Source organism: Loxodonta africana, chromosome 4 (genome assembly GCF_030014295.1).
Source record: "Loxodonta africana isolate mLoxAfr1 chromosome 4, mLoxAfr1.hap2, whole genome shotgun sequence".
Taxonomy (NCBI): Eukaryota; Metazoa; Chordata; class Mammalia; order Proboscidea; family Elephantidae; genus Loxodonta; species Loxodonta africana.
The window spans coordinates 78,292,316-78,436,494 of NC_087345.1; the positions used below are offsets into that span (position 1 = coordinate 78,292,316).

Below are 144,179 nucleotides of genomic sequence, written 5' to 3' on the forward strand. Positions count from 1 at the left end.
GCCTGCCTGTCACAATCCTCTATCCTTCATTCATCATTGAGAGGTAGCAAATAGTCTGAATGGATAATGATTCCAACTCATTCCACCACTGACCCTAACTTGTGTCACTCTTTAGAGAGAGCTGCAGGCATCTAACAATTTGATTCACTTTTACAATGGTACCATAGTCCACCAAACTGATGCTGAGGTTGGCTCCTCTCTACATATCTCTTGACAGGCAGAACATGCATTTAGATCATTTATTTTGTTTATGAGATGACAAGAAGTTGCTTTGACTGTATTTTACCAAACCGGACTTTTTTTTAAGTTGCTGAGATTGAATGTATCAGTGCTTTTAATCTCACGCAAACATGGCTTCAGTCACCAGTTATTTTCCCCTAGTTTTGAATGAAGTGGTGACATCTTCTTGCTAAATTTTTCTAGTAAACAAGTTCCTAGGCAAGAATATCCAATATTCCATGTGTATTTTCATGATCTTTTTCTCTTCTCATTATGTACTTATGTTGACATATGAAAATCTACGTAAGAGCAAGTATGAGGCTGGCAGTACACCAGCCATGTTGAATAAACAAGGGGCTGTGCCAAAGGGCCAAGACTGCCATCTTCAGTAACAGAGGCAGTTAACTAACTCCCAGCGTGGATATATTAGGCAAAGCAGGAACTAACCTCTGCTTTTAGAGTATCTCCTTATTTAGGCATACTTCCAGTTCCCACTCAGCTAAAGAAAACAAGAGATTCGGGTCTTCGGTCCAGCTAAAACCGGTCTTGGACCAGCTCAGGCCTCCTGAACTGTGTAATCCTGATGATTGCTCCTCAGACAACTTATTGACCTCAGAGGACAAAAAACACACCCCCGTTTACACTCCGGACGTGGGCAAAATGCCATCTTTGTAGCACCCCTTTCAGACTGAACAGGCATAGAAGACTGGATAGTCCCAAGAATGCCCTTTCATGTCAAACCAATCAGCAAGCTGGCCCCACCCTGGGGTGCTCCTGAGGACCCCAGGCCCGATTTACTTTAACCGTATAAACCCCTTGGGCTATTGTTCGGGGAGACACTTTGGCAACCCAAGTCCCGAGTTCCGGTGTTCTCCTTTACTGTGCAAGCTAAATAAAGCTTCTTTGGCTTTCATCAGCTCCCTGTTTCTTCACAGCCGCGCCAAGCAGACCTTTGACTGTCAGGTTACAAGTGAATAAAAACAAAATATAATTAGAAGTGTTCAACCCACCCCCAGTTTTAAAAGGTTAGCAATATTCTTAGGAAAACTTTACTTTTTAACTTTTGTAAAACAGCAAAACCATTTGCAAATAAAGCCCTATATACATGCTATGTTGATGATTAGTAATTTACCATTAAAATATTACAAATATGGCAATTAACTGATCACCTGCTTGATCAGTTGGAGAAAATAACTAGAGATATTTTTCAGGTTTTTATAGAGAAGCAAACTTTTCAATTTATTTGTCTTTGTAGTCTTTTAAAATATTTCTAAAGTTAACCTCTTACAGCTCTATATGGCCTCAAGCTTTAAACAATGTAACTCAAAAGTCAATTAAGATTGAAACAGTATCTCCATAAAAATAATAAATAATTCAAAGGTAATATTTCAAGTTTCACCTTAAAGGTTCTATGTATTTTTCTCCCAAGGCAATGCATATTTTAAAAATTCTCAAGTAACCCCCATTCATATAGTTAAGACATGACTTTATCATTCTTATTATTAAATGGAAAAAAATGTTTTTTGAACCATTAAAGGTTGAATGCACCCTATAAAAAAAAAATCAGGAAATTCAGCCATTAACAGCTTGATTTGGGCTTTATAGGCAGTTGGTTTAAATTATTTACTCCAGAGACATTCTTCCTTCATTTGCAACGGCCTTCACTCTCCTTCCTCTCACCCATTCTATTTTCAAGTTATAAAAATAACTCACAGGAAAGAGAAGCTTGGGATTCAGAATTCAAATGCATGTAAATACAGCTTTTACCCATTTATCCCTTGCAAATGGCTAAGAGTAAAGTATGTGTGCTCAGCTTGTATTTTCTCTCAAGAAACACCCCAAATCATACAAGTGTGAGATGTATTCTGTGAAAGCACAACTAGCCTTACTAAGCAAATTTGTCCCCCTCAAAAGTGATTCAGAGAAAATAGATCTATCAAAGTATGAGTGAAAATAAGTTCAACTATATTATCCACTGTGCCTCTAAAGTGACAGAGGAAGAGAACACCACCAGCAGAGCAAAGCAGGAAACATTATAAACAGGCCAAGATACCGTTAGAGAAAAAATTTAGTAGTTTGTTTTTTTTTTAAGATATAGTTGTTCCTCATTTTTCTTTTATCATTGTATTTTTGTTGTCTACCACTTGCAAGTTTTTATTCTCTGCCATCTATAAAATAAAAAAAGGTAAGTAGAATCTTTTCGTGTTCTGGTCAGCTACTATTTGCTTGGTGACAGGCATTCAGTCATTATTGATAAAATAATATTAATATGAACTATTTTTCACTATTTTACATCAAGATAAATGCTGTTCAACATTTCTTAGAGATATCTATAACAAATTTTTTTTTTTTTTTTGCTATTTTGTTCATTCCAGTAAATATTTCATTTAGGCTTCTCTGCAGGCAAAATTACTTGGCCATATCACTCAAAAAGTACTTACGTTAGTGTTTTCCTCATTTTCTTAAATATTTTCAAGAAGTACTCAGAAAAATACAAAAAAGACTAAACCGTTGACAACAACAAAAATTCCCTAGGCTTATCCATTCATCCCATCATTTCTACCCAAGATCTTTACATCCTTCCCTCAGAAAGTCTCTTGAATTTACTCTTCTCTCCAATTACCTGACCACTGCTCCTTAATAATGGAGTACTGTAATCTCCTAACTATTCTGTTATTACTTTCCTCCTCTTCTGGTTAGCCGGAAAGATCTTCCTAAATCATTACTTACCTTGACCATACACTGTAGTTGAATTGATAATCTATCACAAAATACATCAATATCACATATCCAAGAGTATGTTGTTCTTATTATGTGGTGTTGAGTCGGTTCCAACTCATATCAATCCTAGGCACAAGAGAACAAAAACACTGCCTGGTTCTGCACCATCCTCACAATCGTTGCTATGTTTAAGCCTTTTGCTGCAGCCACTGTGTCTGTCAGTCCCTCTTGTTGAGGGTCTTCCTCTTTTTTGCTGACCCTTTACTTTACCAAGTATGATGTCCTCCTCCAGGGACTGAACCCTCCTCATAACATGTCCAAAGTACATGAGACAAAGTCTCGCCATCCCTGCTTCTAGGGAGCATTCTGGCTGTACATCTCCAAAGACAGATTTGTTCGTTCTCTGGCAGTCCATGGAATATTCAATATTCTTTGTCAACACCCTAATTCGAATGCATCAATTCTTCTTTAGTCTTCCTTACTCATTGTATAGCTTTCACATGCACATCAGGTGATTGAAAATAGCATGGCTTGGCTCAGGCATACTTTAGTCCTCAAAGCGACATCTTTGCATTTTAACATTTTAAAGAGGTCTTTCACAGCAGATTTGTCCAATGGCAATACGACATTTGTTTTCTTGACTGCCGCTTCCGTGGGTTTTGATTGTGGATCCAAGTAAAATGAAATCCTTGACAACTTCAACCTTTTCTCAGTTTATCATGATGTGGCTTATTGGTTCAGTTGTGAGGATTTTTGTTTTCTTTATGTTGTGATGTAATCCATACTGAAGGCTGTGGTCTTTGATCTTCATCAGTAAGTGCTTCAAGTCCTCTTCACTTTCAATAAGCAAGGTTGTGTCATCTCTGTATCGTAGGTTGTTAATGTGTCTTCCTCTAATCCTGATGCCATGTTCTTCACATAGTCCAATTCCAACTCGCAGCAACCCTATAGGACAAAGTAGAACTGCCCCCATAGGGTTTGCAAGGATCAGCTGGTGGATTCAAACTGCTGACCTTTTAGTTAGCAGCTGTAGCTCTTAACCACTACACCACTAGGTTTTTGTCCTCTACATTAGAGTTCAGCGAATGACAACATGAAGGCCAAATCCAATATGCTCCCTATTTTTGTAAATAAAGGTTTATTGGAACACAGCCACATTCATTTGGTTACGTATTGTCTACGGCTGCTTTTGCGCTACCATTGCACAGCTGAGTAGTTATAAGAGTTTTCATGGCCTGCAAAGCTTGAACTATTTACTATCTAGTTGTCATGGATTTACTATCTAGTCGTCATGTTAAGCCATGATTCCCAGTATTGTGTGGTTGTCCTCCATTTTGTGATTGTAATTTTCCTACGTGTTGTAAATCTTAATCTCTGCCAGTGGTTCATGAGGCAGGATTAGATAATGTTAAAGAAGATTAAGATGGGATGTAACACCCTTACTCAGGTCACATCCCTGATCCAATGTAAAGAAACTTTCCCTGGGGTGTAGCCTGTACCATCTTTTATCTTACAAGAGATGAAAAGAAAGGGAAGCGAGCAGAGAGAGGGGGACACCAAGAAAGCAGCACCAGGAGCAGAGCCTGTCCTTTGGACACAGGGTCCCTGCACAGAGAAGATCCTAGCCCAGAGGAAGATTGATGAGAAAGACCTTCCTCCAGAGCTGACACAGAGAGAAAGCCATCCCCTGGAGCTCACACCCTGAATTTGAACTTCTAGCCTACTTTACTGTGAGAAAATAAATTTCTCTTTGTTAAATCCATCCTCTTGTGGTATTTCTGTTATAGCAGCACTAGAAAACTAAGACACTGGTCTTTTACAGAAAAAATTTACCAACTCCTAAACCAAAAACCTCTTGCCATTGAGTTGATTCCAACTCATAGCGACCCTATAGGACAGAACAGAAATGCCCTGTAGGATTTCCAAGAATCTCCTGGTGGATTCGAACTGCCAGTCTTTTTGTTAGCAGCCTGAGCTCTTAGCCACTGCTCCACCAGGGCTGGCCTGCATTATTTCAAACACTCAGTATGTTCTGATGTTTAAAATCTTTGTCAATATGGTGGATAGGAAATATCTTGTGGTTTTACATGCAAATAGACTAAATTGGATTTGATTTGATTACTAATGATGATGATCATCTCTTGATTTGTTTATCACCTTTCCCTATTTCCTCTTCTGTGAAATATCTATTCATGCCTTTTGCCAATATTTCTTTTCTTTCTTTTTTTGAAGCCGGTAAATGTACATTATTAAAAAAAAGAAATTGTTAACAGTGGCTTCCAACGGACAAAGGAGTGGGGACAAGTTGGCATGTATTTTCCACTTTCTACCATTTTTTACCATTCAATTGTCTACCCAGGTACATGTGTTACTTTTAAGTTTTTTGTAAATCACAACTGAATTTTTTCAAACAATTCAGTTTTAAAATGGCTCCTGTATATAAATTCTATGACATTTATTCAGAGTAGACTCCAACTCGTCCACAGCAAAACAAGACATTAAAGGTAGCACATCACGTTAGCACCATACAAAATGATATGGTTTTAGGCACTTTAACAAAGAAAAATGTTTAGAAATAAATGAGGTCATCCAGTCCTCTGCCACACCCTGAAAGAACTCTGCTGATTCGCAATTTACACTTTAAAATTGTCACATTAAATGGAACATCTGAACCCTCGGCACCACCATTATTTTTTCCTAACTTGAGGAAACAGACCAGAACCAAGCCTGAACTTTACAGACCACGTAAAACCTGCCAGGTACCAAGAGTTCTCTTTAACTGGCGAGAGGGATTCAAGTCAACAAAATTCAAAGTAAATACTTAAGATTTCCAAGTTGTATTATTTTTTGTTCTCTGCACTTTCCACATAGATTTTGAATTTACACATCCTGATTGTATACTTAGATTTTAGGGCTCCCTGCAGTGCTCTGATGGCATGTTCTAATTCCACACCTAGACATGCTCTCTACATCAGATAGTCGTGAAAACGATGTTGGTAGCATGATGAGTCTGATTCACTTATGTTAGGAGTTTTAAAAGCTTGTCTGATTAGAATCTGGTATCCTTTTGCTTAATATAAAATATGAAGCCCTGACCCAGCAGGTCATCCAATCAGGGCAGGTACAACGAAGAGGGAGTGGTCCTAATGCTGTGTTCACAGGGCGGGAAGTCCACAGTAAAATTAATGACTTGCCAAATTTAAGCGGGGGAAAAGCAACACACTCAAGTTTCCATTTAAAGTGATTTTGAGGCAAACATTAATTTGTCAGTGTCCAACGTTAATTAGAAAATTTCTGTCTTCTCACTTGAAGCCTTTTAAATGGTAATTCTTATATTGAGCACAAACTGGTCATGTGGCAGACTCTTCTAGAAGAAACTAGAATTTCATCCAGTACACTGTTTCCCAAGCCTGCCTCCACTCTCACCAGCCCATGCTCAGCTCTCTGTGTCCTACTGCTCACTCACAGGGCACCATGGTTGCCCCATTCTAGGTCTTCTCTTTTATTCCCAGCCCCACTGTCTCCCTTTGAAGCCGGAGACTTCGGATCTTCCCCTTTCTTTTCCCTCTTGCTTGGCTTTTTCTCTTTACCTCCTTCTCCTTTGACAGTGTATACCTGTTCCTCCAGAGTTAAATCGGCACACCCGTGTTACTGACCAAGAAGTCTTTGCTCACCCACCATGAAAATGGCACAGTCAAATCCCACAATAAACTCTGGACTTTGTAGTTGGCCCTGAAAAACTGCCTTGTCACAGGCTGGTGATTTCCTTCATCTCCTTCTCAGTGGGGCTTCCTGAGACGGTAACAAACATCATCAGTCTTGCCTATTTTAATAATTTTCAGTGTGCTTTCAGGCTTGCCCAGATTGATTTGTGAGAAGTCGATAGGTGCTGAAGGTCTTTTGTGATTTGGAAGGTCTCCTTTCATGTGATCATCGTTCTCCCACTGTTCCAGGAACCCCGTCATGCCCGCATCACTGTAAATGCGAATATCCTTCTTTGGGGCGACGGTAGCCTCACTGGGTGCTCCAGCCGGGTGCGCAGTGGTGCAAACCCAAGGTGGTAGCAGCCTCAGTAACAGAAGGTCAGAAGAGAAAGCAGGAGCACGGCCACGCCTGCCCAGCTGGAGACCGCCATCTTGGCCTTGCAGCACCACCCCGGGGCGGAGACTGGACCTGCCCTACAACCTGGGATGGTCCCGGCCCCGCCGCCGGCCTGAGTATTTCTGTTAGGTTTCACTTTGTTTTCTTTTCTTTTCGAGCCATAGGAGTTCTTGATACGTTCTGGTCAGCATTCCTTTTTCAATGGCATGTCTTGGGAATGTCCTATTTCCTGACTGATCTTTTACTTTTTGTTGGTGTTGTTGTTTGTTTTTGATATTTATTGCTGAACAGAAGTTCTTTACTTATATGCAGGTTAAATATTTTAAGAAAGGTTTCCATACCCCAGCACCATAAGGATATTCTATTATACCTTCTTCTCCAAGTACCTTTTTTAAAAATATTGCATTCTACACTTAAGTCTTTAACCCACCTGGGATTGATTTTTGTGTATAAGGTTCCAATTTTTTTTTCCCCCCACAAGGATCATCACTTTTCCCTGCACCATTTGTTAAGTTATTCTTTTCTTTCCCCTGATTTACAATGACTGTAATTCCAAGTAGAAAAGGTCAGTGTCTAGGTTCTTTATTTGGTCCCAGTGGTCTAATTGTCCTTCATTATGTGACACTATCTGGTTGGGCAAGTAGCCCCACAGTGATCATCTCTGCTGTTCCATACAGTTTTAAGCATTAGTTTGTCCAATTTCATGAAAAAACCTGTTGGAATTACTTCAAGTTTTTAGATCAAATAGGGGAGAATTCACTTCATAATACTGGTCCTCAAGAACAGAGTAATCTATTATCTTGGTCTTATTTAATGTCTTACATTCAAATTTCATATTCTTTTCCTTAAAAGGACATGTGTCTTTTGATAGATTTATTCCCGGGTAGTTGTGGTTATGATGGTTTTGGAGATATTAAGAAGAAAGTCATTTGTTTATTTTAATTACATCTTGTAATTGATTGCTGCAGGTACATAGATACAGAATTGAGTTTTGTGTATTGATTTTGGAATCCAATAAACTTGCAAAACTCTTATTGATTTCACACTGGTCAGAGTGATGATAGTGAGCATCTTAGCTTGTTCTGGATTATAAAGAGAATGCTAACGTTTCAACATTGAGTATAACCTTTGCTGTATGCTTTTGTAAACAACCTTTTGCAAGTTAAGGAAGTTCCATTTTATTCCTACCTTGCTAAGACCACTTATTTTGGATGAATTTTGAATTTTATCAGACTTTTTAAGCTATATTTATTACTATGACTAACTACCTTTTCCCCTTTAACATACTAATTACTAAATTTTATTAATTGGTTTTCTACTAGTAAACAAACCTTGTATTTCCTAGGATAAACTGTCTAGCTCATCGGTTTTGAGAATTCTTGTATAAGGAAAGCATTAAAGGATATAAAATTAATTCCAAAATTGGCTTTAGTTTCAACCCACGAGTTTTTTGTATATAATATTTTTGTTATTGAGTTCTCAATACTTATAATCTCAACTATGTCATATTTCATGGTCATCACCTTGGTGTAACCTGCCCATATTTACATTATTTTCCATGTATTTAATTTGATTGGGTGTAATGAGATTTGTACACATATGAAGGATTGAAATTTTTCAAGGAGGAAAATTACATTATGAAATAATATTTAAGGAGATTTCCTTAGTAGTAGAAGATAAATTAGAGGAAAGAGATTAATATTGTAAGATACAAAAAAAGAGGCTACTGTGGTTTTCATATTAATAAATACAGTTAAAAAGTTTGATAAAATCAAACATTCATTCATAACGAGAAGATAAAAGTATGACCGAAGGTGCATCTGAGCTCTTGGCACATACTTGCCCTTCATAAATACATCACTAAAATAAAAGCCAAAAATGTCATACTGAGTTTGAAAGCAAATCTTCATACCCCCACTGTATTAGGCTTGGTTCTCTAGAGAAGCAAAACCAGTGATGTGTGTGTGTGTGTGTGTGTGTGTGTGTGTGCAGGAAACCCTGGTGGCGTAGTGGTTATGAGCTACAGCTGCTAACCAAAAGGTCGGCAGTTCTAATCCACCAGGTGCTCCTTGGAAACTCTGTGAGGCAGTTCTACTCTATCTTACAGAGTATAAGATACTCTGTAAGTCACTATAAGTCAGAATTGATTCAACAGCAATGAGTTATATATATGCAGAAAGAGAGAGATTTACATCAAGGAAATGGCTCACGCAGTTGTAGAGGCTGGTAAGTCCCACGTCCGTGGGGCCAGGCATCAGGCTGGAAGCTTCTCTTGACTCACGTAGCTGCAGGGGCTGATAAACCCGAGACTGGCAGGTCAGATGACAGGCTGCTAACTCACAGGCTAAGGAAGTTGATGAGAACTTGAGGTCAGATGATGATGAGCTGGATGTAGGATCCAGAGTGAGCAAAAGCCAGTGAACTTTGTCAAAAGTCCATATATATTGGATGCAGGCCATACCCCCAAGAAAACTCTCTTTCAACTGATTGGCTGCTCATAGCAGATCTCATCACGTAGGTGTTTACATCATGGGGCTGATTACATCATTACATAACTGCCAATCTATATCGTAACTGCCAAACCACTGAGATCATGGCCCAGCCAAGTTGACACACAACCTTAACCATCATACCCACCATGATTGATGTAAGACATTATTTTAAATCATAATTAAAGCATAGCTTAAAGTCATTTAACCTTAGCTCTTTAATGATAGCATAAATCTTACCTGTGTGTAAGAGAAATCAGCCCACTTTTGCAACATCTTGACAACTGGTTGGAAGGTGAATGAGATAATAAAAAGTCTGTTCATCTACATGACATCAAATTAAATCAGGGCAATAGTTTCACTGAATTAACCAGTTGTTTTGGTGTTGCATAAATATAGCCCTAGTTTTTAAATTAAGAACTGGCGGCATTTCTTCTGAACGTTGCCAAGTCTGAGGCTATTAAAGGCTGTCCCATCCCAAGAACTTTCCACTTGTAGCTGTCAAAGATCTTTTTTCTTAATTTAACCAAAATAGCTTAATGTCTGACCTACATCCTGATTGCAAATTAAGTGTCTTTGGAAACCGTACTATGTCTTCCAGGCCTATAGGCTAATCCAGGGTGCTTTTAAGATTTATGTACATGCTAGTAGGGAAGGTAGAAGGAGGAGATACTGCAAGGAAGACCTGTACTAGGCAGTGAGGTAGGTGTTACTGAGCAGGACTTACCATGGGAGAAAATGTGTCCACTGGAGAGTTTGTGGCTGTCATGAACAGTTTCTGTAAACTATGAGGCCAGCCTTGCTTCTACACTGTGGGGACCTTTTATATGGCACCTGATATCCTCACAGAGTTTGCAGTCCTAGCCCTGAATATCCATACTGACTTGTCCTCTGTTCGACAGCCTAGTTTTTTTTTTTTGGCTTGGGGCTGTCTGTAATTCTCTAAAAATAGCCACACATCATTTTTTGGACCTGATATGCAGCGAAAATTTCACTTTTCCCGCTTTAATTTTCTTCTTTTCCCTTTTATTCATCCCCCTTCCCCAAACAACAATAAATGCAAAAAACCAAAAAAAAAAAAAAAAAATTCTTTGAATGCATACAATATCTTAGCCAGTAGGCACTTTGCTAGGTTTTAAGGATACGGTGATAAATAATTTAGAAATAATTTCTGCCTTTACAGAGCTCATAGATAGCAGGGAACACAGACAATAAGAGCACTATCAAGATTCACTTTTCAGCCTTCAGCCACCCTAGATAATGACCCTTTCACATACAACCCCAAGCTGGGAGTCTTTACTTTGTCAATGACCCCAATAAACAGTCCTTCTGGAAAATATGGCCCAGCAGGACCCAGAGGGATATTTTGAACAGAGGTTGCGATCTGCTAAGAGTCTCATCACGTTGGCTCTGGGACATACAGGTAAAGGATTACAAACAGAAGATGTGATCTCACTTTCTCTACACTAAATACAACTGCTTGTTTTTAGGTACCCGGTATTGCTTTCCTTTTCCCATTTTGGGAAATTTTCTGTCTTCAAAGAAAACTCAGTAGTGAATCATTGAGACCCCACAAGGAGAGAACTGCCCTCTGTGGAGGACACCTGTGGAGAGGGCCACCATGGCAGATCCTGGCAGAGCGGGTCAGCTGGGCACACAGCCATCCCCCCCGCAAGGGCAGCACTGACCCCGTTACAGTAAGGCTAACAATGTGCTTTAATCCAAGCAAAATTAAGCCAGGCAATCTTACAGCTTTTAAAGAAAAATCTAGTTCTGACTCTGAACCTGGCTATTTTTCTTGAAATACTTAAAGGTCAAAGGCACCATGTGCTTACACTCTTAATTTCAAACCAGAAAATCACACTTATTATATTTGATCATCCTCTCATTTTAATTTGCAGACTTGCTTATTTAACAAAGCATGTGCTGGACTTTAGCCTAATATAGAATGTGCATAATAATATGAGTTTTTTTTTTTAACTTATTAACTAAGAAACATGTAAAATATTGACCTTGTGGATAAAAATCATTTGCATCCATCTCTAAGCATAAAAGAGTTGCAAGAGTGAGGCTCTGACATGGCTCCTGGGAGAATTATACCAGTCTTTACGGAACACGTTGCTCACAGCCGCGGTGAAATAGCCATCACTAAAATCGCAGCACTTTTAATTCCACGTCAATGACATCATCGGTATAATTGAAATATAATTCACATGTGGGAAGCAGCACTCTACAAATCTGAAATTATTCTCAAACTGAGTCTAAAGGGGAGAAAACTATAACACAAAGTAATTGATAATTCTATTTGCATTCATCGTTAGTGTCTTTTTCTAAAACATTTTGAATAATATTATCAGAGGCCATGGTTCTCTCTTGACAGCAGATGATATTTTTAAGGCACTTCTTAAGGCAGTAACAGGAAGACACCTTTTCGTAAGACCAATGTACTCCCAAAAGATTCCTTAACTTTTTCAATTACACATTCTCTTGAGGAGCTTTTGCTCCATAAAGAAAGACTTTCTGTTCAGCAATGTGACCGTGAAGCGTTTAGTACCTAAAATCTACATCAGCGTTCTCTGGGAATCTGATGAGGAATCGGAAATTGTAATGGGAGGCATACCAGTGACAGGTGGATTGCTCTATAGAAACAAGTGGAGAAGGCCCATTAGTACGTCTCTGATATTAACTTGCTTCATAATAACTTAAATGTCAGCTTATATCTTTCGTAATCAAGTAAAACTAATTTTACGATTCTTTTACAGGATTAAATAAGCCCCAAACTGCTTTTGAGTTATTAAGAACTAGCCTTCTTCTGTCCTGCCTTCTCCTTGACATCCTTCAGGTAAACACATGAAAATAAATCTGTTCTGATGGGCGAATATGGTCAAGGAGGTAAAGAGGACTAGGTAAGGGTACCAGCCAACAAGGGCCACTTTCTGCTCAAGGGAATATTTGCAACTGGAGAAACAAATCTTGTAAAGTTTTGATTATGTGTATTGCTCAGGATTCAGACATTCAGGAAAGGTGTACTGATTACTATGCCGTGCCAGGTATTATTCTAGGAGTGGAATTCAGTGGTAAAATGGGAACAAGTTCCCACTCTGAGGAGGCTTACATTCTAGTGGAGGACATAAGCAATTCAGGATGCTGGCTCTGGAAAAGGCTTTCTGTCTGTATCATCTCTGGAGGAAGGCCCTTGTTCCTTTGAGCTTCTGTTCCTGGTGGATCTTCATGTGGCTTGCCCTCTCTCTCTGTCTCTTGCTTACTTGTTTAACCTCTTTTATATCTCAAAAGAGATTGATTTAGGACACACCCTACACTAATCCTGTCTCATTAACATAACCAAAAAAATCCATTCCCAAATGGGATTTTAGCCACAAATATAGGGGTTAGGATTTACAACACATCTTTTTGGGGGACACAATTCAATCCATAACACGATCCCATGTATGAAGAAGAAAAATAGAGTAAAGATTAGAGACTGCCTGGGGGCAGGGAGGGGAAGGAGGCTATTAAGTGGATGTGGTTAAAAAAAAAAAAAAATCAGTGTCTCTGGGAGATAAAATTTGAGCAGAGAATTAAGAAGACAAGAATGAGCCCTGAGAATGATCAGAAAAGCAAGCTCCGGGTAGAAAAGGCAGAGGGAACAGCAAATGGAACCATCCTTAGGTGAGAGTAACCTGGGTTAAAAAAAAAAAAAAAAGGAAAGAAGCAAGTGTGTTGTTGCAGAGGGAGAAATCAGGGCAGGGTGGTGAGAGGTAAGGTTGAGGGAGTGGGCAGATCTTGTGGGGCCTTGGAGACCACGGCAAAAACCTTAGATTTCATTCTAAGTGTGAGTGGAAGAATAGAGGAATCTGGTTTATGTTTAAAATGAATATCTGGGTCCCTTTGTGCAGTGCTGATTATGGGAATTCAAGAATGGCATCAGAGACATCAGTTAAAACACTTTTATATTTAGTCCAGGAGAAAGACAATGGAAGTTGGAATAGGGTGGTGGTCACAGAAGTATTGAGACATGGTCGGAATTAACATATATTTTGAAAGACAGGACTTATTGATGTGGGAGGTAGGTTGTAAAGTGAAAGAAAAAGAGGAGAGTCAAGGATGACTCTTAAGAGTTCAGGCCAAACGACTAGCTGAAAGGTAGTGCAACTAGCTGAGATGGGCATTCATAGATAATTAAGACAGTCCCTGGCCTCAAGGAACTCATACCAGTCTGAAGAAGCCAACAAATGCACACCCACCCACATACACACACACATACACACACTATGTGTGAAACATGCTTTAACAGAAATATACACAGGAATTTCCTGATCACTGGATTTTCCATAATTTTTACTTCAGTGCTTCCCCTTTTGCCCTTCCTATGAATAGACAACTAAATAGTGTGGCCTGTTAGAATATCTTGTATTTCAGTTCTCGCACCATTTCTCCAGGTTATATAAACAGGCTGACTGTACACATTAGTTTGTACAACAGCATATCCTTTATAGTTATGCACCATATAAATACCAGTTCTTCATGCCACAGGGGGTATACTTCTTGTTCATGTAAATATGCGGGAAAGTATCCTCCCTTTTCTTCAAAATTTCTATGCTGGTCCGAGGCTACCATGGCTGTTCAAGATAGAATCACAGCGCCTTTTTCTGGACTCCTTAACATTCATCTATATTTTTTGACAGAACAGGGTGGGGAAAGAGGAGTTTCCCACCCACAGTAAGGGTTCATCAGCCCATGGAAAGAAACCATAAGCAGATCTACATGGTTATAGGAGAACTGGTGGTGTTAGTTGTCGTTTGGGTTGGCTCTGACTCATGGTGACCCCATGTATAACAGAACCAACGTTGCCTGGTCCTGCACCATCTTCATGATCATTGGTACCTTCCAGTCCATTGTTGTGGCCATTGTGTCAATCCATCTCACCGAGGGTCTCTTTTATCCTCACTGGCCATCCTCTTTACCAAACATATCCTTCTCCAGTGATCAGTCCCTCCTGATGACACATCCAAAGTAAGCAAGTTGAAGTCTCAGACAGTATTCTACAATCCACAGGGTGTTCACTGGCTACTTTTTGGAAACAGATTGCCAGGCCTTTCTTCCTAGTCTTTCTTAATCTGGAAGCTCTGATGAAACCTGTCCACCATGGGTGACCCTGCTGCTATTTGAAATACTGGTGGCATAGCTTCCATGCAAGCCACCACAGTATGACAAACTCACAGACAAGTGGTGGATAGAAGAATTAGTCTCCCCCAATTCCAGAGTAGCAACATGCAGATTCTCAAATTTTAGAGAGCGTGTTAGAATGCGGATGCCCAGAACCCATCTACAGAATTTCCGATTTGGTAATTTGGGAAAGGGGCCAAGTGATCTTTAATGTTTAATAATCTTCCCCTGTGTCTGAGGCTAGAGTTACACTGATCACTCCCGGAGAAACACTGTCATTTATATGTTAGTTTTATACTATGCCTTCTAAACTGTACATACAAGAGTCATATCCAATATAAAATGTTTGGAACTAAGAATTATGAAAGATAAAAGCTATTTTAAGGATCCTCTGACCTTTACTCATAGGTTTAAGGAGCTGATTGCTCTTAATTTCAGATCCAGTCACTTAGAGAACCCATCTTAAAGATGTAACCAAATTTGCCTTAGGATATGTAAGTTATTTTAATGGAGGCAAGCATGCTCCATTTGAGTGATTTTATAAAAGCTGATTTTAAAACAAAAAATTTTGCCTAGGGCAAAACTTTTAGAAAGAGCTTTTGTGGCTGCAATCAGTACATTCAAATTATGCATAATTTTGTTTCCACCATTCCCGTCTTGGATCATGAAAAGTCAAGTATAATTACTAACAAAATGGAGAATTCTACCCTCACCTTGAGACATTTTGCTTGTACTCTCATTAACACTATAGGAAAAGATCCAAGGTTATGGGGAAAAAAAAAAGCACAGTACGTTTTATTGTTTCTTTCGCAAGCATATCAATTTCAATGAGTAATCACAAACTTCAGGAAAATGCTCATCAACTTTTCATGTGATCAGAATCCTTTTGGAACAGCCCCATCAGCATGTAAAGTAATTAATTATTCATATTTCTATTAACTTCCCACAGTTTACCTTCATTAGGTGAAATAAAGGTTTTGCCAGAAATCCTGTTTTTAAGGTAGGTTTTGGCTTTTTGAAATATCACCATTACGTTAAATAATTGAACGTTCTAACGCAAACTGGCCAAATATCATAAACTGGCTTTATAATATTTAAGAAATACCTAAAAAAAAATGAAATACACTCTTATATGAACTACTTTCGTGGCAGGCTCATAAAATCATAAATGAGAGCTCTTGATATTAAAAACCAAGTAAAGGGGAGAGGGGGGCCAAGATGGCGGACTAGGTGGATGCTCCCGCGGATCCCTCTTGCAACAAAGACTCGGAAAAACAAGGGAATCGATCACATACATAACAATCTATGAACTCTGAACAACAAGCACAGACTTAGAGACGGAGGACGAACAAATACGGGCAGACAGCGACTATTTTCAGAACTAGGAGCCAGCGCACCAGCTGACTACTTGGAAAATCTAGTTTCCCAGTGATGGCTCGGAGACAGCAGTCCATATCAAACCACATAAAGAAACAGACCATGACAGCTTCTCCAACCCCCCAAACAAAAGAATCAAAATCTTTCCCAAATGAAGATACGATCCTGGAATTATCAGATACAGAATATAAAAAACTAATTTACAGAATGCTTAAAGATATCACAAATGAAATTAGGATAAATGCAGAAAAAGCCAAGGAACACACTGATAAAACTGTTGAAGAACTCAAAAAGATTATTCAAGAACATAGTGGAAAAATTAACAAGTTGCAAGAATCCATAGAGAGACAGCATGTAGAAATCCAAAAGATTAACAATAAAATTACAGAATTTGACAACGCAATAGAAAGTCAGAGGAGCAGACTCGAGCAATTAGAATGTAGACTGGGACTTCTGGAGGACCAGGGAAACAACACCAACATAGCTGGAAAAAAATCAGATAAAAGAATTAAAAAAAATGAAGAAACCCTAAGAATCATGTGGGACTCTATCAAGAAGGATAACTTACGAGTAATTGGAGTCCCAGAACAGGGAGGGGGGACAGAAAACACAGAGAAAATAGTTGAAGAACTCCTGACACAAAACTTCCCTGACATCATGAAAGACGAAAGGATATCTATCCAAGATGCTCATCGAACCCCATTTAAGATTGATCCAAAAAGAAAAACACCAAGACATATCATCATCAAACTTGCCAAAACCAAAGACAAACAGAAAATTTTAAAAGCAGTCAGGGAGAAAAGAAAGGTTTCCTTCAAGGGAGAATCAATAGGAATAAGTTCAGACTACTCAGCAGAAACCATGCAGGCAAGAAGGGAATGGGATGACATATACAGAGCACTAAACGAGAAAAACTGCCAACCAAGGATCATATATCCAGCAAAACTCTCTCTGAAATATGAAGGAGAAATTAAGATATTTACAGATAAACACAAGTTTAGAGAATTTGCAAAAACTAAACCAAGACTGCAAGAAATGCTAAAGGAGATTGTTTGGCCTGATGACCAATAATATCAGGTACCAGCACAATACAATGTCACAAAACAGAACGTCCTGATATCAACGCAACTCAAACAGGGAAAGCACAAAAACAAACAAATTAAGACTATTTCTAAAAAATAAATAAATAAACAAAATAATACACACAACAGGAAAACATGGAAATCAATAGATAAACGATCAAAATAATCAAAAAGAGGGACTAAATATAGGAGGCATTGAACTGCCAGATGGAGAGTGATACAAGGCGAAATAGAAGGATACAAGTTAGGTTTTTACTTAGAAAAATAGGGGTAAATAAAAAGGCAACCACAAAAAGGAATATCAATTCCATAACTCAAGAAAAAAGCCAAGAAAAACGTAACGACTCAATAAACACAAAGTTAAACATTATGAAAATGAGGATCTCACAAGCTACTAAGAAAAACGTCTCAGCACAAAAAAGCATGGGGAAAAATGAAATGGCCAACAACACACATGAAAAGGCATCAAAATGACAGCACTAAAAACTTACTTATCTATAATTACGCTGAATGTAACTGGACTAAATGCACCAATAAAGAGACAGAGAGTCACGGACTGGATAAAAAAACACGATCCATCTATATGCTGCCTACAAGAGACACACCTTAGACTTAGAGACACAAACAAACTAAAACTCAAAGGATGGAAAAAAATATATCAAGCAAACAATAAGCAAAAAAGAAGAGGAGTAGCAATATTAATTTCTGACAAAATAGACTTTAGACTTAAATCCGCCACAAAGGATAAAGAAGGACACTTTATAATGATAAAAGGGACAATTGATCAGGAAGACATAACCATATTAAATATTTACGCACCTAATGACAGGGCTGCAAGATACATAAATCAAATTTTAACAGAATTGAAAAGTGAGATAGACACCTCCACATATATAGTAGGAGACTTCAACACACCACTTTCGGAGAAGGACAGGACATCCAGTAAGAAGCTCAATAGAGACACGGAAGACCTACTTACAACAATCAACCAACTTGACCTCATTGACTTATACAGAACTCTCCACCCAACTGCTGCAAAATATACTTTTTTTTCTAGCGCACATGGAACATTCTCTAGAATAGACCACATATTAGGGCATAAAACAAATCTTTCCAGAATCCAAAACATCGAAATATTACAAAGCATCTTTTCAGACCACAAGGCAATGAAGCTAGAAATCAATAACAGAAAAACTAGGGAAAAGAAATCAAATACTTGGAAAATGAACAATACCCTCCTGAAAAAAGACTGGGTTATAGAAGACATCAAGGAGGGAATAAGGAAATTCTTAGAAAGCAACGAGAATGAAAATACTTCCTATCAAAACCTCTGGGACACAGCAAAAGCAGTGCTCAGAGGCCAATTTATATCGATAAATGCACACATACAAAAAGAAGAAAGAGCCAAAATCAGAGAACTGTCCCGACAACTTGAGCAAATAGAAAGTGAGCAACAAAAGAATCCATCAGGCACCCGAAGAAAACAAATAATAAAAATTAGAGCTGAACTAAATGAATTAGAGAACAGAAAAACAATTGAAAGAATTAACAAAGCCAAAAGCTGGTTCTTTGAAAAAATTAACAAAATTGATAAACCATTGGCTAGACTGACTAAAGAAAAACAGGAAAGGAAACAAATAACCCGAATAAGAAACGAGAAGGACCACATCACAACAGAACCAAATGAAATCAAAAGAATCATATCAGATTACTACATAAAATTGTACTCTAACAAATTTGAAAACCTAGAAGAAATGGATAAATTCTTGGAACAACACTACTTACCTAAACTAACACATTCAGAAGTAGAACAACTAAATAGACCCATAACAAAAAAAGAGATTGAAACGGTAATCAAAAAACCCCCAACAAAAAAAGTCCTGGCCCAGATGGCTTCACTGCAGAGTTCTACCAAACCTTCAGAGAAGACTTAACACCATTACTATTGAAGGTATTTCAAAGTATAGAAAAAGACGGAATACTACCCAACTCATTCTATGAAGCTACCATCTCCCTGATACCAAAACCAGGTAAAGACATTACAAAAAAAGAAAATTTTAGACCTATATCCCTCATGAACATAGATGCAAAAATCCTTAACAAAATTCTAGCCAATAGAATCCAACAACACATCAAAAAAATAATTCACCCTGATCAAGTGGGATTTATACCAGGTATGCAAGGCTGGTTTAATATCAGAAAAACCATTAATGTAATCCATCACATAAATAAAACAAAAGACAAAAACCACATGATATTATCAATTGATGCAGAAAAGGCATTTGACAAAGTCCAACACCCATTTATGATAAAAACTCTCATCAAAATAGGAATTGAAGGAAAATTCCTCAACATAATAAAGGGCATATATGCAAAGCCAACGGCCAATATCACTCTAAATGGAGAGAACCTGAAAGCATTTCCCTTGAGAACGGGAACCAGACAAGGATGCCCTTTATCACCGCTCTTATTCAACATCGTACTTGAAGTCCTAGCCAGGGCAATTAGGCTAGACAAAGAAATAAAGGGTATCCAGACTGGTAAGGAGGAAGTAAAGCTATCACTATTTGCAGATGACATGATCGTATACATGGAAAACCCTAAGAAATCCTCCAGAAAACTACTGAAACTAATAGAAGAGTTTGGAAGAGTCTCAGGTTATAAAATAAACATACAAAAATCACTTGGATTCCTCTACATCAACAAAAAGAACACCGAAGAGGAAATAACCAAATCAATACCATTCACAGTAGCCCCCAAGAAGATAAAATACTTAGGAATAAATCTTACCAAGGATGTAAAAGACCTATACAAAGAAAACTATAAAACTCTGCTACAAGAAATTCAAAAGGACATGCTTAAATGGAAAAACATACCCTGCTCATGGATAGGAAGACTCAATATAGTAAAAATGTCTATTCTACCAAAAGCCATTTATACATACAACGCACTTCCAATCCAAATACCAATGTCATACTTTAAGGGAATAGAGAAACAAATCACTAATTTCATATGGAAAGGAAAGAACCCCCGGATAAGCAAAACATACTGAAAAAGAAGAAGAAAGTGGGAGGCCTCACCCTACCTGATTTCAGAACCTATTATATAGCTACAGTAGTCAAAACAGCCTGGTACTGGTACAACAACAGGCACATAGACCAATGGAACAGAATTGAGAATCCAGATATAAATCCATCCACGTATGAGCAGCTGATATTTGACAAAGGACCAGTGTCAGTCAATTGGGGAAATAATAGTCTTTTTAACAAATGGTGCTGGCATACCTGGATATCCATTTGCAAAAGAATGAAACAGGACCCATACCTCACACCATGCACAAAAACTAACTCCAAGTGGATCAAAGACCTAAACATAAAGACTAAAACGATAAAAATCTTGGAAGAAAAAATAGGATCTACCCTAGGAGCCCTAATACAGGGCATAAACAGAATACAAAACATTACCAAAAATGATGAAGAGAAACCCGATAACTGGGAGCTCCTAAAAATCAAACACCTATGCTCATCTAAAGACTTCACCAAAAGAGTAAAAAGACCACCTACAGACTGGGAAAGAATATTCAGCTATGACATCTCAGACCAGCGCCTGATCTCTAAAATCTACATGATTCTGTCAAAACTCAACCACAAAAAGACAAACAACCCAATCAAGAAGTGGGCAAAGGATATGAACACACATTTCACTAAGGAAGATATTCAGGCAGCCAACAGATACATGAGAAAATGCTCTCGATCATTAGTCATTAGAGAAATGCAAATTAAAACTACGATGAGATTCCATCTGACACCAACTAGACTGGCATTAATTCAAAAATCACAAAATAATAAATGTTGGAGAGGCTGCGGAGAGACTGGAACTCTCATACACTGCTGGTGGGATTGTAAAATGGTACAACCACTTTGGAAATCCATCTGGCGTTATCTTAAACAGTTAGAAATAGAACTACCATACAACCCAGAAATCCCACTCCTCGGAATATACCCTAAAAATACAAGACCCTTCACACAAACAGATATATGCACACCCATGTTTATTGCAGCTCTGTTTACAATAGCAAAAAGCTGGAAGCAACCAAGATGTCCATCAACGGACGAATGGGTAAATAAATTGTGGTATATTCACACAATGGAATACTACGCATCGATAAAGAACAGTGACGAATCTCTGAAACATTTCATAACATGGAGGAATCTGGAAGGCATTATGCTGAGCGAAATGAGTCAGTTGCAAAAGGACAAATATTGTATAAGACCACTATTATAAGATCTTGAGAAATAGAAAAAACGGAAAAGAACACATACTTTTGTGGTTACAAAGGGGGGAGGGAGGGAGGGAGGGAGGGAGGGAGGGAGGGAGAGAGAGGGCTTTTTATTGATCAATCTGTAGATGGGAACTGCTTTGGGTGAAGGGAAAGACAACACTCAAAACAAGGAAGGTCAGCCTAATTGGACAGGATTAAAAGTAAAGAGGTTTCCGAGATAAAATGAAAGCTTCAAAGGATAGCGAAGCAGGGGCTGGGGTCTGGGGAACTTGGTTTGAGAGGACTTCTAAATCAATGGGCAAAACAATTCTATTATGAAAACACTCTGCATCCCACTTTGAATTGTGGCACCTGGGGTCCTAAATGCCAACAAGCAGCCATCTAAAATACATTAATTGGTCTCAACCCACCGGGAGCAAAGACAAAGGAAGAACACCAAGGTCACACGACAACTAAGAACCCAAGAGACAGAAAGGGCCACTTGAACCAGAGACCTACAATATCCTGAGACCAGAAGAACAAGTTGGTGCCCGGCCACAATCGATGTCTGCCCTGTCAGGGAACACAACAGACAACTCCTGAGGGAGCGGGAGACCAATGGGATGCAGACCCCAAATTCTCATTAAAAGACCACACCTAATGGTACGATTGCGACTAGAGGAATCCCAGAGACAATGCTCCCCAGAACTTCTGATGGCACAGGACGGGAACCATCCCCGAAGACAAATCATCAGGCATGAAAAGGACTGGTCAGTGGGGGGGAGAGAGATACTGATGAAGAGTGAGCTAATGAAATCAGGTGGACACGGGAGAGTGTGTTGGCAACTCTTGACTGGAGGGGGGATGGGAAGATAGAGAGAGAGGGAAGAAGGTAAAATTGGCACGAAACGAGAGACTGTAAGGGCTGACTCAATAGGGGGAGAGCAAGTGGGAGAAGGGAGTAAGATGTATGTAAACCTACATGTGACAGACTGATTGGAATGGTAAATGTTCACTTGAAGCTTAATAAAAATTAAAAAAAAAAAAAAAAAAAAACCAAGTAAAAACGAACAAACAAACCCATTGCCATCGAGTCAATTCTGACTCATAGCAACCCCATAAGATAGAGTAGAACTGCCCCATAGGGTTTCCAAGCAGCAGCTGGTGGATTTGAACTGCTGATCTTTTGGTTAGCAGCCTGAACTCTTAACCACTGCACCACATTTTGAATCTCGAAAATTCAAAAATGAATTCACAACTTTAACACAGGGTAGGATGCATCTCTAGAGCTTTTTTCTTATAATATTAAAAACTGTAAATTTTTTTCAGTTTATTTTTCTTATGTCTATTAGATTATTTTTTGTAGTTTATTATATTATCCAGAGCAGAAATTATTTGTCATGGTGCTGAATGGCTTAATAATTATGCATAAATATCCAGACCAAACCCACTGCCATCGAGTTGATTCTGACTCATAGCAACCCTATAGGACAGAGTAGAACCAAGGAGTGCCTAGGCAGATGTGACTGCAGACCTCTTGGTTAGCAGTCATAGCACTTAGCCACTACACCACCAGGGTTTCTATAGTAAAAGTTAAACTATTTTATAACTTGGATTGGGTCTTTGCATTTGGGGAAAGGCTCTAGCTCAAGCATCAGGGAGCGGGCTTTGGTAGACTATCCTAAAGAAGGAAAGCCTCCCAGATGTTCCTGGGGCGATGGATTTGAAAGGTAGTCTTTAAAAATATTGCTTGGGTATCTATAATTTAAGTATAGCCCATTTGGGACACATTTTTCTGTGGGAGTTATTCCTAATACTTTTACAAAAGCATAAATGTTAACCTTAGTCCATAAGCAAAAAGAAAATTCTGTTACCAAATGTAAAGTATCTCAACAGTTGAAATACAATCTCTAGCATTAATATTTCATTTCTCTGGACTTCTTGGATCAGATGTATCCCATTCATGATCCCTCTAATTAGGCAGAGCCCTAGACAGAATTGTAAAGAAAGTAAAGCCTGTTTTCCTTTCTGCCTCCTTTTCCTCTTCTGATTGCCAACCACCTAAATTCTCCTACAAGTCATATGAGGTTTTATACCCACCAAAAAGCCAAACCAAACCCATTGCCGTCAAGTTGATCCTGACTTATACCTCATGTAACCCTAAAATTGCAAAGCCATCTGACGCAACACTCCTGGAGGTAGGGGGGTGTATTACTGCAAAAAAGAACTATACTGAGACAGAAATGGCTGAGCCCAAAGAGTTAATTTCTAATGTTTATATTTCAAGCACTACAAAGAAGGCCATAAAGTGGTTGATTCATGTTGTTAATTACCGTCAGGTTGGCTCCAACTCATGGTGACCCTGTATATAACCGAATGGAATGTTGCCCAGTCCTGTGCCAGCTTCATCAGTGTTGGTAGTCTGTCGTTGCAGCCACTGTGTAATTTAAGTGCCTTCCAACCTAGGGACTCATCTTCCAGCACTGCATCAGACAATATTCTGTGGTGACCCGTATAGTTTTCACTGGCTAATTTTCAGAGGTAGATTGTCAGGTCTTTCTTCCTAGTCTGTCTTAGTTTCAACACTCCGTTGAAACCTGCCCACCATGGGAGACCCTGCTGGTATTTGAAACACGAGTGGCATAGTTTCCAGCATCATAGCAACACTTAAGCCACCATAGTACAACACACTGAAAGACCGGTGGTGGGACTGATTCATACATCTGCATAAGACAAATCTTTTTTTTTTTCCATTAAACTTGGGTCAATGAAGAAAGGCGGGGAGAGGGAGGAAATAAGGAGAGGGGATGACTGTAATCAACTACCTATAAGATTTCCCAGACAAGGTCCATGTTTTCTTTTCTTAATGGATTCTGATCTACTGGCTAAAGACCTCTTCTCAACAGATAGGGAAGACTTTGAAAACTCTTGCTTCTCACTCTAGTGGGAAGCAGTATAGCATGTGGCTAAGAGTGTACACCGTGGAGTCAGAGTGACTGGGCTTGAATTTCAACTCAACCATCCATTAATCATGGAACCACAGACAAACTCCTTAGCACCCCTGTACCTCAGTTTCATTATCTGGTAAAATGGAATGATATTTTATGGGGTTATTATAAGAAATAAGTGAACTAATGCATATGAAACACTTAGAGAATAGTAGTACAAGTAAGAGCTCAAGAAATGTTGAGTATCTTCATTTGTGAAGCTGTGAGGTTTCCCTGGACAGCACAAAGCTTGTGCTTAACTACTAACAAAGGCTGGCAATCTGCTTCAGTAAAGATTACAGCCAAGAAAACCCTGTGGAGCAGGGTATAACACGTGGGGTCTCCACGATTCCAGATTCACTCAATGGCAACAGGCTATTTGATTTTTAGGGTTTCTAACCTCCACTTCTTCACACACATCTATCTACACAGGGCACATAAACAGAAAAGAGATATTCCTGATTCTCATGAGGGTGTTAGATAGAGGAAAAATAGTGCTTGTGAGAAATTTAAGAGCCCTGGTGGCACAGTGGTTAAGCACTTGGCTGCTAACTGAAAGGTTCACGGTTCAAACTCACCAGCCACTCCTCAGGAGAAAGACATGGCAGTCTTGGAAACCCCATGGGGCAGTTCTGCTCTGCCCTATAGGGTTGCTATGAGTTGGAATCAACTCAACAGCAATGAGTTTTTTATGGGTGAGAAATTAAAAAATATATATACATATATATTTAATTTGCAAAGAGATGGCTAAGGAATTATTGATTTTCAAGAAAACTGCTATGAAATATATTGCCAGTGATAGTCTCTGTTCTGCCTAGGAAAGGAGAATAGCCTAAATAGCCGCAGGAGAGCATGAGGAGGGATTTATTTGTACGGGCTGTGAAGACGAATGTTCTGACTGAAAAAGTTGTTCCAGTCTGAAATACCTGCCATGGGAATGGAGCAGGCCGCCTGCTACAGACGTAGTCATGCCTGGGGCAAGTGAATGGGCATGGTGCCCTCTAAAGCTTCGTGCTCTATGGCAGGATTTTAGTGGAAATCTGTTTGTATCAGTGGATAGACATAACAAAGTGTATAAAGCTTTGGGCTACAATTTTAATACTTTAGCCAGAAAGCACTCGTACTATTTTTACCATGATAGGAGCACAACATTATGTTGAAACTGATCCCCTACAACCAAAATTCATCTTCATTCTCTATCGGAAAATATGTATGCAGAAGAATAAGGAGCCCTGGTGGCACAAAAGCTTAAGTGCTCAGCTGCTTACAAAACACGTCTGTGTGGCAGTGTATCGTTCTTAATCTCACTTTACAGATGAAGAAAATGGAGCATAGAGTTGTTAAATAAGTCAAAGTTACAGAGCTGGTCAAGCTAGGCCTTCTGGTCTCACTGTCAAAATGCTGACCACCCCGTTTCCTCTAAAACAAATTCTTGAACATCAGGATTTCTGTTTCCTGAAAAAGTGGGCCATTTTTGATGTGCTGAGGTTCCCGGTGGGGTCATAGTATTGCTGTTGGCTACAGAAAAAGGCGGAAGTGGGATTGGAAGAAGAGGAGAACGTGGTCTGAGGTCCTCAAAAGAGTGGAGAAACTGAAGACCATTGGAAGGATCGACTGCTAGGGAAGGATGTTCAACACAGAGGAGAATCTGGGGGAGGTCACAGTCACCCTTAGCCTTCACTCATCCCTCACTGCCACCTCTAGGACACCAAAGTAATTTCTAAGGTATCCAGGTTTTTCCAGAGTATAAGTTTTCCTCAGAGCCTAAATTATTGCTCGAGAGTGGCTTAAAAAATGAGTGAAATACGAGATAGCATATGTTTAATTTTTGGTTAAGTGAATTTCAGATAACAATGTTTGTTTCAATTGAAGCCATATCTTATAGTTGGCCAACATGAGAGAAACAGATGGGTGGCTATCTTCATTTTTCTAAATATTTTCTGACGAGTTAAGGCATGTGTCATAGCAGGAGTTTTGTAAAGTCAGAGTCTGCTCTCTTGCTCTCCAATTGCTTTGCAATTTGTGTGTGTGTGTGTGTGTGTGTGTGAGTAAAAGGGGTTATCTGTTTCTTCTAAAATACCTTCATGAATGGGAAAAGATATGGTTAGGTTACTGAGTACAATAACATTTGCTTTTGGCAACATTATCTGGGGATTTTTCATGCTTTTCTTGCGCCTTTGCCTTATCTCTTTTCCCTTTTCACAGTTCACACTTACACAAACTGTGCCATTCATTGTAATGATAAAGCAAGTACTGAGTGTTTAGCTTTCATGCTTGTCCTTGGATGTTAAAACTGACAGCTTAGCACCTCTATTACTTTTTATCTGTGAGTCATTGCCCTTGCTAGCACTCAAGATAAGAAAGTCTCACACTTGCCAGAAGGGAGAAAAAAACAGAAAAACTGAAAAGAACACTGGGGCTGGGCTACACTAACCAACAAATGGGTGGTAGGAGGCTGTTCTGAAAATGTAGGGGACATGCCATTCACTGGGACAGGGTTATAAATGAGAAACTGGCGCAATTTCGGTGTCTTCCAAAGGAAAGCACATTTTCAACTACCTGGTTAACCAGTATAAACCTCTGAAGGACTGTAAAAATTCAACACCTTACCTAATTTTAATTCAACTGTCAAGAGATCTCTAGTCAGAAGGCATTTAACTACCTCACACTAAATTCTTATGCATGGGACAGTAGCCACAAGAACTGAGAATCAACATTCAATACTACTGTACTCTGTGTGTGTGTGTGTGTGTGTGTACGCGTGTGCACGTGTGTGTGTGTGTATGTGTATCAGAAAATTCTGTGACACATCAAGGTTGTTTCTGGGTCATTGTTGAATTCACTGATATCCGTTAAAAATTTTGGGGGAGATTAAACAGGATTTTATGTTCTTTTCGTCCCACAACTTCAGACGAAAGGAGCTCTGGTGGTGCAATGGCTAAGAGCTCGTCTTCTGACTAAAAGGGAAGTGGTTCAAACCCACCAGTGGCTCCGCAGGAAAAAAGATCTGGTGATCTGCTCCTGTAAAGATTCCCCCAAAAAACCACCAAAGCCATTGCTGTTGAGTAAATTCCAACTCATAGTGACCCTATAGGATTTCCAAGGAGCAGGCGATGTATTTCAACTGTGGACCTTTTGGTGAGCAGTTGAATGCTTAACCACTGTGCCACCAGGGCTCCTAGGATACTCTATGGGGCAGTTCTACTTTGTCCCAGTTCTACTTTGACAGCAGCAACTAACGACAACAACTACAGACTTGGAGTCCCTGGGTGTTGCAATGGTTAACACGCTGGCTGCTAACCAAAAGGTTGGAATTTTGAGTTCACTCAGAGCTGCCTTGAAAGACGGGCCTGGAGATCCACTTCCAAAAATCAGCCATTGAAAACCGTTTGGTGCACAGTTCAACTCAGATGGACATGGGTTCACCATGAATCAGAACCGACTCCACGACAACTGGTTACTACAGGTAGACTCCCGATGGGGGTTTTCTTCTGGCCCTGTGGTTCATAGCTAGGGAACTGGAGGAGGCAGATTTTCTAGACTGAAACTCTGGTTGCTGGCTCAAGTGGACTTTTCAAGCAAAAAAGTGTGAAGACATTACATTGATTGACAATGTCCTGTGTAGGACTAACTTCCTCTTTCTATTGACTGCATGGCTGAGGACATATTGAGTTGGAGAATAAGCATATTTAATTTGTACTACATTCTTTCCATGTCTTTGTACTTTGTTCCCTTAACAACTACGTAAAGTTCTGAGCAAGCATAAGCCACACCTATAATGCATCCTATGCCAACTGATTACCAGTTACAATAACTTTAAAGTGGAATAAGAACTTAAAGATGCTTGCAGAGTAATCTGTGTGTAGAAATCACCTAGATATTTATAATCCTCCCCTACCCCCCAGTGTTTTACAATTACCTCGTTGTTAGGTGCCGTTGAATCAACTTTGACTCACAGAGACCCCATGTGACAGAGTAGAACTGCCCATAGGGTTTTCTTGTCTATACTCTTTATGGAAGCAGATCATCAGGTCTTTCTACTGTGGAGCCTCTGGGTGGGTTTGAACCGCCGACATTTTGGTTAGCAGCTGGGCACGTAACTGCTTGCTCCACTAGGGCTCATCTAATTTGAGAGTATTGAATTTTAGTGACTACCTTTAGAGTATCTTCCCCAAGCTTCAAATTCATTAGCATGGAAATGAAGTTATTTTTGCATTGCACTTGGCATTTCTTTGGTTTACACAATATTTAATTCAGTTGTGTAATTATAGGAAAAACAGGTCTGTCACCACCATGGATCAGCACATGACTGGTAGAAGCACACTTGCAAAGGGTGTACTAGGGAACAGCCAGTAACCTCTGGTATTCAGCTAGTCATGGGAATCAGTTAGCAGATCATAAGAGGGGACACAGAGTGACAGCTTATCCAGTGGCCTTATAAATGGAAGTCATATGAGAAAGTTTTTATCGGATCCTATCTTACAGATTGAGAAACTGAGGTAATGCAAATTTAAGTGGCTTAATTAACATGAAGCTGCCTGGGTGCTGAAAGGTGGTAACTGAAAAGTTGGCAGTTCAAATCCACCCAGTGGTACTACAGGAGAAAAGGCCTGGCAACTTGCTTCCATGGAGATTACAGCCATCTTGTACAAGGCAATGTCATGGAAGCTCCACTGATCCATCCAAACTCCCTGAGGGACCAAACTGCTGGGCTGATGGTTGTGGGGACCATGGTCTCAGGGAACATCTAGCTCAGTAGGCATAACATGGTTTATAAAGAAAATGTTCTACATTCTACTTTGGTGAGTAGCATCTGGGGTCTTAAAAGCCTGTGAGCAGCCATCTAGGATACTCCACTGGTCTCACCCCTTCAGGAGCAAGGAAGAATGAAGAAAACTAAAGATACGAGGGAAAGATTAGTCCAAAGGATTAATGGACTACATCTACCAGGGCCTCCACCAGACTGAGTCCAGTACAGCTAGATGGTGCCTGCCTACCACCACCGACTGCTCTGATAGGGATCACGATAGATGGTCCCAGACAGAGCTGGAGAAAAATGTAGAACAAAACTTTAACTGAAAAAGAAAGACCAGACTTGCTGGCCTGACAGAGACTGGAGCAACCCTGAGAGTATGGCCCCTGGACACCCTTTCAGCTCAGTAATGAGGTCACTCCTGAGGTTCACCCTTCAGCCAAAAATTGGACAAACCCATAAAACAAAAAGAGACTAAAAGGGCACACCAGCCCTGGGGCAAGGACTAGAAGGCAGAAGGGGACAGGAAAGCTGGTAATCGGGACCCCAGGGTTGAGAAGGGAGCATGCTGACATGTCATGGGGTTGTTAGCCAATGTTATAAAACAATATGTGTACTGTTTAATGAGAAACTAGTTTGTTCTGTAAACTTTCATCTAAAGTACAATTAAAAAAAAAAAAAGAATTCACAGAGTCATTAGACCAAAAAGAAAAAAAAAAACCAAAAACAGATTAAAACCAGTCCCAGTGCCCTCGAAAAAAGGATTACAGCCAAGAAAACCCTATGGAGCTCAGTTCTACTCTGTAACACACAGGATCGCCATTATTCAGAATCAACTAACAGCACAAGACAACAACAATTAACATCACATAGCTGGTATGGAATATGGTAATGTAGAAATTTAAATATTACTTAAAAAGCTGTAGAGCCACAGTAACCAAAGGCATACCCTCTGGGTATTCTTGGAGTGCATTGGAGGGACAGCTGAAGTAAGACAGGGAAACTTTCTCCAAAGAAGGAGTGCCTACATTGAGATGCAAATGGCTTTGGCAGAAGGGGGGCAAGGAGTGATCTGGACAGAGGGACCAGGTATGCAAGAGGGTGAGAGGCTAGGAGCATAGCATGGGAAGGGAAATTCAAGTAGTTTATAGAATAAGGGGGAGATGATTAAAAAAAAAAAGCGCTCCAGAGAGTAAAGGTGAGGTCAAACAGAAAAAGAAGCTGCATAAGGCACATTTAAGAATTTGGAATTTACTCTGAGAATAATGAGAACCTGAAAAAGATATTAGGCAGTTGAGTCACAGGCTCAGATCTGAGCTTTCTATATATCACTAGACGGCAATATGGAGAAAGGACTGAAATGCCAGATAGGAAGGAGGCTGCTTACCGTCAAGAGCTCTTGGTCTGAATTTGCATAATGTCTATGAAGATAGAAGATGCATTTAGGACCTAGCTTCAACTTGCTAATTGATTGAATGTGGGGTGGGGGTGAAAATGAAAGAAATGTCAAAGGTGCCTCTCAGGTATCTGGTGCTGTTAGCTAGATGGAGGGAGGTGTCGTTCTTTGAAATAGTGAACTCAGGAGGAAAAGGGGTAAGGCTCACGGGTAGTGAAATTTAACTCCAGATGTTACATTTGAATATCCAATTGAGATGTCCTGTGTGTGGTTGAATACATGGGTCTAAAGTTTAGGAGAAAGATCTGGACTGGAACTATGGATGTGGTGAATATCAGCATTTGGGTGTAAATAGAATTCATGGAAGAAGATGAAATGATATAGGAGAGTATTAAGTGGGTGTCCTTGGGTGGTACAAACAGTGGAAATGGTTAACATGCTCAGCTGCTAACCAGAAGTTTGGAGGCTTAAGTTTATCTTGGGAGAAAGGCCTGGCTATCTACTTCTGAAAAATACTAGCCATTAGAAACCCTATGAAGCACAGTTCTACTCTGACACAAATTGAATCCAGGGCAACAGAAAGAAAAATGGGGGGGTGCAGGGGTGGGGAGGGAGATGAGCCATCTTCCCCCAAACGGTAATGATTTAAGCAGCCCTGGTGGTGCAATGATTAAACGCTCGGCTGCTAACCAAAAGATCAGTGGTTTGAACCCACCAGCCATGCTTTGGGAGACCTGGCGATCTGCTCTCATAAAGGCTGTTCTTTTTTAAGTACCATCGAGACAGTTTTGACTCATAGTAACCCTAGGTACAACAGAACAAAACACTGCCCAGTCCTGCACCATCCTCACAACTGTTGCTGTGTTTAAGCCCATCGTTGCAGCCACTGTTGCCAATCCATCTTGTTGAGGGTCTTCCTCTTTTTTGCTGACCCTCTACTTTACCAATCCTCATGTTCTTGTCCAGGGATTGATCTTTTCTGATAATATGTCCAAAGTAAGTGAGATGAAGTCTCACCATCCTTGCTTCTAAGAAGCACCCTGGCTGTACTTCTTCCCAGACAGATCTGTTTGTTCTTCTGGCAGTCCATGGCATATTCATTATTCTTTGCCAATACCATAATTCAAATGCATCTATTTGTCTTCAGTCTTCCCTCTTCACTGCGTTGCTTTCGCAAGCATATGAGGCGATTGAAAATACCAAGGCTCGGGTCAGGTGTACCTTAGTCCTCAAAGTGACATCTTTGCTTTCTAGGAAACCAGAGGGGAAGAACACACTCAGCATTTTTCAAGCTGAAAGAATAGAAGAAAAAAATTAAGACTTGAGTTGTAATATTGAAGGATTCTGTGGGCAAAAAAAATTGAACCTGTAAAGATTACAGCCTAGGAAACCTATGGGGCAGTTCTACTCTGTCATACAGGGTCACTATGAGTCAGAATCAACTTGATGGCACACAAGGCAACAAGCCTGATTTTTCTGAGAAGAAATAGATGGAGATTCTAAAATGGAAAATCCATAGCATGACTGTAGTGCATTCTCATCACTCCCAAGCAGGCAAAATGAGGTACCACGATTATAAATATTTTCTAATTGTACAGCATCGATACTGTAAGAAATTCATGGAAAAAAGATGGTAGGGCTGATATAATGGTAACTGAAAAGAAGAGGATGGTATATCATATCTAAAATACTTTATTTCAACTTAAGAATGAATCTTTTCCCTCCCCTATGAATGGCTTATAAAAGTGACCTATGACAGTGGAAATCAATGGGCTTTAGAGTCAGGGTTCAAGTCTCAACTCCATAAACTATCTTCACTCCTCAGTAACGAGCAGATTAAGGAGCCCCAAGTATGATACACACCATGCAGGACATGATGCCTGTGGAAGTGAGAGCTTAAAAAGCTTCTAGCTTTTGCCACAAAGTGGTTAGCTTCTCTGGGTCTCTTTCCTTGCCCAGGGGAGAAGAGGGCGAGCAGATGACTTCTGAGGTCTCCTTCAATTCCAACATCCTGTGGCTCTGCTCACCTGCAAGAGTAAGTCCTGGCACAGACTTTACTGGGAAACCCTGTAGGTCTAAATCCACCCTCTGAAGAGGAGGTAGGGAGTAATTCTAGCCTGGTAACATTTTCAATCAGTATTTGTCACCATTCAAAGCCCAGGTGGGCCACGATGTTTACAGGAGTTTTTCCTCCAAGGTTCCAGCTTTCATTTTGCTTTGAAATATTATTCTGACTACTTTTATCATCCCTAGCTATTGCATGGAATATGATTGCCATGACCATTTACTAGAAGGTTGTTTTCTATCATTTTCCCCCAGCGCCATCCAGCTCATTACACCTGGCTGTTTGTAACTTGATACATCATTGCCAAGAAGCCCTGGTGGCCTGGTGGTTAAGTGCTACGCTGCTAACCAAGAGATCGGCATTTTGAATCCCCCAGATGCTCCTTGGAAACTCTATTGGGCAGTTCTACTCTGTCCTATAGGGTCACTATGAGTCAGAATCCACTCGACGGCAGTGTTTTTTGGGGGGGAGGGGTATATCATTGCCAATACTTTTACATTTTATTATTGTTTTTTTATGTTTGGAGTCAATGTATGGAAACAACCGTCCAGCACTGATGCTGAAGGAAACTATTTTCTTTGCACCCATTGTTCACTCTGTGGATGGTAGGATAATTTACAAATTCCTTTTTTCTGGAATTAAACCTAACTTTACTCTCCTAATTACCTCCATCTCCGAGAGCTGGCCTAATATTTGTTCAATTGTTTTACAGACACTCCCTTTTGCCCTTCAACTTCATTTGATATACGCTGTGCCCAGGTAGTAGCGGAGACTTCTGGCCAAGAGAGGCTGGAAAACCTAACTCCGAATTTCCTACAATCTCAGCTTCACTTTCTCCCTTCCTCCCGGCTCGGGGCTGGAGCCTTGTTATTGTCACGTGGGCGCGCTCCCCGCCCAGCCTCGTGACTCCGCCACTCAGGGACTTTGCGCACCGCGGCGGGGAGGAGGCGAAAAAGTTTCTCTTGCGTGCCAGGCCAGAAGGGGCTTCGGAGCGGCTACGCTTCTCGGGTTGCAGCTGTGCCTCAGTTGGCTGTTCTTTTTAGTTTCCTTCGGTCTGCTCCGAGGCATGAAAGGGCTTCGCTGCTGCGACTAAAAGAAAGGCGTTTACACGGAGTGAGAGGGAGGACCGCGTGCGCGCCCGGGCGGGAGGGAGGGCGCCCACTCCCCGGCTGAAAGTTTGTGCCCGGACCCCAGTGCGCACCCGGCTGCGGAGCGCCGGGCCGAGCGGGAGGCCGCAGGACCAAGATGGGTGCGCCGAGGCTTCGCGCGCCTGCGGTGGCGCTGGGGCTGCTGCTGTGCGCGGTGCTGGGGTGCGCGGGCCTGGCCGGCGGCAGCCGCGGCGGCGGCTTGGGGACACTTGGCTATCCCTCCGGGGTCGCCGCAGAGCGCCACTGCCCCACTCCCTGCCGCTGCCTCGGAGACCTGCTGGACTGCAGTCGCCAGCGCCTGGCGCGCCTTCCCGAGCCGCTCCCGTCTTGGGTCGCTCGTCTGTAAGTATTGTTCCTGTGGACACGGGGTCCCGGGCCGCTCTTTCTGGAAGACCGGAGCAGACGAGAGACTTGGGCGCTTGGGGCTCCTGTGCAGTGCCTTCTTCCAGGGCAGTTTCTCCTGGCCCAGGGCGTTAGCAGTTCTCCGGTGGGGGTGGAAAAAGCGCCGTCGGGGCCTCAATCATCCGTGCCTTGGGGCGCGCAGGTGGATGCTTAGAGCGCCCCGCCGGGCTGCAGATGGGCGAGGGGAGGGGGCCATTGACAACTCCAAGGGGGCAAGGTCGCGGTCCTGCGTCTTGAGCTCGCCATGGGGGTTCAGATCCGCCCCCTGCTAGGTCAAGAGAGGAGAGGCGGCCACCTGCGGACGCCCGGAGTTTGCAGTTGGCCCTGTGGCTCAACTTTAGCATCTGATTCAAGCCTCTTCTCCTCCTCCCAGGCAGTAACTGAATGCGCCCTGTAATTTGGTATCTCCCTCAGCAGAGTTCGGTCACCGTCCAACCATACTTCCTTTTGTTGTTGTTCCCCCTTGTGCTTAATTTCGCATTAGGAGACCTTACATTTTTCTCTCCCCGCGCCCCTCGACCAACGTGTAACTCACATCCACATCCTCGTTCCTGTAAGAAGTGGGTCAGACTGTTTGATCAGAGCTATGGAAGGGAAGGAAGTAGTTTTTCAGAACCACCGGAGTGATTTCTGTAGCTCCTTACCTTGCCTAGGCAGTTTCGGGAAGAGCGCTGAGTGCTGTTACGTTATGCACGTTTTTGGATTCTAGCTGTGAAGTCTAAACGCCTGAAATCATTGCCAACTGCATGGAAGAACAGGGAAGAAAATGTAGTTTAGTTGGAAAGACGATCGTTTCCAAATTGCCCCTCTCTCCGTTTTTCTCTAGCAGCCCCTGAACTCTCTGTAAAATACAATCAAAACTTGTGTTTAAAAAAAAAGTTTTCCGGTTTCAAAGAAATTGCATTAGATTTGGGCCTAACAATTGGCAATGGTGATTCTAGTTCTTAAACTGTCCCGATAGTAGTAGAAGGTTTGGTCAGGTAGTTTAGGAAACTTTTTAACATCTTTGTACTAATCTAAATTCCTTTATTTGTGAAGGCTGGTTTAGTTTTCAAAAATATAAAATTACAAAGTATGGGATTGGTATTTAATCTCTTGTCGGGGGCTTGTCTTATTTAGTCGTTTTTATTACAACTGAAGAAACAGATAAGGGCTTCAACCTAAAGCAGGAAGACGTTCAATTAGTTGTGGCTAATTCTGTTGAATTGCCTCTTGTGGAGGTCATGCTGCCTTGTTCATAGAACATGAATGGCTCTATTGACAACATATGGAACTGAACGTTTGAATGACTGGAGGTGAACACCTTTGAATAATACAGGGATGAGAAAAAATGAGTATCATGCTTCCTGGGGTGCGTTTAGGTAGGCTTGGATCTTTCGCCAAATCTAACTTTACGTTCAGTAGTTTCTCAGTGTCAAGTGGCCTAGTGGATCCTTCTAGCCTGCAGTATATTTTTTTTGTGAATTTAGATGTCTATAAGTAATAACTGCATTGCTCTTGATTAGAAGCTGGGTTAAACCAAACATTGTCTTAAAAGTAGCTGACTTAATTAGGATTTTGTTTTGCAGATAATTTGGTGGCATACTGAAAACAAATTACAGTTGATTTGGTTAGCACAGCCTTTAATTACATTTCCGCCAGCAGTAAATTGTCTCATTGCAAGTCCACATTCCTTAAATGTATGTGAAAATAAGTTCCACTTGTATAAATAAGCATAGGGTCTGTTGTCAGAAGCCCTGCTGTGATGACTCATTGGACAGCTCTGTCATTCTTGTACTTCTGTGACTTTGAGCCATCTTTGTGTCACCAGACCATGTGGACTAAATTCTTTATTGTAAATGTTTCTTTTGTGTGTGCCTAAAGTTTTAGAAGTCTCCTCTCCTCACCTTTTAAAAGAGCGGAAAGACATATGAATTGAGTTTTACCTTCCCTGTCACTTGGTATTTGGAACAGCAGGCTTAAGATAGCTGCTACTTAACGTTTTACATAATTAGACCAGCTTTTAAGTAGACTCTTTGTTTCAGAGTTCAAACATAAGAGAAATGTGTATTATTCTTCCCCATAGCCTAATCTCCCTTTCCCTGGATAAAGAAAATAGTAAAATTTTGTCTTTGGAGTAGTTTCAGAAAAACATTCATGCCTATCTTTTGTTTTATTAGTTTTACCACTTGTTGAATTTGCAAGTAAAAAAAAAGTTTCTGATAACGTCTGTGCCTGTGTTTTTTCATTTTAGTCAGTTTTTTTTTTTTTTTTATAATTATTGCCACAGGAACCCACTTGGGAAAAGTTGAATAGTTTGAGCTGTAAAATAATAATACCGTATTTGGTGTGCCTTTCATGAAGTAGCCTCTAATACTTTAATGAAAGTGGCTTTTGAAACAGCAGTTGTTTGAAGAACCATTGCTTGTAACTGTCTTTAGAGGTAGACTTGAGTTTACATCTAGCGTTTGTGCTTCCAAAAAGTTTTGAACCTCAGGAAGAGCGCTTGTTAGAATTTATGTTTCTTAGCCAAAAGAGGGAAAAGTTGCTCAATTGCCAGCCAGAGCTTCGAGTATTATTAAATTCTCACTGGAATTTCAGAATTCTTTACCTTATCACCTTGAAATGTTTGATTTCTCAACAGGGCTTAGGCGAAAGTCCGAAAGGTGGTTTCAGCTGGCCGGTGTGACTTCTTTAGTGTTGGCTTGTTATAAATCCTCTGGTCTGTACCAGCATTGGGGGTGGGGTGGGGGTAATCGTCCTTATGGTTTTCACAGCTGCTTTTCTGTATTTTCCAGACTAAAACTTGAACATAGCCGGCTGATTTATGAGTCACTTTGGATCAGTGTCTTAAAACAGCTACAGCCTGGCTTTTTGTTTTTCAGCCTTCCAGATTCCTGCTGAATTAGCAGCTCTGCGGGCCCCAGTGGGATCCATTAAGAAGCTGTGCTGGATTTGTATTCTAAAATTTGACTTGGAAGTCAGATTTCCAAACGCTAAGAGGAAGAAAATGATAGCAGGAACCAAATGCTGTAAAATTAATTATTTTCGTATATATTTATTCCCCTGCTAATATGTAGGAAGAGAGACTTCTCTTTGTAGAGAGAGAGTTTGATTTTCAGGTATTTGGTCAGCTGAGTTCTGGATAAGTAGTTAACACCTTTTACCTCACCACCCTTCCCATTTATTAATCTTCCTAAAAAAAAAAATAAGTTTCTTGGGGAAGGTGTTCATTAGAGGAAATCTCAAAATGAAGAATCTGCCTTCCTTACTGAATGCTTTATGTTCTTAAGGGTTTAAGAAAACATTGACATTGTACAACTTGAATCTGTTCTTAATGGTGTAGACAAAAAAACAATATAGGAAGATTTAGGATAACGTGACATCCTTTAACAGGGAAGTAATCATTTCTGAAATGTCAACTGTATTAAATCTAAACTTAGGTACATTAAAAATTTCACGACTTTAAAGTATTTAGCAGTAAAAGTAACTTATGGGCTGATTTTTTTTTTGTTCTCTCCCACATATAATGTACTTTTAATAGTATACAAAAGTCAGGAATGGAAATATGTTGCAATAACTGAAATATTTAAGGTTGCCAGCTCCTGCTTCTGGGTCAGAGAAGACTGGTCCCCAGCCTGTGCACTGTTCTCAGAAGGCAGTTTCTCATTTTTAAGGTCTGTTGTTGGGGATCTCATCCAATTACTGGTTGAGTAAAAAAAAAAAAAAAAAAGTTCAGCACTCATGTATTTCTCACAAGATTGCCTTATGAAACAACTCTTAAAATGAAGAGCCTGGTTTTTTCTTTTTTTTTAGTTAAAAGACAATCACCTGTATGAAATGCAAATGGCAGATAGGTTCCCACTTTGCTTTTAAAACTTGAAACAATACAGGGGACACAGTTTTATGTTGGTTAAATGCCCTTTAGTCAAGTTGGCCCAAAGAAGACTTTCTGTTGACCCAGGCTTACCTCCCAGGTGAAGGACTCTCTTCCTTGGTTGTTTTTTAAACATGTGGGAAATCTGTGACAGTCTGTGGTGCTAAAAGCACACAGGTTTTGTTTGAAACCTAACGTGAGTTGTTGGGCTCATGGTTTCCTTGATGAACTCCAGATGGACGTGAGCTGGGCTGTGAGGGAAAGTGTCTGGCTCCAGCGTGGTGAGCATGCACAGCCGTGGTTGTAATTGCAGGATTTTTATAGTTTCAAGACTCTGCCAGCTTTTTTTTTTTTCATGTTATAACTCTACCAGAACGAATCAACTCATGGCTGTTACTGTCTGGTAGGTCTTTAGGCAAACATGTTTCAAATAAAACCTTTTGCAGATTTTTTTGTTTTTTAGATGAAATAGAGAAATCCAGGTTTGTTCTCAAAATACTAATTTGAAGACTGAAAGGGTCTCTGATTTCTAATTGCTTACTAATGGACTTGCCTTCAGAACAGTGTGCTTCTCTGGATTTGATTTCACTGCCCCCCCCCCTTTTTGCATCTATAACAAATGATTTCATGCTTTTCTCCAATCAAGTTTGGTTATCTGGATAGTTAATCTTCATTTTTAAACACTGAATGAATTAATTTAGTAAGGGCTGGTTAACCTCGTCTGGTGGGGAGCTTTGAGCCATACTGTTTGTTAGCCTAGCTTTCAGTAGCTGTTCAGCCATTTCATTTTCATTACATCATTTTGAATGCACACGTTCAATGTACTGACACATATAGGAAATATAACCAAGCATATTTGCTGTGTTTTGTTTTATGTTTTGAATCTTAAATGCTGAGATATCTTTCTAGCCTAGAGTATTATGTATGTAGGATATGTATTTTATTTTAATAACAACGTCCTGTAGAAATTGTTACTGAGGCAGAGTGAGCATGACAGATTTATTTTAATGATTGGGGGAAAAAAAAAAACGAAAAATCTGTTCACAGGTTTCTTTCCAGTCTGTTTAGTGTTGTTAGATGGTTGATGTGGTTTAAATTATACAGTATATTACCTGATATTGAGATTTGGGGAATTCAGGAAAGCAGAGGGTTAAAGTTGTGTTCTACACAACACACACACACACACACAGAGTAAATATTTGATGCCTTAACCCAGAGAAACAAACATGTGAAAAGCAATTTTGTTTCCTTTGACTGTAATAAGGATATTGACGCTTAATTTTATGATAATAAAAAGATTTCTTTGGAAACTTCTGTTTCAGCAAACTTACCTAATTAGCTACTTTGCATGAGCCATGATTTCATCATATCAACTTTGGGAGTGGAGAAATGGAAAGGGGGTGGGGAAGGGGAAGCAAAACAACCAGTTCACAAAAGATCTGTTCACCATTTGCCAAACATCTCTTAGAACGTTCGTGGGCTTAGAGCATTTGAATCTGCCAGCCACCTAAACTAATTTTGTGCCCAGAGTTTGTATTTTTGAGTTTGGTATTTTTGTTGCTGTTTGGTTTATGGACAGGGTGGACTAATTTCTTGTGTTAATCACTAGTGTTGATAGAAACATTTTCTAAGCCAGCTCTGCTGTGCACGTGTTTAAGTACTATTAGTGATTTTTAGAAACTACTTATCATTTTATTTTTGTTTTCTCTTAGGGACTTAAGCCACAACAGATTGTCTTTTATCAAAGCAAGTTCCATGAGCCACCTTCAGAACCTTCGAGAAATGTGAGTCTTAAACTTACTTTCTACTTGAGGTTTGAATAAAATATATTACCCGTCACACTATTTAACTGTAAAGGACATTTGGATTATAAATAATTTATTTAAAGTCTTGACTCAGGAAGCATTTTTGAATAAATTTGTAAAGTTTTCACCTCTATGAATTACAGATTACCTAATCTGCTTTTTTTTTTTTCTCCTCCTTTTTTGGCATTTATAGAAAACTGAACAACAATGAATTGGAGACCATTCCAAATCTAGGACCTGTCTCAACAAACATTACACTTCTCTCCTTGTAAGTGAATATTAGCCAGATTTCACATATATGTTTGTTCCAGTGCTGTATGGGCTAAAGTTCTCATAAGTAAAATATGTGGCCCTTTTGATATTACCTTTAGGGTACAGTACAGAAGGGTTCTTTAAATTGGTTGACTTGGTTTTCCAGCCAAAGTATAATTACTGAGATTCAAGTACTGTTGTAACAATACACTTTATACTTTGCTGTCATTGCTGAACTGGTCCCCAAGACTCAGAGAAGGCACCTTTACTTTGTAGAGACGTGTATTTGATTATATTCCGTAGGCTAGGACTTTAATCTTAGTATTACTCAATTATTGGCATGATATCTATAAATTAGGTATTACATAGTTCTTAGCAGAGAATTATCAGAGTTATTTTGTAAGGGGAAATGAGAGTTGGTAATAAGCCACTGGAGGGTCCTCTAAAATGTGGAGTCTGCAGTGAAAATCAGGGGTCTGAAACATCAGGACAGAGTGTCAGCTTTTATGGTTAAATATGCAACTGAATTCAGAAATATCGTATGTCATGTTGCAAATGTGAGTTGTCAGATAAAATTAAAATTATGTTAGATAGGCTGCATTTTTAGGGCAGATAACATGTTTATATTCATGCATTTAGAGATAGGTTTTGGAATAACTTTGACTTTTTGGTAGCATGAAAGGCACATGATTTAATTTCAGAAATTCAGTAGCTTACTACCCTAATCTTGAAGATTTAAAAAATACATCTAATCCCCTGAAGTTAAAAATGTTTTCTTCCTTTAAACAATTCTGAAAAAAAGAAAATCACTGTTAGTTGCTTCTGGCAAAGGTGTTGGGAGGGTTGAAATTATATAGTAAATTTCAGGAAAGCTGTTCAATTAATTAAAATGATCACTACCCAATTGCTTGCATCTGGTGATTTATAGAGGTTTGTTTTTACTGAGGGCCTAGGTCAGCTAAGTCACTGGTGCAGCCGCTGTGTCTGCTTTCCTCTGTTTGAGTAAGAACTAGGTGACATTTGATACAGATGTGGATTTTCCAAAGATCAGAAACAGAAAGGAATGAAAGAAAAGGCAGTTGGTATGTGACAAATAAACACTGAGTTTAAAAATTATTTTTATGTTAGCATTAATACCCTTTTCTTTGTCTTTCACAATCCCTTACAATTTTGGAGTCTAAATGAAACAGTGGTTTTGGTTTCTAAAATAAACATCCCTAACTATTCTGTGACCAATGAGCCTTATTTGAGTCCCAGGGAATACCACTCAGCTCCTCTCTCCTTGCCCTGTGAATTGGCAGATTGTGTCAGCACGTTCAAGAGACTTAAGGACCATGGCAGGCAGCATGGCTGAGTGGGTCTGTAGCTGAGTTTTATAATCTGGGTGGGGTGGTGAAAACAGTCTTCTCTTTGGCATGGTATAGAGTTGAAAGCAGTAAGAACTTGTAAGGAAATTAAAAATTCCTATCGGAAATAAATAACCTAGTGCTTTTACACTTTAAAAGCTGTAAGCTGTAATGAGAAAAGTGGAGTGAAACCTGGAAAGTTAAAAACCTCGAAAATTTGAACTCTTCCCCATATTGTTTTTGTTTGCACTTTACTTTAGTGAGTGCTGTGTGTAAAACAAGCTTGCATAACCTCACTTTCTTTCCCCTCTTTGTTGCAGTACATCTGACCAGTGATCACTTTGTTCATCTTATGTAGTGGTAGATCTGATTTATTATCTAGATTACATAAAATTTGCAGAGAGTAATTTCTGCAGCGGGGCTGCTAGTTCAATATAGATACTGAGAAATTGTTTTCATATCTGTGAAATAATTTGCAAGATTGACTTCTCTGATTGTTTTCCTCTACACAAGTTTTTTTTCCCCTGTAGTCTTCCTTGGCTATTGTAATACACAATCACTTGTTTCAAAAGCACTTTTAATTTCTGTACTATATTGTGTAAGGTGGAAGCACTTAGAAAGAATCAAAACTAAAAATCAGTACTTACATACATTTCTGGAACCAAGAGAAAAAATGTTAAACCACCTAACAGGACTCAGATTGAAAGCTTGCTGTGGGACCACAGCTAAATCCTTTATCATACAAAGTAGTTCTCAGGACTATTTGGCTTATATGTTTCCTAGATATCTTTTTTTTTTTTAACTTTCTGTAGGAGAAAAGTTTTCATTGGGTAATTTTCACAAGTTAAATAATTTGAAAACTTATGTTAAAGAAAAGAAAAATCAGAATCTTGAGCAGAAGATTTAAAGTTTGTGTTTCTACCTGGGCTCCACCTCGTGGCTGCTCTGTGCAGTGAGGACTCCTCCCAGCTGGAGGGGCTGTGATGCAGAGAAGACTGTACCTGTAACACTGTCCTTTTTCTCCACTGTGTGAGCCATGCGCTAACAGTGGGTCAAATGATGGCCCATGTCCAGATCAAATTCATTTTGGGACCAATTTTGATAATGTCAGGGAAGTATGCTAAAAAGTCAGGGTCTTGGGATGATGATTGGATGAGTATTGAACCCCCCCATTAACAAGACTCATTGCTAACCTTTCTAGGGACCTTTTAGAATGTAAAGACCTGAATCTACCAGCTCTCCTTTGAATCACACGCAGAACTTAACATGCAACTTAGAAGTCAACAGGCATGCTAGGTATAAGGCATGGATTGTGTTTTTAATTTATTTCTCTCACAATTTCCTAGCCATTGCGGAATGGTATACTTCGGAAGAAGAAATGAAATAATCTTTGGAGTATACAAATCTTAAATAGTAAAACTCTGTGGCTCAGGCATCCTAAGTGCACTGAGTTTGCTGGATGTGATAGTTACAGAGGAGTCCCTGGGTGGCACAAACAGTTACCAAGTTCAGCTTCTAACTAAAAGGCTCCTCAGAAGGAAGGCCTCGTGATCTACTTCTGAAAAATCGGCCATTGAAAACCTGTGGAGCCCAGGTCCACTCTGATGCACGTGGGGTTGCCATGAATCAGAATCAGAGGTGACTGACATAAACTTTTGGATTGCATAGTTATGGCTTTCAGTGGTGTAGCATGAGCTGCTCTAGCATTGGATATTTTTTAAACCTCTGACCTGAGTTAGGGCAGTGTGATGGTTAAGGTTCTGTATCATTTGGCTGGGCCACGATTCTCAATGTTTAGTAGTTACGTAATGATGTAATGTGGCAATTATGTAATTATCCTCTGTTTTGTGATATAATGTACTCATCTCCATGATGTGATCAGCCAATCAGTTGTAAAAAGGAGTTTTCTTGTGTGTGGTTTGCATCCAATATATATGGATGTTGCGGCCAAGCTTGCCCTGGATCCTGCATCTGGCTCGGCCTCATCTGACTTCTGGTTCTTGCGTCTTGGGCCAGCAGCCTGCCATATTGCCTGCCAATCTTGGGTTCATCACCCTCTGCAGCCTATGAACCTGCAGCCTGCTGTCTGACCTGCCAGTCTTGGGTCTTTCAGCCTCTATAGCTATGTGAGTCAGGAGAAGCCTCCGGCCTGACGCCTGACTCACAGACTTGGGACTTGCCAGCCTTTACAACTGCATGAGCCGTTTCCTTGAGATAAATCTCTCCCTCCGTCCTTCTCTGTTTCTCTTTCTATATATACATACATATATGTGTGTATATATCTGTATACATACACACACTTTGCTGGTTTTTCCTCTCTGGTGTATACTGCCATCTGGTGTATACTGAGTGTTCAATGGATGTGAGCTGTGGTGGTATGATCATTCATTCATTTGTTCATTCATTTACTCAGCTAAAATGTATTCAGGGCCTACTGTGTGCTAGGATCTGTTTTAAGTGCTGGGGACACAGCAGCAAACAAAACAGACAAACTCCCTCTTATCAAGTTTCCATTCTAGTGAGGGGAGAGAAAAAACAAGTAAACAAACTTTGAAAGAAAAGAAAACTTCAGTACGTGATATGTGCTGTGAAGAAAAAGAGAAGGATAAAAGAGAGCACTGAGCAGTTGCCCTTCATAGACCGTGGGTAGGGAAGGCCTTTTTGTGAATGCTTACCAGGTCCTACTATGTGCCAGATACAGTTCTAGGCTCCGGGGATTCAGCAGTGAACACAACAGACAAAAACCCCTGTCCTCGTAGAGCTGACCTCATGGAAGGAGAAAGACAAATAAGAAATATAGTCAGAAGGTGATAAGTTTTAGGAAGGAGAATAGAACAGGGATGATGGATAACGGATGTGTGTGGGAAGAGAGGGTTTACAGTTTTAAATGGGGGAGGTAAGGAAGGCTTCCCTGGGAAGCTGCCATTTGAATCAGGGCCTGAATGGGATATGGGAGGGAGCCACGTGGTTGTCTGGGGTGTGGGGTCATCACAGAACCTCCCTGCCCTCTCCAGGCCCATCTTGCCTTGTACATCTAAGCGCTACATGATAATAAAGGAGTTTGTTTGTATTTTTCTCCTTTCCTATATTTGATGCCTCTCAGGCTTACTCTTGTTTTCCTTAGCCACCAGCACCTCATGCAGAACCTGGTATACAGTTGGTGCTTACTTAATGTATAAATTAAGGAGTATTTATCAAACAGCCAGGTGCACTTAGCAGAATTCAGACAAATCTTGTATAAATTTTGTCAGAAATAGGGGCTAAAGATTTATAGTGAAAACACAGCATACCTATGTTGTAGTTAACTTGTTTTCAGTTACTCATGCTTGATTAAAAAAATTCTAACTGAAACAGCGATGATAATACTTAAAAAGAAAAAAAAAAAAGCACGAGATGTAATCTAAGTATCACAAGGATTCAGCTCTCCATTCCGGCTGGTGAGCACATACTCCGGAGTGCATGTGAGGTGGTAATAAAAGCCCTCTTTCTCATTGCCTTCCAAGATTGGAAGAGACTTTGGTGTTCAGAGAGACAGACTTTTCATACTGCCTATATCCTACATACATATGAGTTACTTTGTTAGCTCCTGAGCTTAAAAGTCATAATATAAAACAAAATGTACAAAATTGACTTGTTTCAACCCTGACAGAAAAATCAGCTGTTACGGATTGAATTCTGTCCCCCAAAAGGTATGTTGAAGCCCAAACTCCTAGTATCTGTGAACATGACCCTGATTGGAAATAGGATCCTCGAAGATGTTTTTAGTAATGTTAACATAAGGTCGTACTGGAGTAGAGTGGGTCCTAACACTATACGACTAGTGTTCTTAGGAAAGAGAAGAAAAGACACAGAGGTTGGGAGACAGGAACGATGACCATGTGACCATGGAGGTCGTTGCCTCTGGAAGCCAAGGAATTCCAAGGATTTCTGGGAGTCACCAGAATCTAGGAGAGAGGCATGGAACGGTTTCTCTCTCAGAGTTCTCAGAAGGAATCAAGAGGGTCGATACCTTGACTGGGACTTCTGGCTCCAGAATCATGAGACAATAAATTTCTGTTCTTATAAGCCACCCAAGTTGTTGTATTTTGTCACGGCGGCCTAGGAAATGATAATACTCCTGCTGTGTTGGACTCATTGATGGGGAAGAGAGACAGAATGTATAAAATATTTTGCTGGTGTTTTAAGGGATATTCAGGGTTTTTTTTTATTATGGATATAGGTGGTTGTCTCCCCTCCACTGGCCGTGTGAGATGCGGTTTCCTCACATCATGTGTCCACTGGTATTGGAAATGCTTTGTGGGGGTGAGGGGGGATGCAGTAGAAGCCTGAAACTCAGGCCCTTCCCTCAGTGGTCTGGTGTGATTCGTCTGCTATGGAGAACAATACTGGATGATGGAGAGAGTATTGGCCCTTTCAGCGGTATGAGCAGTAGTCATTGTAGCATTCTGAGAAGGCAGTGAGTTTTCTTTTTTTTTTTTCAGTGTTGAAACTCTCACAAGAGCAACGCATATAGTTCTCTCATGACATTGGCACATGTCTCATCTGAGGGCAGAACCCATAGATTACTGAGCTTTCAATCCCCACAGCACCCCAGTACCATGTCTGGCACATAGGAGATGCTCATTAAACGTCTGGGCGGATGAGAGAGACCGTGAGCCTTTGTGTGGTAGTGGAGAGACCTGAACTGGGACTCAGCCACACAGGGTTTTGTCTTGCCTCACAATAATGGCCTGTCTGACCTTGGGCAGCGTTAATGAACTCTTCTTTATCTGTAAAAACCATAAAAAATGTCTTCCCATCTATCTCATGTCATTCGGGTAAAGCATCAAATGGCCTAACGTACAGGAAAGGGCTTAGAAAAGTGTGAGCCGCAGCAGCTGCTGCTGTCTCAGTTGTGGCTGGCCTGGCAGAGAAGCAAAGACTTGAGGCAGTGAGCCAAGGCGAGGGGCCTTTGTGGGTTTTTGAACAGGGTGGGTCACAGGAGGAAGGGGTGATTTAGAAACGTTATTCTGGCAACGATATGTAGTATAGATGAGGGAGGGGAGAAAGAACTTTGCATTTGGGGTAAATTATTAGGAACTTCTTTTCAAATGGTTAAAAGTAAACAGCTGAGCACTCAGGTATAATTAATAACTCAACATTTCTAGCCTGAGGGGTTGTGTATAAACCCAAACCCACTGCCGTTGAGTTGATTCTGACTCATAGCGACCCTATAGGACAGAATAGGACTGCACCATGGAGTTTCCAGGGAGCGCCTGGTGGATTCAAACTGCCGATTTCTTAGTTAGCAGCCATAGCACTTAACCAGTATGCCACCAGGGTTTAAGGGGTTGTGTATATGCAAGGTGAATTTTGAGCAATACCTACTAAGCACTAAGTGCTAGGGAACAAAGAACAATAGAATTTGGTCTCTGCTCTGAATAACGGGAATATAGTCAGTAAGTCACGTGCAGGTAGGGTAAGGCTCAGGCTCATGGAGGCATACCTGGGGCTGTCCCAGTGCACAGTGGGGCTTTAGGTTTTGGTATGTGTAGAGTGTGAGGGTGAATGGGGTGTAGCGAGGGAAGGAGGCTTGGTAGCCGGTAGAGATCAGCTCATAAAGTTTATTCCATGCGTAGGTGTTTGGACCTTTAACGTGTTGGGAGAGTCACTGAAGACTTTTTTTTTTTAAGCAGGGAAATGAAATGACTATATTTTCATTAAGCACAGAATCTGCTTCTCTCCTCTTTTCAAATAGTCAGTAACCAATGCTCGTTTTCAAAATCAAGTGCCTTAAAGACAAATAAATAATGTGGCTTTGATAATGAACAGTTATGACTTGTCAAGCACCTGTTTGCATAGACCCCTGGAGCTATTCTGTGCTCTGAGCCCTTTGTATGTTGGGGCTACGTCTCTTTTCCCACAGAAGGAAATTGGCCACGGGTGGGAGTCCCATGAGCATTGACTTCTGTGTGCTGGATAGAGTAGGATTGAACTAGTGATCAGAAATTGGGTCTGCAGCTTTCTGTTAATATGAATCAGAAACCCTGGTGACACAGTGGTTAAGAGCTGTGGCTGTTAACCAAAAGATTGGCAGTTCGAATCTACCAGGCACTCCTCGGAAATCCTATGGGGCAGTTCTACCCTGTCCTGTAGGGTTGCTATGAGTCGGAATCGACTTGACGGCAATGGGTATGTGTGAATCCAGTAGCATATTAAGTGGGAATTTCATTCATAAGCATGCATGTCTCATTACATTCCAAAAATCAAGCTGTTAAAAAATCAGTTTAGGAGACAGTGATTCAAGAGACTGTTGCTTAGTTGTGTGCCACAGAGTTTATTTAAATAATTCAACAAATTCAGTTTATAACTTTAAAAATGATATTGCTATTTTAATAACTTCATAGCTCAGAGGTAAAACTGGTTATAGGGAAGACAGGTATCATATATTTTCAAGTAATAAAATATCTGATGTATGTTAATCAGATATATCTGATTATAATTCTGTGGTAAAGCTCAAATAGTTGCTAGTTTTTTTTTTAACTAAAGCCTTTATAAACCATTAGTTGCAGAGAGGTCACCAGTGTGTCATATTAATTGAGGAAGTTGGGTGGCAGCCTTAGTCACCATTAGAACTTAAGTTACTGGGGGGTTTGGGAGCTTTGTTTGGATTAAGTGAACACAAACTATATCCCATCCTTAATCACATCTGGGTGTAGATGAACCCATGAAATTAGACTGTGTTCGACTTCAAAACTCATGCCCAACATATGCTCTGCTGATACAGATAAATGAACTAATTCTCTTTCATATGTAAAGGCCATTATGTTAGAGAGTTATACCGGAGAAACATGCCAGACGTTGTTGGATTGAACGGAAATAAGCTTATTGAACTTAAGTCTTACAAAATAAACACACAGACATCTTTATGCAATAAGTTATTGTATTTTCTTAGAGTTTAAAATGTTTATATGTGATTTGTGCGCAAAAAAGTTTACAGTAGCTCTATTTAAGACACTCGATTAGTTTGAAAAAAAATTGATGTCGAGTTGATTGTGACTCATTGGGACCCTATAGGACAGAATAGAACTGCCCCATAGGGTCTCCAAAGATGTAAATCTTTATGGAAGCAGACTGCCACATCTTTTACTTCCATATTTAATCATAAACTGGTCCCCAGAATGAAAGCTTTCTAGATTTTTGAATTCTAAAATTAGAATGATGGTACTTGAAATTTGTGACATGGCTCTTTCAACCCTTCAGTGACTTCCTGTTGCTGTAAAATCCGTCTCAAGACATAAGACATACGAAGCTCTGCATGACCAGCCTCTTCTTTTCCCATGGAGCCTTCTCTGGAATTGTTATTCCCGTTACTCCTGGCTTTCCTGTTCTCAGGATGTGCCAGTCTGTTCTTGCTTCAGGCCCTTTGCATATGTTTTTCTTTCTGCCTAGAAAAATACCCTCCCCCATCTTTTGCCCAGTCAGACTTAGGTTCCTCCTTATATGTTTTCATGTTTCCTTATTATAATATCTACTTCATTATCATAGATATAATGGTATGTTTTCAGTTGCATATTTGTGATTCTTTTATTAATGCCCATGTCCTTTATTAGAATGGGACTTCACAAAAGCTGAGATCTTGCCTGTTTTCATCGTCATTGTAACGCCAGTATCAGCGCAGTTCCCGGCATGTGGTAGATACTTGGTACATTTTTGTTGGATTGGGTGAATGAATGAATGGCCTAGTCCAAATTGTTACGTAGTTACTTGGAAGAAATTATTCATTTATCTTTCTGTTCCTGCCTTTCCATATACACATAAAATTGTTTCCATTAATGAAACTTGTTATTTCCAAGGTAATGGCATTCTTAGATTTGGCTTAGTGACCCACTGGGCAGCTTTCTTCAGTGGTGCCTTTTGGAGCCTGTAAAACTGCCCCCAGCCTGTTGACCTTCACTTTCCAGTATAGTTGGCCTTAAAAAATTTCTGTATTACCAGTGTTTCTCTTGAACCTACACCATTTTTCCATCCCCTTCCCCAACCTCACACAAGCTGTTTTCATTGCTGCTTTGAAGTATCAAGTGCAACTTCTTCCAGAGATTGCACTAAGCTGAATGAGCTTATTCTGCCAAGGCAGACAGAATAATAAAGTTACAGCCAGTTGCTTTTCATAATTGGCATGGCAAGATTCAACATGTATCTCTATCCTGGCCTGATTACTTTCTCTTCTTCTCTTCCTTTAGTTTCTCTGCTGTCCTCCTTACAACAGAAGTTCAGGCTCTAGTCGGGTGGTGGTGGTGTTGGGCGCTGTCGAGTCAGTTTTTGACTCACAGCTACCCACTGTGACAGAGAAGAACTGTCCCATAGGGTTTTCTAGGCTGTAATCTTTATGGGAACAGATTGCCAGGTCTTTTCTTCCATGGAGTGGCTAGATGGGTTCAAACTGACAAATGTCTGGTTAGCAGCCGAGTGCTTAACCATTGGGTCCCCAGAACTCCTTTCTAGCTGAGTAGAGAGACTGAAACAATGAAACAGGGCTCTAATGATACTACCCGTTCATTCTTTGGCTGAAAGTTGTTAAGTATTAAATTTAAAACATGAAAGGATTTTCTAGCATTTGTAATCACCTACCTGGCTGTCTTCCTATCTCCATATAGCTTTGGCCATGAGGTACAATAGCTTCCAAAGTGAGGGTGAAGGAAAAATTAAATATTAAGGTAATGTTCATGTTGTTTGAAGGTACCAGGTACCATAGAGCATAGGATAAACATAATATATACTCTTGGACTTTCAGTTATACTATGCATGAGAAATTTCAAACTTATTTATAACAAAAAAAGTATAGTGTAGAATCTAAGTGAACTTTTTTTTTTTTAAAGATAAAATGCTTTTGAATTTAGTCACAGATTATGTGATAATTCTGACAAGATATTGGCCTAAGAATAGGGGATAATACTCTTCAAAGATGAGTGGGTATTTACAGAAGCAGTTGGTGTTGTTAGGTGCCATCCAGTCAGTTCTGACTCATAGCAACCTTGCATACAGCACAATGAAACACTGCCTGGTCCTGCACCTTCCTCACAATCGTTGTTATGCTTGAGCCCATTGTTGCAGCCACTGTGTCAATCCATCTGGTGTTACACAGCAGGGAAAGAGTTAATTAGTTGTAGAACTCCTGTTTTATCTTACTCTTCTCTTCCATTCTCTCCTTGCTTTCCCTTACTTGCCATCATCCCCCATGTAAGTATCAAATTAAAAAAAGGGAATTGGAAATACATATTTTGTTGTATTATAGAACTGATTGTAACCAGTTTGGAGCATCTGCCTGCAATCCTAGTGACATGGAATTGGAAGAGACAGTTCTCTTTATAGAGAAATATCTTTAAGAGAAGTTGTCTAACTTCCCCTTGAGCACTTCCAGGGACAGGGTGCTCACTTTGTGATGAGAAGCCGTTCTGTTATTGGAAAGTTCTAATTGCCTTTTTTTCTTATTTTTTTTTAACCAGTTACCATCAAGTCTATTCTGACTCGTGGTGACCCCACGTATGTCAGAGCAGAACTGTGTTCGATAGGACTTTCAATTGCTGAATTTTTTTGGAACTAGATCACCAGGCCTTTCTTCTGAGGTGCCTCTGGGTGGACTCCAGCCTGCAGCCTTTCAATTAGCAGCCAAGCAGGTTAACCGTTTGCACCAGCAGGGACTCTAATTGTTAGTCTTTTTAATATGTTAAGCTGACCTCTATTCCTCTGCAGTTTCCACCTATTGCCCTAGATCTCTGTACTGGATAAAACAATTTTGTTCTATTTTCTGCATAAGGATACTTACAAGTCTTAAAATAAAAGGTCATCTTAAAACCTTCACTGCTCCTGGCTCAAATTCTAATTCCCATTTCTTATGTGACTTGGAATCTAGACCAGTGCTGTCTAGTAGCACTTTCTGCAATGATGGAAATGTTCTATGTGCAGTCCACTGTGGTATCCACTAGACACATTGATACTGAACACTTGAAGTGTGGCTGGTATGGCTGAGGAATTAAAATTTTAATTTTATTTGATTTAAATTTAAATGGGCATACATGGCTAATGGTGGTTGTACTGGACAGTGCAATTCTAGACCCTTTCAAAGGCCTTCCCCTCACACGCCTCTCTAGCAGGACAATGTAATATATGGTACCCAGAACTAGATATTTGAAATGTAGTCTGGTTAATGCAAAATATGGTGAGACTATTATCTCTTTTGATAAAACTGGACATGAATGAAGTTTAAGATTATATTACCATTTTAAGCAGCCTTGTATTTTTGGGTCATATGGAATTTGTGGTCAGCTGAAATCCCAATCTGTTGCCATTTTCATAAGAATTGCTTTCAGTTAGGCCTTATACAAATAATTAAGTAAGAATTCAAAAACACTGGCCTTATCCCAGCTTAATTTCTCTGGTTGCCTCTAGAGAGGTTTTGGATCATGAGTCATGTAATAGATGTGAGCTATACTTTTAATTTTGTGACATTTGTACTTGATAATTCATATCTGCATCTGTGTTGATAAGAATATCGACAGCATAGGACCATGGGGAGGTAGAAGCAACTGGCAGCTTCCATAAAGGTAGATACCAGTCTGTGAATAAAGACAAGAATGGGGACTCAACCTGGCTCTATGACCATCATGGCCATGTTTCCTACATCTCATTCACAAGGACAGGTTAAATATTTGGTGAAATGAGGATATTCTGTGTTTATGATGTTCCTAGCCATTGATCTATGAGTCATATCACAAAATAAATTACACCAATTTAGCCTGAATTGTTCATACAGAATTAATCCTCTGTATGATATCTGGTGGCGTAGTGGTTAAAAGCTACGACTGCTAACCAAAAGGCCCACAGTTTGAATCCTTGGAAACCCTATGGGGCAGTTCTTCTCGGTCCTGTAGGGTTGCTATGAGTCAGAATCAACTCAATGGCAATGGGTTCGGTTTGGTTTTGATGATAACTCTCTATTTCTTTGGGGTTCAGAATCATAATGGCATGTTTTCTGGTTTATACTATCATCTTAAGTAAAAATTCTTTACATAAGGTAGTTTTTTTAAAATTATCTTACAAAAATATAAGTTGACCACTTTTTAAGTAAAAAAAAAAAGTACAGTAACTTTTGAAGAAGGGTTTTGTAGTTTATTTTGGATTTTAGAGAAAAACTGGTTTTATTCATTGATTAACTTTCTGTTGAGGATTTCCTGTTAAACATGGTGGACCGATGCATTTATTTCACTCTATTCCTTCCTAAAACCCCCCTAAAAATGAGAGTAAAGGCATAAAAAAAAAGTATGCACCCATAGGAACAGAGAGACCATAGGAGAGGAAGCCAAAACCAAACCTGTTGCTGTTGAGTCGATTCCGACACTTAATGACACTTTATGATAGAATAAAACTGCCCCATGGGGTTTCCCAGGCTGCACATGTTTACTGGAAACCCCGGTGGTATAATGGCTAAGTGCTATGGCTGCTAACCAAAAGGTCGGCAGTTCAAATCCACCAGGTGCTCCTTAGAAACTCTATGGGGCAGTTCTACTCTGTCCAGTAGGGTCGCGATGGCAGTGGGTTTTTTCTTAAATGTTTACTGTTGCAGACTGCCACATCTTTCTCCCACAGAGTGGCTGGTGGGTTTGAACTGCTTACCTTTAGGTTAGCCGCTGAGCGCTTAACCACTGTGACACCAGGGCTCCTGTAGGAGAGGAAGCAGCCCAAATAAAAGAAATCATAGAACTTTTGGAAGCAAATGGACAAATTGTAACTGACTTGAAATGAAGTCGATCCCAAAAGTAACGCATTTTTTGTGCTGCAGACCCCCAGAATGGTTCAGGAATTCAAAGCCTGTAAGGGTGGGGGTGCAGAGCAGGACTGAAATGGGGGTGGGGGGAAGGGATTGGTTAAATCTCTTAAATACGAGGAATTCAGACCTCCAGGTTCCTCTTCCAAATCTCAAAGCCCAGTGACTGACTCTCCCTCTGACGTAGGCAGAAAAGTAGAAGTTTGCTTTCTGGAGAGTTTAAAACAAAGTCTCTGGAATTTGTGGTACAGACCCAGCTGGGGCAGGAGTTGGGAAGTGTGCGCAGTATTGTCTGAAAACAGAGAAATTGAGTCAAATCTGAATACCAAAGATGACACGCCGCTGCCCCCAGTGGATTTCCCCTGCCAGCCTTTCCAAGCACTGGCAGCCATGCTTATATCTACCAGACTGGAGATAGGAAGATTCTAGAGAAAAGATCCTTAGAAACTTACATGGAGATCCCATTATGAATTGAGCCCCTTCCAGTCACCCTCACCAGTCACCAAGCCTATACCACACGCAGCCCTCAGCTGCCTTATTAAATCTGAATGAATAGCCAGTGATCACCAGACTTTTGTGAAAGTTTCGGACAATAAAGTCAGAGCCTAAAACAGATGAGAAAAGGAAAACAGAGGCAATGGAAAGAGAAGGGAGCTTCAAAACAATCTTTGGTGAGGAAAGAGAAGATGTCATATCTATATAGCACAGGAAAAGAATGGTGAAATATTAAAAACATTCAGAAAATAAGAAGAGGCTTACCTTAGTTATATAGTGCTGCTGTAACAGAAATAACCATAACTGGATGGCTTTAACAAACAGAAATCTATTTTTCACAGTTTAGGAGACTAGAAGCCCAAACTCAGGGCACCGGCTCTAGGGAAAGCCTTTCTCTCTCTGTCGGCTGTGGGGGAAGGTCCTTGTCTCTTCAGCCTTCATTTCCTGGTTCTTTGGAGATCTCCATATGGTTTGGCATCTGTCTTTATCTCTGCTTCCTTAATCTGCTCCTTTTATATTTTGTAAGAGATTGACTCAGAACACATTCTATGCTAATCCTACCTTTAACATAACAAAGACAACCCATTCCCAAATGAGATTATAACCACAGGTATAGAGGTTAGGAGTTACAACACATTTTGGGGAGACACAATTCAATCCATAACATTCCACCCTTTGGCCCTCAAAAAATTCATGTCCTTGCCACATGCAAAACACATTCACCCAATCACATCATCCCAAAAGTCTGAAATCAACTCCAAGTCCAAAATCTCATGTTCTGATCCATCTAAATCAATTATGAATAAAACTTCAGGTGTATTCCATCCTGGGGCAAAATTCTTCTTTATCTGTGAACTTGTGAAATCTAGACTAGAAGTTTCCTATTTCCGAAGTATAATGGTGGAACAGGCACAAGATAGACATTTCATTAGCAGTGGAAGAAATTGGAGGGAAAGAAGGGGTAATGGGCACCAAGCAAGTCCAAAACCCACAAAACAATTTACGTTAGCTCTCAAGGCTTGAAAATAATCTTCTGTTCTTTGGGACCATCTGGGACAGGGCCTTTCCCTCCAGACTCTGGGTATTGGCCTTGCTGTCTGGATTCTGGGTGGAGGCCCCTTAGCCCTGGGCTTCAGCACCTCCTTCCAGGCCCACTGGGATGGCAGCTCTGCTCCCTCAGCTTTGGGAAGCCCTGTTTCTTCTAGTCCATCTGATTAGTGACCCCACCCTCTCAGCCCTGGCAGGCCCACCCCATCAGCTTTGGTCAGCAGCCCCACCCCCCTGGCGCTCATGAAGGGTAGCCCCATACTCCTGAACAGAGAAGGCCACGGCCCCTACCCTTTGAAACTGAGGCAGCCTTTCTTCCTATGCTTCTTCCAATGGTTCTGTTGATCTCCATGCTGCTCCAGGGATGGTCCTTTTCTTTCACCGAAGGACAACAGATGTAGCTTCTTTGGCCTGTTTCCTGCCTGTAGAGGCAGGCAGCTTTCTTTCCTCTCCTCCTGTCTGTGTCCCCTTCCATTTAAGCCAATGGGTTTTCTGCTGTGGTATTGGTTAGATCCATCAGTCATAGGCTTAACCTCCTTAACAAAACATTGTGTAGCCAGGTCCTTGGTGAAAATTCTAGAACATGTCATTAGTTTGTATAACAGAATTCCAAATCTTTGAGTTCTGTTTTTATTTTGCACAGTTCATTTTTAAAGCCATCCCTTTCCTCTCACATTTTACTATCAGCCGGAAGGAGAAACCATGCGGCCCCTTTAAGATCTTGCTTAGAAACCTCCTCAGCCAGATATCCAAGTTTATCACTTACAAGTTCTACCTTCCACGGAACATTTGAGCGTAAGTCAGACAAGTTTTTTGCCACTGCTTAAAAATCGTTCTCTTTCCTCCATAGTCCAATCACATATTTATCATTTTCTCTTAAAGTCTTACCAGAGCCACATTGAACGCCCACGTTTCTAGCAACATTTTTTACTGGTGCCATAGGTATTCCCTAAGACAATGGAAACTTTCTCTATAGCTCTCCTCACTTCCTTCTGAGCCCTCATCAGGGCGGCCTTTGACATCCACAAGTCTACCAACAGTCTCTTCAGGGCAATGAAATAATATAAATTCTTTCAACTTTTACCTATTACACAGTTCCAAAACCGTTTCCACATTTTAGGTATTTGTTAGAGCAGCACCCCACTTCTCAGTACCAAATTTTCTGTCTTAGTTATGTAGTGCTACTATAACAAATACCACAAATGAATGGCTTTAACAAACAAATTTATTTTCTCATAGTTTAGGAGGCTAGATGTCCAAATTCAGGATGCCAGCTCTAGGGGAAGACTTTCTCTCTCTGTCAGTTCTGGTGGAGGGTTATTGTCGCTTCAGCTTCTGTTTCCTGGTTTCTTGGAGATCTGCAAAGGGTTTGGCATCTGTCTTCCCTATTTCGGCTTCCTTAATTTGCTGCTTTTATATTTTGTCAGGGAAACCCTGGTGGAATAGTGGTTAAGTACTGCAACTGCTCACCAAAAGTCAGCAGTTCAGATCGACAAGGCGCTCTGTGGAAACTCTGTGAGGCAGCTCTACTTTGTCCTATAGGGTTGCTTTGAGTCGAAATCAACTCGATGGCAACGGGTTTGGGTTTTTTTGGTTTATATCTTGTAAGAGATTGACTTAGGACATACCCTGCACTAATTCTGCCTCATTAACATAACAAATGCAACCCATTCCCAAATAGGATTATAACCACAGGCATAGAGGATAGGGTTTATAACACATATTTTGGGGGGACACAGTTCAATCCATAACAGAACTTTAAAAGTTAAAAATATAAAGTAGAAACTTAAAAAAAAAAAAAGTAATAGCTGTGATGGAAGAAAGATAAAGGAGATCTTTCAGAAAGAAGAACCAAAGACAAAAGGATAGAAAACAGGAAAGGAAAAAAGGAGAAAATAATAGGACGTAGGACTAACACCTAACTTGTCGGAATTCCACAAATAGGCCTCTGAGGTTGAAGTGGAAGGGGGGAAATTATCAAAGGTACAAAAAAAAAAAAAGAATTTTCCAGAACTGAGGAACATATTTTTAGTTTGGAAGGTCCTACTGATTGCCTAGAGGTCCCTGCTTTGGGCAAACAGTTTGCGCTCAACTCTGGTGGAGCAGAGATTAAGAGCTTGGCTGTTAACCAAAGGGTCAGCAGTTCGAATCCACCAGCCACTCCTTGGAAACCCTATGGGGCAGTTCTTCTCTGTCCTGTAGGGTCACTATGAGCAGGAATTGGCTTGAAGGCAATGGGTTTGGTTTTGGTTATTGACCTTAAGGTTGGTGGTTCAAACCTACTCGGTGGCACTACAGAAGAAAAGCCTGGCGATTCTGCTTCTGTAAACATTACAGCCAAGAAAACCCTATGGAGAAGTTCTGCCATGTAACATATGGAGTTGCCGTGAGTTGGAATTGGCTTGATGGCAACAGGTTTGGTTTTTTGATTTACTGAATGCCTACACAATGAAAAAAGAAGATAAAGACCTATGCTAAGGTATGTTATTATGCCATTTCCGAATACCAGTGTGGTAAACACAAGCTCTGAGAGAAGGAAACAGAGAATCAAACACAAAGCAGGCCACCTATTAGGATTGGTAGTGGTTCTCAAAGTATCTTTCTAGTAGTATCAGTGTCACCTGGGAACGTGACAGAAATGCAGATTCTGAGGGTCTACCCCAGACCTGCTGAAACAGAAACCCAGGAGATGAGGTCTAGCAATCTCTGCTTCAGCCAGCGCCCGCTCCACCATTCTGATGCGTGCTGAAGTTTGAGAACCACTGGGACAGGGTCAGAATGGCCTCTGACTCCTCAAACTTATATCCATGGAAGCTATAATAGATCAAAGCAATGTCTTCACAATTCTGAGGGAAAATGATTTTTAACCTACATTCTATACCCACCCAAACTTTTATTCCTATAAAGATATTTGTAGACATGAAGGGGAATAAAAGCACCTTTTATGCCCAGTTTCTTACAACAGTAATGGAGGATATGTCCCAGGAAATTGAAGGAGTAAACCAAGAAAGAGAAAGGCAGGGCATTCAGGAAATGTGGCTTCAATGTAAGAGAGAGGTGAAAGAAACTAAAGATGAGGCCAGTTCTGCAAGAGCCTTCAGTTTTTAGGTGATGGTTTTAGGAAGCCTCTGTAGCATATCTGGTCATTTGCAGTGTTTATTATCCGCAACCAGAATCACAAGTTATTAAAACTGGAAGACACCATTCCATAGTAGATCAAAATGATAGAATCAGAATCGTCTAGCTAAGGAATTATAGCTCGTATAAGGAGCCCCGGGTGGTACAGTGATCGTTAAGCACTCAACTGCTAACTGAATGTTTGGTGGTTCGAACCCACCCAGTGGCTCCATGCAAGAAAGACCTGATAATCTACTCCCATGAAGATTATAGCCTAGAAAACTCTATGGGGCAGTTCTACCATGTCACTCCATTGTACCTACCAGCAACAACATTGCTATGTCTGTTGAGTTCTGGTGGCACAGATGGTTAAGTGCTTGACCTTTAACCCAGTGGCTGGTGGTTTTAACCCACCCAGAAGTGCCTAGGAAGAAAAGCCTGGTGATCTGCTTCTGAAAGGTCACAACCTTCAGAACCCTGTGGAGCACAGCTCTATTCTGTAACACAGGGGGTGGCCCTGAGTTGGGAATTGACTTGAAGGCAGTTAGTTTGGCTTTTGGTTTATTGCTCTAGCTAAAAGATCCTACTTTTGTCGGGCTGACTAATGTGTCACAGCTTTAATGTTTACTTTTTCTAGCTGACAGCTGTAAGGGGCATACTGTTTCCTGATGTACATATATATTTGAACAACAGTTTAGATAAATTTTTATGGGCCAATCTAAACCTTGACCTGGTTTCTGGACCGATGAAGATTGTATGGTTATTTCAGAGTCTTGAACGTATTCGTTTACGCCCGAGTTCTGGGGAATCAAGGATGGATTCAAGGCTTGTTCCACACACAGGTCAATCACGGGCTAGTGGGGAAACTGACAGAGCTTATCCATAGTAGTGCTCTGACATGTAAAAATGGCTTTGGGAAATTTTTTAAAAACCTCCTAGCCATCACATTGCTTCTGACCCATGGCAACCTCGCATGTGTCAGAATAGAACTGTGCTCAGGAGGGTTTTCAGTGGCGACTTCTCAGACATCGATCACGAGGACTTTGTTCTAACACACCTTTGGAGGAAGCAGATTTAACTGCAGCCAGGCACGTTGATTGTTGATTGCACCATTTAGGGACTCATGGAAGGTTCAAGTAGGAAGGAAGGAATTCTCCCTCAAAAGAGAGATAAGGAAAAATTTAAAACTTTACCAAATTAGAGTTAATTTTTATTGTACACAATTAAATTATTTCAAATTAAAATAATTGCTCAGTAAGTGTCTGCTTTTAGCATCTTATCCTCTTCTAGGCCTTGCTTTTAAATTTCTGTTTATATAAAGGAGTAAATTGAATTTACACTTAGGGATCAAAGAAGTGTTGTTTTGTATGTGGTATGAATAGGCTTTTGACCCATATTTCTTTTTTTCATTTTCAACGTGTGTTATAATTGGCACCTGAATAGGGCCCCGATTATCATAGGAAAAAAAGAGAAAAACCTCCGTATTAAAACATTGGAGCCATCTTTATGGTGTTTTGTGATCCAAAAGATAATTATATTTTATGTTGACCAGGCTTTTAGCTGAAAGAACTTTTTACTTCTTACATCATGGCTTATGGGATACTTAGAATCATCAATTCTTAATCAAGAGTCTGTTTCCTTGCAAAAGTTTCCTTAGTTGGCCTTATCCTTTGACGCTGCAGTGCCAGTGGGCCAGTCTAAACCTGTGTGTTCTTTTAATGAAACTTCTTAATAGTCTTTTTTAGAAAAAGAGATGAGCAGTTTATTTCTATCTGTATGGGAGAAGTTCTTTCCTTGCCAAATCTCTCATTAAAAGAAGCCTGATATTATGGGGTGTTAGTTATTCTAGTCAAGGTAGTTTTCAGGGAAGCTTTTGTGTGTCGGGGGGAGGGTGGTTGGGGAGAATGGAGATTACCATTGGAAATATAGGTGACCTTTAATGTACTTGGAAATCCTGGCGGCATAGTGGTTAAGAGCTCAGCTGCTAACTCTAAGGTCGGCAGTTCACATCCACCGGCTGCTCTTTGGAAACCCTATGGCACAGTTCTACTCTGTCCTATAGGCTCACTGTGATTCGGAATTGACTCAATGGCAACAGGTTTAGTTTTTGGTTTTTAGTGTATTTGCAAAATATAGTGTTTTGTTTTGTTTTTTTAAACAATTTTTAATCCCTTAGTAATCCCTAAGCTGTTTGCTTCCAAGTTATATATTGAAATCCTTGGGACCAGGCTGACTGTGCCTGTCAGTATAGTAAGCTTACTCAATAGTTGTTTATGTAGTGGCCACGGATTCAGCAATTTGTTAGTTCCAGTAGCTGAATTGGACTTAAGGGATGTGGTTAGAGTCATGCATTTTAAGAAAAGAGGGCACTGCAAACATACAAAATATTGTTTCAAATTACGTTTCAGTGCACACACCCTCTCTCGAGGGGAAATGCTGCATGCCCATACCTTCTCTGAACAGCCAAGATTTTGTGTCTTTACACATCACAGCTGTTACCTTGTGCAATAGGTAGCAGACAGTTGAAGCTATTGAGATATTTCTTATTCATTCAGAAGCTATGGTTTGATTGGTTCAGGAATTCCAGTGTGAAAGAACCTGATATTCTGGTTTCTTACTAACAAAGAATATTCTACTCTGTGATTCTCCTTTCAAACTCTGGCAGTAAACTAACAACATTTATATCCACTTATGAGTTCATGAAGGTCTTTTCAAGAAACTTAATGCTTTCTGGAGATCACAGTGAGTCAAAAAATAGAACCTAGCATCATCCTACTAAGTGGCCGTATCACTGACCTCCTAAGTTATATTTTATGGCTAGTAATTTAATCGGGATTTATGTTCAGTACAGTGTTCAGAATACTAGAACAAATGATCAAGTTTCTTATGTAAAAAACTCGCATACTTACTCATTTTTCTAGTGACTACAGACATTAAAATGCCAGGATTGTGCTTTTCTGGCCAGTACCATCTCAGACCTGAATAAGAGGAGATCAATGGCACTGGGTTACTGGGTTCTGCTCTGGGTCCCATACTTTGGAAAGACTCCCATATCAGAAACACAAAACACAATGTTAATGGAGAGAGTGAATGGGAACTAAGCAGTGCTGGACTGGGCCCCTGTGCCCTGAGGCTACGGAGCTGGAGACCTGAGCTGATAACGCCCAGGGAGGAGAAAGCATAGTCTGTGCCTTGGGAAACTAGAAGAGTGGTGCTTCTCCCCCAGCATGGGTGTCTAGGCAGACTGTCACTGTTATCCCAACCATCACCATCTGTCCTCTGCATTGAATTAGGAGCTTGCCACATGGTGCTTCTACACCTGGTCTTGCTTGCCCCACCCAGTCTTCCTACTCATTGCTGCCAGAACGGTCATTCTACGATGCACATCTGATCTTGTCACTTCACCATTTGAAACCCTTCAGTCCCCTCCCCAGTTGAACTAGAGATAAAGACCAAATGCTTAACTTGGTTTTCACGGCCTCCTTGACCTACTGTCTGTCATCTCCTCCCAGCCACCTAACTATTGAGCTTCATCTTTCTGCACACTCTGTGTACTCTATACTCCTGCTATCGAGTCATCCTTTCATTTCCTCAAAGGCAAGAAGCCTTACCTTGCTCTCACTTTCCTAAGTCCTGATGCATGACTTTGCCTCTACTTGAGACACCTGCCTCCCCTCTCCTCTGCTGTCTACCTCCTCGTCCCTCAGATGTCAGCATAGCTATTACTTCCTATTGCTGACCACTAACATCCGTCCCAAGGCTCCTTAGGAGCCTGTCCTGTCTGTTTCCATTGCACTTTTCTTCCTTCGTGAGGCATTAGTGGCTTAGTGGTAGAATTCTCGCCTTCCATGTGAGTGACCTGGCTTTGATTCCCAGCCCGTATACCTCACACACTGCTACCACACGTCTGTCAGTGGAAGCTTGCATGTTGCTGTGGTGCTGAGCAGGTTTCCACGGAGCTTCCAGACTAAGACGGACTAGGAAGAAAGGCTTGGAAATCTACTTCCAAAAGTTAGCCAGTGAAACCTGTAGGGTCACAAAGGTCCCATCTACAACTTATCATAGGGATAGCCCGGGACCAGGCAGTGCTTAGTTCTGTTGTGCATGGGATTCTCATGAGTTGGGGCTGACTTGATGACAGCTAACAACAACAATTTCTTTCCTTATCATAGCACTTGTCACTCTCTAGACGTTTCCCATTTACCTGCCTATTTTCCGTAGCTCCCTGAGGTGAGGGACCATACTACCTTGCTCTTTGTTAAATATCCAGCCCATTACAGTAAACATTGCCATGCAAAAATGCTGATGTTTGCCTCTTCATATTAAAGGTATTTGGCAAAGCTGGCTAAAAGGTGAAATTGTCAACAAAATGAAACGGTTATGCGGAGCCTGAGAACACAAGGCTAGAATACCAGGGACTCCTGTTTGTCCTGTGGCCTTTTAGAAGCCTGAAGGAGCCATCTGCTGTCCGTGTCCAGCCAAGCCCCCGGGCCAGTGTTTTGTCCCCAAGGGACTAGTTATGCTTTGCCTCAGCAATGAGTTTGACCATGGAACTCCCTGTACTGTCAACAAACATAGATGACCAAAATATTTCTCCTCGTCTCTAAGATGGGTTTGCACAAGATTGAAATGCCTTCCAAATGCTTACAGCACCACACTGTGATTTTTGAACAATGAAAAGATGGCATTTTCATATTAACTCAAGTAACGGAAAAAGGCATTCACATAGTCTTTTGGGTCGAAGTGTTGTACTTTTCCTGCCAAAAATGTTAACTGAAGTACTTTTAATGTGTGATCAATTTTGACATTTATCCATATTTGATAGAAAGATAAAGCTGGGGTTGAATTGAATCTTTGTCTTCTGGAAGTGCCTGTTTGTGATCCACTCCATGAAATAAGTTTTTGAGAGTTTTAGGTAATCAGATGATTTTTTAATTTAGGTTTTTTTTTTTTAACGTAGTTATCTTTTTTTTTATTATTTATTTTTTTAACCTCTTTCATGATATAAAGCAAGTTGTTTTGTTTTTAAAACTGGTACATATCAGGTGGTTATTTGCCAGTTAGTCTGAGAGCTAACATGAAACTAGTATTTGGGTTTAATTTGGTTCCATTAGGACAGATTTAAAACGGTGTGATACAGGACCTATTATCCTGGCAGTTGTAAGGGATTTTTGTGCTGGGAAGCAGGGCTAACAAAGACGGCACTGTCCACGCTCCGTCTATAACTGAGCACTTTCACACTGCAATTTAGAAGGTGTGCAGCTCAGGAAATTGCTGGCTTTGGCTGGAGCATACTTTTACTGCAAGGAAAATTTTATTCGTCACTCAAGTAATTGGCAGTTTTAATACCTTGTTCATAATTACCTTATAAACAAACGAACATATAAACCAGAGATTGTAGGGCCTGTTATCTAACATGTAGCCTTATTTGACCAATGTGATAGACACCTGTGGGTCTCCCCCTCCGTTCCCATGAAAAGCTAATTTGTTCCATTTATTGCAGAAGTCTATAGCTAAGCATTTTCTTTTCGTCGTTAAATGCAAGTATAGCTGTATGAGTCTCAGACGTCCTGGGGGCCAAAACCAGATGCAGGGTTTGCTGGGAGGTAGTGGTTGGGGACAGGGGTGGGAGATGGAGCGAGAGGGGCACTTCACGGTTACTGCAGTGTTTGTGGGAGGACATCCTGGTAATGCAAACATTTGGGTTATGTATTTAAGAGATTTTTTTTGTCCCCCAAAGTGTGGTTTTCTTTAACCCACACACCCTGACCCCAAGGCCTATGGTTTGTCTCTTGGACTGAATCCATCTCCGGGGCCTAGAAATTGACTAATTGTCTCACTTGCATTACTCTGTACCTCACAGCTAGATCAAGGAGTTTATTCACTGGTGAATCCAGATGTGGGAAGTGGTCACAATCAGAGGTCATGGCTGACTTGACTCCAAACAAAGTCAGTAAGACTTTATGAGAATTTGAGGGGCTTGATTTTCATGCCTTGTACTTGGGACTGCTAATCCTTCTTCTTTTTTTTTTTTTTTAACTTTATCACAGACAAAGGTGGGGTCTTAGGGCATTGTGTAGCCTATTCTTGTTCTCTTCTATAGGATTACTTCCTAAAAAAAGCTAAGATTGTTTGATAACTTAGATTTTAAAGATCAAAAATGACAGTCCCCCACAGTCCTTAAAAGTGACATGTTGTTGTTGTTAGCTGCCATCAAGTAGGCCCCCAACTCGTGGCAGCCTATGCACAATGGAATGAAACACTGCCCAGTCCTGTGCCATCCCCATGATCAGTGTCGATTGAACTGTTGTGCTCCATAGGGTTTTCAGTGGCTGATTTTTGGGAACAGGTCACTAGACCCTTCTTCCTAGTCTGTCTTAGTCTGGAAGATCTGCTGAAACCTCCTCAGCATCATAGCAACACACAAGCTTCCACTGACAGACAAGCGGTAGCTGCTCATGACAGGCATGGCCGGGAATTGAACCGAGGTCTCCCACATGGAAGGCTGGAGTCCTATCACTGAGCCATCCCTGCCTCATTAAAAGTGGCATATAGAGGGTTTTAACAGTATTCTGAGAAGTTTTGTTAGTTTGTTGTTGTTTAAATATACAAATGGTACAAGTTGTTCCCCCTTACCCTGTTACGATTCTCTTTCTTGTGGAGAAAAAAGCACCTAGCACTTGCACATTTTCAGGAAGTCTGCCTTCTACTTAGGTGAATGCTGAGGACATGCAAACCCCAGTTTATTTCTCTCATCTCCTTCAGATGCAAGCACAGAGTGATAGCGCCTCTGTTCTGGGACATGCTTTGTTGGCAAGACGATAACTCAGTGAGCCATGTTAGTTCGAAGCAGAAAGTTCAGCATTTCTGCAGGGTGGGAAGTAGTAGGTCTTTCTGGAGGTACTTTTCTGTATAAGAAGTTTATTACAAAAATATCTTCAAGCCAGTCCACACTTACTCTCTGAGGTGACTTGGGAGTGCTTGGACTTGCCAGATTAAAAGCCCTAGTTTCCTAATTTAAAATTATTTATAATATTAACATCCTAGAAATAGTATGATTAAGTGGCATAATATATGAAAAATGCTCCATAGGTTTGGCGTCTAATGTGTACTCAAAATTATTGGATTCTGTACACATTCCGGTAAAGACAGATCAATAGACAGAGTGCCTGCTTCTATGGAGGTTGCAGTATGGTGGAGAAGACCAGTCTACAAGTGCTATATCAGTTCAAAGCATAGGATTTTATGAAAATGTATAAGAGGTGCAACCAACTCAGGGATTCAGCATTGGTCTTGTATACCTTCTGAGATGGCGTGAGGTCTGTCAGTTGTGGTAATGTGGCAAAGCTTAATAAACTCAAAACCCTGTAGAAATGCAATTATTAGTAAGAACTATATATTTTTCTTGTTAAATGAAGCTTAATGGCAGACTACGTGTAGAAAAACCATTGTGCAACTTCTCGTTGTCGTTAGGTGTCTTCGAGTTGGATCTGAGTCATGGCAACTCTGTGTGCAACAGAACAAAACACTGCCTGGTCCTGCACTAGCCTCACAATCCTTGCTGTATTTTCGATGGGGCTCCCAACCAGTTTCCTCTGGTTCAAACCCCTGCTGGGAATTTGCATTTTGTAACAAGTTCCTTGCTGAGAATTTGCATTTTTAACAACTTCTCAGGAAGTTATACATAAGAATCACCTGGGGATTTTGTTAAAATATAGATTCTGATTCAGTATATCTGAGCTGGAAACAAAAATTCTCAGCAGGAGTTCAAATAAGAACGAATCTGTTTGAAGACCTGGTTTGAGCCTGTTGTTGCAACTACTGTGTCAATTCATCTCCTTGAGGGTCTCCCCCTTTTTTACTGACGCTCTACTTGGCCAACTATGATGTCCTTCTCCAGGGACTGGTCCCTCCTGATAACATGTTCAAAGTACTTAAGACAAAGTATTGCCATCCTCCCTTCTATGGAACATTCTGTCTGTACATCTTCCAAGGCAGATTTGTTCATCCTTCTGGCAGTGGATGGTATATATTCAGTACTCTTTGCCAGCACCATAATTCAGATGCATTAGCTCTCTTTCGGTCTTCCTTATTTTCTGTCTGGCTTTCACATGGATACGAGGTAATTGAAAATACCATGGCTTGGGTCAGGAACGCTTTAGCTCTCAAAGTGACATTTTTGCTTTTTAACACTTTACAGAGATCTTTTGCAGCAGATGCGCCCATTGCAACACATCGTTTGATTTCTCGACTGCTACTTTTGGCATTGATTGTGGATCCAAGTAAAATGAAATCCTTGACAACTTCAGTATTCTTTCCATTTATCAATATGTTGTTTATCGGTCCAGTTATGAGATTTTTGTTTTCTTTATGTTGAGGTGTAATCCATACTGAAGGCTGTGGTCTTTGATCTTCATCAATAAATGCTTCAAGTCCTCTTCACTTTCAAGCAAGGTTGTGTCATCTGTATATCACAGGTGGTTAATTGAGTCTTCATCAAATCCTGATGCTGCATTCTTCTTCATATAATCCATCTTCTTGGATTATTTGCTCAGCATACAGATTAAATAAGTATGGTGGAAGGATATAACCCTGATGCCTGTCTTTCTTGCATAGCATCGTCTTGTTCTGTTCAAAAGGCTGGGTCCTCTTGGTCTATGTACATGTTCCACATACACACAGTTAAGCATTCTGGAATTCCTATTCTTCACAGTGTTATCCATAATTTGTTATGATCCGCACAGTTGAATGATTTTGCATAGTCAGTTAAACACAGATAAACATATTTCTGGTATTCTCTGCTCTCAACCACGGTCCATCTGACATCAGCAATGATATCCCTCATTCCACATCCTCTTCTGAAACCAGCTTGAATTTTTGGCAGTTCCCTGTGTATGCCCTACTGCAAACATTTCTGAATTATCTTCAGAGTTTTACTTGTGTGTAATATTAATGATATCGTTCAATAATTTCCACATTCTGGAAATTTGGAATGGGAACAGATATGTGTCTCTTCCAGCTGCTGGCCAGAGATAGCTGTCTTCCAGATTTCTTAGGGTGTATGAATGAGCACTTCCAGCTCTGCGTCCATTTGTTGAAAAATTTCAATTGGTATTCCTTCAATTCCTGGAGCCTTGTTTTTTTGCCAGTGCCCTCAGCGCAGCTTGGACTTCTTTCTTCGGTACCATCGGTTCTTGATCATATGGTACCTCCTGAAATGGTTGAACATCGACCAGTTCTTTCTGGTACAGTTACTCTGTGTATTCCTTCCATCTTCTTTTGATGCTTCCTGTGTTGTTCAATATTTTGCCCTTAGAATCCTTAACTATTGCAAGACATGAATTTTTTATTCAGCTCTTTCAGCTTGAGAAATGCCGAGTGTGTTCTTCTCTTTGATTTTCTAACTTCAGGTGTTTGCATACATTACATTCAAAAGCAAGCCTCAGAGCCTATTCTGACTTCACCTTTTGTCTTTTCTTTCTTTCTTATCTTTTTAATGTCATTTTTCTTTCTTCATGTGTGATGTCCTTTGTATCATTCCACAGCTTGTCTGGTCTGCAGTTATTAGTGTTCAGTTTGTCAAACCTGTGTTTGAGATGTTCTCTAAATTCAGATGGGATATGCACAGAGTTGTACTTTGGCTCTCATGGACTTGTTTTAATTTTCTTTAGCTTCAACTTGAACTTGCATGTGATCAATTGATGGTCTGTTCTGCAGTCAGCCGCTGGCCTTGTTCTCACTGATGATGTTGAGCTTCTCCATTGCTTCTTTCCACAGATTATTGGATTCGATTTCTGTATAATTCTATAATTGCCATTTATGTTGTTGAAAAAAATGTATTTGCAGTGAAGTCGCTGAACTTGCAAAATTCTATTATGCAATTTCTGGCATCATTTCTGTCACCAAAGCCATGTTTTCCAACTACTGATCCTTCTTCTTTGTTTCTGACTTCGCATTCCAATCCCAGTAATTATCAGTGCATCATGATTGCATATTTGATCAATTTCAGACTGCAGAAATTGGTAAACATCTTCAGTTTCTTCATCTCTGGCATTAGCGGTTGGTGCATAAATTTGAATTATAGTCATATTAAGTGGTCTTCCTTGTAGGCGTATAGCTTATTATCCTGTCATTTACAGCGTTATATTTCAGGATAGATCTTGAAGTATTCTTTTTAACAGTGAATGTGATGCAATTCCTCTTTGTTATTCCCGGCATAGTAGACTATATGATTGTCTAATCAAAATGGCCAGTGCTAGTCCATTTCAGCTCACTGATGCCTGGGATATTGATCTTTTTGCATTCCTTTTCACTTTTGACAGCTTTTAATTTTCCTAGATTCAAACTTCTTACATTCCACATTCCTGTCATTAATGGATGGTTGCAGCTGTTTCTTTCATTTTGAGTTGTGCCACATCAGCAGATGGAAGTCCTGAAAGCTTTACTCCATCCACATCACTAAGGTCAAGTCTGCTTTGAGAAGGCAGCTCTTTGCTAGTCTTATTTTGAGTGCCTTCCAAACTGAGGGGCTCATCTTCCGTCACTATAGCCAATGATGTTCCACTGCTAATCATTTGGTTTTCACTGGCCAGTTTTTCAGAAGTAGATCATCAGATCTTCTCCCTAGTCTGTCTTAGTCTGGAAGCTCCAACGAACCCTGTCCACCGTGGGTGACCCTGCATGTATTTGAAGTACTGGTAGCATAGCTCCCAGCATCACAGCAACACACAAGTCACCACAGTATGACACACTGACATTTGAGGAGCGGGTGACTTGTATAGCATAGAGCATTCTGCTTAGGGGTCTCAGACTGTTTCATTTTTCCTCAGGTTGTGAAGAGACTACTGCTCTGTGATTTTTAGGTAGATGTTATCTTTGCAGTCTTTCTTCCTTGGTATATTATTTTCATCTGTAAAATGATGGTCTTAAAAGACCAAGTTACCTGACCTAATTTCAACCAGTTTCAATTAACATGGCTTCCATATCTGTTTGGTTCCTGTTTTCTAGGAACATTGTCATTTAAATTTGAATTTTCCCTTGAGAGCTGTTGTATTGATGACTTTTTAAGTGCTTTGACTTGGCCTCTTTTTTTTTCTTCTTTATAGTCTAGCATAATGCCGAACCAATAGAATTTTCCAAGGTGGCGGAAATGTTCTGTATGTCCCTGTCCAGTGTGTTAGCCACGAGTCCCATGTGGGTACTGAGCTCTTGAAATTTGGCTGGTTTGATCATGGAACTGAATTTTAAATTGTATGTAATTTTAATTAATTTAAATAGCCACATGAGGCTAGTGGCTGCCATGTTGGACTGTACAGTCTGGTCTTTAAAGCATTTAAGACTTCTAATAAAAATACATTAATCTAATCTAATTACTCCCAGGAATTATTTCTTCTGTAATAATGTTTTGTCTGTAGTAAGCCAAAACCACAAAACCCACTGCCATCGAGTTGATTCCAACTCATAGCGACCCTATGGGACAGAACAGAACTGCCCCATAGGGTTTCCAACGAGTGGCTGGTGGGTTTGAACTGCTGAATTTTTGGTTAGTAGCCGAGGTCTTAACCATGATGCCACCACGGCTTCTTCGTTTATAATAGTTTTTTCAATATTCAAAGCCCTGAAGCGTGTCCACTGGTTTTAAAGACTATGACAGTATGTTGAAAGTTGCCATTTCTTAAAGGAAAAGGGCTCTCTCAAGGCACCAGTATTGTGACTTCTTTCCAAAAAGAAAATTAGAAATAGGTTAGAAATCAAGAAGAAAAAATAGGGAAATAACATGAGTGCCTAACGTGCCAGCTCAGTGTTCACATATCGCTTAATAAGATGAGAAGGAAGAAGGACCACCAACAAAAACAATGAAAAATCAGACCATTCTCTTTAAGTGCATATCACTTAGATGACCATAGCTATTATACTTCTACCCTGGACCTAGATAGGAATGTTTTTCATATGTTCTAAAATTATGAGTTACTGTATTATGCAAGTCTCTCGGTGGTGCAGGCAACGCGCACCACCGAGAGACTTGCATAATACAGGTGCCTTGAGAGAGCCCTTTTCCTTTAAGAAATGGCAACTTTCAACATACTGTCATAGTCTTTAAAACCAGTGGACATGCTTCAGGGCTTTGAATATTGAAAAAACTATTATAAACGAAGGAGCCGTGGTGGCATCATGGTTAAGACCTCGGCTACTAACCAAAAATTCAGCAGTTCAAACCCACCAGCCACTCGTTGGAAACCCTATGGGGCAGTTCTATTCTGTCCCATAGGGTCGCTATGAGTCGGAATCAACTCGATGGCAGTGGGTTTTGTGGTTTTGGCTTACTACAAACAAAACATTATTACAGGTCATTAACCAATACCTTGCAGGTTCAAGTCCACTGGAGGATGTCTGAAGAAAGGCTGATTTACTTCAGAAAAATCAGCCAGTGAAAACTACGGAGCACAGTTCTGCTCTGAACACACATGGGTTGCCATGCGTCAGAATCAACTCGATGGCAACTGGTTTTATTTAATGCAAAATGGAAGGGTCCATGGTATTGCTGTTTAACATTTGAAAATTCTCTTCAGAAATGCCAGTTTTTCATATTTCCAAGGAACAAGTTGGAAATAGAAAATAGTTTTCTGCTTTCAAATTGTTGTACCGTTAACCCTGTTACCTGTGCTATCCTCAAACTCCAGGGCTGGAAACAGAATTATTGAAACAGTGCCTGAACATCTGAAACAATTCCAGTCCCTCGAAACTTTGGACCTGAGCGGCAATAATATTTCAGCACTTAAAGTGGCATTTCCATCCCTACAACTCAAGTATCTGTAAGTGAAGTTTTCTTTAACTTTTTTTTTTTTAAATATGAAAGTATTGACTGCAACAATGGACTCAAACATATCAATGCTTTTGAGGATGGCACAGGACTGGGCAGTGTTTCCTTTTTTATACCACTGTAGAGAAAAGACTCTCCACCTTTGTTAAAGTAAATCAGAGAGATTTATTGAAGCCAAGGTACCATTCGAATGGGGGAACATGAAAGCCTCAAGGTCCGAATCTCAGGAAAACCCATATCTAGTTATAGTACCATAGGAGGAACTACAAAGCACGATGATTCTGATTGGTTTACAGTGATTGAGGTCAGTCAAAAGTGCAAGAGAGTAAAGTGTGTTTTTTAACATTACTGGTTACACTAATACAACTGGAATATGTTGATTTGCTAAAACACATAATTACAAGATATATGGTTGAGATGGGATCTCATGACTGTCACAAAACAACGGCATGACGATGGCACGATGATACTGTCAGGACAGGTTGTTAATAAACATTACCTCACCCAGAACATAAGATATCCTGGGGAAATTTAACACAAAGCGATTTTGGTTACAGACCCCTGACCCCAAGGAAAGCTTTCCTTAATGATGAGGTTGATTCCCAAGCAGCAGGGTTTGAATCTGTGTGAAAGGTTACAGTGGGCCATAGCATTAGTTGAGCCATTTTTACTTCAAGTCAGATGCCTATTTTAATTTTATATCCCTTATCAATACATCTTTCGCTATGAATCGGAGCTAACTTGACAGAACCTAACAACAAAAACCAGAATGAAAATATGGTGTTGTAATTAAAACATAAACTTTAAGATGGAATAAACAGCCTGTTTTACCGCTGGTGGATCCAAAATGTAACATTTTCATTGGCTTGTAATTTGCCTGCCGTAAGCCCAAATAACCACAATGTTCGTTCTATTCTTATACTCTTAGATTATAAAAATTAATGTCCTGTAAATGCTAGGAAAACTATATGGGGTAACAAGCACTTTTTTTTAAAAAAATAATTAAAATTCAACTGCTGCTGTGGTTTATTAATAAATAGATTTCATAAAAAGTAGGTAAATAGCTCTGACAATTTTTTTGTAATCTTCAAATACTCCAGTAACTCCCTGGCAGTATGTATTAATCAACCTGATAGTGCACTGGTTAAGAGCTTGGTTGCTAACCAAAAGGTTGGCAGTTTGAATCTACCACTGCTCCTTGGAAACCCAGTGGTGCAGTTCTACTCTGCCCTGTAGGGTCGCCATGAGCTGGAATCAACTTGGTGTAAACGGATTTTTTTTTTTTTTTTTTAAATATTGGTCTCTAGGTCCTAAATAGTAATTAAATGTCAATTGTTGAAAATGATGGTTAGGTTGTCTGGAGATTCTTTACGATACAGATACCTTCCCAAAGAAATCAGAAAGAAGGAGCTTATCTTCACACTTTCAACAGGTATATCAACAGCAACCGGGTCACATCCATGGAACCTGGTTGTTTTGACAATTTGGCCAACACACTCTTGGTGTTGAAGCTGAACAGGAACCGACTCTCAACTATCCCACCCAAGATGTTTAAACTTCCCCAACTGCAGCACCTGTGAGTAAAATGCTTCTTACATATTATTTCCTCACCTCTTATAAGCCCTCAGTGTCCCCTAAAAATCACAGTGTAGCAAAAGGAGGTTAGAAGGAAGGATGTAGCTGCCTTTGCTTTGAGAACTAGAGTTGTAGAATCTCTGAATTGGAAAGAATTTTAAAAGTCACCGGGTGCAAGCTCCTGCCTGACAAGACACGTTAGGTTGTTACTGAAAGAGTGCACAGTGTAATCATTGAACACCCTCCTTACAAAGGCATCATTGTGGCACTGAAGAAGTTACGGGGACTCTCAACAGCTGTGGTTTACGAGAATAATACTGACAACTCCAGGAGGCTCTGATAGCTTAAGTGGCTGTAAAGCACCGTCTCGTTAATAATGGGAGAGTGATCTGTGAACAGGTTCCTGCAATAGTGGTTTTCAACTTGGCTGCCCATTACAGACACTTGGGGAGCTTTTAAAAATCCCAGTGCCCAGGCCACACCCTCGACCAGTTATATTAGAGCCTCTGAGTTTAGGATCCCGGCTCCAGTAATTTTTAAAACTCCCCAGATGTTACCAATGTGCAACCAGGGTTTACACTTTAAGGTTCCATCTTAAGGAAAAAACAAACATAAAAAGAATCATGAAAAATAAAAGCCAGCTTTTGTAAGCAGATGGAACAGGATAAACTTGATGGCTGTGTTCCTGAAAAGAGCTCATGTTTTAATGTAAAATTCAGTGTTCTCGTTCTAGATCATTTAAAACAAGTGCTAATCAGTTTACTTCTATACTGAGTGGGCACTAGATTAGAAATTAAACTGCAGTCGAATATCTGTATTTTATTCTTCCCAAAATAAACCTCACATTTCAGAAGGAAATTTATTCACTGCTAGGAAACCAAAATTTTTCCCAATGAAAATGTTTAGAAATTTAAAACATTCTATATAATTTAACGTTGACTGGTTTACCTATGTTGTAGCCGTGTCACGTTTTATTACTACCTCCAGAATTTATCTTATAAACTGTTTAACTGTAATATCCAATGCAGTGAACTGAACCGAAACAAGATTAAAAATGTAGATGGACTCACATTCCAAGGGCTTGGTGCTCTGAAGTCCCTGAAAATGCAGAGAAATGGAGTAACAAAACTTATGGATGGAGCTTTTTGGGGGCTGAGCAACATGGAAATCTTGTAAGTGTTGGTTATCCCAATTCCCACTTAGTTGGTATGATTATAGAATGCTCAGGGAACATGCAGTAACTCTAGTTTGAAAGCCTGTGTGAAAATCTCATAATTTATAATAGTATTTAGAATTTAATTTTTGGGGGGGGGTCGTGGTGATTGAGGATTTAGAAACACATAGTATCTTTTGCTGATATTTTCATAGAATAAAAGCTAAACCTCTGGTAACAATAGGAACATGTAATACGCTGTAATCATATGTCCCCTTTGAAGAGACGAGATAATAAACTTTTGATCCTACTGTTGGTTCCTATTGTAAACATAGGCAGCTGGACCATAACAACCTCACAGAGATTACCAAAGGCTGGCTTTATGGCTTGCTGATGCTGCAGGAACTTCATCTCAGCCAAAATGCCATCAACAGGATCAGTCCTGATGCCTGGGAGTTCTGCCAGAAACTCAGCGAGCTGTGAGTAGCCTTTTATTCTCTTCAGGTTTGAGAGCAGGGATCATGCCAGAGCATGCGCTTCTTACCATTGATCTGTGAAATTTTCATAACAAAGTTTCCAAGGTGACAGCTTTTTTTGTTGCTCCCACATGCACCATAGCCATATTTTTGTTGTGATACGTTGATGCCAACTCTGCCATTTCAGTTCTGTGGCACATTGTCTAAAGGAACGCTGGTCGTGTTCAGATAAAGAGAATGTGTTTTGTTTTAATTACTCGAATTAGAAATAATGTCAACCTCAGCATTCTTAAGAAAGCAGAGTTTTAAATAAGGATCATTGTAGTTGCCTATATTACCTGGAAAACCCTGGTGGCGTAATGGTTAAGTGCTACGGCTGCTAACCAAAAGGTTGGCAGCTCGAATCCGCCAGGCGCTACTTGGAAACTCTATGGGGCAGTTCTACTCTGTCCTATAGGGTCTCTCTGAGTCGGAATCTACTCGACGGCACTGGGTTTGCTTTGGGTTTTATATTACCTGGGTTTTTTGGAAAACGAATCATTGTGTTGAATTGAAAAATTGAAACTCTTATTTGTTTTTGTTTTTTCTTTGCAGGGACCTGGCTTTCAATCACTTATCGAGGTTGGATGATTCAAGCTTCCTTGGCCTGAGCTTACTAAATACACTGCTCGTCGGAAACAACCAAGTCAGCTACATTGCTGATTGTGCCTTCCGGGGCCTTTCCAGTTTAAAGACTTTGTGAGTTACACGTTTTGCTCTCTGTACATGGACCTAATTGGCTCCTAAATGTGCCTGCTTCTCTCCAAGCATATTTCTTTTGTTGTGAAGGAAATGTGTAGAGCCTCAGAAGTAGCGTCTTAATCTTTCCCAGATCAGTTTGATTAAAATAGGCCGATTTCATCCATACGTGATTCTTAAAAGAATTAAAAAGGACAGTGATCAGATTGTTTTGGTAATTACCGTGTGCCCTATCAGGATCTCCAGGAATTTAGTAACGGCTTTTCTTTTTTCAGAGGGAAACAATTTGAGATTCCCTAATTTTTCTTGATATAATGCAGATTAAAAATTCCCCAAAAGGGAGAGGGTATACAAAGGCCAGCAAAGGAAGAAGCCTGGTGATAATGCCAGTTACAGCTGGGACCTGGCCTCTGTCCTAAGAGAAAGAAGAGACAGTTGAATTAATTGACCTTTGAAAAATCTCTCAAATGTTAATTTAATGTTGTGCAGTGGGCTTTTGATTTTTGCCTGTCAGAAACTTTTGCTTCATTCACTCTTTGAAGCATTACAGAATTGAAAGACACGCTGTATGCTTTGGCAAGCACCTCCTTGTGTGGTTGGAACAGTGGTTGAAAGTTTAATGTATTTTTCAGACTATGTAAATCCTTCAGAATTTAGTCATCTCGATAGAGAAATTAATAGGGCCCGAGCCCCTATATTGGACAACTGTCCTGAGTTTGGGCAAACACTTAAAATGCTGTGTTTTATACTTTAAAGGTATATCAGGGAGATACAACGTTTTCCATTGTTTTGAAAGAGGCAGAGATGATAGGGGAAATGAAGACGAATTTATTACACATCACCTCCTACCTAAGTAGTGGTCTTAGACTTCCGATCATAGCTTTAGAGAGAATGCTCGTATCTTTTGTAAGTACCTGGTACTAGATGCAGTAGCATAGCTTTTTTTTTTACTTAGGGATCTGAAGAACAATGAAATTTCCTGGACTATTGAAGACATGAATGGTGCTTTCTCTGGGCTTGACAAACTGAGACGGCTGTGAGTATGATTTGTCTTCTAATTTGGCTCATTCTTTGACCTAAAACATGTGTCTTAGCTGAAGTCATTTCCACAGTTTGACATCTTAAAGAGTTTAGAAATAGTTGCATAATCTGGTTGCTACCCATTGTTTTCCAGAATGAGTGCTATTATGCAAGATGGGATTTTTCTTCATTGGGTAAAAGAGTTCTATTCAACATTTTATGTTGTGTACCTTATTTTAATATCTGGATAATAATTTTAGATTATTTTGAGTGCTTAGACTTTTGGGGAAACCCTGGTGGTGTAGTGGTTAAGCACTGCGGCTGCTAACTGAAAGGTCGGCAGTTTGAATCCACCAGGCACTCCACGGAAACTCTGTGGGGCAGTTCTACTCTGTCCTGTAGGGTTGCTATGAGTCGGAATCGACTTGACACCGGTGGGTTTTGGTTTAGGTAGACTTTTGGGGGTGATCATTGTATAAAATTTAGTACACTTACTAATGTCAGCGTTTTGAAACCCTCTACATTGCTTTCTACTCAAAGGAATTTTTAAATGAGGTGATCCAGTATCCACCGGTAACACTGTAGTAGGTTCCAGATAATACAGGATAAAAGATACTTCTATCTAACCATAATAAAAACCATAATAGGACCTTGCAAATGACTAAACTATGTTTCTTAAGCCAGTGGTTCTCAAATTGAGTTCCATATAGCCCTAGAGCCCTGTGGAAGATAAAGGCACCCCTGGGGAGGAAGGGTGAGGAGAAACGTTCCACTATTTTCAGTTGTATTTATTGAAGTTCTGGGGTAATTTATTTGGAATAAAGTTCCTACCTATTCCTAAAAAGACTTTGAAAGATCACTACCTTAACCGAACCATCAGAGTAATATTTATGAAATACCTGTTTTTGCTAAGCTCTCTCTTGTATACTTTGAAAATCATGGTGAACTATATTACTGAAATAGATGACATGGACACATTTTCACAGGATATGTAGTTAATTTGAAGAAACTAGAATTGTTCACAGATGATTTAAAAAGTGGTTCTTTTCGTGAGAGCACCTCCCCTACAAATGATTTTTTTTTTAACTGTTCCAATGTAATTTTTTTCAGAATACTCCAGGGAAACCGGATTAGATCTATTACCAAAAAAGCCTTCACTGGTTTGGATGCATTAGAACACCTGTAAGTAGCTGGAATTTAATCACCCCAAAGATATTCTAGAGCCCTGGTAGTGCAGTGGTTAAGAGCTACAGCTGCTAACCAAAAAGGTCGGCAGTTCGAATCCACCAGCCGCTCCTTGGAAACCCTATGGGGCAGGGGAGTTTTTTTTTTTTTTAAGATAGTCTAAGATGGTTATCAATTTATGCCTCATGAAAGATAAAAAAGTAGAATGTAATTCTGTTAGCGTCCTCTCGGTACCGTAAATAATATTTACAGATTTACCTATCATGTCTCCATCTGTCTTTGGAAGCATACAGTCATGTTTTCTTTTGCATTTATGGACATTGCTACATACCATTATTGGGCTCACTTTTGGTTGTTTTCCTTTAGTGGGGATATATTTAATTAAAATAAAAACCAAAACTACCATTTATTGTGCACCCACAATGTACCAGGCATTATGCCTGGTATATATATTGTCTCATTTAAGCCTCACCAAAAAAAAAAAAAAACACAACCAAACTTTTTAATAACTATTATTATCCTTATTTGTAACTTAAGAAGCAGATGTTCTGGGGGTTCATTGATTCCATTGGACAGCCTGGGCGCTTTCTCAGTGTCCTGCGTTACACTGTCTCTTGCCTGCAAATCTGCACCTTCACCCCCGGTAAATCCTGCGCACATTTTTGAATTGGCGTTTAGGGACTCAGGAACTCTCAGTCACTAGGAGAGCAAAGCTAGCCAACCTTGATAGGAGTCAGAGTCTACATGAGTACCATGTTTTGACTAATTAAATCAACTATCGGCATATAACCATGGGTGTATGGACTGCCAGAAGGACAAACAAATCTGTCTTGAAAGAAGTGCAGCCAGGATGCTCCTTAGAAGTGAGGATGACGAGACTTCATCTCACGTACTTTGGACATGTTATCAGGAGGGACTAGTCCCTGAAAAAGAACATCATGCTTGGTAAAATAGAGGGTCAGCAAGAAAGAGGAAGACCCTCAATGAGATGGATTGTCACAGTGACTGCAGCACTAGGCTCAAACATAGCAACAATTGTGAGAATGGAGCAGGACTGGGCAGTGTTTCATTCAGTTGTACATAGAATCACCACGAGTTGGAACTGACTTAATAGTACCTAACAACAGCAACATATACTTTACGTCTGTACAGTAAAAGTATGAAAGTAATGTAGAATATGTCTACTCTATTAAAGAATCTTTACAGTCAGAATTTTTAATGTGTTAACTAATCTAATCGGATCTAATCCTTAATCTAATCTACTAAGTTGGACAAAAGAAGTAACAATTTAAAATACACGTTTGATTTACAGTCATTTGTGCTGTGTATTGAGCGTGAAGATTTGGCTGTGATCTGTAAACTCCATTTAGTCGTTGCCTTTGGACTGTACCAGTTAGATTGAGGGAGATGTGGACTACAGGCCATACCAACAATGTCGCAGCACAGATTGTCAGTAGAATAATTCTGCAAAGCAGGGTTTTGCAAGGACACACCAGTAGTGCTGTATTTATTGAAAAAAATTATTTTCAGAGGAAAACTAGCCAAAAGGGTTTGTCATCTGTTCCATTCTATTTCTGGGTGAATGGAATTAGTGAGTGGATCAGTGAAGTATTAACCCTCTGCTTCAGTTTTCTAAACATTCATGAACTTTTCCAGCCTGTTCTCTCCTCATGTTCTAGTTACTTTATTCTTCTCTTGCCACTTGTTTCAATCAAAATCCCTTTTGTATACTCTGGTAGTACTCGGAATAGTAATCATTGTGGAGAGTACTTGTAAGTACAAGCTGAAAATAAAATCAGCCCAGAATATTCTCTTCATTTTATAAATGGGCTGTCTGAAGTGGGTGTTTTTGTTTGTTTAACAAGTACGTCTTTTCTGAACACCTTACTGCGTTTACAGTAGTGGACAGAATAAGCTAGTGGTCAAGAGCATAAGTCTGGGGATTAAAAATAATGGGGTTTAAATACTTTCAGGCTGAGCAAGGTAGTAATACCATCTTCTTTTGAGTTGTTGTGAGAAATGCAATAATATACGTAAATCACTTAACAGTGAATATAATGGAAGGATGGTTTTTCAAAACATAATTATGAGGAATTGTGTATTTAGGATATTATTGGTTACCAATTTTGAATAATGAGAAATACAGTAAAATAACATAGGAGAAGAGGTTGGGCCCACACAAGTCAAATAACTTGCACATAGTTCATATCTCTCACCGTAAGAGAACCTGCTGCTGGTACAAGTATCCCCATTCTTCAACCCAGGCTTTGTGGTGGGTCCTCCTGGCGTTGCCTTCTTCATGCACTGCAGTGCGTAAGTTGTTTGTTTGGTGAGTAAGGCGATAATGTGGGCCTGAATTCTGCCTCCAGACACACAATGGCCACATCTTCTTCTGATGTACTTAATTTGGTTGTTTTTTCCAGAGACCTGAGCGACAATGCAATCATGTCATTACAAGGCAATGCATTTTCACAAATGAAGAAACTTCAACAATTGTAAGCTTTCTTTTTCCTTCCAAGATTTTCAAATAAAGTAGTGGGGAGAAACTTGTCATGGGGTGGGTCATCCTAGGTTGTAACTTAATTTTTCTACCAGAAAACAAAAGGAGTTTGTTTGTTAGATTACATTAAAGATTGGAATGAAAAAAAAAAAAGTCCCTAGTTGGTACAAATGATTAATGTGCTCAACTGCAGACCAAAAAGTTGTAGGTTTGAATCCACCTAAAGGTGCCTGAGAAGAAAGATCTGGAGATCTACTTCCAAAAAATCAGCCATTGCAAACCCTTTGGGGCACAGTTCTACTCTGACACACGTGGAGTCATCATGAGTAGCAATTGACTCAGTGACAAATGGTTTTTAGGGTATTTTGGTATATTGGCACTTCTTTTTCAGTAGGACAATAATATCACCCTTGTTAACATTTCTTGCATTATAAGATGGACTGTTGTTGTGTGCCAGTGAGTGGATTCTGACTCATAAGACCTTCTGTGTTTGAGTAGAACTGCCCCATAGGGCTTCCTAGGCTGATGTCTTTACAGGAACCAGCTCACCAGGTCTTTTCTCCCACAGAACGGCTAATGGGTTCAAACCCCTGACCTTTCGGTTAGCAGCCAAGTGCTTAACTATTAATAGCTCCATCAGGGCTTCTTCTGAGAGGAACTATAGAATATTAATTACATGGGATATGTGTATTTGATTTCCAAATCCGTTGCTTTGTTAATATTTACTTGAGTTTAGTTTACTTGTAGAAATCTGCATTTCATACAAAACAAATTAATGTAATTACTCTCCCCAGGCATTTAAATACATCAAGCCTTTTGTGTGATTGCCAATTAAAATGGCTCCCACAGTGGGTGGCAGAAAATAACTTTCAGAGCTTTGTAAATGCCAGTTGTGCCCATCCTCAGCTGCTAAAAGGAAGAAGTATTTTTGCTGTTAGCCCAGATGGCTTTGTGTGTGGTGAGTTGCCTTTCCTTTTACTCATTCTTTTTGTTTCCCCTCCTATTTGTCCGAATAATGGTTTTGAATAGATTTGTGTTCTTTTAATAAAGCTTTTACCTTTACCAGGTACATCAAAATGGATCTCTAGTTTGCTGATTATTCTAATTTTACAGATGGAAAAGAGAGTTTTCTAAAATTTCTTCATCTTTATTTTGGCATCAGGTGGTTTGGTACAGAGAAAATGGTATTGGATCTTGGGAAAATTGGAGGATAGTCTTATCCTCTCTAAAAAACAAGCAAACAAACAAAAGCTGTTGCCGTCAAGTTGATTAGGACAGAGTAGAACTGCCCCAAAGTGTTTCCATCCAAGGCTGTAAATCTTTAGACTAAGGCCGACTGCCGTATCTTTCTCCCGAGGAGCAGCTGGTGGGTTCTGAACCACTGACTTATCCTCTCTACTTAACTTAAATTGTCTAAATCTCAGTCTCTGCATTTACAGAATGGGAATTCTGCTACTTACTCTTCCCAACACGGGGGTAGTTGGGGGACGTGCACGAGTCCTGTAGAGAGACTCAAGTAAACCCTGTGCAGATGCTGTTTGTATGGGCTGGAAAGGAAGAATATTAGCTAATGATTGGTGGGCTGGTAAACATTTAACTATTGCTGAATAAAGCACTGTAAGTAACAGGAAGTTTGAATTTATTAGAAAGAAGATTAAGGCACACTGTTTTAGCATCTAATCTCAGCATTAGAGATCTGCTTCCCCAAAGTTCATATAACTAATTAGTTGCAGATCTAAATCGAAAAACGAGTGTTCATCTCACTAGTACAACCTCTGACCACTCCGCTCCACTGCTGTTTACTATTAGCTGCTACGAAGACCTTTGTAAAAATAAATGTGTGTATAAAACATGAAATCAAAATTTACTTAAATTTGAACAGGTATGTTAAGATATCACAGAGCCTTTATTTTACATCGGCGTTTAAAATTTTACCTAAAACTGGTTTGCTCGGGATTGTTTATTTTGGTCAAGAGAAAAAATAATATATATTTTGCTAAGTTGCAGCATTAATCAGAGCCAGTAGTTTCTGGAAATAAGACTTCTATTGTAGCTTTTGGATCCGAGTAAGTTTCTGGCATTCAGCTATAAGGGCTTAAGCGATTTCCTCCCATGGTTTCCCTCATTTCATAATTCTCTGGTCACAAGGTGCGGACTCTCTCTTACTTAGAGACATATGTGCAGCAACCATAGAATTTTCACTTCCTCCCTTGTCAGTCAGAACATTGATTCACCAGATGAGAATTTCAGAATAATTAGGCATAAGAAGAAACTATCTTGATTACAGCATGCAAGCGTGGCATCGGAAATTAGCGTTAGCGTTATCAGAGCATCCTCCCCATCCAGCAGTTCACACAAACAAAAGCTATTTTGGTAGGTCTAGATGCTTCTTTCTGGGTTTAGACTGCCTCTGAGAAACTGAAGTTCACAAGATAAACTTTTTGAAACAGTAATAGAGAACCAAAAATAACTGCTTAGAATGAAAGAGTTGCTTAGCTCTAATTATAATGTAGCTCGGACAGTGTAGCACAGCAGCTTGATTGATCGGCTGCTCAAACTCCAGGCCAAAGCCAGTGTCTCACAGTTTTGTAGATCCTTTTTCTTCTGCTGTAAGTTTTTTTGTTTTGTTTTGCCCTGGTGGCGCAGTGGTTAAGAGCTCATCAAAAGGTTGGCAGTTCAAATCCACTAGCCGCTCCTTGGGAACCCTGTGGGGCAGTTCTTCTGTGTCCTACAAGCAGAATCCACTCGATGGCAGCGGGTTTTAATACTGGTTCTCTTTTTGGTAAATGGGGTGTTTTTGGCTGATTAGTGATGTTATCACTATTAAGTTCTTAATTTTGCTGTTGCTTATTTGTGAGGGAATCCCTGGGTGCAAACAGTTAATGCTCTCCGCTGCTAGCCACAAAGTTGGTGGTTTAAGTCCACCCAGAGGTACAGCAGAAGAAAAACCTGGCAGTCTACTTCCGAAAAATCAGCCACTGAAAACCCTAGGGAGCACAATTTCACTCTGACAAACATGGGGCCGCCATGAGTCAGAATCAATATGACAGCAGCTGGTTTGGTTTTTTGGTGTATTCGTAGATAACATGGTAAAAATTGTAGTTCCTGAGGTAACATTCAAAGATGACCCATCAGCCTGGAAGTTTCTTAAGTAATTTCTTCTTGTATTTCTAAAAAGCAAGGGGTCTGGCATAAACTGGATTTTCTGATAATTCCAAAATTGCAGTCCCCTCTTAGGCAGTAACAGGGATAAATAGGTCTCAGTCTGTATTTGAAATGAACGAATTGCTGTATCAACACTCTCCCATGGTATCATTTCAATACTGGGACTGCTAGTCCCTCTGTAAAACATATACTAAGGGTCAGACCTAAGCCATTGTTTATTTTGAGCTTCTTGGTGTTCACATTTGAGCAGCATTTGGACTTTAGAGCCTTAACATGGTTTTGTTTCCTCCTCTCCATTCTGAACAGATGATTTTCCAAAACCCCAGATCACGGTTCAGCCAGAAACCCAGTCGGCAATAAAAGGTTCCAATTTGAGTTTTATCTGCTCGGCTGCCAGCAGCAGTGATTCCCCAATGACTTTTGCTTGGAAAAAAGACAATGAACTACTACATGATGCTGAAATGGAAAATTATGCACACCTCCGGGCCCAAGGTGGCGAGGTGATGGAGTACACCACCATTCTTCGGCTGCGCAACGTGGAATTTACCAGTGAAGGGAAATATCAGTGTGTCATTTCCAATCACTTTGGTTCATCCTACTCCATCAAAGCCAAGCTTACTGTAAATAGTACGTGATCGGACTTTTCTTCTTGCATTTAAAGACGATTTTTAGAGACAGATAGCATTTGGTTTCCTTTCCTTCTCTTCTTCCTAAATTCTCTCCTCTCAGCTCATGTTTCACTACCTCACTTTTCCTTTCCCCAACTCCCACTCCACAGAATTAATTCTTGGCTATTTCTAAATAGCATTTATTATGTTCAAAGCAAGGTATTCAGCATGATGAACAACACAGTGATGAACCAGGCACTTTGCTCTTTGGGAGTTTGCAATGTTCTGGTCTGTTGGCGGGAGCCTACAAAGTAGAGTGTTAAAGCACACCGCCTTCAATTCAGAGATCTGGGTTTGAATCCTGGCACACCTGCTTAGGCTGTATGACTCATGGCAAGTTGCTTAACCTCTCTGTGCCTCTGTTTCTACATCTTTAAATTTGGGATAATAGTATCTACCTTTATAGGGGTATCAGGAGCATTAAATAAAATAATGTTTGTAAAGGGCTTAGGAGAATACCTAGAATGTAGTGAATGCTTAGTAAATGCAACAGAGGGTAGCTAGTGTTAATAAAAGGAGCCCTGGTAGCATAATTTTTGAAACCCTTGGCTGCTAACCAAGAGGTCAGTGGTTTGAACCAACCAGCCACTCTGGGGGAGAAAAGACCCAGTGATCTGCTCCCATAAAGATACTAGGAAGCCCTATGGGGCAGTTCTTCTCTGTCCTATAGGGCCTCTGAGTTGGAATCAACTCTACAGCACCTAACAAGAGTAAATGTTAGTAAAAGTATATCATCATTGGCTGTATGTGGCAGGTATACAGTTTTTACAATAGGACCTTTGCTACTTTAATGTTTAACCATTTGTATTTACCATGCTAGAAAAATATGGATATAATTCATTAATGCATTCACTCAACAAATGATTGCTGAGTCCTGGCACAATTTTGAGTATAAAACTATAGGGAAAAACAAATCTAAAGTCATTAAATGTTAATGTGGGAAAGAAAAAACAAAATACATGAAGTGAGTGAGTTCCCTAAGATCTCACAGTTAATTATTGAAGGAACTAAAAAATGACCTGAAAATAGCAGAAAAACCTCCGGTCTGAACATCAGATGACCTGAGCTTCATCCTGACTGTCATCGAGCAAGATACTCTCCCCATCGCAACCTGGTTTCCTTTTACTTAAATTGGGAATAACCCCTGCCTTCCCTATGTAATCGGACTGTTGTAAACATAAAGAAAAAAGGGGGCAGGGGGAGAGGGGGAATGAAAGTGACCCTCTAAAAATCCATTGTACTAACACCTTGATTCTTCTCCTGCTTTCAGTGCTTCCTTCGTTCACCAAGACACCCATGGACCTTACCATTCGCGCTGGTGCCATGGCGCGCTTGGAGTGTGCTGCCGTGGGGCACCCAGCCCCTCAGATAGCCTGGCAGAAGGATGGGGGCACAGACTTCCCTGCTGCAAGGGAGAGACGCATGCATGTTATGCCAGAAGATGATGTCTTCTTTATTGTGGACGTGAAAATAGAGGACATCGGGGTCTATAGCTGTACAGCTCAAAACAGTGCAGGAAGTATTTCTGCAAACGCAACTCTGACCGTCCTAGGTAAGTGACTTTTTTAAGATTCTGTGGTATAAAATTAGTCTTAAAGATACTCGCTCACGCAAGTGCCTAAGTGCTAAGGGGTGAAGATCTACAGGACACTGCCCTTTCCTAGAGAGAACAAATGGTTTCTCGTTAGCTTGGAAGCTGGGAAGTTCATTCCATGTTAAAGTCTGTGGCCAGCGAGATGAATCTGCTCCCTCCTTTCTGAGCAGAGGGGAAAAGGAAAAGAGATTTCCCCATCCCAGTGCTTTCCTGGTGTGCAGGGATCATTGTGCACTCTGCAAAAATAGTGTTAACACTGTAAAGAACGTGTAAGAACATCGCCATATAAACAAATTGGGAAGAATCGACTCTTTTTTTGGCCTGCCATACAAAAAATTGCCACTGAGTGGATCCTGACTCCTGGCGACCCTATGCGTGTGTCAGAGTAGAGCTGCTCCGTAGGGTTTCCCTGACTGTAATCTCTACAGAAACAGATTGCCAGGAAGCCGATCAGGAGAAAGCTTCCGTGCCAGCGCTAGGTGGGTTTGAACTACTAACCTTTATTTTAGCTGATCACAAACCACTCGCACTATCCAGGGGCCTCTGGCCTACCATACTGATCTGGAGATCAGAATTCCTTTTTTTTTTTTTTTAACTTTTCCTAAACAGGTGCTTGAAAAAATGTGAACAGATTTCTCATACATGTATCTTTGAAAGAGTTAATTATGGTAAACTATTAAGACATTAAATAATAAAATAAATTATTTTCAGAGTTTTATAAAGGTCTAGACATCTGGCACTAGAATGTTTCAGTATAAAAACTTAGGCGTTCTGATTTTTTCATCCATCAGCATCCTCTTGTGCATGAAATTCATTTTCTGTTTTTTTTAAATGCCTGAAATTTTTTGCTTCCCTCCCCGCTCATCCAGTTCCCTAAACTTGGCAAGAGAGGTAGTGAGGGGGTAGTGATAAAAATAGCCCCATATTATCTTTGACTGCTGTTATGGGTAAATGGTAGCAGAATAATGAAATCCCAAATGTTGTGTATGTTTAGACTCTTAAAAAGAAAGTGTCCATTAAGTTGTGGGAGAATAAATATTTTAGGTTCCAGTTTGAATTCAAGTGCTAGGTTTTATGATATGGAAGTATAATTTCATTTAAACTTGTTACTGTCCGGTCAGGCCCCAACTCATAGTGACCCCATGCATCACCGTGAACTGTTCCATAGGGTTTTCTCAGTTGTAATCTTTACTGGAGCAGATCACCAGGCCTTTCTTCCAAGGTGCCACTGGGCGGGTTCAAACTGCCAACTTTTCAGTTAGTTGTCGAGTGCAAACCATTTGTGCTACCCAGGGACCTTTGTTCAGGGAGTTAAAAACATAACTTGTCCTCAACATGATGAATGCAATTAACGTGATTACTAAGTTGTGCACATGAGGAGTGTTGAGGTGGTAAATGTTTTGCGACATACATATTTACCACAATTTTTAAAAATTGTCATTTCAGAAACACCATCGTTTTTGCGGCCTCTGTTAGACCGAACTGTCACTAAAGGAGAGACGGCCGTCCTACAGTGCATTGCTGGAGGTAGCCCTCCCCCTAGGCTGAACTGGACCAAAGATGACAGCCCCTTGGTGGTAACTGAAAGGCACTTTTTTGCAGCAGGCAATCAGCTGCTCATTATTGTGGATTCAGATGTCAGCGATGCTGGCAAGTACACATGTGAAATGTCTAACACCCTTGGAACTGAGAGAGGCAACGTGCGCCTCAGTGTGATCCCCACTCCCACCTGCGACTCCCCCCAGATGACCGCCCCGTCATTGGACGATGATGGCTGGGCCACCGTGGGAGTCGTGATCATAGCGGTGGTTTGCTGTGTGGTGGGCACGTCCCTCGTGTGGGTGGTCATCATATACCACACAAGGCGGAGGAATGAGGACTGTAGCATTACCAACACAGGTGTGTAAACAGAAGCTTGGCACAGGTACAGCAGTCATGTGTATTTGTGGTTCTGCAGAAATTTTCTTCTAGAATATATGTCTCGCTGTCTGAGTTGATGTCAGAAGGATGACTCACTTGTTTCAAGCTGCAGAAATATGTTCAGCTACAAATAACACCCCAGCCCAAAATCCAGTGTTTAAAGATGAATATTTTTTGTTAAAAACCTCACTGGAATATAGTGTGGCCTGTGAGGTACAGTCCAAATCACAGAGTGGAACACTCTGACACCTTCACAAGATGCTCATGGAGAACCATGAACACCTCTTCAGTGAGGAGGTTTACTCTCTGCAGCAGTTTTTTGTGCTGTCGTGTGTGTGTGTGCGCGCGTGCGCACGCGCGCGTGCATGTGTACCTTTAAGTAGGACTTGAATAATATGTGGGGAAGGGTCTGTGATTTAATTAATATGTACAAACTCATCTATTTATGAATAATATTAAGCAAGGACTACGGCAGAATCAAACTTAGCTCAAGAGCTTAGGTACTGTCTTGTTGTGAGATGTCAGTTGATTCTGACTCATAGTGATCCCATGTGACAGTAGAACTGCTCCATAGGATTTTCTTGCCTGTAATCTATATAGAACCAGCTTTTTAGGTCTTTTGCCCACGGAGATGCTCAGTGGGTTCTAACTGCCAGCCTTTTGGTTAGCAGCTGAGTACTTAACCATCCTTTCACTAGGGCTCCTTGGTTAGCTACTACCCTGTGAAAATTCTTAAGACCTTACCTTTTTAGATATTTGCTGTTTCTGAAATTTGGGAAGGGCATCTAGTCATGGATAAAGTAGAGATCAGCTCATACTTTGCAGAGGAGCAAAGCCCCAATTTCCTTAACTTGACTACTACATGACCGATACAGTTTTGCTGGAGCAGATCTTCCCGTTTGGTTTGTGCAGAAACCAAACCAGAGTGTACTGTTCATCAGGGACAGCTGTGGGGCAATTACACTTATTCTTGGTTAATAAAATGTTGTTGTTTGATTACAGATGAGACCAACTTGCCAGCAGATATCCCTAGTTATTTGTCATCTCAGGGGACATTAGCTGACAGACAGGATGGATATGTCTCCTCAGAAAGTGGAAGCCACCACCAGTTTGTCACTTCCTCAGGAGGCGGATATTTCTTAACACAGCATGACAGCAGTGGTAAGTGTTTAAAATAAACATGGGCTGAGGTTGAAATCGGAAAACCTGGTGGTGTAGTGGTTAAGTGCTACGGCTGTTAACCAAGAGGTTGGCAGTTCAAATCCGCCACGCGCGCCTTAGAAACTCTATGGGGCAGTTCTACTCTGTCCTATAGGGTCGCTGTGAGTTGGAATTGACTCAGCGGCACTGGGTTTGGTTTGGTTTGGTTTTAGGTTGAGATCATAGATGGAAGGCTGGGGTATAATATATTTCGTAAGGAATGAATACACTGATATTTAAGACTGGCTCAAGGTTACCAACAAGACTAAAACTATATAGTCGTATACCAAAAAAAAAAAAAAAAACTCGATGCTGTCAAGTCGATTCTGACTCATAGCAACCTTATAGGATAGAGTAGAACTGCTTCATGAGGTTTCCAAGGAGGGGCTGGTGGATTTGAACTGCCAATCTTTTGGTTAGCAGCCGAGCTCTTAACCACTGTGCTACCAGGGCCCCATGTAGTCATATACTCTTCTCTTAAATACTAGAAAAATCTTTGTTTCTGACAAGCAAGTTAGGTAAATTTTAGTTCATCCATGCGATATAATGCTTCCTTTACATTCTAAGTATTTTTCGTTTTCCTTCCTTAAAGGATGCTAATTGGTTTCACTAGTAGTCTTAAAAGTCACATGATTTAAAATCATTCTCTTAGAGAAGTCTACTGCTGACCATTGCTTTAAGAACTGTGGTTTTAAGAATAAGGATGGAAGCACCATAATATAGGAGCACCGGCTAGGTTCAAGACCTGCTTCTGTTATTTACTCCCTGTGTAGCTGTGGGCAAGTTGTTTAACTTCTGTTAAGCTTCATTTTTCTTTTCTGTAAACTGGGGATAATTACAGTACTCACCCTGCTGGGTTGTAATGAAAACTAAATGAAATGATAATGTAACACTACACAGTGAGTGCCGCAGGTTAAGAACCGAACAAATGGAAGTTGTTGGTGTTATTTTCAAATATTTTACCATCTTTTTCCACGAACATTTACTGAACATCTCTGTGCTGGGCTCCGTAGTTTGGAGGGAAGCAGGGAAGGAGATTGGTTCTCAACAACATAGATTACTTAGTGGGGAGACACACAATTAAATAATGACAGAATGTCTGTCAAAGGCAGTAGTAGAGGGTATAGGATTAGAAGAGCAGTGCTTAAAATAAAGTGAGTGTCCTAGTTAGAGTTATTTGGTGGCAAAGAGCAGAGACTAACCTTGCTCAAGTATAGTGGGGTTTACAGAAAAGATGCAGTAAAAGCCTCAGGGGAAGAATGGGAGCATAATGTTGCTGAGTTGCATGTAGTTGGGGCCGGAGATGGCCTCACTCAGAGCAGTTCCTAGGGGCCACGAGCTCTACAGAGCCACACTCTGCGTGTTTCCTTCCCTCTGAGACCACCACCTCCCCTGTCAGGTTTCTGCTTCTCAGACATGTGGCCCATTGTGGCATCTTTGACCCTGATAATACCTCCTGTCTTTCAACTGCCTTGTCCACTAAAAAACCAGTTACTGTTGAGTCTGCCCCACTCATGTTGACCCCGTGTGTATCTGAGTAGAAGTGTGCCCCATAGGGTTTTCAATGGCTGGGATCTTTTGGAAGTGGATCTCCAGGCTTTTCTTCGAAGGTCCCTCTGGGTGGACTCAAACCTCCAGAGTTTTGATTACCAGCCAAGAGTGTTAACCGTTTACACCACCTAGGGTCTCTACTAACTAACAAATTCTTTCTGTGCTGTTTAGCTCAAATGCCTGAGAGGAAGGATTTGTTTGACAGAGCTCCTCTTTGAGCTGGATGTTAAGAGGGCATTGGTCAAGTACCATCCTGGTGCTGGTTGTGTCTGACCTTTTGGAAGAAGGAGGGACAATGTTGATGGTATCATGTGATTCAAACCATGGTTGCTTTGGCTGTAGGATTCATGACAAATCAGGTTCTCTTAAAAATCAGGTAGAGCTGGCAATAAGGTTGACGCACCCAGTACAATGGCTGCCATATTTTTACGTAAATAACATGTGCCTCCTACATTTGTTTACCAACTGCACCCTCCCCCCTCCTCGAAGTATGTTCATAAGCACTGTTATGCCAGTTTTTTGAATGTGTTGGCTGTAAAAAAAAGTTAGCATAGCATGTTTACAAAAATACCTCATGGGAGAAGGTGCCATTGGCTAATAAACATAGAAGGTGTGTGCTATTTATGTAAAAATATGGTAATCAAGTCGTCATTACATGTCATAAACTTAATTATTAATCCATCCACCACCACTACCACCAGCAGCCATTGAGTTGATTCTGACTCATAGCAACCCTGTGCGTTACAGAGCAGAACTGCTCCATAGGGTTTTTGTGGCTGTGACTTTTCCTAAGCAGATTCCCAGGCCTTTCTTTTGACGCATCTGTGGGTGGATTCAGACTGAAAACCTTTTGGTTGGTAGCTGAACGCTTAACCGTTTGCACTACCTAGGCATCCATAGGCCTCCAAAATAAAACTAACCAAAAAAAGTTGCTTTCAAGTGGTTCCAACTCATAGGGACCCCATGTGTATCAGAAGAGAACCTCACTCTGTAGGGTTTTCAAGGCTATATATAACCTTTTGGAAGCAGATTGCTGGGCCTTTCTTCTGAGGCACGTCTGGATAGGTTCAAACAGCCAACCTTTCAGTTAGTAATCAAATGCTTAACCATTTGCACCACTGAGGGACACCATAGGCCTCAATATGTTTAAAGAAAAACTGTAAATGTCTACAAATTTTTCTTCTATATGATGTTGTAGCTAAAACTTTCATCTATAAATATGGAAGATGCCAAAGTTGGAGAGAATTGGAATGGTATTGAATAAGAATGGTTTAGTGACTATGATATCTGTTTTAAAGGGACTTGCCACATTGACAACAGCAGTGAAGCCGATGTGGAAGCTGCCACGGATCCATTTTTTTGTCCCTTTTTGGGATCCTCAGGACCCGTGTACTTGAAGGGGAACGTGTATGGTTCAGATCCCTTTGAAGCCTATCACGCAGGTATGTGGTGTTCTCGTGAGAGTACTGTTCTGTTTCCTCGAGGGACTTCTAGAAATGCTGATTTTTTTTCTCCCTGTGATGTTCTCCCAAAATTAAAAAGGGTGCAGTCCTGACCCAAGAAAAGCTTTAATGGACCATTGTGAGCCCAGTCACCTAAAGAAAAAGGAGTGCTACCCATGTCCTCATCCTGCAGAAGAAATCTGCGATCGCAGCGTTAGTAATGGCGGGTTGCCCTCACATGTGAGGAAGCTGGTTAACTCTACTTACTCTCAAAATGAAGGAGCCGGAATGAAAAACTTGTGTCTAAACAAGTCGTCTTTAGAGTTTAGTACAAATCTGGAACCCGCTTCAGTTACTTTGAGTAACTCTTTCCTGGGTAAGTTTATTCAGTTATTAGATACCTTTACTACGGTTTTACTACGGACCCATCTGTACTGCACGTAGCATGTGGGAAAGCAGCAAGAGCTTCAGATGCCAAAGTCGTGAAAAGTGGGTTTTTCATATGATGCAATCACAGCATCGTATTAGTATAAACGTTTCTGAAAGTAAAGTCAGAGGTGGGGTTGATTTTACTTGATTATGTATTTAATCCATAGCTAAGACAGCCTTAGGAGCTTTCTGGGTAACACTGTGTGTGGTATAGTCTAGAGCAAGAGTTTGGAAATGACTTAAGACCTCAGCTTGTCAGCCATGTGGAAAAAGTGGTTTTGGACTACAACAGGCTTTGGGGTGGAGCTGTGTGCGCTGCATGATTGTGGTTTGGTATGTCTGGTTGCTTATAACTGCACCCACAGCAGAAGGGTGGAAAACGGAATCTTACCTAGCAACAACTCCTAGTCAGACAAGCTGGACTACCTTTTAAAGGAGATCCTCGGAGCCTTAAAGCCCAAGTTGCTGTGAGGCACTAGCTGGCAGCGAGATTCGAGTGTGGGCTTTTTGGTTTAGTGCAGGGGGATGATGGATTGAAGAACTGAGATCATCTTTTCATTAAATGGAGATATTGGAAAATGAGCCACAACTTGTCTTGTTTAAAAGAAAAAGCAGAATTTTAAAGTATTTTACCCAGCTTTTAAGAAATTTTATGTTTTGTCAGGGTATAATTATTTATATTGCTTTTTTTTGTGGAAAATATTTATGTAACAAAACATTTGCCATTTCAGCATTCTTCACTTGTACAATTCAGGGACATTAATTACGTTTATCATGTTTTCAACCATTACCACTATCCATTTCCAGATTTTTCCATCACCCTTAACAGAAGCTTAATGTTCGCTAACCAGTGAGTCCCCCTACATTCCTTTTTGAAAAAAAGTGAAAATACGTTTTATATGCCTGAGGCAAGAATTTGAGTCAATTGAATAAAAGTTCGCTAAAGTTAAAGCTGAAAGGGCAAGAGATAAGGATTACTTTAAAGAAACCATCTACATATTAAAACACCAGACCCATTGCCGTGGAGTTGATTCCGACTCTACTGTTAACATATATTAATTTTTATGTTACTATTCAAATGCCCTTCATAGAGAATTGTGAGCTTTCAAGTACTGAAGCTAGGAGTTAGGGGAACTTATGCAGTTCTTTGCTCAACAATTAATATAGGCCATGAGAGGTGATAAAAAATGGTTCATTTATTCAGTGGGTGTAAGAGAGAGTACAAATACCCTTAGCTCCGTGCTATAAGCATTCTGTCCATACGTAGATACAGACCTCAGTAGTATAATTGAGGTGTCCCTGGGTGGTGCCAATAGTTAAGCACTTGCCTGCTGACAGAATGTTGGCGGTTGGAGTCCAACCAGAGGCACCTCAGAAGAAAGGCCTGGAGATCTGTTTCCAAGAAATCAACCATTGAAAACCCGTGGAGCACAGTTCTACTCTAACACATATGGGGTGGGCTTGCCATGAGTCAAAATCAACTCCATGACAACGTTTTTTTTTTTAACCATAATTGAACTTGTAGAAAACTGTTATTCAGGTTAATGCCAACGTGTAAGATGCTGCTTCATCTGAAATATGTCGTGTTGATTTTTATGCTAGCAAAGGACCCATATACTCAAGGGGTTTCTTTGTTTCAGGTACATTTGGGAAGCCTCTGAGGAGACCTCACCTGGATGCCTTTTCAAGCTGTGAACAGCCATCAGACTGTCAGCCAAGAGCCTTTCACTCGAAGGCTCATGCTTCCCCAGACTTGAACTCTGAGGCTGAGGAAGATGGGAAATTTGAAAGGACAGATTTTCAGGAAGAAAATCACACATGTTCCTATAAACAGACCTTGGAAAACTACAGGACTCCAAATTTTCAGTCTTATGACTTGGATACATAGACCAAATGGGACCAAAGAACTGTTCTAACATACTACCTCAAGTGGATTTTATTTAAAAGAAAGAGAATCGTATGTTTTTAAATGGAGCTATGAATTCTAAAAGGACAAACTGCCTTATTTATACAGATCAACCACAATTACAAAAAAAGTTATAAAAAATTTATACAGGGAATAAGTTTGATATAGGAATATCATTTTAAACTATTTTATAACGTTGTTTTATGCAAAAAGGTATCTTATGTAAATTAATGGTATAAATCCCACGACTGTTTTATGTATTTTTATAATGCCAGATTTCTTTTTATGGGAAATGAGTACTAAAGCATTTTAAATAATACCTGTCTTGTACCTTTTTTGAATAGCGGTCCCTTCATTTTGTTTTGCACATCACTTTTAATAAAAAGTGTCATTTTCATCACAAACTCCCATTTATACAATAGCACATTGTAAGTAGCATTCTGTCCTTGCTACAATTATTACTGTTTCCACCACATTTTGGGCTCAATTATTTCACATGATCACATCTCAAATTGATGACAGTTATGTTTAGCACATCATAATGTGAGTAAAAATGACTATTCTGCCCAGCTCCCAGAGTTGTTGGGATACAAATTCAAGTCAGATTAGGGTAGATGAAAGCAAAGTGTAAACTATAAGGAGCTACAAAGTTTCAGGGTACATTAATTGGTTCCTAACTCTATAAAAGATCAGTTGTTATAGCCTGGTATAATACAGCGCAGCAACTTTGCTTAAATCACTGTCCAAACCAGGTTTCCTTAGTTATAGTAATGCCTAATGTGGTCTAGTGCTTGTGCTTTTCCAAATAGTTTCACATTTACCATCCTTTTTACTGTAACTAGGGAGAAGTTCGTTGCACATTTCTGAAGCTGAAATGGCTGTCGCGGAGGTGGATTGTCGTGCGCTGTTCCAGGTTATAAGGGTGCCGATAGCATTCCTTCCTGTTCTTACTGATTTTTTTTTTTTTTTTGCTGGATGAGTAGTTTTTATATAAATGGTACTTTTAAGCTATTCTGCAACTTTTTTTTTTTTTAAAGAACAAAATTTTTTCCTAATTTGGTCATCATAACTCGTTAAAAACTGAGTATCAGATCTGTTACTTACACACATAAAGAACACTAGTTAAACTATTTGTTTTAGACAGTATTTAGGTGAAAATGTCATTGAATGCCTGGCATACATACATAGAAAAAGGGACATAATCATATTTTCCAAACTGTGTGGCATAGTTTGATGTAGTTGAATGGACCACACCACGGTAGGCTAATAATTAAGGCGATGAAACTGGATTATCTTTTCTCTAGTAAATCCTTTTCTTAGCTGGAGTTCAACAAAAAACCCTCTTGCCCAAGATAAATTGGCACAATAGGAGTTAACGTAGCACATTAAGTTTTAAAATCTACTAACAGCTGAAGGTATGAATTCATGCGATTATCAATTCTTCGAACTAAATTGAAAGCAGCTATTAGAAAAGCAGATAGTTTTCAGAGGCTATGTTGAGGGTAAAGTTCTCCGGCTTAGTAAGTTTAGAGCTTTGTGGTTTGTGAGCCAGAAACCTGGAACCCAGATTGCTGTAGGTTTTTCTGCCTTGAGTTTAGGCTTCAGACTCCAACACAGGAAGTTGATCCTTCCTTGGACCACCAGTGACTTAAGTGCAGAGAAGTGACTTTGTATGCTTTACCATATTGCCAGATTTTTGCAAATTAGTAATTCATCTTCATTATTGTCAGATGTGATGCAAACACCAATAGGGGCCTTATTCAATGATTTTGAATTTCTTTTAAAGGATTTGCTTCCAGGTTTCAGCACAGATGTTGAAATCATTAACGCCTAAAATTCAAAAATTGAATTCACTTTCCATCAACATGATTTTACTCTTTGGTTCTGTTTATGCACTGAAACTTGTGAATTAGATTTCATCTTAACTGTCTGAACAACAGAGGAGGAGCTAAAAAATATAAATAATTTGAGCTTCTAAATTCCCTTGCTGATATGAATATAGTAGATATTAGGATATTCTAAAATAACATAGACTTGAGGAAAAAAACTAGGACAAGTGTTATGTATTTGGATATTCTAAAATAACATGGATTTAGGGAAAAAAGCTAAGTGCGGTAGATGTCATGTACTTGGTTTCCTTGTGAGAAGGAATGCTTATAAATTTCAGTTTAATTTTTCTATGCTTTCTGATATTCATACTGCAGATCTTAATAGATGTTCATGCAACGTGTGGATGGTGTGTCCTGAATTCTATTATTGACACTAATGACAAGATATTTTTTGTATATAAGCCTATCTATATTTTTAAGATATTGAGGAAGAAGTACTCCTTGATTGTGGCAACATTTTAAGAATATTAAATATGTGGAACACACAATTGATTTTCACAGCCATCCTACAGAAGGAAACCAAAAGTTATTTCTCACGATACAGCCAATCTCATACTGCTTTTTAAAGAATGATAGAAAAAAGGAGAGTGGTTTAGTATTTGCATACACGTGAGGGGTTGTAGTCCTTCCTATCTGATGTGATAGGAAGTACTTTATGACCAATATTACAATAGAAGATGTGTTACATTGATGCTTTTTCAGGGGAATGAGAAACAAACGTCACTGCAAAACACTCATTCTGTCACCCTCACTCTGGGAGTCTCCAGTGATGGATTTGTATAATAGAATAATTTAGAACTCACTATTTTTTAAGACATCATTCTATTAACACGTTGAATAACAATGCCCCCCCCCCAAAAAAAAAAAAAACCTGTTAGAGTCTTCAAAGAGGGCCCTGGTTTCTTCCTAAGTTGAATAATTTCAATTCTCCAGAAATACTCAGCTGGCAGATTTTATCTTTTCCACAAGGCATTTCTTAAACTAATGTATAATAGTATTGAAACAGTCTTGAGAGGTTTCAGATTTGACCTAAAATAGTGGAAAAGGGTTTGTCCGTGTATGTTAGCTGAATTATCTCAATATTTTGGACCATCTGTCATTTGGAGATATACTGGCATGTCTTTTGGTAAAGATGTTTGATCCTACTTGAGGCATATTATGATCAATATAAAACAGTTACATGAGAGTGTTTTGAATTGAAATGTGTACAGTTGGTTAATCCACTCTTACTATTGTAAAAATTCTAAGTGCATCTTCAATCCTTCATTTAGTGTCGAGTGTTTGAATTCTGTCTTGAATTCCATACTTTTCCATATGAGGATGGATATTCATGATCATAAGAGAAGTTTAATCCACATTAGCATGTAGCTTTTTATTAGTTACATTTTTTAAATATTTTTTTAAGAATAAGGCGAAACAATCCATGACTGTTACAATTTGATTCTTGAGTTTCTTCTACAATTATTTTCTCAATTTTTCATACATCTTTGTTGGGGTTTGTGGTTGACTTTTGGCCTTTAACAAGCTGAACATTTAAAAATCAGGCTTGAACATAACTCCCACTACCTTCAGGAGATTATTATCATGGTTTTGGTTGTTATGAGATTTCTGCATATGGCTTGATTCTGACCAGTCTACAGGTTGGAGGTGAAATTTAGTAACAGTACACAGTCATTCGTCAAACATTTCTCTATACACTTAGCTGTATATTTTGCACAGATGATGAGAAAATAAGATGATCCCAGTTCTAATTATCAGGTAGACCAGGAAGCAGGTCCATAAATAAATAGTTGTAATACAATGTGTTAAATGCTATAGCTTAGTAAGGCCCCAGTAACCGGCACTAATTTTGCCTCTAAAATCTTTACTTTCTATCTGAACTGTCTCCCTGGAAGTGATAACATACGCTTCATTCAGCATGTCCCAGACCCAGCTGGTTATCTGTTCTTTCCACCTGCAGCCACCAAACAATTCCGGTTCTTTCACTCCCTTTCTTGCTTAATCGTATCACCATTCTTGTTGATTTTGCACCTGAATTTTGTCAAGATCGTTGGCACCTTCCCTCTTATCCTATTACCATAGCTGAAGTTCAGACTCTTTATCTGTCACAGCAGTGTCCTAACTGGTCTTCTTGTCCCTTGTTTTTCTTTTTCCCAATTCATTGTCTTCTCTGCTACCAGAATTATTCTCCTATAATACATCTGAATCAGTCATTTCCTTGTATAAAAACCTTTAAGGCATAAACTTTAAATCCTAGTTATGGTCTATAAGACCTTACACTACTGCCAGCCACCCTTTCAAGACTTCCCACCCCTCACCACACTCCCAGCATTTCGACATACACGACCTTCCCTCTTTATCAGCCCTTATGCACCAAGTTCTTTCATAAACTCCAAATCCTTGTGGATGATAGTTTCTCATACTTGGTTCAGCAAAAATTTGTTGAGTGGCTACTGTGTGCTAGGTGCTGAGTTAGACACCAGATTATTAAAAACACCATTAAAATAAATATCCTTCTCCCAAGAAACTCCTAGGCAAAGTTATTGCTCTAAAATATTTTCTCTCCTCCCTCACCTGGCAGAATCCAGCTCCCCCTTCAAGACCAAACCTTAACTTTGCCCCAATCATAGCAGCGTTTCCCAGGGAACTTTATGTGAACCATCATGATAGAATCACAGGGATGCTGTTAGTTACAAGGCCAGCTGTGATATCATTGCTATTAGAGATACTAAAAACAGTTAACCTGCGCGTCAGTAGGACTTTTTCCAGGAAGAAGTAAAGGAAGTCAAAAATCTATTTTTTACAACAATCACTAGATCATGTAGTCTAGCACTGAGCAGAAAAATCAACTCATGTTTACTATAGGTAAACAGGTGGCCAGGCGTGGCAAGAATTTTTTTTTCCTTTCTGTAGGGTATATGGCTGCCCAGCTACTATACATTTCTCAGCCACCTTACATTTAGGTATGCCTGTAACTGTGTGATTCAATTTTTTTCAAAAGGAATGCGAGCAGAGGTATTACGTGCCATTTTCAAACCTGGCCCATAAAACCTTCCACACACTGTCCTGTGTGTCCTTTTCCTGCTGCTGACTGAGTGCAAATGCATGGCCAGGGCTACTCTTCCTTGGACCCACCTGGTCAAGCACCCGAGTCTCAGAATGACTGTATGGAAAATAATCTCCCTACCAACCTGGAATATTTGCTTTGAAGCCTTACTTACATAAGTGAGAAAAAAATGTTTATTGTACTTGAATTCTACATTTTGTATGTATTATTGCAGTTGTCTTGCCCCTACTTAAAACAGTAATTTTAATGTGAAGAATGTCCCAAAATACTTATTGACTTCGTTCTTCATTAATTTATTAAGCTAATTTGTTGTGTTCCCCTTTTAAAAGGAACAACTGAACCTCAAGGACAAACCTTAACACTGATGCCAGGAGACAGTGCCAGAGTCAATTTGACGGCAGTGGGGTTAGTTTTTCATTTGGTTTGGCAGGTCATTGAGACTGTGACCTCACTAGGATTTACTGAATGCCCTCCTCCAGGAGTCCCTCATGCAGCTGCTACAACCGCCTGATTTTCATCTTGAACGTGGATACAGTTCTAAAGGAGGCCGATAGAGTGTACTTGGCTTATCAAGATTTTTGCAGGTGTGTTTCAAGGACTCTTAAAAAACCCTCAAAAACACAAGAGCACCAGTCATATGCCACCGATGGGAAAGGCTCTGGGAATATTAAAAATGAATGAAGCATGGCCTGGATCTCTTAGGGATTCTTCTCAGCAGGGAGTAATACCCTGAAAAAACAATGCTGATTTTCTTATGGCACAAGTCATAATAAAAATGGGTATTTATATAATCGGTTAATTAGGGGTTGGGATTTGCCTTTCTCAGTATACAACTGGCTATAACCTGATTGCTTCCAGAAAAAAAGAATGGCCGTCACACACACATTACAGCTCCTTTGAGTGGCCTGTAGTTTGTGTATCATATACACGTGGGTGCTAATATCCCAAGAATCTCTCGGCTAATAACATTGGTAAAAGGAAAATAAAAGCCACAAATTCTATATAAAGTCTCATTATGGTCAAAAGCTAGAATTTACTCAGTAATGTTTAGATTGTATGGCTATACATTTATAACTCAAAACATTTACCACTGGCATTTATTTTTGAATCTGAAGATTACTAGCTCCTAGCCTTCCCTTCTTTCTTCATTGAAACAGGTTGGCTTTATAATACAATTGTTTTCATAACAGATTTCTTTAAAACATAATTATCACTGAAACAATACAGATAGTAGACATTAGGCAGCACAAGGAAATGACCCTGAGAAAGGGGAAACAGATGAGCCTTATGATTCCAGGCTATGGCATAGGGAGGGAGAGGTAAACGGGAACCTAGATTTGAATCAAGTAGACAGAGCTGGGAGTCTGGGAAGCCCATGGCCTCTAGAGGACTAGAGAAAAAAGAACTGCACAGATAGAGAATTCTGGAGAACCACAGAAGGTCCCCTCAAGTTTTTAGTTGAGTACTGATCAGCACATGCATGTGAGCAACTACTCAAAACCAAGGAAAGAACCACCTGGAAGGATTAGAAGGAACAATCTTTGAAGCTTACACAGGGGCTGAATTAGTTCCCGTTAGCCAGAGTAGGGAGCTCTGGTGGGGCTGCTGAGCAAAACAAATGCCAGTAGTTTGAATCCACCAGCTGCTCCTTGGAAACCCTATGGGGCAGTTCTACTCTGACCTATAGGGTTGCTATGAGTTGGAATTGACTCGACGGCAACCAGTTTTTTAGTCAGAGAAGAAAACCTCACAATTCAGGGGCATCAGGTAGAGTACTCAGAAGGATACTGCCTTAGTAATGGGACAAAATTAACACTAAAGATTGTTCCAATCCCACCTAACAAAGCTTAAAACCATGCCTTGAAAGGATCACACTGTTTCCAAGTAATTTAAATGTCTTTCGAACAAACTCAAAATATTTATAGAAATACAGACCTATCCAGTATGCAGCAAGGTCAAATTCACAATGCCTTGCATGCAATAAAAAGTACCAGGCATGCAAAGAAGCAGGAAAAAATGACCTATAATTAGAAAGACCAATGGATAGAAACAGATCTAAAAATGAAACAGATAATAGAATTAATAGACAAGATGTTAAAACACTTATTATAAATATATTCCATATATAAATAACATATTTTGTTATAGAAGAACAGAACATATGTACAAATTCAATGAATGCAATGAAACGAAGGTCTGGTTCTCCCAGGAGAGGCCAAGGAGGATTTAACAGAGGACAGCCTCATTTGAAATTGCTTTTGCCAAGATCATCAATACTCCTAACTTCCAAATTTGATGATACTTGTATTAGAGTCTTTATTTTATTGACCCTCTCTAATACATTGTTTTCACTGGCCAATTTTTTCAGAAGTAGACCGCCAGGTCCTTCTTCCTAGTCTGTCTTAGTCTGGAAGCTCTGCTGACACCTGTCCACCATGGTGACCCTGCTGGTATTTGAAATACCGGTGGCATATCTTCCAACATCACAACAACACACAAGCCACCACAGTATGACTGACAGACAAGTGGTCACTCTGAGGGCTAAGGTGTGCCTGACTCAAGCCATGATATTTTCAATTGCTTAATATGCATGTGGAAACTGGACAATTAATAAGGAAGACCAAAGAAGAATAGACACCTTTGGATTATGGTGTCTGTGAAGCCTACTGAATATACCATGGACTGCCAGAAGAACGAACAAATCCGTCTTGGAAGAAGTACAGCCAGAATGCTCCTTACGAGTGAGGATGGTGAGACTTCATCTCACATACTGTAGACATGTTTTCAGGAGGGACCAGTCCCTGGAGAAGGACATCATGCTTGGTAAAGTGGAGGGTCAGCAAAAAAGAGGAAGACCCTCAATGAAATGGACTGACACCGTGGCTGCAACAATAAGCTCAAGTGTATCAACAATTGTGAGGTTAGTGCGGGACCAGGCAATGTTTTGTTCTGTTATACGTAGCGTCGCTATGAGTCGGAACCGACTCCATGGCACCAAACAACAACATGCTGCATACTCTTTTTTTTTTTCAGAAACTCAACATTCTTCTAGTTCTACTCATTTTGCTTTTCAGTTTTTCTTGGTCTTTTTGGATGTTCCTTCCATGGCCCACTCCTTAAATAGCAACGCGGCTATGGCAGCTTGAAGATGGCACAGTTAAGTCAAACATTGCAAACTTACCTGACAAGAGAAGCCAGACAATATGAACGTGTGAATCGGGCTATGGAGTGTCCGGGACTGTCGTGCCCATTAAGGTTGTCAAAAGTTAAAATATTGTGTTGTCCAAAACACTCCGGGCACTCCTCTGTTAGATAACTCTTGTATAAACCATTTGTGCCTAAGAAACAATGTTGTCATCAACAAGTGTCTTGTGCATTCCCAGTAGTGATCCCCTTTTGATTTCTCTAGGCTCCCATGTCAGCTTGGACCTTAACCTCAGACCAAGTGTTTCTAAATGAGTAATACAGATTTATGTTTCAAATCCAGGAGGCGTGGAGTAAAAGAATAAAATGCTTTTAAAAACAAAAAAACCAAACCCAGTGCCTTCGAGTCGATTCCGACTCATAGTGATCCTAGAGGACAGAGTAGAACTGCCCCATAGAGTTTCCAAGTAGTGCCTGGAGGATCCGAACGGCCAACCCTTTTGTTAGCAGCCGTAGCACTTAACCACTAAGCCAAAAATGCTGTTAAAGCTAACTATTATTTGTTGTAAATGAAGGCTGTCAGAGAAGAACATTTTGAAGGGTTTCCTTCATTTCTTTACCCTTCCCTCCCCAAGAGAAAAACAAAAGGCTGCCCTTTAAGGCCAGGTGTTCTTTATAGCTAAGTGATAACATGGTGGGGAGAGGCTAAACTCACTTAGCTGTTCACAAAGTAATAAAAGTTTATATTGACTTTGTTAACATTTGCAATTTTAAATACATTGCATAAAAATAAAACAAAAAGAAAAGCATGGTGCTTATTTCCAGTTCTGCTTGTAAATCTCTCGTGTCCACTGCAATTGGGTAGTCTGCAGTGGGCCCAGGCTCCCCCCAACTCTCACCCCACCTTGTTCCTACAGATGCTAATATAAATCAATTAGGGGCTGACACAGTAATTGGCTGCCTGACAAATGTTCCATAATAATGCCGCTCAAGAGAATGTGGAATTTCTGAGGTGCTAGTTATAACGCTTTCAATATAGCTGTAAATTCCATGCCATGTCAGCACAGGTGGAAAGCAGAGTCGTAAATAAAATGTTTCCCCAATATCTAAAGAGCTCCCTAGATGATTGACCAGTGCAGGTTGGGATTTAATTCAACCACTTAAACTTTCAGGGAGTAAAAACCAGACCTTCATCAAATTCAGACCAAAAAAAAAAAAGAAGAGTGTATGTGTGTGTATGCGGAGAATGGAGGGAAGGGGGAAAAAGAAAGAATATTGGCAGCCAAGTATTAGAATGAGCAAGGGCTGCTCTAGCTAAAGCAATTAGAGCAGTCATTATTTGGAAAATAGCAAAAGAAAAGACCATGGCTAGACATGTGCTCAGTTCCATGGGAGTAATTAAAGGAGGCACACCACTGCTCCCCCGCCACGGACCACAGCAGGTCACGCATGCTGTGACTTAAATGTTCCGCTGTATTTTAATGGTTAATGATGGAACCACTCATGATTCATGTGGTTCTACTAGACCCCTTTTCCATTATGAGCAGCCTAATTGACTTAAGCTAATGATCTTATTTCAGTTGGGGATGAAGGGCGAACTGTTGTCCGCACAAGTTTTCTCTGGGAATCTCCTACAGGGTAGGTGCTGTGCTTTCAGTATTCTCCAGAGTTCTTAGCATAACTCTGAGAACATACTAAGCCTGTTGCCATCGAATTGATTCCAACTCAAAGCGACCCAATATGGGACAGAGTAGAACTGCCCCATAGGGTTTTCAAGGCCGTAAATCTTTACGAAAGTAGACTGCCACATCTTTCTCCCTTAGAGTGGGCTGGTGGATTCAAATCACTGCCTGTTTGGTTAGCTTAATCATTGCACCACGAGGGCTCCTTGAGAATATACTAGGCACCCCCATATTATATTGAAGGTCGGTTAAAATGGAAAGGATGTTCTCAAAGGTGTATAATTTAGGATACAAATGTGGGACAGTATTAGCAAGTTTAGCTGAAGATTTAAAATTTGAATACACTCCAAGTGTGAATTTTTTTTTGGTAGATTCTCATTACTCTGTCAAATTTGCTCTTAATTCTCCATAGTTTTAGAAATTATTATGGCTAAGTGTATTTCAATTATTTATGAGAAGGATAAAAACATCCTAGAGATATAAGTATGGAAATGTATTACTAGCTGAACTGATGCTAATGCATACTCCTATTTTCAGAAAGATCCCTAAGTAGAGTGAAAGAACTCTTATTGCCAAGGTAGTAATTGGTTTATTTTTGTTATTCCATTTTACATTTTATCTAGCTCCTCTGCCAAGGTTATGAATACCTATGTTTGTTAATAGATGTGTGTTTAATTCTAAGTATGCTTTTGGGATACTTCTACTAAAGATACTAAATATCATAAGTATATCATTAAATTACTCTCTAATATAACAGCTATAAAGATATCATACCAGATCTGAAGATAATATAGGCTATTACCTCAAAAATGATGAAAACTTTTTTATATTTGTGAATCACAGTTATGCTTACATTTCTGTTAATGGAACTAATTGTTTCTGACTTTCATTAGGGAAATAAGTACCTCCCAGTTTCTGTATTTCACAAGCATTTGTAAATTTAACTCTCAATTTTCACTTCAGTAACTGTAATTCATCAAATATTTTTATTATCAGCATCATCAGCCAAAGCCAAACCCCTCCTAAATTAAAAAGTGATTAGGAGTAATTGCCTTTTTCTTCATCTGTGAATTTAATATATTTTTAATCTTTCTTTTCTGTTACAGACGTTATCTTTACAATCCCATGTGTAGGGTAATACTATTCAGCTATATGCATCCCCTCCGAATGGAGTCAGCTTTGCACTTCCCCAAAGCATGCTGGGGATGAACTCGGGATGGACTCAGGCTAAGGTACAAGGCTGGGAGTGGCATGACTGCGTCAGTGGCCAAGTCAGAGGAACTCCTTAGCCTGGATGTGAAGTCCCTGGGAATGCTGGCTGTCCAAGGACTTGGGAGAAAAAACCATAAACCTTAGCTGCAGCTGGAATGGTATATAAGCTTGTGTCCCCTGCTAGGCAGTAGTGGATCACTACTTTGATCCAGCTGCCGCCCTGGACTGTCTCATACATAAGTTCCCCTAATAAACCATATATCCTGATTGCTGGTTCCGGAGTCTTTCTTTGGTCTTTTGGAGATGCAGCTGACCTTGGGTCCAGATGCCACTGGTTTGTCACTCAACTCCATGAAATATAGACCTGAAGAACAAATCATCCACCCATCTGTTTCAACAAACTCGATTCCTACTCTTTGTCATTGTGCACTACACTCAGCATTATTTATATTCATCTGTGCTCTGCTTTTCTTTGTCCCTAGATCTTAGCACATAGTATATTCCCTTTCCCAGAAGATAAGTCCCCTTATTCATTCAAATAACTCCAGTTCATTCTTAAGGTCTCTGCTCCAGTGTCCCTTTCCCCGGGAAGATTTTGCAGACTTCCTAGACAAGGTAGTGCTTCCAGGCACCCTGGTCATTTTATACTCCCACTCTCAGAGACAACCATTTTAACCTCCTCTCCTCAACCTCATCCTCCCTTGCTCTCACTCTCAGCTACTTTTATTGAGAAAACAGAAGCAAGCAGAAGAGAGTTTTTACCAGTTCCACCACCACTCACCTACCTCCATCTATACCTAAATAACTTGCCGTCTCTCCTGTTATTTTGGATAAACTGTCAATTCTCCTACCAAACAAACCCTCTGTATTATTTGCAGTTGATGCATCACCCCAGATCTGCGTACTTCCCTTGCTCCCTGGCTGAGCAGCCTAAAAAGAGTTTATGCAAAGACCCAGGTTTGTGCCCCAGCTGCCACTGTCAATACAGGGCAAAGCCCTAACGTGTGTGCTATGCCCAGTCTCCAGAGTTGTTTGGGAGCATGACCAAAGGCAGCTTCCTTACCCATTGCTGCATATGTGTCCCTCTCACCTCCTACCTCAGGCCTTCCCTAGATGAGACAACTTTGACTGAAAGGAGATGTAAGCTATTGTAAAAGTTCTTCTTGCTTTCTCCCAAGGATGGAGGTTTGAGGCTACCCAAAGTGTCATCTAGAGACGCCTGATGATCTACTTCTGAAAATCAATATCAAAAACCCTGTGGATCACAGTTCTACTCTGACACACATAGGGTTGCCATGAGTCAGAATAGCATTGATGACAACTAGTTTTAAATGTTATTTATTTACTTCTGTTATAGTCACATAGTCATATCTAGGAGTCATATCCAAAAACAAACACACAAGCAAACCAAAAAAAAAGGGTTGCCACTGGGTTAAGTTCAACACACACCAATCTCACGAGGTCAGAGTAGAGCTGTGCTCCACATGGTTTTCGGTGGCAGGTCTTTCAGAATTAGCTTACCAGGCCTTTCTTCTGAGATGCCTCTGGGTAGACTAGAATCTCCAGCCTTTCAGTTAGCAGCTGAGCTCGTTAACCATTTGCACCACCCAAGGACTCCAGAGTTCATATCTAGGAGAGGAAATACTAAATTAGAGGATAAGTACATTCTAAAGCTTGATACATTTTGTTCATTTGCAAGAGTCCCTCAAATTATACCCAACTAGCAGTATATATGAGGGACTCATTCCCTGCTCCTTTTCAGAAGCATTATGATGCTTATAAATTTTTGACAATATGCAAAGTGAAAGATGGATTCTCATTGTTACTTTAATTTGCCTAAAAATTGTTCAGTGCTTACTACATGTCAAGCACTTTTTAAGACTGAAAATGAATTACATCATTTGATCCTCACAGTAACCCTATGATGATGTAAGTACTATGAAATTAGTCTTATTAATACGGTCATTTCACAGAGGAGGAAAATGAGGCAGAGAAGGTAAGCACTTTTTCCTAGATTAAAAATGTTAAGCAAGTAATTTAATCTAAGTTAAAAAAAAAACTAGCTTGTTGCCGAGCCTGAGTTTCAACACGCATAGTCTAATTTCAAGCATAGCTACTTAACTCTTACCACAATGAGATTGATTTTATTTTTATTATTATTATTATTTCTTTGCTTTGCTTTTGTGAATTTACTATTCAAGACATTTTCCATTGTTCTTTCAGGGTGTTCATCCTAATTTTTATGTATTTATAGTGTACATAAATTTAAATTTATAACATATATAAAATATTTATATATTACAGAGAAAAATATTTTGCCTGTGATATGGTTTGCAAATATTTCTCAATGTGTCATTTGTCTTAATTCTGCATACAGTAATTTGGCTTAAAGAAGTTTTATATTTTTTGTATTTAAATCTATTGCTTGCTTCTTTGACAGCTTCTACTTTTGGTGTGATATTTAGTAGGCTTCTCTATATCAGAGATGTAAAAATATCTACTTAGGATTTCTTCTAGTTCTTTCAAGGTTTCATCTTTCACATTTAAATAATTGGTCCATGTGAAATTTATTTTGATGCGATCTAAATAATGAAATTTATTTTGATGCGATCTAAAAAAATGAGATCTAAACATTTTTCAGATGGTTTAAAAGTGTTCTGAGACCAATTATTAAGGCGTTCATCCTTTTTCTCCTGATATGCTCCTGTTATCACATAGTAAATTCTTATCTACCTGGGTCAGTTTTTGAATAAACTCTCTTAATTTGGGGAAGACACATTTCAAAGTGCCATTTTGTAAGCTATCTAGTGTTATGTTTTGGAAAGAACACAGATTTTGAACTTAGTGGATTTTTTAAATTCTGGCCAAAAAATTTCTTTGGTTCTCTTTCTTCCTTTGTATACAGACAGGAAGCATAATATTTGTCCAACCTGTAGCTTGGGTATTGTGTAGCAAGAATGGACTTTCATATTTTCAGTTGCATAGCATATGATAGATACTGAGCAGTCATTTTGAACTATTAGTGGTAGAAAAAATATCATTCTCTTAAATTGACTTGAATAAAAGAGAAATTATTTTGTCAATTCACTTTCAGTTTGTTGTGCTAGTTTTAAACCATATCATTACTTGTTTTTTGAAGGAGGAAGGAAGACCCTTCTCCTGTGTCAATTTGATAGCCAGTTCTCCCTATTCTTTCTCCTCAATAACAAATGTTTTCTGTGGAAAGTCAGCGGAGCAGTTTTCTTCTGAATAGAAAAGCAGATGTGGACATGCTGCCCCAGAGTTATTTTTGCCAGGAATGTCCCTGGGATGACTCCTAATCCTAGGCGGTTTCTGTCCTGATTCTCCCTCATAGTGAGCTAAAGACACCAAGGTCTTACCAAGGTGCATGACTCAGGGGCCCCATGGACTGTCCCAAGCAGCTGCTGTTCACAATGATCACAGTCAAGTTTTCCTAGTGCTCCAATCAGGCTAGTCAGACAAAGAGGTAGTCACCTGATGAGAAAGATGTGACTTATCTTGGAGATAGTCCTCACTTTGAATATCCCCTAAATTTTTTGTCCATAGTGCCTGAAATGGCACCACCACTTCGTTTTGACAGTTCTTGCTGCTTGTGTAAAGAACCTTTGGAAAGGTCCTCAAACCCAAGTGGTGGTACCATTTCAGGTACTATGACAAAAAACATTTAGAAGATATGTGAGCTGATTCTTTCACCCAGATGCAAATTCTTCCTTCTCTGAGTCCCACCTCACTTGAAACTTCTCCTATAGAGATAAGTATGTGCTGTCCTGGATTAGAGTTACTTGTGTTCTAGGCTTCTCTTTACCTAGAATAAGCTCTTGAATCTAGTTTTGTTACCTAGCACAGTGTCTTTCATAGAGTAGTTATCCAACATATGTGAGTTGTTTGGAATAAAAGTCAGTGTTTGGAGAGAAATTATTAAAAACCATAAAAAAAAAAACCTTGCAAACACAGAAAAGAAAAACAAACAAAAAACTAAATTTGTCAGTATTATGACTTTATTTCCCAGAATTCATTAAAGAAAAATATGTTTATTATTAATCAAAGCTCTCCACAGTCATACCTCAAAACATCTCCTGGTGGTGACCTTTCATTACTCTGCAACAATCTCTACATACTAGTTGGTATAGCAAACAAGAACGGGAGTTGTAAGAGCCCATCATGACTGCCTGTACTGCCTCCCTCACTCTCTGCCATGCTTCAAATACTGCCCATCTTTCAGAACCCATCTCAAAATCTATTTCTTCTAAAAAGATATATATGCCTCCATGTATAGCTGTGTACATCCATAGCTATTAGTCTTTATTACTCATTCGAACCTAACTTATTGAATGGCATCATCGGTTATTTTTTACTTATATATGCTTATTTTTTTTTTTTTTTTATTGCTTATGTTCTGGCTGTAAAGATTGACCATTAAATCTATGAGAGCACATACTATGCCTGTATTTCTTTAAATTATCTTTTAAATGTATGCCAATGCATTAGTTAGGACTAAATAAATACTTCATAATGTAATTTGCCTTCCTAGTGAACATAGTATGTCTAAGAGCCTTGATAACGAACAAAAAACCAAACCCACTCCCATGGAGTCAATTCCAAATCATAGCAACCCTATAGGACAGCGTAGAACTGCCCCATAGGGTTTCCAAGGAGCGGCTGGTGGATTCGAACTGCCTGCCTTTTAGTTAGCAGCCATAGCTCGTTGTAGCTCTCAACCACTGCACCACCAGGATAGCTTAAAAACTCCCTCTAGAGCCTGTCCTTCACTTTATCATTTATTTCTCCTTCCTTTTCCTCCTTTTATAGTCCATTGTACCCAGGGACTGCTCAACAAATATCAGTGGCCATGATCTTTGCAATCAGCGATTTGTGAAGTGGGTGATTATTGTCCATAAGTGACAAGGGAGGCGATATTTTCTATTCATGCTAATAAAAGATTTGACTTAAGGAGACAATAATCTACAAACGATGAATGGTAAAACTAAAGTCTTTCAAAACAAAGAGGGTGCAGATTCAGGAGGAAGAGTGACACCTATTGTTCATTAGATGTTCCTTGGTGTTTTCTGTTGTTAACCATCTCCATTTATTCATGTCTGTGTCAATAACAGGAACTATGAATAATAGCATGTCTAATGCTAAGTGGTACTCATTGACCCTTTGTAGCATTGGGCATCTGATAACCAGCAGCATTTGGTTGTCAAGTTAATTGGCAGTCCACACATTCAGCAGCAGCTGTATTTTAATCCTTGCCCATTCAAACAGCATGTAATTAAAGACGGGAGAAGAGCTATGTGAAAACACAACTAAGGCACATCTTTTTAAATTACTGAGGAGAACCATGAATTATGAAGGAGCAATTCCATAAAGGGTTCCTGTGAAATCTCACTTTGTTGGAAAGAATTATAGCTCTGTAATTTAAAAGAAAAAATGAAAGCTTTAAGTTTTATATTGTATGTGACCTATATAAAAAATAACTTCTAAAAGGTCATTGTCAACAGCCAAGAGGACACTGACTTTTATGTGGTCAGTTTGTATTTTCCGAAGAGATGGAGAATAGCCTCATGGGGGTATTCTGTCATCCAGCCTCAACTTCAACACCTTCAGTGGCAGAAATTACACTACACCTTGAGGCATACATAACCATATGACATGGTGATACCAGTTACAGAACTGTTGGGCAGATCCCATGATAAAATGTAAATGAAAAGATTTTGAGATGTGTTTAGTACTACTACAAGGCCTAATGAATACAGTGAAGTCATGTCTACTGAAAATTCTAGAGGAATTAGTTAATCGGTATAACAACTTTTAAGAGCTGATTAACCCCTTTAAATATTATACAAGATGTATTGCAAACTGTGCTGGAGATTGGTATTTCTAAAGTATACAACCATCTTTGGAGTTTAGAAACAGATAATGGTGATGGTGGAACAACTGAATTGTACATATGAAGAATGTTGAAATGGAAAATGCTGTTACCAAAAAAATATTGCACCAAAGGTAATTTTAAATTTCTGTAAGTGGTTCAGAGTCCCTGGATGGTACAAATGGGTAATGCACTCAATTGGTGCTCGAAAGGTTGGTGATTCGAGACCACCCAGGGGCTCCTCAGAAGAAAGGTCTGGCAATCTACTTCCAAAAAATCAGCCATTAAAACCCTTATGGATTGTTTCCATCTTTTTGCTATTGTGAGTAATGCTGCAATGAACAAGGGTGTGCATACGTCTATTTGTGTGATGGCCCTTATTTCTCTAGGGCACATTCCTGGAGTGGGATTGCTGAATCATGTGGTATATCTATTTCTAGCTTTCTAAGGAAGCATCATATTGTTTTCCAAAATGCTTATACTGTTTTGCTTTCCCACCAGCAGTACATAAGAGTTCCAATCGCCCCAAAGCCTCTCCAACATTTGTTATTTCCTTTTTTTGATTCATGTCAGGGTAAGATGGTATCTCATTGTAGATTTGATTTACATTTCTCTAATGGCTAGTGATCACGAGCATTTTCTCATGTGTCTGTTAGCCATTCGAATGTCTTCTTTGGAGAAGTCCCTGTTCATACCCTTTGCACATTTTTTTAATAGGATTATTTATCTTTTTGTTGTAGAGTTGTTGGATTTTCCTACAGATTTTAGAGATTAGACCTTTGTCAAATTTGTCATAGCCAATTTTTTTTTTTCCCAGCCTGTTGGTTCTCTTTTTACTTTTTTGGTGAAATCTTCTAATATGCACAAGTGTTTAATTTTTAGAAGATCCCAATTATCTAGCTTATCTTCTGGTATTTGTGTATTGTTAGTTATTTTAGTTATAGTTTTTATCCTATTTATGCCCGTATTAGGGCCTCTAGGGTTGACCAAATTTTTTCTTGTATGATCCTTATAGTTTTTGGTTTTGTATTTAGGTCTTTGATCCATTTTGAGTTAGTTTTCATGTATGGCGTGAGGTATGTGTCCTGTTTCTTTTTTTTTTTTAACAGATGGACATCCAGCTTTGCCAGCACCATTTGTTCAAAACACTGTCTTTCCCCTATTTAATTGACTTTGGGCCTTTGTCTAAGATCAGGTGATTATAGGTAGGTGGATTTACATCTGGGTTCTCAATTTTGTTACTTTGGTCAAAGTGTCTGTCATTGTACCAATACCAGGTTGTTTTGACTACTGTAGCTATATAGTAGTTTCCGAAGTCACGTAGTGTGAGTCCTCCTACTTTATTCTTTTTCTTCAACAGTGCTTTACTTATCCAGGTCCTCTTTCTTTCCATATAAAGTTAATGATTAGTTTTTCCATCTCGTAAAAGGTGCTGTTGATATTTGGATCAAGATTGCATTATATCTGTAGATTGCTTTGAGTAGAATTGTCATTTTCACAATGTTTAGTATACCTATCCATGAGCATGGTACATGTTTCCATTTATGTAAGTCTCTTTTCATGTCTTGCAGTAATGCTTTGTAGTTTTCTTCATATGGGTCTTTTACATTCCTGGTTAGATTTATTCCTGAGTATTTTATTTTTAGGGGCTATTATAAAAACCTCTTTAAGGTGTTAAAAAATAAAGATGTTGCCTTGAAGACTATGGTGTGCCTGACCCAAGCTATGGTGTTTTCAATTGCCTCATATGCATGTGAAAGCTGGACAATGAATAAGGATGACCTTTGAATTGTGGTGTTGGCGAAGAATATTGAATATACCATGGACTGTCAAAAGAACGAACAAATCTCTCTTGGAAGAAGTACAACCAGAATGCTCCTTAGAAGCAAAGATGGTGAGACTATGTCGCATATACTTTGGACATGATATCAGGAAGGATCAGTCCCTGGAGAAGTATACCATGCTTGGTAAGTTAGATGGTCAGTGAAAAAGAGGAAGACCCTCCACAAGATGAATCGACACAGTGGTTGCAACAATGGGCTCAAGCATAACAATGACTTTGATGGTGGTGTAGGACTGGGCAGTATTTCGTTCTGTTGTACATACACGGTCACTATGAGTCTGAATGAACTTGATGGCACCTAACAGCAACAAGAATTTTGTTGAGAATTTTTGCATCTATATTCATGAGACATATTGGTCTGTATTTTTCTTTTTTTGTTGTGTCTTTGCTTGGTTTTGGTATCAGAGTTATGCTGGCTTCATAGGATGAATTTGAAAGTATCCCTTCCTTTTCTATGTTCTGAAATAGTTGAGTAATACTGATGCAAACTCTTCTCTGAATATTTGGTAGAGCTCTCCAGTGAAGCCACCTGGGCCTGGGCTTTTTGTTGTTGTTGAGAGTTTTTTTAATTGACGTTTCAATCTCTTTTCTTGTCATGGGTCTGTTCACATTTTCGACCTCAGTTTGTGTTAGTTTAGGTAGATAGCGTGTTTCTGGAAGTATGTCTATTTCCTCTAGGTTTTCAAATTTGTGGGAGTATAGTTTTTCATAGTACTCTGTTGTGATCTTTTTTATTTAGGTTGGGTCTGTTGTAATATCCTCCATTTTGTTACTTATTTGGGTTATTTGCATTCTTTTCTATTTTTCTTTTTTAAAATTTGGCCAATGATTTGTCTATTTTGTTGATCCTTTCAAAGAACCATCTTTTGGTTTTGTTGATTCTTTCTTCTATTTTTCTATTCTCTATTTCATTTATTTCTGCTCTGATCTTTATTATTTTCTTTCTTCTGGTGGCTGTGGGCTAGTTTGCTGTTCTCTTTTTATTTGTTTGAGTTGTGTAGCTAACATTTTGATTTTGTCCCTTTCTCTTTTTTTGATGTGAGCTTCTATTGCTATAAATTGACCTCTGAGCACTGCCTTTGTTGTGTCCAAAAGTTTTGGTATGATGTGCTTCCATTCTCGTTTGAGTCTAGGAATTTTTTGATTCCTCCTATGATTTCTTCTATTACCCAGCGGTTTTTAAGCAACGTGTTATTCAGTTTCTGTGTATTTAATTTTTTTCCCTTGTTCTTCCTGTTATTAATTTGTTCTTTGATGGTACCGTGATCAGAGAAGATGCTTTGTATTATTTCAATGTTTTGGATTTTGTTGAGGGCGCTTTGTGGCCTAAGATGTAGTCTATTCTGGAGAACTTCCCATGTGTGTTGGAACAGAATGTGTGCTTTGCTGCTGTTGGGTGGAGTGTTCTATATATGTCTATGAGGTCAAGTTGGTTAATTTTGTCCGTTAGATCTTCTGTATCTTTTGTTGAGTTTCTTTCTAGATTTTCTGTCCTTTACCAAGAATAATGTTTTGAAGACTCCTACTATTATTGTGGAACTGTTAATTTCTCTTTTTAGTGCTGTTAGAATTCGTTTTATGTATTTTGGAGCTCTGTCGTTGGGTGCATAGATATTTATTGTGGTTACATTCTCATGGTGGATCGCACTTTTAATCATGTCCTTCCTTATCTTTTATGGTAGATTTTGCTTTAAAGTCTATTTTATCTGAGATTAGTAATTCCATTCCTGCTCTTTTTTTGGTTGCTGTTTGCTCAATATGTCTTTTCCCATTCTTTGATTTTTTAAGAAATTTATGCCTTTGTTTCTCAAGTGTGTCTCTTGTAGATCACATATTGATAGATCCTGTTTTTTTTCAATCCAATCTTTTACTCTCTGTCTCTTTATGGGTGCACTTTAAGCCATTTACATTCAGTGTGATTATCGATTGGTGTGAATTTATTGCTGTCATTTTGTAGTTCTTTCTTTATTTATTTTTTGTGGTGCTGACATTTTCTTTGTTCCTCTTACTCTCTTGAGCTGAATTTCTTTTGTTTCTTTCTTTCATTTTTGTTTTTACAGAGACTTTATATTTTTCTTCTTTATTTTGATGAGTAGGTTTGTTAACTTTGTTTGTGGTTACTTTGAAATTTATCTTCCTAGGTTTAAACCAGTCTTTTATTACTTGATATCACCTTCACTTCCTCTCCATTTGAAAGTTCTGTACCTATATCATTTTACCTTCTTTTATTGTTCTGATGTTTTTGTCATTTACAGATTGACCTATCTGGTTCCCTGTTGTAAATCTTTTAGTTTTTTTGTTTTCTTTTTTTTGAATTCTTGAAAGTCCATTACCTAGATTGGTATCTGGCTGATGCTGTCCTGTGTCCTAGATTCATGCTGTTGTCTGATGTTGCTGGCTCTGTAACCAAAGGACTCCCTTTAATAATCCTTGTAAATTTGGTTTGGATTTTTACATATTCTCTTAATTTTGTTGCTTGCTTTTCTGTTGGCATGATACTTGTCACCACCTTGTCCTAGTGGGCGGTGCCAGTTGCTCAGATATGGTGCAACAGGATAGGTCCAGCAGGGATGATGGGTGGGTGGGTCATTTGCAGCATGAACTGGGGCCAATGGGGTGGGCCTGGGGCACAGTGCAGGATGTGGTCCTTGAGTCTGTGTTGGTGATACTCAGGGACATAGCACTCAGCACGTGGTGCAGTTAGAGAGGAGGGAAGGGAGAGAATGTGATATGTGGAGATAAGTGGGTTAGAGAAGGAGAGAGAAACAGAAGAAAAAAAAGGTAAATAAAATGGCAGTGCAGTAGGATTCAGCAGGTGGGACAGGGCAGGGCAGGCCTGGTGGGACCATGTGCTGGTGGCTCTCTAGTCGAGTGGTGCAACTTGGCCTGTCAAGAAGGGATTTGAGCAGCACATGGGGCTAGGAGGTTAGGTAAAAGGAAAAGAAAGAAGGGAAAGAGGGAGAAAAACCAAACAAAACCAACAACAATGATGAAAATAAATAGTATATATGATGCTGGGGAGCTGACTGTTGGGGATGGGACAAAATTGGGGTGGCAGCAAGTTGATGTCTCTCTCTCTGGGTGGTGTGTCATGACCCATCAGAAAGGGATGAAGGCAGCACAGAGCCTAGGTGAGAAGGAGAAGGAAAAGAGAGAAGGGAAAAGACAAACAAAAATAAATATGGCCCTAAGGGAGCTGGCTTGTGGAGAGAGCACAGACCCAGGGAGGGTGTGTGCCAGAGGCTGTCTATCTGAATGGTACAGCACAGCCTGTCGAGAAGGAGAGAATGGTGCATGGGGCTAAGTGGGAGGGAGAAAGGGAAGGAAGGAAGGGAGCAAGAGAGAAGAAACAAACAAAGAACAAAACCAAAAAACTGAAAAAATATGGAACCAAGGGAACCAGTTGGTAAGTGTAGCACAGATTCAGGGAGGCCAAGTGCCAGCGGCTCTGTAGCCAACTTGTGTACTAAGGCCCCTCAAGAAGGACTGGGGACAGTGCAGGGGGCTAGGTGGGCAGTAGACAGGAAAGGAATGAAGGGAGAGAGAAGAAACAAAACAAAAAGCAAAACAAAAATATGGTACTGAGGGAGCTGTTAGGTGGGGGCAGCATGGACCCAGGGAGGCCACGTGCCAGTGAATTTCTAGCTGAGCGGTGCAACATTGCCTGTTGAAAAGAGTCAGGGACAGTTTACCGGCCTAAGTAGGCAGGAGAAAAGAAAATAAGGAAGGAAGAGAGAAAAGGTGAAAAAAAAAAATGGTGCTCAGGAAGCCCGCAGGTGGGGGTGGCTTGGACCTGGGGAGGCTGTGTGCTGGTGGCTAGGCAGTGTGGCACAGCCCATCAAGAACAGGAGGGAACAGCACATGGGCTAGCTTGGCTGGAGAAAGGAAAGGAAGGAAGGAAGAGTGAAGATATACACACACAAAAAACAAAAACAACAACAGCAAAATGGCACTGAAGGAGGTGGCCAGAGGAGGCAGGTTGGAACTGAGCAGCAGTGAACTGGTGTCTCTCTGGCTGAGCAACTGTAGCCTGTTGGAAAGTGGCAGAGACCATGTCTAGAGAAGAAAGGTGGGGGCGGGAAAGCGTATATCCCTGGTTACCAGGTTCTCTGTCTTCTGTTGGGGGCATTGTGAAGTTGCCTTTCTGTACTCCCTGTCTGCATTCCTTGGTGGCTGTAGTCCAAGATGGCAAATCCGTGCTGTGTTAGCTGGCAGAAGACCTCCACTCCATAGCTCTCCCCATTCTCTCTTTCTCTGTCAGTTTCTTATTCCATTTGGTTCTTTATCCAGGTCTTTATGCCTTCATTTGATGCTTAAGGTACCAGGATCGATGTTTGTATCTGTTTTACTTAGTTTTTCAGCTCTGTGCTGCAGAAGGATTGCGTGGTGATTCTGTCTATAACGTCATGTTGGCTCCGCATTCTAAGCATTTGTTTTAGAATTTTTGGTCTATGTCTATCACCATTAGTAATATCAATCACAATATTTTCTTGTAATATCTTTTTCTGATTTTGGTATCAGTGTGATGCTGACCTCATAGAATGAGCTGGGATGCATTCTCTTCTCTTCAAATTTCTGGAAGATTTGTGTAGAATTTAGGTTATTTCTTACTTAGATGTTTGGTAGTATTCATCAATGAAGGCATCTCAGCTTTGAATTTTTATTTGTTTGTGGGAAGTATTAAAGTACAGATTCAATTACCTAATAGCTAGGGCTATTCAAATTACCAATTTCTTCTTAAGTGATCTTTGTTAGTTTGTGTCTTTCAAAAAATTTGTCCATTTCATCTAAGTTGTCAAATGTATTGCCATAAAGTTGTTTATAATATTCCCTTATTATCTTTTATATGTCTATAGAATCTTTAGTGATGTCAACTCTCATTCCTAATATTGGTAATTTATGTCTTCTCTCTTTTATTATTGATGATCCTGACTAGTGGCTCTTCAACTGCATCGAGTTTCTCAAAAAACAAAACAAAACAAAAAAATCTTTTGGTTTTGTTAATTTTCTCTATTAACTTTTCTCTTTTCATTTTATTTATTTCCACTATATCTTTATTGGAAACACTGGTGGCATAGTGGTTAAGAGGTATGGCTCTTAACCTAGAGGTTGGCAGTTCAAATCCACCAGGCAGTCCTTGGAAACTCTGTGGGGCAGTTCTACTCTGTCCTGTAGGGTGGCTATGAGTCCAAATTAATTTGATGGCAACGGACATATGGTATCTTTATTATTTCCTTTCTTTGGCTTATTTTCCAAATACTTTGCTCTTTTTTTTCTAGATGCATAAGGCAAAAGCTTAGGTCATCGATTTGAAACCTTTCTTCATTTCTAATTCAGGTGCTTAGTGCTATACATCTTCCTGTAATTGCCACTTTAGCTGCATCCCACAAATTTTGATATATTCTCTTCATTTTCATCCAGTTCAAAGTACTTTCTGGTTTTCTTTCCTTTTTTATTTTTTCTTTGACCCTTAAGTTATTTAGAAGTGAGCTATTAAAAGTCCTAATGTTTAGAAATTATTAGATATCTTTGTGTTATTGCTTCCTAATTGTGGTTAGAGAACCTAATTTGTGTGATTTGAGGCTTGTTTTCTGGACCACCATACAGTCCCACTTGGAATTGCACCATGTGTCCTTAAAAAAAAAAAAAGGTGTATTTTCATGCTGCTTGGAATAATTTATAATTATCACTTAGGTCAGCTTCGTTGATGATATTGTTCAAGTCTTCCATACCCTTACTTCTTTTTGGGGGGGTGGGGGACGCAGGAGTTCTAGTTGTTCTAATAATAATTGAAGGAGCATGTTGGCATCTCCAAATACACCTTTGTGTTTGCCTATTTCTTTTCATATTTCTATTGGTTTTGCAAGAAGCCCTGGTGGTGCAGTGGTTAACAGCTCAGCTGCTAACTGAAAGCTCAGTGGTTTGAATCCACCAGCTGCTCCACAGGAGAAAGATGTGGCAGTCTGCTTCCATAAAGATTACAGCTTTGGAAACCCTATGGGGCAGTTCTACTCTGTGCAATAGGGTTGCTGTGAGTCAGAATTGATTCAATAGCAATGGGTGATAGTTTTGCTTCATATATTTTGGGCTCACTTATTAAGTGCATAAACCCCTTCATCATTTGGAAATTACTCTCTTTTTCTTTGCTCTGTAAATTTACTTTTACTGATATAAATAAACAAAATCCTGCTTCCTTTCGTTGTGCTAATATAGTATATGTTTTCCATCCTTTTACTTTTATCTTATTAATATCTTTGTACTTAAAGTGAGTTGGGTCTTGCTTTCTTATTCAATCCGATAACCTCAGCCTTTTACATGTTTAAACCACTAGCATTTAAAGTGACTATTTAAATGGTTGTCTTTAAATCTACCACCCCTTGTATTTGTTTTTTTTTAATTTGTCATGTCTGTTGTTTGTCCCTTTTTTCCTCTTTTTTGTTTTTATAACTCCATTTCATCTCCATATTGGCTTATTCAATATAACTCTTTGTTGTGTTATTTCAGCGATTGCTTTGGGGTTGATAATATACATCTTTAAATCATACTTTGCCTTCGAGTAATAGTAAATCAATTCATGTGTAGTATACAACTATAAACTTCCATTTCTAGTATGTTGTGACAGCATAGTGGTATGTGGTAACATATGTTATAACTCCACAATTTGTTGTTGTTGTTAGGTGGTGTGGAGTAGCTTCTGACCCATAGAGACCCTACGTGCAGCAGAACGAAACACTGCCCGGTCCTGCTCCATCCTCACAATCATTGCTATGTTTGAGACCATTGTTGCAGCCACAGTGTCAATCTATCTTATTGAGGGTCTTCCTCCCTTTCACAGACCTTCTACTTTACCAGGCACGATGTCCTTCTCCAGGGACTGGTCCTTCCTGATAACATGTTCAAAGTACGTGAGACGAAGTCTTGCTCGCCATCTTCACTTCTAAGCATCGTTCTGACTGTACTTCTCCCAAGACAGATTTGTTTGTTCCTCTGGAAATCCATGGTGTATTCAATATTCTTCACCAACACCATAATTTAAAGGCATCAGTTCTTCTTCGGTCTTCCTTATCCATTGTCCAGCTTTTACATGCATATGAGGCAATTGAAAATACCATGGCTTGGGTCAGGCACACCTTAGCCCTAAAGGTGACACCCTTGCTTTTGAAGACTTTAAAAATGTCTTTTGCAACGATTGCCCAATGCAATATGTCTTTTGATTTATTGACAGCTGCTTCCATGGGCATTGATTGTGGATCCAAATAAAATGAAATCATTGACAACTTCAGTATTTTCTCCACAAAATGTAGTTATTATTTTTGTTTTAAATTGTTGACTATCTTTTAAAGATTTAAATAATAAGAATAACAATCTTTCTATTTACCCATATACCTTTAACTTATGGTATTCTTTGTTCCTTTGTGTAGATCCAGGCTTCCATTTGTTATCATTTTTCTTCTTCTTGAAGGACTTTCTTTAATGTAGGTCTGTCAGTGATGATATTTTTCAGTCAAGGATTGAACTTTCCCCACCTCTGAGCCAGTATTCTAACCTATAACCTTACAATTAAGAAGTTTTCAACTCTTGCTGTTGGGAACAACACTATTCTGGAACAGTGTTGGATACTGTTCCCTCTAATTCTTGTAGGTGGTTCCTTCTCTGCCTTAGTAATTTACTCACACACATGTACTGATAAATACTCAACTGAATACTAGGGAGAGACCGTCTGCACGTTATGGCGGTCCTTTCTTTGTATATCTCTTTCTTCTCCAGTATTCTATTCTATTCATAAGGTTTCACTGACTAATTCTTTCCAGAAGTAGACTACCAGGTCCTTCCTCCTAGTCTGTCTTAGTCTGGAAGCTCAGCTGAAACCTATCAGCCATGGGTGATTTGCTAAACGGTGGCATATCTTCCAGCATCACAGCAACATGCAATCCCCTACAGTATGACAAACTGACAGATGCATGGGACCAAAGATGAAGAAATCGAAGGTTTTTTACCAACTTCTGCAGTCTGAAATTGATCAAACACGTAACCAGGTTACACTGGTAATTACTGGAAATTGGAATGCAAAAGTTGGAAACAAAGTAGATTGGTAGTTGGAACATTTGGCCTTGGTGATAGAAACGATGTTGGAGATTGCATGATTGAATTTTGCAAGATCAATGATTTCTTCATTGCAAATACCCTTTTTCACCAATATAAATGGTGACTATACACATGGACCTCACCTGATGGAACACACAGGAATCAAATCGAGTACAGCTGTGGAAAGGCAATGGAAAAGCTCAATATCATCAGTCCAAACAAGGCCAGGGGCCAAATGTGGATCAGACCATCAATTACACATATGCAAGTTCAAGGTGAAACTGAAGAAAATTAGAACAAGTCAACGAGAGCCAAAGTATGACCTTGAGTATATCCCACCTGAATTTAGAGACCATTTCAAGAATAGATTTGATACATTGAACACTAATGACCAAAGACCAGATGAGTTGTGGAATGACATCAAGGACATCATACATGAAAAGACCTAAATGGATGTCAGAAGAGACTCTAGAACTTACTCTTGAATGTCAAGTAGCTAAAGCAAAGTGAAGAAATGATGAAGTAAAAGAGCTGAACAGAAGATTTTAAAGAGTGGTTCCAGAAGACAAAGTAAAATATTATGATGACATGTGCAAAGACCTGGAGATAGAAAACTAAAAGGGAAGAACATGCTCAGCATTTCTCAAGCTGAAAGGACTGAAGAAAAAATTCAAACCTTGAGCTGCAATACTGAAGGATTCTATGGGGAAAATATTAAATGACACAGGAAGCATCAAAAGAAGATGGAAAGAATACACAGAGTCACTATACCAAAAAGAACTGGTTGATGTTCAACCATTTCAAGAGGTAGCATATGATCAGGAACTGATGGTACTGAAGGATGAAGTCCGAGTTACACTGAAGGCATTGGCAAAAAACAACGCTCCGGGAACTGACAGAATACAAAATTGAGATGTTTCAACAAAAGGATGCATTGCTAGAAATGCTCACTCACCTATGCCAAGAAATTTGGAAGACAACTGCTTGGCCAACTGACTGGAAGAGAGCCATACTTATGCCTATTCCCAAGATAGGTGATCCAATTTAATGGAGAAATTATTGAACAATATCATTAATATCACATTCCTGCAAAATTTTGCTGAAGATCATTCAAAAGCAGCTGCAAAAGTATATCAACAGACAACTGCCAGAAGTTCAAACCGGATTTAGAAGAGAACACGGAACCAGGGATATCATTGCCGATGTCAGATGGATCCTCGCTGAAAGCAAAGAATACCAGCAAGATGTTTACCTGTGTTTTATTGACTATGCAAAGGCATTCAACTTTGTGGATCATAACAAATCATGGATAATATTAGGGAGAATGGGAATTCTAGAACACTTAATTGTGCTCATGAGGAATCTGTACAGGCCAAGAGGCAGTCATTCAAACAGAACAAAGGAATACTGCATGGTTTAGGTTCAGGAAAGGTGTGCATCAGGGTTGTATTCTTTCACCACACATATTCAATTTGTGTGCTGAACAAATAATCCAAGAAGCTGGACTTTATGAAGAAAAACGGGGTATCAGGATTGGAGGAAGACTCATCAACAACATGCAATAAGCAGATGACACAATCTTGTTTGCTGAAAGTGAGGAGGACTTGAAGCACTCACTGATGAAGATTGAAGACCATAGCCTTCTGTATGGATTACACTTCAACATAAAGAAAATAAAAATCCTCACAACTGGACCAATAAGCAACATCATGATAAATAAAGAAAAGATTGAAGTTGTCAAGGATATTTCATTTTACTTGGATCCACAATCAACACCCATACAAGCAGCAGTCAAGAAATCAGAAGACTCATTGCACTGAGCAAATTGGCTACGAATGACCTCTTTAAAGTGTTGAAAAGCAAAGAAGTCACCCTGAAGACTAAGGTGCGCCTGACCCAAGCCATGGTGTTTTCAATTGCCTCATATGAATGAGAAAGCTGGACAATGAATAAGGAAGACCAAAGAAGAATTGGTGCCTTTGAATTGTGATGTTGATGAAGAATATTGAACATACCACGGGCTGCCAAAAGAACAAACAAATCTGTCCTGAAAGAAGTATAACCAGAATGCTCCTTAGAAGAGAGGATGGCGAGACTGTGAGTCTCACATTCTTTGGACATGTTATCAGGAGGAATCAGTTTCTGGAATACATCATGCTTGGTAAAGTAGAGGGTCAGCGAAAAAAAGGAAGACCCTGACCAAGATGGATTGACACAGTGGCTGGAACAGTGGTCTCAAGCATAGCAACAATTGTGAGGATGGTGCAGGACCAGGCAGTGTTTTGTTCTGGTATGTTTAGGGTTGCTATGAATCGGAACCAATTCGACAGCACCCGACAACAACATTCTATCCTGTGAACTCTAGTTGCCTTATTCTGAGGAATCCCAGATCTGTTTTCTCAGTTTAGGGAGATAACTAAAGGCTCTCTACTGCTCCCTGGAAACTCTTTCCAGGCAGTAAACTGAGAAAATGGTTGTACTCCCCTTATTTTTTAATCTCCCAGAGATGACTGTTCTTTGTCATCTCTAGGGTCCAATTTCTAAAAGCCTTTTTTTTGTTCATGTATTTTGTCTGGCCTTTCAATCGTTTCAGTTGCAGTGGAAAATCTGGTCCTTTTTACTTTGTCTTGTCTGGAAATTAAAAAGAATTCAATTTTTTAATTGTATTTAATTTTAATTAAATTTGAATATCCCCATGTGGTTAGAGGCTACCATAATGATTAGCACAGGATACCAATTACAGAAGTATTCATATTGTGGAATTTCATTGAAATTATGGTTTGTGCACTTCGTATATGTGTAATACGTCAACAAAAACTGTTTCAATTAAAAAAAACACGAGTTTTTTTTTTCCTATCTAAAGAACTAAGGTGTTTTCCTGGAACTTGCTCATTGTTATTGTTGTTAGGTCCTGTCTACTCGGTTCCAACTCGTAGCGACCCTATGCACAACAGAACGAAACGCTGCCTGTCCTGCACCATCCTCACAATACTTGTTATGCTTGAGCCCATTGTTGCAGCCACTGTGTCAATCCACCTCCTTGAAGGTCTTTGTTTTTTCCACTGACCCTGTTCTTTGCCAAGTATGATGTCCCTCTCCAGGGACTGATCCCTGTATGTCCAAAGTATGTAAAACATAGTCTCACCATTCTTGCTTCTGAGGAGCGTTCTGGTTGCACTTCTTCCAAGACAGAGTTGTTCGTTCTTTTAGCAGTCCATGGTGTATTCAACATTCTTCGCCAGCACCACAATTCAAAGGCATCAGTTCTTCTTTGGTCATCCTTATTTATTGTCCAGCTTTCACATACATATGATGTGATTGAAAATACCATGGCTTGGGTCAGGTGCACTTTAGTCTTCAAGGTGATATCTTTTCTTTTCAACACTTTAAGGAGATCCTTTGCATCAGATTTGCCCTATGCAAAACATCTTTTGATTTTTTGACAGTTGCTTCCATGGGTGTTGATTGTGGATACAAGTAAAATGAAATCCTTGACAACTTCAATCTTTTCTCCATTTATCATGATGTTGCTTGTTGGTCCAGTTGTGAGGATTTTTGTTTTCTTTATGTTGAGGTGCAATCCATACTGAAGGCTGTGGTCTTTGATCTTCATCAGTAAGTGCTTCAAGTCCTCTTCGCTTTCTGCAGGCAAGGTTGTGTCATCTGCATAATGCAGGTTGCTAATGCGTCTTCCTCCAATCCTGATGCCCCGTTCTTCTTCTGTGAAAAATCCAGCTCCTTGTATTATATGCTCAGCATACAGATTGAATTAGAATGGTCAAAGGATACAACCCTGATGCACAACTTTCCTAACTTTAAACCACTCAGTATCCCCTTGTTCTGTCCAAAGAACTGCCTCTTGATCTATGCACAGGTTCCTCATGAGCACAATTAAATGTTCTGGAATTCCTATTCTTCCCAATGTCATCCATAATTTGTTATGATCCACACAGTCAAATGTCTTTGCATAGCCAATAAAGCACAGGTAAACATCCTTCTGGTATTCTCTACTTTCAGCCAGGATTCATCTGACATCAGCAATGTTATCCTTGGTTCCAGGTCCTCTTCTGAATCTGGTCTGAATTTCAGGCAGTTCCCATCAATATACTGCTGCAGCCCCTTTTGAATGCTCTTCAGCAATGTTTTGCAGGAATGTGATATTAATGATTCTGTTTGATAATTTCTGCATTCATTTGGATCATCTTTCTTGGGAATAGGCATAAATATGACTCTCTTCCAGTCTGTTGGCCAAGCAGCTGTCTTCCATATTTCTTGGCGTAAATGAGTGAGCACTTTCAGCACTGCATACGTGTGTTGAAACATCTCAATTGATATTCCATCAATTCCTGGAGCCTTGTTTTTTGCCAATACCTTCATTGGAGCTTGGACTTCTTTCAGTACCATTGGTTCCTGATCATATGCTACCTCTTGAAATGGTTGAACGTGGACTAATTCTTCTTGGTGTAATGACTCTGTGTATTCCTTTCATCTTCTTTTGATACTTCCTGCATCGTTTAATATTTTCCCCCATAGAATACTTCACTATTGCAACCCAAGGCTTGAATTTTTTCTTCAGTTCTTTCAGCTTGAGAAACACTGAGCATGTTCTTCACTTTTGGTTTTCTATCTCCACCTGTTTGTGCGTGTCATTATAATACTTTACTTTGTCTTCTCTAGACATCCTTTGAAATTTTCTGTTCAGTTCTTTTACTTCATCATTTCTCCCTTTTGCTTTAGCTGCTTGACATTCGAGAGTAAGTTTCGGAGTCATCTCTGACATCTGTTTTGGTCTTTTCTTTCTTTCCTGTTTTCAATGACTTCTTCCTTTCTTCATGTATGATGTACTTCATGTCATTCCACAACTCGTCTGGTCTTTGGTCATTAGCGTTCAACTCATCAAATCTATTCTTGAGATGGTCTCTAAATTCAGATGGGATAAACTCAAGGTCGTATTTTGGCTCTGGTGGACTTGCTCTGATTTTCCTCAGTTTCAGCTTGAACTTGCACACCATGAGCAATTGATGGTTTATTCCACAGTCTCCGCCTGGCCTTGTTCTGGCTGATGATATTGAGCTTTCCTATTGTCTCTTTCCATAGATGTAGTCGGTTTGATTCCTGTGTGTTCCATCTGGTGAGGCCCATTTGTGCAGTTGCTGTTTATATTGTTGAAAAAAGGCATTTGCAATGAAGAAATCATTGCTCTTGCAAAATTCTATCATTCAATCTCCAGCATTGTTTCTATCACTAACACCATATTTTCCAACTACTGATACTTCTTCATTGTTTCCAGCTTTCGCATTCCAATCACCAGTAATTATAAACACATCCTGATTGTGTGTTCTATCAATTTCAGACCGCAGAAGCTGATAAAAATCTTTAAGTTCTTCATCTTTGGCCTTAGTGGTTGGTGCGTAAATTTGAATAATAGTCGTATTAACTGATGTTCCTTGTAGGTATATGGGTATTATGCTATCACTGACAGCATTGTACTTCAGGATAGATCTTGAAATGTTCTTTTTGATGATGTATGCCACACCATTCCTCTACAAGTTGTCATTCCTAGCATAGTAGCCTGTATGATTGTCTGATTCAAAATGGCTAATGCCAGTCCATTTCAGCTCACTAATGCCTAGGATGTCGATGTTTATGCATTCCATTTCATTTTTGACGATTTCCAATTTTCCTAGATTCATACTTCATACATTCCAGGTTCTGATTATTAATGGATGTTTGTAGCTGTTTCTTCTCATTTTTAGTCATGCCACATCAGCAAATGAAGGTCCCCAAAACTTTACTCTAACCACCTCTTTAAGGTTGACTCTACTTTGAGGAGACAGCTCTTCCCCAGCTGTCTTTTGAGTGCCTTCTAACCTGGAGGGGTCATTAGAAATGTTGTTTTTTTTTGTGGATCATTTATCAAGAAAGCTGATCGAAGTTTTATTTGGTTGTTTTGTTTTTAATCATAAAATTTTAGCAAAAAGGAGGCAAACATATAATGCCCTAGTTACTTTTCCCGAGAAAAGATAAAAGGATGAGTTGTAAGTGAAGCTTGTCTACTTAAACTGTGTATAAACCTGTTGCTGTCCAGTTGATTCCAAGTCATAGCAACCCTATAGGACAGAGTAGAACTGCACTATATGGTTTCCAAGGAGTGGCTGGTGGATTCAAATTGCCAACCTTTTGGTTAGCAGCCAAGTTCTTAACAGCTGCACCACCATGGCTACAAACTATATATAAAACCAAACCCATTGCCATCGAGTTGGTTCCAACTCATAATGACCCTATACGACAGAGTGGAACTGCCCCATAGAAATTCCAATGAGCGCCTGGTGGATTTGAACTGCTGGCCTTTTTTTAAACAGCCATAGCACTTAACCACTATGCCACCAAACTATATATATCAGGTCCTTAATAGTGCATTCACTTTACAAGGATTAAGGAAGGTGTCATCTTTAAACCCCAGTGAAATTAAACTGAGTGATAAAAGATTTATCTGATGCAGCAACTTTATTCAACATCTTATGCCTGATTTTTTTCATACTTGACTCAGTTTAACTAGTAAAATACCTATCTTTTAAAGAATTTTTAAAATATATACATAGCCTTACCTGATTCATTTTTGACTAACGCTACATATGACAGAGACCTGAGGAGACAGTGTGTATTCATAACCTAAGGAGAACTGTATAATACAGCATGTTTTTTATTTTTTCATGTAATTCTGTATTTGGCTACAAACTGGTTTTTTTCTATGTAGCCTATTTCTTGGGAAATTTTCACGCTGGAAGTGAGTGTGATGAGCTCATACCCATTTATCCATCTATCCACCCATCCATTCATCCACCCATCCATCCAGCCACACATCCATCCATGCATTTATTCAACACATATTGACTGACCGCTTAGATCTGAAAAAAATAATACTGAGAAAACGGAATGGATTCATGTCTTAATAAAACAAACCAGCAGGGATAATGGATATTAATGAAATAATCTTATAAATTATCAGAAATGTTATGAAGAAAATGTACACAGCATTAAGCAAGCATATAGCAGTGAAACCTGTTCTAGTGTAGGGGCTCAGAAAAGGATTCTTCATAATGAGAGTTGATTTGAGGCCTGAGGGATGAGTAGAAATTCCTTAGACCCATGGACTAGGATTAGGAAAATTTATAGAAAATTCCAGGCAACTGTGGAGCATTTACAAAGAAATAGCTTTTTGATTGTTGAGGAACTAAAAGAAGGTGATTGGGACAGAAGAACCTAGAGTTAAAAAAGTGGTTTGAGGACAGGCTGAAGAGCATAAATTTGGTTATACAGGACTCATTGTTCTTGCTGGGGACTTTTGCTCCATCAGACAACAGTGGAAAACACTGAAGAGTTTTATGTTGGACAGTGAAGTAATTAGGTATATATTTCAAAACAACTACTTTGTATTTAGAGGGATAGAGTAGAAAGGATAAAATATCTGTAAACCGAGGAGTATAGAAGAGATTTGGGAAGAACAGTTTGAAGACCACTTAGATAAGAGTTAAATAGTTTGAATTACAGAAATGAATGCATTAAAGCAATTATTAGGATGTAAAATTGAGAACACATTTTGAGGCTGTTGAAGTAAGTGTGAACGTGCTGAGAGAAGGGAGTTTATTTTTTCCTATTATCAAAATAGCTTCGTTTTTTCTGATTCTATTAATAGTACATGTTCTTTGAAAAATAAAAAAAAAATACAATCTATAAAATTACAGGACACACTGAAATAACCAGCACTACTATTTTGATGACCATTTTTTGTTGTTTTTGTTTATTTCTTTCTATAAACACACACATACACTCACAGAGGGTATAGTCGTAGGTGTATTGGATGACATGATACCTGCTGTTTTTGTCTGACTTTTTCATTTCTGGATTTTGGTGCTGTACGCCTTTCCCTGAAATAGAGAACCTAGAGGTCAGATCATTTTCAGTGGGGGAAAAACCTAGAGATCAGTTTTGGAAATGTTGAGTTTCATGGAGGTTAAAGAGCTTTGTTCAATTTGATGTTCTGGGCAAATAGATATTCCTCCAATGTTCTTATTTTTAATTAGACAGAAGATTTGGGTGAAAATTCTATCATTTGGTTACTAAACTCTGCCTTATGGATCTGACCAATCCAGACATTTTATAGACACGATTATGACAAAATTATTGCTTATTATAACAATTCTTATTAACTTAGCAATTCTTATCAACATTTCTTTTTGTTTATCACAGGGCAAAACAATGAATATCAAGGGCAGTTCTCAGGCCAGATAGACCAGACTCTGTAGACTGGCTGCAATTTATGAGCTGTGTGGCTTTAATCAAGTTATTTACTCTATAAGCCTTGGGTTCTTTCTGCAAAATAATGGTAATGGTATGATACGATATGAGAATGGGGTTATTATAATGTTTGAACTAATTTATATATTTAATGTCCAATAAAGATTAAGACTGTAATAAACCTTAGCTGCTCCTCTTTTACTTCTAAAATCAGATTAAAGAATAAATAAAATCAGTACTTAAGTGGAATGATACAAATAATAGAATATTTTCATGTAAGAATATAACATATTTTAAAAAATACTCATGAACCTACATTTTCTACATGCTTCAAAATCCCCTTTTAAAAGTATGTCATTGTCTATTTTTCCCCTTGAAGCAAAAAACAAACTTTATAAAAGATTAAACCAAAAACAACCGATTAAACAGACAAAATACAGAGTATTTTGAGACCCAGGTTTTTTTGTGTACATGGGGAATTTCACCTTTATTTTATGATTTTTGTGCCTAGTGGCATGAACAATTTTCCCCTAACAAAATGAAAAGTGCCGTCAGGAATGTCACAGTCACATACTAGAAGAAAATTTGCCTGCAAGAATTTTATTATGAAGTGGGGCTGTGTTGCAAAAATACTTATTTCAACTACAAATGGGAAAATAGCTTCAATTGGTTCTCCGAGGAACCTTGATTTATGTAGATGAGATGGTGAATCAAAGGAGTTAAAGTTACTATATTCACTAAATTCAATTTAAGGTACTACTCTGGGATACCGCATAAAATGCTTCACTCAGTAAGCGTTTATTAGTAAGACAAAATGAAATAATCACTTTATACTTCCAAAAACTATTGTGACTTTATACCATCACCTGGAGAAAAAAAATAAAAAGATTTAAAACCTACACATGTATAACATGAAATCTGTAACTGTGATTAAAATGCATAAAAACTAGAAAACCTGATACATTTTGATGTTTGTCTTTAAATACTTTCTTTTTCATCCATAAGTAAAGCAATTTAGAGACCCTTTAAATAACCCAAGCAGACATATTTCCTTGCTTCTACAATAAGAGCATTCCTGGATGGCACAGATGTCCTAGAAGCTTCCAACAGACAGAAAGACCCAAATAGAATCTGGGACACACACAAAGCTGTGGTTCTGAGGAGCATTTGATTTAGAGCAACTAACCTCACTCCCTGTAAAGGTGGAGAGTTAACCAGGGCAGCGTAGGCTCAAGATGGTATGGGAGAAAAAACTGAAAACAGAGCCCTAGTTTTTCTTACATCTTCTCCAGCACGGCTGGGTGTTAGAAGCAGGGTGATATCACAGCAAGGAGACTTTTGGGTGCATGTAACATACACTCAGCTCAAAATGATTGAAACAACAAGGAATATTATTATCTCACAAAACAAGAGGGGCAGTGTCTAGGCTGGTGAATTTGATGGTTCAGACATATCATCCAGAAACCGGATCCTTTCCACATTTCCTCTTTGTCATCCTCACGTTCAGACATAATACTCAGTGGGAGAAAAATGACTGTTCCTTGCAAACATGAAAACCTTTCTTCAAAACCCCACAGTTGTCCTCTCTTCACATCTCTCTGGCAATTCCTGGTCATATGTCCATTCCTAAACCAATTACTAGTAAGGAGAATGAGATTATCCTCTAAAGTTTTGCCTGGGATAAGGGTTTAGACATTATGAGCACAGAGATGGTTAACAGGAATCAGAAAGAGTCAAAGGTTCTGTGTACATCTTTATTTTGTCCCCTTATTTCTAAGCCCACTTACCACTTTTGCTCTTCATTTCGCCCACCCTGCCTAACAGCAGACCCTGTCCAAGGTTGCAATGGGAATATTCGTCCCCTCTTTGGCAGAAGCCCCTTTCCTCACTGTTTGAGTTAATTCTAGCTTCTTTTACTTCATTAATAAGTGATTTTTATCCACTTTACTGAAGTGTGTTCATGCCTTTGTCTGCTGAAGATTTCCCTCCATTCTTTTCATTACTGAGGATTTTGATTTAGAGCAATTCCTAGAGCAATTTTCATAAGACTTGAGAGTTACTTTAAGGAAAGGCTCTCTGTTCAAAATAATCTCTTTTTATTTGGCTGATAATGACACCAAGTAGATTCATTTGGAGTAACAATAAAACACTATATTTAGAATTAAGAGCAATATAATTTATTCACAGCTTATTGTGTTTACTAATATAATTTGGTTAGCTTTCCCTTCAAGCTTTGATAAAAGATATGCGGTGTCACAGAAATAAAGGTAAGAAAGAAGAGTGAGAAATAAGGAATGGACTCTGGTTCAAAATGGTAGACAGAGCATAAGTGTTTATCTTCTCTCTTCTCATATTTTTAAAGAAGCTGAAGATACAAAAGGAGAAAGAACTCAGCCTCCCACTAACAATAATCTCCATCAGTTCTCTCAAGTTATCCCAAATAGAGATAATGAGAATATTATTATTTCAGTTAGACAATGAATGATTTTTAATCTTTTCTAAAGCATAAATAAAAATATCTTCAGAAAAGTTGCCATTTTTATTGATCTCCAACACGCAAGCTACGTAAAAACAAAGTGCTTGCATGTAAGCACAGCTTTGAGGTAAGGCCCTAGAGAGAGCTGTAAAGACGTAGCTGCTGTGAGCTGCCTCAGAATCAGCCCCCGATTCAAGGCTGACCCCATGCACTACGGGATGGCACTGTTGTGATCCATACAGTTTTCACTGGCTGATTTTCAGAGGTAGATCACCAGGCCTTTTTCGTCGACTCTTAGCATGATAGCTCTGCTGAAACCCGTTGGGCATCATAGCTACTTGCAAGACTGACAGACAAGGGGTGGCTGCACTTGAGGTATATTCGCTGGGAATCAAATCTGGGTCTCCCACATGGAAGGTGAGAATTCTACCGCTAAACCACCACGGCCGTATATGAAGCCATTACTAGATGAGAAAAAAGGTAAACAAGATCCAAGGAGAACAGTACAAACCTGATTGCCCTCTTTGTTTCTGGCCTCTTGTCAGACTCCACTTCACCCCAGCACAAGAAGAACAGTATCCACATGGTGTGCAGAACAGTTGTCTTGAGAACAAGGGTGTGCTCAGATCATTTTTTATGGCAAGTAGTGCTCAAACGTTGACGTCTTCTGAAAATGTTCCTTGGAGGAGGGTCCAGGAGAAGACTGAGTGACCTACTGAGAGCGGTCTCAGTTATTCTGTCCATTTTGGAATTTTTTTTTACATATACATATATTTTATGTGATTTGGGCCCCTTAAATACATATTCATTCAACCAGTGCTTTAGCTCAATGTTACTCAAAGTGTGCACTAGAGACTGATGCTGGCCCAGAAACTGTTAGCAATATGTCATGGCAAATTATGATAAGCATTATCGTATGTGACAGAGTAACTTTATATCCTTTGAACCTAAAATACTTGACTCTGTATTTTGTCTTTTTTTTTTAATTGCGGCAAATACACGTGCAACAAAACATTTGCCATTTCAACATTCTTCATGTGTACAATTCAGTGATATTGTGTTCTTCATGTTGTACAACCATCACCATTATCCGTTTCCAAATTTTTCCATCACCACTAACAGAAGCTCAGTGTCCCCTAGGCAATAAGTCTCCCTTTCCCCCACCCTCCCACCTGCCCCTAATAACCACTAATACACCTAGGTCTATACGTAGTTGCCTAAGCTAGATATTTCATGTAAGTTGAATCATACAGAATTTGTCCTTATGTGACTGACTTAGTTCACTCAGCATGGTGTTTTCAATGTTCATCCATGTTGTAGCACATATCAGGACTTCATTTCTCTTTATGGCTGAGTAATATTCCATTGTGTGTATCTACCACATTTTGAAGATCCATTCATCTGTTGAGGGACATTGAGGTGGTTTTTATCTTTTTTTAAATTTCACTTTTCTAGTAATTCGTTCTTTGGATACCAAAGCATCATCCCCAAAGTGGCAAATTGTAATTTCCAAAAAGATCCTTTAGCATGGATCATGTGAGAGGCACTGCTTTAGAACGCTGTGGAGAGGGAGCCCCGGACTTGAGAGGACTTGAGTTCTGCTCCCTGCCTAGATCTGGGACCTTGGGTAAGCCATTTAACTTTTCTAAGACCTCATGTCCTCATCTGTTAAATAAGGGCAATAACTCGTACTTTAGAGGGCTGCTGTAAGGGTGAAATGAAATAAAGGATCAGAAATTGGTTCCCCCTAAAAAAAGGAATAATCCCAGGTGGACTGGCCTACTGTAGCTGTTCTGTACATGCTTCAAGCAAGAATCTGCAATATCTATGTGAAACAGGACTTCAGAAAAATGTTTGGTGTCTTAACACATTTTCAGATTCTTTTGCAAAGTCTGTCACACTTGTGTAGTTTGTATTGAGCTGAGCAGCGACGAGTTTCTTTTTAGAGTGATCAGTGAGCAGTAAAGTTGCCTGGGCTCTTATCTCCCCTTGCATTGTCTTGGTGCTTGATGACAGTGCCTTACATTGCTAATTTAGTGGATAATGAACGAAGTGTGGTTGGCAAACCTTATAAAGTTGAATTATAGCGTCATTAATCCTTCATATCCTTTTCCTAGATTCTGCTGATCTTACGCATAGCGGATGGACCTGGCTTACCTTCAGAGACTCCTCAGACCACCTGAGGGAATGCAATTCCTTTAAGACCTCTTTTCTGTTTTATTTTTAAATAATCATTCATTTCAGTAGCTGATTGAGATGGATCCGTGCATGAGAGCTTTGCAGACTCTGGATCCAATTAGCAAGGGCCACTTCGTTCTCGGGGGTTATAGGTGCGTTTGTTAAACCGGGAACTGTGAGAAGTTTTCGTGAATTCATTCTCTTAACTCCTTTTAGGCTTTGGGCTCAGGATAGAAATTGCCCATTTCAGGAAGTTTTACCAAGCTGGGTATAAATCTACAATACCTTGGCAGTGCAATAGCCCCAGGGGGATAATTTTATGCAACCATTTCTGTCTTTATATCAATTAAGTTGGTATGAGCTATCTCACCACAGTCACACAAAACAGGTTTCTGGGCTGTCTCACCTCTCTCTCACTTAGAGAAATTCATCTTCAGGTTTATTTGGCCCTTCTCAGATTAAGATCATGTATCTTTTTTTCAGAGCTTTAGGGCCTCTAATAACAACAAAAACTACTGACACAAACCTATTTTCATGGCTGCTTTTTAATCAGTATGTAATGCACTTTCTATTTTTGTCTTCTGAAATAAATTGCGCTTTAAATCGCTGCTCTCCTTAAATATGTCAAATAGGCAAGATATGATATCATCCCTAAAGTAGAATATACTTGAGATGGCTTTATTAGGAAAGGTTTGGAAGAAGGCTTTCACAAGTCTGTAACATAATTCTAGAACAGATTTTATTGCCTTAGGAGATTCTAGCATTCTCCTAAGATTGAAAGATTGCTATAATTGCCATGTGGAAGAGCAGGCAGAGAAATACTGTTTTTGCTGATGAACTCTCAGGTTCTTTAGAGAAGAAAGAGTAGCTGTTAAATACATTGCTTCCTTTCTTTACTTATAAGTGTCCAGGCTCTACTCCTCCACGCCCTTGCAGCCCATTCCTCCTACTTACAGCATCATCTCAGTTCTCTGTGACGTGACTCCAATCATATCCATGTAACTGAGTCACCTGGAAAGACATCTGCAACATTCACAAGGAAACAAGCATCATAAACAGCGCTGAATTTATTGTGTTGGGAGGCCATGGGTTCTTGTGTGTGTTAACTTCTGAAGACAAAAGAAACATGATTTGTGGCTGTAATTTATGCCCAACCATGTATTCCCAACTCTACACTTAATGCTTTAATTGCTTTTATCAGTTAGAACCACTAGCAAAAATGAGCTCTTTGTTTGTTTTAATAACTATTCATTTTCTCTACCATTCCCATCGTTTTCTTTAGCACTCTCTAAAGCATACTATTCTTCTTTTGTGACAGATGGGCATAACTTTACAAGGAAGTGATTTAGTCATTAACATCCGTGTACACAGACTATTCATGAAACAAAACACCTCAGGTAAGGACACGAGAGCAATCTGTTTTTCAGAGAAATCATACCTCATGAATCGAGATTGAAAAAATATTTTCACATGAAATGGTGTTCATTATAATTATTTGTGGGGAGTGGGGAAGTAGAAGCAGAAGACAGATCATAGGAGCAAAGATTTCACAATATGACCTTTCAGGGTTCTCCCTGGCACCACTCTGGCAGTGGTAGCTAGTGTTGGCAGAGTGGGACAGAGCAGGTGTGAGGTGGATGTGAAGTGGAAGATGAGCAGTGACAATGGATTCTGTAGACACTGGATCATCACAAATCAGGAGCTCATTTCTCTCTCAGCTGTATATGGGCTTCTTCTCTTTGTGAACTGTTTTAGTCATCTAGTGCTACTATTACAGAAATACCACAAGTGGATGGCTTTAACAAAGAGGAATTTATTTTCTCACAGTCTAGTAGGCTATAAGTCCAAATTCTGGGCATCAACTCCAGAGGAAGGCTTTCTCTCTCTGTCAGCTCTGGAGGAAGGTCCTTGTCATCAGTCTTCCCTGTGCCTGGTCAGGGATCTTCTCAGGTTCAGGGACCCTGGGTCCAAAGGACGCACTCTGCTCCTGGAGGTGCTGCTTTCTTGGTGGTATGAGGTGCCCCCCGCGGTGCTCCCTTCCCTGTCTTTTTATCTCTTGTAAGATAAAAGGTGGTGCAGGCCACACCCCAGGAAAACTCACTTTACATTGGATCAGGAATGTGACATTAGTAAGGGTATCACAATTCCAACGTAATCCTCTTTAACATAAAAATACAATCACAAAATGGAGGACAACCACACAATACTGGGAATCATGGCCTAACCAAGTTGACACACATTTTGGGGGGACACAATTCAACCCATGATAGGAACTGATCAAGTTTATCCAAGCCTTATCCTGTTGACTTGTTGTGTTGATCAGGGCCATACCTTATGTTCATCAATCCCTCCTGTTCCAGGCCAAACTTTATTCCTTCTCTCTTTGAAAGGAAACAGTGGCTCTCTCCTCAGTGTCATGAGCCTTCTAGGACAACATTAAACTTATCCACACAAATAAAGATACTTTCCTTTATGTAGAGCCACTTCTTTGTGTGGTTTCATCTGTAAGCTGAATGTTGGGGTAACAGTGATTCCTAACAGCCTGTAGTTAAAAGATCATTAAGAATTCTTTGAAAGCTACGGATAGCCTCCCCTGAAATGTGTATGACTGATATATAGAAAATTTTGCCAAAGTTTATTATGTTGTTTTAGAACCTGCACTTTACAGAAGCATTTATTTTAAACAGTTCACAGACCACTCAGGCTCCATTTTGTCTTCAAGTGGGGCAACTTGGCCAAAGGAGATTATAGCCTTAGTAAGGCCATGTTAGCGACTGCAGGCATTGAAAGAGAAAGTAACCTGATTACCATGGCTATAATTACCCACCAAACTATCCAGGTCAGTAATGAGCCCTTCTTTGTCAAACTTCTCAAAATGGGCTTTTTTTAGTCCTCAATAAAAGTGAAACTTCTTTCTTAGGTTCAATCAAGGCCTTTGAGACTTATCCTCTAGAAAATTATAAACTTTCTACATAGTGATAAAGAAATATATATTCTGTTTCCATTTCTTACAAAACCTCTAAAATAGACCCCATTTTTCATGATGATGATAATTCCATAGCAGTCGACAAGGCTTATTTCAAAATAATTGACAAAAATCTCTGATGTCAATGCATTACAATGTATTTATAATAATTAATTTAGCAGGTATTTATTAAGCTGTCAGATTGACCTTGGCTGAAAGCAGAGAATGCCAGAAAAATGTTCACCTGTGTTTTATTGACTACTGTAATCATTAAGATTGTCTGTCAACTTGACTGGGCCATGATTCTCAGTGGTTTGGCAGTTATGATGTAGTTTGGCAGTCATACAATGATGTAATCACCTCCTTGATGAGATCTGACATAATGTGATGACTTTCATGATAGAATCTGTTGTGAGTAGCCAGTCAGTTGAAAGGGAGTTTCCTTGGGGGTGTGGCCTGCATCCAATATGTGTGAACTTTCTGGCAAAGCTTGCTGGCTTTCGCTTTGCTCTATATTCTGCATTCAGCTCATCAACATCTGATCTCCAGTTCTTGGGACTTGGGCCAGCAGCCTGCGTCTTACCTGCTGATCTTGGTTCATCAGCCCCTGCAGCTATGTGAGTCGGGGACGCCTGACGCCTGATGCCTGGCCCACAGGCTTAGGACTTGCCAGCCTCTACAACCACGTGACCCATTTCCATGAGATAAATCTTTCTTTCTCTATAAATATACCCGTCATGGTTTTGCTTCTCTAGAAAACCCAGCCCAAGACACTGTGCAATGGCATTTGACTGTGCGGATCATAACAAATTATGTATAACATTGCAAAGAATTGGAATTCTAGAACAGTTAATTGTGCTCATGAGGAGCCTGTATATAGACCAAGAGGCAGTCATTCAAATATGTCAAAGGAATATGCCACTGCTTAAAATCAGGAAAGGTGTGCATCAGTGTTGTATCCTCTCACCATACTTACTAAATCTGTATGCTGAGCAAATAATCTGGGAAGGTGGACTAGAAAAAAAAGGGGCATCAGGATTGGAGGAAGACTCATTAACAACCTGCAATATGCAGATGACACAACATTGTTTAGTGAAAATGAAGAGGACTTGAAGTAGTTACTGATGAAAATCAAAGACTACAACCTTCAGTATGGGTTATACCTCAACATAAAGAAACAAAAATCCTTACAACTGGACCAATAAACAGCATCATGATAAATGGAGAGAATATCGAAGTTGTCAAAGATTTCATTTTACCTGGATCCACAACTAACGCCCATGGAAGCAGCAGTAAAGAAATCAAACCACATATTGCATTGGGTAAATCTCTGTAAAAGACAGTGTTAAAAAGCAAAGATATTACTTTGAAGACTAAAGTATGGCTGATCTAAGACATGTTATCTTCAGTCACGTCATATGCATGTGAAAGCTGGACAGTGAATAAGAAAGACCAAAGAAGAATTGGTGCCTTTGAATTATGGTGTTGGGGAAGAATCTTGGCTATATCATGGACTGCCAGGAGAAAGAACAAATCTGTCTTGGATGAAGTACAGCCAGAGTGCTCCTTAGAAGTGAGGATGGCATACTTCATCTCATGTACTTTGGACATGTCATCAGGAGGGACCAGTCCCTGTAGAAGGACATCGTGCTTGGTAAAGTAGAAGGTCAGGGAAAAAGAGGAAGACCCTGAAGGAGATGAATTGACTCAGTGGCTGCAATAATGGGCTTCAACATAGCAACAATTGTGAGGATGGCACAGAACTGGGCAGTGTTTCATTCTGTTGTACACAGGGTCACAACAACAACCACATAACAAATGAAACAGATATGCTGCCATATATTTCAAATGCTCGACCGAACCATAATCTTCCAAAAGTTTTCTTCCAGTCAGAGACACTATATTTTTTTTTTTTTGACATTCTGAGGACATAAATTTCCTTGAAGTTTCCATAAGAGAATTATGAAATCGGAACTTATTTTTGAAATCATCATAATTTACTTATTTTACAAATATATTGACTATCTACTGTATGTTATTCATTGTAGATACAGCAGTAAACAATATAGACCTGGTCCCATGTCCTCTAGTAAACTGTGAGGGATGAAGTGTAGTAACTATCTGTACTTGAAGACATGAGTAATTCCATGCAATTTATGTCAAAGGAAAATGGCACATCTGCCAATTCCTCTAAGACCTGCTTCAAAATATTAAGTGAAATATCAGCATTTCTGGCATAGATGATGTCGACAGAGGCACAAACCACAAACCAAGCCACAAACCACTTCTACTATTTCCAAAGTATGGATTCCTTGAAGCTTCTCCAACTTGTATCACATTTTCTGCTTGGCAGTGCAATTGACAGACTCGTAGAGAACTTCACTTTTTGCACTGGGACTTACAAAGAGTATTTATAGGATTGTCCTTTTCTAAAAATTCTTATTTACTCTAAATACATAATTGGACAGGGGCTACCATGTTTCTGTAACATAATTCCATTCAGTGGCACAGCCCGTTGATTAATGGTTGGACACCTGATCCAGACTGGGCACGTAAACCTTTTCCCTGGGGAACTTGGGACTCTTATTAAGAACTTAAGAAAGGGATATAAGAACCACCTGGGGAGAGTCTATTTTCTTAGGTTTACAAATATAAATCAGGTCCTATTTCTCTCCTGATTAAAATGATAACAATGGTTTGTCTTTGCACTTTATTTTATTTTTTAAACTACTCAGCTTTTTTTAAAATTTGATTGTGCTTTAGGTGAAATTTTACAGCTCAAGTTAATTTCTCATTCAAAAATTTATACACATACTGTTTTGTGATATTGGTTGCAATCCCCACAATGTGACAGCACATTCCCTTTTTCCAGGTTTCCTGTGTCCATTCATCCAGTTCCTGTCCCTTCCTGCCTTCTTATCTTGCTTTTGGACAGAAGTTGCCCATTTGGTCTTTTATATTTTATTGAACTAAGAAGCACATTCCTCACGTGTATCATTTTTGTTTTATAGACCTTTCTAATCCTTGTCCGAAAAGTGGGCTTCTGGAGTGTTTTCAGTTCTGAATTAGCAGAGTGTAATTCAAATTCTGCCTTTGCACTTTAAATAAATCTAACCCCTTACCAATGATTGAAAGGCTCTACAGGACAGCTCCTGGCTACATTTTTGACTTCACTTTCTATCACTCTACCCCTCATTTGAGGAGCCCTGGTGGTACAACAGCTACTAACTGAAAGGTTGGCAGTTTGAACTCACCAGCTGCTCCATAGGAGAAAGACCTAGATATCTGCTCCTGTGAAGATTACAGCCAGGGAAACCCTATGGAGCAGTCCTACTCTGTCCTATAGTTGTGCTATGAGTTGGAATCAACTCGACAACAACAGGTTTAATCTTTATGGAAGCAGACTGCCACATCTTTTCTCCCGTGGGGCAGTTGGTGGGTTCAAACCACTGACCTTTTGGTTAAAAGCTGAGCACTCAACCATTGTACAACCAGGGCTCCTTTTACAGGTTATAAGATTATTCAATTCAGCAAATATTTAAGCAAATATTTGATTGCTACAATGTGCTAGGTATTTTTACAGGCCTGGTACGGTGGTTAAGAACTTGGCTGCTAATCAAAAGGTTGACAGTTCGAATCAACCAGCCTTTCCTTGGAAACCCAATGGGGCAGTTCTACTCTGTCCTCCAGGGTCCCTATGAGTCAGAGTGGACTCGACGGCAACGGGTTTGGGTTTTTTTTGGTTTGGGGTTATAACAGTGAACAAGTCAGTAAAGTGAAGGAGAAGACCACATTCTCATTGAGGGGAAAGAAGACAAGCAAGTAAAATACACATAGGAAAGTGGTATAATTTCCACAATAATAAGAACACTAAAATCTTTCCAAAAGCAGACTGCCACATCTTTCTCCTACTGGTGGGTTCAAACCACCCACCTTTCAGTTAGCAGCCAAGCGCTTAACCACTGCACCACCAGGGCTCCTTCCCATTAAGATTAAAACACCAAAACCAAACCCAGTGCAGTTGAGTCTATTCCAACTCATAGCGATCATATAAGACAGAGTAGAACTGCCCCATGGAGTTTCCAAGAAGTGCCTGGCAGACTCGGACTGCCGACCCTTTGGTTAGCAGCCGTGGCACTTAACCACTACACCACCAGGTTTCCCCCACTAAGATTACAGCCTAAGAAATCCTATGGGCAAGTTCTAACTTGTACTATAAGAACAAACAAATCTGTCTCGTAAGAAGTACAACCAGAATGCTCCTTAGAAAGAAGAATGGCGAAACTTTGTCTCACATACTTTGGACATGTTATCAGGAGGAATCAGTCCCTGGAGGACATCATGATTGGTTGGTAAAGTGGAAGGTCAGTAAAAAAGAGGAAGACCCTTAACGAGATGGATTGACACAGTGGCTGCAACAATGGGCTCAAGCATAACAGTGATCCTCAGGATGGCACACAACCAGGCTGTGTTTCCTTCTGTTGTACACAGGGTCATTATGAGTTGGAAGTGACTCAGTGGCCCCTAACAACAACAACAACATCACCAGTCAGAAGCTACTCAATGGCACACAACAACAACAATAACATGTAGCACTCAGAAACTGTTGTCATATTTGTTTTTTCTCTAGTTGGAATTGAGAAGTAGAGGAAGGTAGAGAAAGGGGAGGGGAAACTGAAGCAGATATACCAAGATTAATTTTAGTGGGAAATTGAGGGTGTGGTGGTTGAATTACTTTTGTGTGTGACCTTTTATAGCCATGGTCTTGTAACTTCCACCCAGGTGATTGGGTGGAACTGTGTGATAGGGTAATTGTGGCTTACTGAGGGGATTGATCAGTTTTGCCTTAAAAGAGAGCCAATTCCAGAGCAGAGAGAAGGATCCTACCACCTCCAAGGAAGAAAAGCCAGGAGAAAAGAGTGTAGCCTTTGGACTCAGGATCCCTGCTCTGATTAGCTCTCTGAGAGGGAGAGAGGAAGCTGTAACCCTGAAGCCGGTGAGAAGTGGTGACAGGAGAGACCCAAAGGCAGAGACCCGGCAGCAGAGACCCCACAGCAGGAGATAGCACAGAGGGCTTCTCAGCCTGTGGAGATAGAAAGCTGAGTGCCTTTGAGGGGAGGTCTAGGGCCAGGAAGAGGCGTGCCTGTGAGTACTGCTGGAAAGAGGCTGTCCTGATGGAAGAACTATATCCTGAGTGTTCTGAGCCTGAATTGTAACTGTCACTTCCCTAATAAGCCCCATAATCGTGAATACGGTCTGTGAGTTCTGTGTGACCATTGCAGTGAATTATCAAATCCAGCAGAGAAGCATACAGTGCTGTGCCAGGGACGGTTGGTGTCAGAATTAATAAAGATGGCAGAGAGAGGAGGCATGTCTAACCCCGCCTCATAGGAATCAGCCTTGAGCTGTTCATCTTGGGGTAGGAGGAGGTCAGACACTGTCCCCAAGCCGTTTTTACAGAGGGTCAGGAGAGTATTCAAATCCCTGCCTCCAGTTCAATCCTTAGGCCCATATGCATTCCTCTTGTCTTCTGGAGATGCTTCCAAAATCCCCATAATCAATTTTCTCTTTTTCGCTGAAGCTAATTTGAGTTAGATTTCTGTTACTTCCAATAAAGAAGTATTTTTGTAATTGAGGTGTAATTTGCACATAATAACATTCATAGGTCTTAAGTGCTTAGTGTGATACTTTTCAGGATTGTAAAGATCTGTGTAATGACCACCCAAAATAAGGTACTGAACCTACCAGAATATTCTTTTATGTTCCTTTGCATGCACTTCTCAACCACCCTCCCAGAGACACTCACTTTCTGACTTCCGTCACCAGAGGTTAGTTTTGCCTGATCTTGTAATTAATATGAATGAAATCATACAGTATATGTGCCAATGCTTTATGTTTTCTATTCTAGATAATGTTTTGAGATCCAGTATTATTGCATTGAGTCAATTCTTCATTAAAATGCTTCATTTTTACTGTAAGTTGTATTCCATCGTATGACTATAAATAGCTTACTTATTCAAGAAAAATTGGGGGGAGTGGTAGTGGTTTAGCAGTAGAATTCTTGCCTTCAATGAAGGAGACCCAGATTTAATTCATGACCTGTTCACCTCAGTCACAGCCACCACCCATCTGTCTGTGAAGGCTTGCTTGTCACTATGATGCCAGAACAGATTTCATTGAAGCGTCCAGACTAAGACAGACTAGGAAGAAAGTACTGCCTGTCTACTTCTGAAAATCAGCTGATGAAAGTCCTACGGATCACAACAATCTGATCTGAAAATGGCCATGGGGTTGGGGGAGGATTGGGCAGCATTTTGGTCCATTGCGCATGGAGTCACCATGAGTTGGAAGCTTGGTGACAGCTAACAACAAGAAGAAGAAAGAATTTTGAATGAAGAAATTGCTCATTGGCTGAGTGAAGGTAGGGTGGGACAATGAGAATCCTTTATCTAGGACCTGGAGAGGACTGTTGTGGCTCTTGTAGTAGAACAGTTAGCTATACATGTTCTTTTGTATCTTGTATCCAGGATCTTTAGAGGGCTAGGTGGCAAAATGTCATAATATGTTAACATGTTGGCTATTTCATTCAGGCTTCATTAAGGTTTTCCACGAATGGGATAATCTTCAATTCAAGGTGGCTCAAATGAAAGCAACTCAAGGAAAATTAGGTAAATTTATAACTTCTGCTTTTAACCAGCTGGGGGTCAGATAATCCTGTACCTTGCTAAATTGCAGCAGCCAAAACCTCAGTTGCGTTCTATTCTAAAATTAAAACAAATTCAATCTAGAAATCAGACTGAGAATATCTAAAAGGTCCCAGAGAACTACTGGTGCCTCTCCACAGCACCGATACATTGTAAAGCATATTCAGATCAAGCTGGAATACAGCCTGGGGTCAGGGGACTCATCACAGATTAAAGGCACAGATTGCCCCATCCCAAATTATTATTTCCCAGCCATGAGAAAGCACTAAAACTGAAAGAGAAGGGATGGAACTGTCCTAAAGACTGGTGCCACAAAATAGAAGCCAAGAACACAAGACTCAGTTCAGGCTAGCAATTCAAAGAGTACAACTCAACAAGATTTCTTTCATTGGTTATTTAAAAATAGCAGTCTTCCACATGAAACTGACAATTAACCACTATTTTATAGAAGTTGTGTCTTCAGAAAATCCAGTAAGGTGAAGCCCAAATATAGGCACTGATAAATGGTTGATTTAGCCTCCTACAGAAAGATCCTCCAAAACCCCACCCTCAAATATTGCTCCGGAAAAACACTTATCACAGCAAATTTCTCCCAGCCAATAAATGGAATAACCAAGGAATTCACCTCACTTCCAAGAAAGAGAGTTAAAAATCGAAGCCCAAGATAAATTTGTTCATCTTATAATTTAATTCATATGCTCATCCATCACAGTATGTTCTGAATATGACTAATTTACATGGCTACTTTTTTCATTCATTTTACCAAATATAAGTTTTATTGTAATTATATTGCTTTTCTTTCCTACTATTGTTTATTGGATATGTTACGTATTATTAGGAATTATAGAAATAACTGATTAATGGAATAAGACTAGGCAACACTCAGGAAGCCTGCCCATAGAAAACATTGCCTAGTCACTTTACTAGGATACAGGGCAAGTATGATTTTGGGCTATAAACCTGCTATTTGGGGTTTTACTTGGGAAGGATCTAGAATTTTAAGTGAGATATTTTTGGATTTGTCTGTATAGAAAGAACTCTATACATGAGTGCTGTGGAGCCACAGGTAGACAGTACAATTCTATGCAGTAAAATCAGTATTTAAGAACTGACATTACCCCTTTCATCCACTGGTGGCAGGAGTTCCTACGACGTGATCCCCAAACTCTGGCCACAACTGTGGGCACACACCTGCTCCAAGCTGGATAAATCAAATCTCTGCCTAAGGATATTGGAACTGGTTCTGTTAAGGAAATTGGGTTCTTTCTGGGTTCCGGGACTTGTTCACATCATGAAAACCATGGTAGTGCTGGGGGCTATATGTTCTATCGTGTAGACTGTTGTTGTTGTTGTTGTTAGGTGCCATTGAGTCGGTTCCTACTCATAGCGACTGCATGTGCAACAGAACAAAACACTGCCCAGTCCTCTGCCATCCTCACAATCATTGCTATGTTTGAGCCCATTGTTGCAGCCACTGTATCAATTCATCTTGTTGAGGGTCTTCCTCTTTTCCACT

At 39.7% G+C, this 144,179-nt stretch overlaps 1 protein-coding gene and 1 pseudogene across 1 annotated transcript; one reads left to right on the forward strand and one right to left on the reverse strand.

Moving 5' to 3' along the window:
- Positions 1–5,896: 5,896 nt before the first annotated feature.
- LOC100662919 (LRP chaperone MESD-like) lies at positions 5,897–7,075 on the reverse strand (annotated as a pseudogene).
- Positions 7,076–33,550: 26,475 nt separating this feature from the next.
- On the forward strand, positions 33,551–93,694 carry LRIG3 (leucine rich repeats and immunoglobulin like domains 3). Its single transcript, XM_003405171.3, has 19 exons — positions 33,551–34,107; positions 39,736–39,807; positions 40,022–40,096; positions 70,569–70,700; positions 72,141–72,284; positions 73,312–73,455; positions 73,772–73,915; positions 74,507–74,650; positions 75,606–75,686; positions 76,781–76,852; positions 79,279–79,350; positions 80,150–80,313; positions 82,827–83,147; positions 84,459–84,740; positions 86,229–86,681; positions 87,705–87,863; positions 90,752–90,895; positions 90,996–91,271; positions 92,965–93,694. The coding sequence occupies exons 1-19, from the start codon at positions 33,863–33,865 to the stop codon at positions 93,210–93,212; spliced, it is 3,372 nt and encodes a 1,123-aa protein (XP_003405219.2). The 5' UTR covers positions 33,551–33,862; the 3' UTR covers positions 93,213–93,694.
- The last annotated feature ends 50,485 nt before the right edge of the window (positions 93,695–144,179 follow it).

Bases quoted from the DNA above. Each gene is read 5' to 3' on its own strand.
- LRIG3 (XM_003405171.3), top strand. From the start codon at position 33,863: ATGGGTGCGCCGAGGCTTCGCGCGCCTGCGGTGGCGCTGGGGCTGCTG. The intron at 39,808-40,021 runs GTGAGTCTTAAA...TGGCATTTATAG, and splicing joins CTTCAGAACCTTCGAGAAAT to AAAACTGAACAACAATGAAT. The intron at 74,651-75,605 runs GTGAGTTACACG...TTTTTTACTTAG, and splicing joins CTTTCCAGTTTAAAGACTTT to GGATCTGAAGAACAATGAAA.